Here is a 121,896-nt window from a genome sequence, read left to right on the forward strand (position 1 = left end):
ATTTATTGGTAGCTCTAGTAGATCAGCCCGATATATTTATCCTGGGGAACGTGGTTAACACTGTCTAAAAGCCTCTTCTGAAAAAGTCTACGAATAAAAAGGAGGGTTGTTACAGAAAAGCAGTTAAAAGTTGTTTGAATGACAAGTACCAAGTGAAGATTTCACTTTAATAGAAATGAAAGAAAAACATAAATTAAGGGGAATAAGCTTGCGGTAATGTGCTGTAAAAACTGCAGAATTCTTTGCCCTGACATCACACAAAATAACAAAAAAACTTTCTTTCTAATTTTTTTTTTAGTGAACAGAAGCACAGTGCTAGTAAGATAGCACACTGAACAGGCTGTTCTGTGAGTAGCTGCTTAAGATCTTATCTATGTTCCCCCTCGCAAACAGCTGGGTACTTGTGTCACACAGGAAATGGGTCAGCTGCTGCTCTGATTACAGGTATTTTCTTTCTTGGTGCAGAGAGGCCGGGAAGATCTTCAAGATCTTAGTAACTTGGTTAGTTATCTCAGCCTTTCTGGCAAAGGACAAATTCTCAGCATGCAGAAAGACTCTCCTACCCCTTCCTTAGCCTGAATGCAGTACTCCTGGTGCAGCTAAGGGCTCGTTTACGCAAGGAAATGCCCTGGCTCCCATGCTCATGCTTAGCGAGACCTGGGGTAGGCATTCCCAAATGGGGAATCACAGCTGCGGCTGAGCGATGCACATAAGGCTTCAGGTCCTGCGGCTATGGAGGCACGGTGGGTGGCTCTTTCCTTTGCCATTTGACCTGCCAAACTGGCCGTAGTCCTCAGTCACGGTTTCTCCTCTAAAACTGCCTTGTTACTGAAAATCTTAACCAAGAAAACTCTCCAAACCAAATGGTAGTTTAGAAAGCCGACATCGGTTTATCGCAGTGCTGGGTGCATGGGGGATTTCTCCTCCTAGCATGCACACCGGGTTCAAATCATGACAAGTATTTAAAACAGTTAACAAAGTTAGTTATGCCTACTGGTCCCACCCCTTAACTAACTATTGGTTAGTACCTTTCTTACTTCATCTCAAAGATACAGTTCTCTTTTAATTCACTAGGCATGCCCAGAGAAGAGGGGGCTTATTTGGGTTGGGGGTGTTTTCTGCCTAGGAGGTGTGTTTTTCACATGATAACGAGTTTCTCAACTAGCAATAATCGAGCCTCGGATTAACCTCACAGGCTACAATACTGCCACTGTGCAAAACAGTGGTGTTGGTCTCTTCTCCCAAATGACTAGCGACAGGACAAGAGGAAACGGCCTCAAGTTGTGCCAGGGGAGGTTTAGGCTGGATATTAGGAAAAATGTCTTTACTGAGAGAGTGGTGAAACACTGGAATAGGCTGCCCAGGGAGGTGGTGGAGTCACCCTCACTGGAGGTGTTCAAGGAACGTGTGGACATGGCACTGCGGGACATGGTTTAGTGGGCATGGTGGGGTTGGGCTGATGGTTGGACTTGATGATCTTACAGGTCTTTTCCAACCTTAGTGATTCTGTGATTCTATGAGACAGAGGCAGGTCCGCCTTAGGACACTATTTTGGCACTCTGTTCTATTTTCCTAGAATTTGTCCTTGTGTTAATCTTTATTGTTAGTTAGTGGAGACGGTTTTTATCTTTAATATGTCTAAATACCAGGTGCATTTGTTACAAAGTACCTTCTTTCCATTCTTTTTCACTTATTTTTGACCTTGCGTTTCAAGATGTTCTATAACTTTTCCCCCCTTTGAGGCTTATGGATATATTTTACAATTCCCGTAAGTCTCAATCTTCCTTTACTGAGGTTCCACCAGCTAAACAGAAGGTGGTGGTATTCATCACCTTTCTGGCTGTCATGGTTTAGTCCCAGCAGGACTAATCACCCCACAGCCGCTCACTCACTTCCCTTCCTCAGCTGGACAGGAGAGAGAAAATATGACGAAAGGGTCCTAGGTCGAGACAAGGACATAGGGAGATCACTCACCAATTACCATCATGGGCAAAATAGACTTAACTTGGGGAAATTAGTTTAATTTATTACCAATCAAATTCAGAGTAGGATAATGAGAAATAAAACCAAATCTTAAAAAAAAACCAACTGCCTTTCCCCCACCCCTCCCTTCTTCCCTGGCTCAACTTCACTCCCGATTTTCTCTACCTCTTCCCCCCGAGTGGCGCAGGGGGACGGAGAATGGGGGTTGTGGTCAGTTCATCACACGTTGTTTCTGCTGCTCCTTCCTCCTCACACTCTTCCCCTGCTTCAGCGTGGGGTCCCTCCCACGGGAGACAGTTCTCCCCGAACTTCTCCAACGTGGGTCCTTCCCACGGGCTGCAGTTCTTCATGAACTGCTCCAGCATGGGTCCTTTCCACGGGGTGCAGTCCTTCAGGAACAGACTGCTCCAGCGTGGGTCCCCTGCGGGGTTGCAAGTCCTGCCAGCAAACCTGCTCCACCGTGGGCTCCTCTCTCCACGGGTCTACATGTCCTGCCAGGAGCCTGCTCCAGCATGGCCTTCCCACAGGAACACAGCCTCCTTCAGGCATCTACCTGCTCCAGCGTGGGGTCCTCCCTGGGCTGCAGGTGGATATCTGCTCCACCGTGGACCTCCATGGGTTGGAGAGGGACAGTCTGCCTCACCATGGTCTTCACCACGGGCTGCAGGGGAATCAATGCTCCGGCGCCTGGAGCACTTCACTGACCTTGGTGTCTGCAGAGTTGTTTCTCTCACATATTCTCACTCCTCTTCCCAGCTGCCGTTTCCCAGTTTTTTCCCCCCCTTCTTAAATATGTTATCACAGAGGTGCTACCACTGTTGCTGATTAGCTCGGCCTTAGCCAGTGGCAGGTCCGTCTCGGAGCTGGCTGGCATTGGCTCTATCAGACATAGGGGAAGTTTCTAGCAGCTTCTCACAGAAGCCACCCCAGTAGCCCCCCCCCACTACCAAAACGTTGCCACGCAAACCCAATACACTGGCTATGCCACTTTTCTGGCTAGGCCTTTCCAAACATTCTCAGATCTAGCCCATCTTCCTCCAACCTGGAAAAGAAACAGAAACAAATAATACTTCATTTTGCAACGCAGTTACGCAATAGCACAGTTTTTAAGGGTCCCGCCGGAATGGCTCTCCGCTTGCCCTCAAGCTCCGGTAGAGGAGTTGGTTCAACTCGCATGTAGTGGATCCAGGAGTTGATTCCTTCTACCTTCACAGCGGTATAGGTGGTCAGTAGGATTGTATAGGGTCCTTTCCACTTTTCTTTCAGCGGCTCATCCTTCCAGCTGCGAATATAAACCAAGTCTCCAGGTTGAAAATTGTGTACTGGCGAATCCAGAGGCAAAGGAGCTCGCTGATTGAGGTACTTGTGTAAGGGTGGTAAAACGTGTGAAAGAGACAGCAAACAATTTTTCAACATTCCTTCCCCTATAACATGCATTTGGTCACTTCGGTTACCCGTGCTGCTGACCGGATAGGGTTTTCCATATAATATTTCAAAAGGGCTTATTCCTTCCCTTGCTCGAGGGTTAATTCTGATTCTCATTAAAGCAATTGCTAAAACATCCAACCACTTAAGCTGAGTTTCCTGACATCTTTGAGATGTGCCTCTTAAGGGTCTGGTTCATTTTTTTCTACTTTATCACTAGACTGTGGTTTCCATGGGGTGTGTAAATTCCATTTAAATTGGAGAAATTTTGACACTCCCTGAACCACTTCTGAAATGAAATCTTATGAGTCTGAAATGAAGTCTTATGAGGAGCGGCTGAGGGAGCTGGGGTTGTTCAGTCTGGAGAAGAGGAGGCTGAGTGGAGACCTCATCGCTCTCTACAACTACCTGAAAGGAGGTTGCAGAGAGGTGGGTGTTGGTCTCTTCTCCTAAGTGACTAGCGACAGGACAAGAGGAAACGGCCTCAAGTTGCGCCCGGGGAGGTTCAGGCTGGATATTAGGAAAAATTTCTTTCCTGAGAGAGCGGTGAAGCACTGGAAGAGGCTGCCCAGGGAGGTGGTGGAGTCACCCTCACTGGAGGTGTTCAAGGAACGTGTGGACGTGGCACTGCGGGACATGGTTTAGTGGGCATGGTGGTGTTGGGCTGATGGTTGGACTTGATGATCTTACAGGTCTTTTCCAACCGTTGTGATTCTGTGAAATGAGGCCCATTGTCAGAAGATATCCCTTCAGGAATTCCAAATCTAGGGTTTATTTCCATTAGTAATGCTTTAACAAACTCTCTAGCCCAATTGGTGTGGCAAGGGAAAGTTTCTGGCCATCCTGAAAATGTATCTACTAACGCTAGTAGATACTTACATTGTTTATGTTTTGGCAACTCAGAGAAATCTATTTGCCAGTGTTCCCCGGGGTTATTCCTCTTTTCACGTCACCTGCAGGAGGGTTTTTTTGTATTTTGGGATTATTTACACAAGTTTGACATCCTTGTCCTTTTTGGTGGGCTTTACAATGGGTTATTGCTACTTCTTGTGGTTCTAAGACTGCACGTAACAATTTTAGAATTTCCTGTCCATATTTTATACCGCTTCCCTATGAATTCAGTAACCCCTGTTCCAAATAGCTCCATGAGCATGGACAATGCCAAAAGCATATTTAGAGTCCGTATATATATTAACTTTCAAGTCCTTTCCTATTTCCAGGGCTCTAGTCAGTGCAATGGTTTCTGCTTTTTGTGCCGAGGTATTTTTAGGCAATGGTTTGGCTTCTATCTCTTTCCACAGAGTCACCGCAGCATATTCAGCCTTTCTTTCTCCATTATGCATAAAACTGCTACCATCAGTGTATAATTCTAAATCCACATTTTTCAACGGTACATCTTTTAAATCTGGTCTGCTGGCATAAACTTGTTCAATCGTGGTCATGCGGTCATGCTGTAAATGTTCTCGTTCTGCTGTGGGCATCGAAGTGGCCGGATTTAAGGCGGACACTACACTTAAGGTCACATCCTTTTGATCAATCAGGATAGCTTGATATTTAGCCAACCGGCTAGGAGAAATCCAGCGGTGTCCTTTGTCATTCAAGACGGCCATTACTGCATGAGGGACCAATACTGTTATAGGCTGTCCCAGGGTCAATTTTCAAGCTTCCTATATTAACAGGGCAATTGCAGCTACAGCTCGCAAGCATGCTGGCCACCCTTTGCTTACTTCATCTAGTTGCTTTGAGAAATAAGCTACAGGTCTTCTCCCACTTCCAAGAACTTGGGTCATCACTCCCAAAGCCACATGCTGTCTTTCATGAACATACAATTGAAAAGGTTTTGTCCTATCTGGCAATCCCAACACTGGGGCATTCATTAGACTTTTCTTGATCATTTCAATTTTTTTCTGACATTCAGGAGTCCATTCTAGTAATTTTCCTGGTCCTTTAACTGCCTCATATAAAGATTTGGTCATCAATCATTCCCAGAAATCCTCTCAATTGTTTTTTTGGTTTTGGTTCTGCCATCTTACAGATTGCTTCTTTTCTGTCTATTCCCAATACTCTTGACATTTCGAAGCCCAGATATCAAACCTTTTCCTTTGCAATTTGAGCCTTTTTCTGAGAAACTCTGTATCCTGCCAATCCCAAATGATCCAGCAAACTAATTGTGGCTTCTACGCAGCTTTCTTTAGTGTCAGCTCCTATTAATATGTCATCAAGTTATTGTAACAGGGTTATGTCGTCATATTTACCTTGCCACTGTTCCAATTCCTTTGCCAATACGTTACCAAACAGAGCAGGGCTGTTTTTAAATCCTTGAGGGAGCACAGTCCAAGACAGCTGCGCCTTTCTTCCTATTGTGGGATTCTCCCGTTCGAAAGTGAAGATTGTCTGGCTTTGTTCATCCACTGGGATACAAAAGAAAGCATCTTTTAAATCTAAAACAGTAAAAGAAGCATTTTTTTCAGGTACCGAGGCTAGCAAGGTGTAAGGATTTGATACAGTAGGGTGTATGTCCACAGTTATTTGATTTATTGCTCTTAAATCCTCTACTAATCTGTATTCCTAAGAATGAGGCTACTGGTAGACTAGGAGTATTAAATTCAGATTGACACCTTCTAAGCAGTCCATATTGCATGAAAGAATTTATCAAGGGTTCCAATCCTTTGCGTACTTCCAATCTGATAGGGCATTGGTTTACTCTCACCGGGCTTACTCCTGGTTTAAGTTTAATTTTAATTGGAATTACATTCTTTGCTTTACCTGGTTTCTCTGAGGCCCACACCAAAGGGATTACCGCATCCAATACTGTGTCCGGGATGTCACTTTCAGGTTCCTCCGAGGTTATTATCTGTCAGTAAACAGATCTGAGCCTTCCATGCCATCTCTCAAGGGATATGCAGCTGTACAGAATTCTCAGAGAAGGTTACCTGAGCATTCAATTTGCAAAGCAAATCTTGTCCTAACAAAGGAAGGGGACACTCTGGCATGTACAGAAACTCATGAGTCAGTTTAGTATCTCCATTTGTACATTCCATAGGTTGTAAGAACGGCCGCAAAGTTTTTCTTCCCATTGCCCCTACAACCGGCACTGAGATTTTACTTAAAGTTCCCTTACAACTAGTTATTACCGAATGGGTAGCCCCGCTATTGGTTAAAAAGTCTACAGTTTCATTCCCCAGCTTTACTGGAACCAGAGGATCGGCTGGGGAAACTTTAATAGATTCCTCCAATGCTCTTCAGTCTAACCCGATTTCTGCCAATACCTCAGCAGTCGTTTCCACCCCCCTTTTCCTGATCCCTTTGCCAATGGGGACATTCTCTTCTCCAGTGTCCATCTTGTTTACAATAAGCACACTGATTAGGTCTTAAAGGAACATCACATCGATTCCTCCTCAGATTTCCACGACCTTCTCCTCTACCCCTTAATCCACTGGGAAAGTTTCCCCCGCTTTTTCCTCTGCCTCTTCCCTGTCCATCTGTCAGGGCAGCTAACAGAGAAGCTTGTAGCTTTGTTCTCTTTTGTTTTTCTTTCTCTTCTATTTCTTCCCGATTATTATAAACTTTATAAGCGATGGACGTTAGCTGTGAGATTGTCGTTCCATCTGCGCCGTCCACCTTTTGTAATTTTCTCCTGGTATCTGAAGCCAATTGACCAATAAACAACATGTTAAATAATTTCATGTTACTGGGATCATCTGGGTCTGAATTTGTCCATTTTTGTGCTATTTCACACATTCTTTCATAAAAGGCAGATGGGGTCTCCTTATCTCTTTGTCTTATTTCATATTCTTTGGATAAATTTTTGTGCTTTTCCACCCCATTTTGAATTGCATATAGAATCAATTTCTGGTATTCTTTTATTCTTGTCATCCCCTCATCAGTATTAGGATCGCACTCTCTTGGGATAAATGGATCAGCATTAGGTATTCCCCCGTGCTATTGGAACAGTTTTTCCTTAGCTTTTTCTAAAACCATTTTTCGCTCCTTGTGAGTAAGCAAATATTCTAAAAGGGCCTGTATATCTCCTCTGTTTGGATTATGTGTTATCATTACAGTTTTTATGGAGCTATACATTCCCTCTGGATTATTTTGATACGATCCTACTGCTTGTTTGCAATTCAGTAAGCCTGAAGCAGTAAGTGGTACATGCACATATACAGGACTTCCTTCCAGCCCCACCGCCTGTCTCAAAGGAGCCTGGACACTAACTTTATGACCCCTTGTGCTACCAGCCACTGGACTGAAACCTTCCTCCTCGTCAGAACTATCCGAATCACTATTCCCTTGTTCCCTTTGCCTTCTGTTAGCCTCCCTTTCGCCCTGCGCTGGCCATATCCTGCTCATTTCCCCTTGCCCTATTGCCCGTTCTTGGTCCAACCAACATCTCAACATCCTCCTCTTCTTCCCATTTCTCTTTATATTTGTTGCATCGCTTGCTGATGCTACATGCTAAAAACAACACTTAGGCCATTTCTTATTTTCTGTCTGTAGTGCTAATACACCACTTTCACTTGCAATTAAGCCACACTCCTTACGTATATCATAATTATCCTGTAATGCAAAGAACAAATTCACATATGGCATCTCACTCCATTTTCCTTCGCGTCTACAAAACAACTTTAATTGCAACACGGTATTATAGGTTAAAGATCCATTTTCAGGCCATTTTTCACCATCTTCTAGTCGATGTTGTGGCCACCATTGATTACAGTATCTTCCCAATTTATCCTTAGGCATGGGATCCCCTCCAAATTTATTCCAACATTTCAGGATGCATCCTAGGGGGGAACAAGTGGGTGTTTCCTGAGAAGAAGTTAAACCCATTTTGTTACCGAAAATCAAACCAGTGTTTCCACAATAATTTTTAATATTGTGTACGCTCAATAAACCAGAAACCAGACCAGAGCGTGGAAACAAAATTATCCCTAACGCGCTACCCCTTAGCACCTTATATAGGGTGAAACATTCCTTGATGTGCAAATTTCCCAATGTGACCTTACACAAGGTAAATATTTCCCAGGATTATACAAAGTTACCATGTGCATGTACCCAAACCAAATCAAAATCCGGACTCCAGCCGTCCCTGTAGTAGCGTACGGATTACACAATAGTGCACTTCAATATCAATAGCTCAACAACGCGTACTTAATTCAGAGACAACTTACTTGTAAGCAACCAAACCCAATACCAATACCAATGCTTATGACCAATGTTGTTAATCTCCCAGATAGCTGTCGTGGAAACTCACCTGACTAGGGAATGGGAGGGCCTCCCTGAAAATACTCCGGTGCGCGCTGGAGTCCTCACGATTCCTCTGGTCTGTCGAGACTCCGCAGAGCTTGTCCCATCTGGGTTGCCAAATTCTGTTACCGAAAATCGTAAGCAAGAAAACTTTCCAAACCAAACGGTAGTTTAGAAAGCCGACATTGGTTTATCGCAGCGCTGGGTGCATGGGGGATTTCTCCTCCTAGCATGCACACCGGGTTCAAATCGTGACAAGTATTTAAACCATTTAACAAAGTTAGTTACGCCTACTGGTCCCACCCCTTAACTAACTATTGGTTAGTACCTTTCTTACTTCATCTCAAAGATACAGTTCTCTTTTAATTCACTAGGCATGCCCAGAGAAGAGGGGGCTTATTTGGGTTGGGGGTGTTTTCTGCCTAGGAGGTGTATTTTTCACATGATAACAAGGCAGGTCTGCCCTAGGACACTATTTTGGAACTCTGTTCTATTTTCCTAGAATTCGTCCTTGTGTTAATCCTTACTGTTAATGGAGACGGTTTTTATCTTTAATATGTCTAAATACCAGGTGCATTCATTACAAAGTATCTTCTTTACATTCTTTCCATTCTTTTTCACTTATTTTTGACCTTGTGTTTCAAAATGTTCTATAACAGCCTGGGAGACGGCAAAAACCGCTGCACCCTTCCTTATCACGTCTGCACGTCACCTTAAGTCTGCACCGACTCCTGTGCTAGTCGTGGTTAGCAGCGGCAAGCTGGGGAAGGGAGAAGGTCTAAGAGCTGCTCTTGACATAATTAAATCAAGGCTGCTCTCCCAGGCCGATGGTCAAGGACCAGCGCTGGGGAAGACCTTAACAAGCAGGCTCTGGGTCTCTCTCACCTACGAGTCATTAAAAAATTAAAATCTGATGGAGCGGGAACATAAGAGGCTGGGGAAGGATGCGATGTGCATATCACGCACAAAAGGAGCTCGGGATCAAATAGTTGCCTATGTGGTACACATCTACCCTGCTGTAAAATCTCATAAAAGAGCAAAACTTGGTGTTAAGGAGCAGCTAAAACCGCTTTTACTTCTAATAAATAAATACACTTACTCCACACAGGTAAAAGAAAACCCTAATGTTTACATCAGGAACTGCAATCTTAAAGATAAGGCCCAAACTTTTTTCATGGAACAGCAGTTTCTGGGCAAAATGCAGGAAAAGGTGTTTGCTCGGGCGCATCCCCATCCCGGTGGGAATACGGGAGAGTAACCTTCGACACCTGAGCGGGGATGCTGCGCTGTGGCTGGGGCAGCCGATTTGGCTCCAGCTGTGCCCCTGCTGCTACGCTTTGAATTTGGCTTTGAAGGGGAAACTGGAACGGCACCCAGCTGTTCCGAAAATGAGAAAAAAAAATCTAAGAGGGATAGAGTGCAAAAGCCAAAGAGCTCCAGACAACCAGAAATAAAATTTACAGACAAGACCCAAAGACTTGTAGAAGGTTTCCACATCCAAAAGCCTGCCTGTTTTGTGGGTTTTTTTCCAGCTATCGTTGCTCTACTAAAAAAAAATCTCCTTAAAACAGCACTGCGTTTTGCAGGTCTGTAGGCCTTTGATTGCTTGGGGAGCTATACCCGCGCCGTGCCACCCCGAACATATTGCCGAACAATTTCTATCTATTGCTACAAATGCTTTAGTCCAGCAATATCATTAATAGCAAAGTTTAATGTGGTAAAGCAGGGTCACGTGCGGTGTTGAGAATAAATTTAAGACAAGGATAAATTGGCCGGATCACTGTACTCGGTGTAATGTTACACCACGTAACAGAGGTTTTCCCCGTGCAATGGGATTTCTCGAGTCTTAGGGCAAGAGGTATAAGGGCAACTGGAAATAAGCTGGAAATATGTTGGTTATGATATAATAATATTACATTTATTAAAATAACTGGAAATATAAGCTGGAAATCCAGTTGGTTATTATTACTACAAAGCAGTGTTCACTTTTGAGCTCGTTTCTTGTAAGTTTAAAGAGTTATTTGATAACGATGCTCTTTTGGATAAATCCATATGAGCACCGCAACTCCCTGATTTTTTTAATGGGGTAAAAAAAGAGGGGAATATAAAACCAAGTAAAGCCCAGTGCTCATGAACGCCCTCCATAATTAGGGTTTTCAATTTAATTAATAAAATAGAGAAGGGGAGCAAGCTGAGACCTGCCAGCAAAAGTAAGACCTGCTGCCGTGACCCTGCACTGACCAGTTTATTAATCTCAATTTTTTATCACACTTATAAACATCCACTTAAAAAAAAAATACCCAGAGCTGACAATAGATGTCAGCAGCATCTCCAGCTACCAAACGCTGGACTGTGCTAGTGACCAGGGCAACACTCATTTTGTCTTCTTCCAATACATTTATTTAGGTAACGTGCAGGGAATATACAAGCGTATGGATGAGAGACTGAAATCACTCGTCGTTTCCTGAGAGTCGGCGTTACTTCGTTAAGTAATGGTCTCCTCAGGAAAATGGCATCAGCAAAATCACCCGCCGTTTCACCGGTGAAATCGCTGCAGCTTGCTCAAACCCAGCGCCGGAGGGGCAGCGATGGGCAGCAAGGGGAACCCGCTCCCCCCAGCAGATTTTTTTTTCTCATCTCCAACATGTGGAGTTTTCTGCAGAAAGTCCAAATTATTTCTCTGACCCCCGACCTCGAGAAAATCGCAGCCCTGAGAGCGCTAATGAGCATTAAACTGCCCTGAACGGCCTCAACTGGGACCTTCACCCACCCCTGAAAGGTCCAGGAGCTCCTTTTGACCCAGGCTGGGGCACCTGGACCTTTGCTGGGGGCACCCGGACCTTTCCTGGGGGACGTTGGCTGGACCTACGTTGCGAGCAGTTCATTGCTGGTCCCGGCTCCTTGATGGCTCTTGTTCCATCAAGCCAACCCAGGCCAGCAGAAGCAAGGTTCCTCCCCTGGGAAAAAAAGGGCTGGTTCCCCACGGAATGGCCAACACGCCCCTCCTCTCTCCATGCTGGGGCTTGGAGTGAGCCGCTGCCGGCTGGGCAGCGATCTTGGGGTGGGAAGGGGGAAAGGGGCGAGGGGTGGCTTGGGGGGAGAGCAGGCAAGGAGGATGTGGAGACGGGGTGAGAGCGCAGGGGGTTCACTGCTGGCATGACCAGCCGTGTGTTTCAGCGGGGGCTCTTGGGTGCTGCAGGAACAACCACAAAATGAGCACAAACAGGGATTTTAGGAGAGGAGATAGTAGTGCTCAGAAGATAAGAAATCCTAAGGGTCTAATATGTTGGATTTTAAATCTTAGGGGGCAAAACTATCTTTGTCTGAGTGTGGTGGGATGGACCCCATCCTTCTCCATTCCCACGGCCTATGGCTTTTCCCTCTTCAAGTAACGGAATAATCACAAAGTCCTGCTGCTCCAGAACATTTTCAAGCTTTTCCCAGCAGAATCCTTCTCCCCTCATGTCTGAAATGGGACAGACCAAACATTTCTGTTGGATCTAGCTAGGCTGGGCTGGAAGGATCTCCTCCGGCTCTCCCGCAGCCGGGGCCGCGCAGGGGGGGCAGCTGTTTGGCAGGGAGAGCAGATGTCCCTGCCGCAGGGACGCAGACAGAGGGGAGGGGGGAAAGGGCCGTCAGCTGTCAGGCTGCCGCGTTCTCGCTCTGCCGTGGGAAATCCAACATGAAGCCTCAGGGACCTCATGCCCCCAGATGAGGGATTTTTTTTCCTCTCTGCAGGCCCCACTTCCAGGCATTTTTTCTGACTTTCAAGGCTTTTCCTACAAAAAAGCTGTTACCAGACTATGTTGCGCTGTAGCACATAGGATATCCGCTTAATACCACCGGCTTTTTTACTTCCTATTCCTTGAAATAAAGCCTCCCTGCTGCAGATGCCGCAGTTTTGAGTTCAGATGCTGCCTGCTTATGCTAAGGGACTTGCAGAGGACGCTCTCTCGCATAGGAGCGCTATTAATTTCGGTAAACACCAAGCCTGTTCACATGTATTTCTGCTCTGGATTGAATGATTACAGGGGCTGTTTCCATCGGAAGAGAGAAGGACGAGACCCTGGTAGCTTCTTGCTCTACGTGGTTGCTCCTCTGCCAAAAAATGCTCTTTTAATCTTTGTTTTTCCCTCTCACTTTGTTTTTTTTTCTCTTTGCATGCTGACGGCCAGCATTACCCAGCAGGATACAAGGTCTCTTTGCGCTCGTGTCCTGTGAGGTCCCTCCTGCCCACGCTGCTCCAGCGTTTGTGTCGGGGTGGTGCCTCCCTGTGCCTGATCCTGAACAGGAGCCTCATTGTCCTTCCCGCCGCCCCGGACAAAGGGGTATTGTCCTGCCCACCAGCTCCAGCCAGCTGCCCCGCCGCAACGAGCCGGTTCATCCCAACCGGAGATGCTGCAGCAGTTTCAAGAATAAAAGCAGGACGTTTCATTTCTGTTAATAATAAGGCGCTCAGGAATTGGTCTGGCTTCTCACCTGTCTTGGTCGAGGATGAGGAGCTGATTGTTCGTAAAACCTCCGGTGGGGTGGTTCTAACCCACCCAGAATGTTTTTGGGTCAGCTGCGAGCTCCCTTCACCCCCGTATGTCTTTCAACACGCAGGCCGGTCTTCTGATAAACTCCCAGGGGATTATCACAGGGCTAACGAGAACCCACATGTTTAATATGACTTACCAAAAGAATTACTCGGACTAAAATTGTTCGATGATAAACAATTTTTCAGAATTAAGGTACTCCTTGGGAGCTCCCCGATGGTCAGATGATGGTACAATTTCTATCTGAACGATGAAGCATATTTCAAAACGCAAACAGGGGTGCGGCTACCCCTGAACCCTCCAGGGATGCGTGTCCTACTCCAGAATAACATAAGCTGCTTCGGTGAATTAGTACCATTTTCTCCTCATGGCACTTTAAAAATGGGAGCGCTGAATCTTGGTGTCGCACAAGTGCTTCATCCCCGGTGCCTCTTCCTTTTATCAAAGACGGGGTGGTGCTAATCTTCTTTTTTCATTAGTAATAGCACAAAGATACAAAAAGCGCAAAATAAGCTCATCCCGGAGCAGAGGCTCGGGATAGTCTTAGACATGATGATGCCGGGACAGGCTGTTTAGGTAGCTGGATTAAGACATTCTATTTTTGATAATAATATCGATGACTTACTTAAAAGGTATAATATTGTAACTGAGTCTGCAGACTGCACATATATATTAAAAGAAAGAGTAAGCAAAAAAAGCTGAAGCAAAATATTAGCAAGTTTTACTAAAACTGGGCTTTATTTTCAGCTTAATTATGTCACCAGGGGAAAATTTCCAAGCCCGGCCTCTGGAATACAAAGTAGTGAGGAACATATGTAATTTTAACGCCTAAATTCTGGATCTAAACAAATTTTCCAAGTAATTTTTCAAAATTAACCCGTGGCTCATTCTTGGCAGGGGCCACGCGCTGACGAGCTGTGACACGCGTGGCCAGTTAACAAGATTGCCCCCGGGCTTGGGGGCTGGTGAGCCGCACGCCGGGGATGAAGGTTTTCCTCATGGTGTTTTTTAACCATTTTCAAGGATGTTTAAAACATTCATCTGGAGAATGTCCCGTTCTTTGCCAGAAGTGGCCTGGGAGCGTTCGGGTGATGACCCCCAGTGGGTTTCTGCTCCTGTCCCGTCACGTTTCCTCGGCAGCTACTAAAAGCTGGGATATTACGAGCGTTTTGTGGGACATGAGGTGTTCCAGGAGCCACATTTTCCCTCCAAAAGCTCTTTGCACCTCCAACTCCCGGAGGTGCTGCAGGCGGAGGAGATTCGATGGAACGATTAATTCATGGCTAAGTTTAAGAGCTCTATTTTATCACCTAGCTTTCTGTGGATATTTTTCCTCTTTTATAGCCAGGTTTTCCCCTCTCACAGACACGGCGGCTTTTTGCAGGGCGGGAAGCAGCGGGAGGAACCGGGGCTGCGGCGAGGCAGGCTGCTCAGCCCCAGGCACGGCCCCGCTCGCTTACCTCTCCCCTCAGCCCCGGCGGGGCCCTCTCCTGCGGCGGGGCCGGCGGCCGCAGCCCCCCCCCCAGCCACCGACCCGCCGAGGCCTGCCCGCCGCCGCGCCGGGCGCTACTTCCGCCTAGCAACGGAACGCGGTTGCTAAGGCGAACCCGCCGCCGCGGCGCCCCGGAAGCGGTTGCCGGCAGCGCGGGCGCGCTGCTACCATAGGGCGGTGCTCGCCGCTGGGCGGGGTAAGGGGGTGAGCGCTTCCGGGTCGGGGCCCTCCCCGTCGAGCGCGGCGGAGGGAGGAGCCGCGGCGGGGCGCGGGGAGAGCAGCGGCGGGGCTCGGCCCAGCCCAGCCCAGCTCGCTCGCCTGCCCGCCCGGGGAGCCCAGCGCCGCCGGAGCCAGGTACGGGCGCTGGGGGCGGCGGGGCCGCCGTCGCTGCGGGGCCTGGGCGGCGGTCGCTTCGCTTCGCTTCGCGGCCCGACCACCTTCCCGGGGCCGCGCCTCCCGCGGTGGCGGAGGAGGCTCGTGGGGCTCGCCGCTTCAGCCCTCGCCGGCGGGAGGGGGAGCGGCTGCCGTTCTCCCGGCGTGAACGGCTCCAGCCGGGCGGAGGAGCCGCGCGGGGCCGGGGGACAGACCGGCCGTCCCCGGCGGCGGCGGGGGAGGGCAGGGGCCGGCGCTGGGGGGGACCGCGGGGGCTTCCTTAAGATGGCCTGAGAGACCCCTGCGGGAGTCCGGTTGTCGGCCGAGCTGAGCTCCGGGAGGCGTCTGGGGGGGGGTCCCACTTCGCCCTGGGGCGTGGGTGAAGGGAACCGGCCCGGTGAGGGGTGCAGTGACCCCGCACCGCCTCCGTCACTGGCGGCTTTCTCGTGTGCTTGTTGTCTGTTACCGGCTAACCGACCAGAAAGGTGGGATTTAGAAGGGGTGGGCGAACCTCAAGGGGTACCTCTAACAAACGTCTCTGGTGGGCTGTGGGTCTGTCTGTCCGTAGCCGGGAGTGTGGGGCTGGGCCCCTGCCAAGGGACTTGTAGGTGCCTTGGGAACTCTCTTTCTAAACTTCATCGTGTTCCCAGGTCTAAGGGAAATAAAGCACTGTGTGTAACTGTAAACGTATTTATGACTTCTTTGTGTGAAGAAGTTGTATGTTCCTCCCGTATCTGGGAAACTTACATGTACGTGCTGTTGGCACGGTATGAAGCTTTAAGGGTTGGGGTTCGTTGTCTGTCCAAATTGCTTGTGGGATTGTTGTCTTCCCTTCCCACTCGGTTTCACGGCTGGGGACCGTCCTTTTCGGCCTTTCTCAACAGCGACTTGAGTTTTCAGTTCGTAGGAAGTGTCATGTACCGAGTCCAAGCTGGCGGTCAGTTGTTAATACCTGCAGCCTCCTGTGTCCTGACTTCACGTGAGGTTTTCCACCTTCCCCCTTTCTCGTTATTGGGCTCACAGTGGCCTGGTTGAAGTCACACTGCCATGGGTGTGATCTCAGACTTGATTTTTTTTTTTTTTCATCAGTGACCTAATGCATATGTGTAACTAGCTTATGCTGCCACTCCCCAAGTTCTTCAGGACTTGCCTTTTCCTTCTCTCAGCTCCCCAGCTACTGGCTGTGATTTACTTAAGTAAACCATCTTCTCTACATCCCCAGTTTAATGCTGTGTTGGTAGCTCGGTCTCTGACAACCTGCTGGGAGAGGACGATGGGTGAGCTGAGAAGCGTGAGCTTTGTTCCCGTTGAGAAGCAACATCAAATATTAGCAGTGCTTTCCCACAGACGCATTCCAAAAAATACAAAGAGCGCCTTTGAGTTACGAGTTTGGAGAGATTGCTTTCTTCAGACTGCAAAAGCTGTGGACGATTCCTCGCTGCCTGCCAGTCGGTGAAGTTTTGGAAGCATTGCCTATGCGGTGAAACATTACTGATAGGAGAATTCGGGTTTTATTACGTTGCTGTTGTAGAGTGATCTTCGCTACGTGAAGCTGGGCTGACGCTCGAGCTCTTTGAGTCAGGGATGAGCTGCCAATGATAAATATCAGCAAGAGTTCTTGTAGGGGGAAGGTGACCGCCAGCAAGGTGCGACCAGATGAGAAAGGATCTGGAATTTAAATATCGTGGTGTGTAGAAAAAGAAATAATTCTTATTAAAAAAACCTGATAGAAAGCACAGAGGATCATGGTGAGAATTGGCCAGGCAAATCTCTCTTCTCCGTACTGAAGGTCCAGCTGCCGGTGTAGTGGTACAGCTGATATTGCAACCTTTTGGCAAAAATATTACTGACTCCAATGAAATTTTAGACTATCTGCTTGATAAAATCGGTGCTTTACGCTTACGCCTTGCATAAGTACCTAAACTTTGTTTAGATACAAGTATTTCTTCAAACGTTGCCTGCCCTGAAATTGTTTTTTCTGGACTCAGCGAAGTGTCCAACTGGTGCCTTTTTTATTTTTTAAGAGCTGTTGGGCTGCAAGGAAGACAAGGCGCAGCTCTCTGCTTTACTCTGCAAGTCTATAGCAGCGTGTTTTCAACTCCTGACCTAAAGTCCATGCTGGTTTAGGCCAATCTGGGCTTCTTGCTGCGTTTTTTGTGTGGAAAGTTCTTCTGTTATCCTCTGGCCGTGGTGATTGGAAACTTGCACCAGATTCTCACAATAAATTTATTTGTGGCTGGTACCTACCTATCTGTGTTTGTGCCAGTGTTGCCTCTTACAAAAACAGCTCTTCTCTCCGTTGGTGCTTACAGAAAGCACTCAACTCTCAGCTTCTTGTTTTCAAATCACGCACGCCAACCTTGCAGTTGCTCTTTTCCACGTTCTCTGTCGATCTCTTCTGTGCACGTGTTTGCTTAAAGCTAATCCCTGAACGCCCCTGACCGGAGCAGGGCACAGAACGGCAGGGGAGCTCTCTCTGGGATGCTGTGCCATGCTGCACGTAATTTCTTCGTGTCAGTATCCTTCACGTCTGAATCAGGTTGGTGGCTCACAGGTCGCAGCGACAAGCTAATACATTGGGTCTCTCTCTTTTTTTTTCTTGGATTAAAGAGCTTTCCAGTTCATAGTACCATTTCTTGCGAAGTGCCTCATTCCAGTCCATCTATCTTGCTCTTCTGTAGGAGTTTTAATGCTGTTCCAGTTCTCTGTGTTGACAACAATTTGACTTGCTATGCCAAAGTTGCTGATGGAAAATATTCCGGTGGGAGTGATCAAGCAGGCAGGTTCACATTGCAAGGGGAGTTATGAGCTGGGTGAGATCGTAAGCGCAACCTAGTCCACAGCCCCTTGCTGCCTTCCTTACACTGAGATTGCCCCCTTTTTTGTGGTTTTAAAGCTAATTTCCAGCTCTTCTGAAGCAATCAGGTGCTGTGTATTTTCAAGTTAACAGATGAAATCCTGTATAATGCCTTAAAAAGTGCTACCAGATGACACCGGGAATCCATCTGGCCCAGTATCCTGCTCACTAGTAACCAGTAGCAGATGCCTGGGGCGGGGAGTACACAAATACAGCAGATCTCATCTGGGTAAATATTGCTTTATTCTTCTCTCTCCGGCAGTTTATGACCTCCCTGAGCCAGGTGTTTGAATTTAGTAACCTTCGCGCTTCTCTTCCACAGATTTGTCCCCTCACTTTGAACCATCTTGATGTTCATTACTTCGCCCAGAGAGACACAAAGCTGGACACTAAGTGTGTGGGCTACTTGTTACGTGGCCTACACATGAGGATGAGACAGAAAACAAGAACTGGCGGTGTCCAAAAAAACTACCAAGAAACAAATTCAGAACAAATTACTTCGCCGCTTTCTCCATGACGTTCACGATTTTAGGAAACTGCTTTTTCCATTGCTGGTTGTCTCTTGGCTGGGCTGAATTGTCCTTTTCTGTTTAGACTTTCTTTTCCACGTCTCTTCTCCTTGCTCTTCGTGTCATTGCCAGCTCTGCTCCAGCCTCCTTGAGATAGGTATGGCAGGAGGGGTGGCACAAGCGAGTGGGGGTGGTTGGCAGAGGTGCTGGTCAGATCAGCATGTGATATTTATGGTGCGGGTGCTTCTTTAGAAAACACCGTACGCTGTGGATTTGTATTTAGTTCTGGATTGTTGTCTTTGTAATTACAGGCGTTCTACTCATTCATTAGTGATCAAAAAAAACTACAGAGCTACGGGTTTTGTGGAATACTCTGCTGTGGCCCTGGTGTCCTCTTCCCCAGTGTTGGCTTGAGCTCAGTCTGTCATCTTTTTTTAAGCTGAAGTTAGGGTGGTTGTTCCTGATGTGCTGTGCTTTGAATTGTATCACCCACTCGTATCACGAGATTTTACTGCAATTCCTTGGAGTCGTCGCTCTTATTTACTGATCATGTTGAATTATTCAGAGTAGCAAATGTTGTCATCTTAGTACTGCCTTCTCTTGCACGGCTCAATATAGTTGAGCAGAGCAGAATCCTTTGGCGAGTCCCCTCTGCTACAAAACTGACCAGTGATGCCTTTCTTCCGCCTTCCTTATCTTTAACCAGTTATGTCTGCAAGTGAAGGGTTTTTCCTTTTATCCTATAGAGTTTTGTTCTCCAAAGAGCTTTGAAGGATCTTGTCTTGTAGTATGCTTGGTTTTATTTTTTCAATGAAGTATATCAGCTGTCTTTTCCTTGTTCATGTGTTCTGCCTCCTGCAAAAGGAAAAAAGAAAGACAGCAGCCTCCAACTGACTCTTGAGACATGACTTCATTTTATAAAATATGATTAGCCTTGTGTCCATTTAGTTCATTCTTTAGGACAACTCCGATTTGCCTGGTGTGGCTGCCTGGTTTGTGGTTACTCAGATGCCTCTAAATTGCTCTGTGAAAGCTGGTGCAAGTGTCTTTCAGGTACCTTGGTGCAGCTTTAACTAAGAAACTACGTGGGGAACTTCCCCATCCTCCTCCTGGGTGACTTTGTATGTAAAGTGAGGTTGTTGCTGTCGCCTTGTCTTCTGAGTGGTCCTTTGCCACCTGAAGCCTTATTGGCTTGGCTTGCTTTACTGGGGTTAAGCAGGGAGAGTGGAGATGGCCAAGCTCAGCATGTTGGTTGTAAACCACAATTTTAACTTTTGGGAGACATTGTCTAATAATTATTTAAGCCAGTAATAAATGATGTGTCTTTTTACCTTTCTTTTTTTAAAATAAAACCTAACTAATTTTTATTTAGGTTCCTTCTTGGACATCTAGCCTTGCTGTACCGGCTGGATTGGCTTCTATTACTTCTACGGCACGGTCAGGTCGCACGGTAGGGGCTCACACCAAAACTCCAGCTGCCGTTCAAGGTGAAGGCAGGAATTGCCGCTTCTGTCATCCGCTGCCAGGGAGGAGTCGCTTTACGCTATTTAAGAACTTAGCCTTGGCGTTACATATCGACCTGATGCTTGCGCAGTTTACGCGGAGACATTTGAAGTCTCTACTTAATGCTGCGTTTCCTGCTTGTACAACACCCTGGTGATAGCGTGACAGCTGCTGTCACTGCTTGGGTGGCTGAGACTATATTTTTCTGGTTTAAGGTTGGAGTTCTGATTCACAGGATATTTCTTGCTGACACAGTAGACTTAGATTGCTCGAGTGGTGGTGTATGCTAAAGAAAGCTTAGATCCTCTAAAAGCTTGCTTAGTCCTCGTGTACTTTGAACATCCCATTGACCTGCCTGCCCACCACTGTTTTGAATAAACCTGCTACATCCGTATTATCACTTTAAAAACAGGCTTTTGAGTTTCTCCATCTTACTTGTAGACTTCCAGCACTTGTGCCTCGGTTTTATCTTTCCATCTTATTCTACTTGTAGTGTATTGATTTTTCTAGCCTCTGATTTTCACATGGCTAACTCTTGTTCAATCTGCAGGGGTTTTTGAGGAGATGAAGTTCTTATGAATCCGCTCCTTTCCCCCCAAAAACTGCATCATCCTCAGATGCATGCTCCTCTATCTGCTAGCTTTTGCTGCTCTTCTGAATTGTCAGCGGAGGCTTCGATCTTGATTGCAATTGCCAGTGTCCAGGTGCTATTTTGGTTAATTCAGTCCTCATTCTTGTACACACTTCCAGTTGTCCCCAGACCTCAATTCATAATGAATCCAAGCCTGAGCGTGGGAGCAATTCTTTGAGATGCTGTCACACAACTCTTGGTCATTGCCTTCCTATTCTCAGCCTGAATTCTGCCTGCAGAAACTTCCCTCCATCATATGCTAGCTGTACCTTTGTGGACCATGGGCAGCAGCTCCTTCCCAACGTTATTTAGTAGTGTGTTCCTGCACAAACAGGTAGTCACTGAAGATACACCCTCTGGAGTCCTGCAAAGTTTCTGGTTTTGATGAAATTGTGGCAGTGGTCACCTTGACCTGCAGAGAGTGGAGACAACTGAAGGCTTCAGTCTACAGCGGCAGAAATGCCAGCGTGGAAAGCATGGTCTGCAGGACATAAAGGAATCGCCTTGAAGGAGCTGACTCTTCCCCCTCTGTGCTGCTCTCATGAGACCCCACGTGAAGCACTGCATCCAGCTCTGGGGTCCCCAGGGCAAGAAAGACATAGACCTGTGAGAGCGGGTCCAGAGGAGGCCATGGAAATGGTCAGGGGGCTGGAACACGTCTGCTATGGAGAAAGGCTGAGCGAGTTGGGGTTGTGCAGCCTGGAAGAAGAGAAGGCTCCGGGGAGACCTTCTTGCGACCTTTTAGTATATAAAGGGGGCTTATAAGAAAGATGAAGAGGGACTTTTTACCGGGGCCTGTAGTGACAGGGCAAGGGGCAATGGCTTTAAACTGGAAGAGAGGAGGTTTAGATTGGACATAAGAAACCTTTTATGATGACAGTGATGAGGCACTGGAACAGGTCATCCAGAGAAGTTGTGGATGCCCCATCACTGGAAGCGTTCGAAGTCAGGCTGGACGGGGCTTTGAGCAACCTGGTCTAGTGCAAGATGTCCCTTCCCACAGCAGGTGGGTTGAACTAAGTGATCTTTACAGGTCCCTTCCAACCCAAACCATTCTGTGGAGACGTAAAATCTCGGACTTGTGCTTGCTTCATTGCTATATTCCATACTAAATCCTCCAGACCTTTCTTTTTTTATAGAGGGAGGAGGTATTTTAACTCCTTGCTAAAATACCTGTTTGATTTCTGGTTCATCAGACACTACCTACCTTTTAAAAGATGGCTTATTTCTAGAAGTTGGCAAAACCAACAATGAAACGCCATGTGTGTGAGATTACCACCATTTTCTCCTGGCATTTCACGTGTTATTCCTTTCCGTAAGATCTATTTAGAGCAGCTTATCTTCCGAAATGGATAGGTGTCTCTTACCTGTCTGAATCTTCTGTTTTGGTTTGTTCGTCTGTGAGCAAATCTCTTCTGGATAATAACTTAATAGCCTGAAGAGTTGACAGCAATTCTACCCTGAAGATTAGCCTGACAGTTTCTGCTTTGTGGAAGACAATTGAATAGCTTGGATTTGCTACTCCTAGCATTTAATGCGGGAATTGAGGATACTCAGTGGTGAGATGGGAAAACTGTTTTCCTGTCTGCCTCTGCTATCCTGCTCCTTTTTTTTGTTCTTATGATTATATTATGACATTCCTCTAGGCTGGGAAAATTGCGGCTGTTTACAAAGAAGTGAAGGTTTCTTTGCAGTCCTGAATCTGCTGTCTTTTTTTCTGAAGCTGTCACGTTTCTGTAGTCTTCTAAGATGAGCTGGCCATATTGCACATGTTACATTAGAGGGGGCCACATCATTTATTAAATATCCTGAGTAGTTGCTGTCCTATATACGTGTTTTAATGTCTGTTGATAAAGCTTGGTGAGTTCATGCAGTGTGTGATGATGATGCTAAGAAAACTCTGGAATACCTGCTTTCTGTAGAGCTACTCCTTTTTTCCAACCCACAAGGAATCGCAGTACTTCAGTGCTGAAGCTAGGTTAATTAAGTTGTAGGAGAAACCTACTTGAACTCTGTGAAGCCAACCAGTCTGAAGTATGTGTTTCTTGAAGCTATTTATTTTATGTTGCAAAATCTGATCACTTCCATCTTAGTGATTTGCTGTGGAGCTCAGTTCATAATTTAACTCCTCTAATGTAGCAGAAAATCTTGTGTGCTTAGGAGGTTGAAATCTGCATGTGTTTTTTCTTAAATGCTTATCTTTGTTGTACCTGTAATTAGGGTAACATCTTGTTTGTAGAAATAACAAACCAAACTCAGTGTTCCTTTGCTAGCTGCTGCATGTTCACTCTTAAGTTTTAAATCAGAGGGTAGATTCAGATGCGGTCATTTTTCTTCCTTCAGGTTAATGGAGAGCACGCTACAGGAAAAACTGACTTGAAGGAAATCTGTCTGCATCTGTCTAGCCTTCCTCAGAGCAAGAAGGGGCATATGAATTGAGTTATTACCACTCTTGGATAAAATTCTTTAGGTGGGTTTCTGAAGTGTAGCAATCGTAAGCATCTCAGACTTACTGGGTCTTCAAGCTTTCATTCCTCAGGACTCAAAATTCCTTGTAGATCTGGCTGCTGCTTATTTAGATCTATTCAAAACAAATAAGAGGAAGTCCTCTAAAATACGGCTTATAATATTGTTCCATTGACAGAGCGATCCAATTCTGGCAAGCGTAACGAAACAGTTCAGCTTTTATGAAGTTTGGTACCAGTTGCTTCCTTGTAAGTCCTGTAGCAACCCTGTGTTTGGCTAGTCTTGCTGTCCTTAGGTACCTTGTAACTGTCTTCCGTTGTAACGTGCGAGACTAGTTTCTACAGCTTGTTTTTATTTCCTAGATCTTAAAAGAACAAGTTTCAATGAACAAATGAAACTTAAGAACCTGTAACATCTCATTTTAATGAAGCAGAGACCACATACTTTGTAGTTGTCTCTTTGCAAGTCCAAGTTAGACTTCAAAGGTCTCACCTTTAGGAGGCTCATGAAGACTCGTTCTTGCTGTTGCTTTTTGGCAGGGCTGCGGTAGCAGGTAACACCACGCTGGTTTGCCCTGGGAGGGAGGGATTGTGGCAACACATGCATTAAGTAACTTCTTAGATGGAAATAAATGTTTCCAAAATACAGGCTCTGTGTGCATCCACCACGTAGTGAGGTTCTTCCCCACCCTGAAAAATGTTTTCTCCGTGGTCGCAGTCCCATTTTGCTAGCCATGGACTACCTCAGCTGGCTTAGCATCGGTGCCAGGTTAGATGGTTTGGAGGTCCTCGGCTTCTCTGGATGATCATCCTGCAGCTGAGATCAGGCCTGCAGCCACTTTGGCATCTGATATTGCTTCCCAGCTGTCCTCTGTTTGGAAAGGTTTTGACAGGTTTCTAATTCTGAAAAAGCTCTGTGCAGTGTTGGCAGCACTAAGGCTTCAGTTTTACTGGTGATAGATGCAACACCAGTGATGGTAAATCAAAGTTAGGCTGTGCTCCGCTTCTGCGGGAAGAATATCTCTGCTGAAATTTGTTATTCAGTGGTTAAGATCCAAAACTGGTATTAGGCTCCAAACCAATCTGCAGTCCTTTGTTTTTGTCTAGATTTACTGGATACAGCACTGGTACTTGCTGTTTTTTATAATTTCTAAATGTTAGTAGTTATTGTGCGTGCCAGAGTGCCTTCACTTGTCGAGATCTATGATTGGGAGTGTGGTGTTTTGGAACCACTTGTTCTGTTCCTGCTGGTCTCCACAGAAAACTGAGTGCTTCGACATTAAGGAGGCAACGTGATCAAAGACAGGGTTTTGGGGGTGACTTGTTGGCTGCTGTGGCGATAGCTCAGGGTTTTGGCTTGCAGCGTATAGGCTGGGGGCCTTGAGGGTCTCGGCATCCTCCTGGCTGGGGATGTTGCAGGGACACATTCGGATGTAAGAGCAGCTATGTGTGGGGTGAACGTCGGATGTTCAGGCAGCCTTCTGAGTTACCATCTGTTTGCAGAGACTTGAGGGGATGGAGTGTGACTTACAGGTATCTAGTTGGACCATATATACTCAACATCTACTGTAAGAAACCTTGTGCTCATTTGGACTTGGTGCAGTCATCTCAGTAATCCTGGTTTTGTTTGTGTGGTTGAGCTAATATTCCTGTTTGGGTTTTTTTGCAGCAAAATAGGTTCTTCGGGGTCTCTGTAGGGCTGAGGCAGACAGTGTAGATATTCCCCTGCAGCGTCTTGAAACCAAGTTCTTTAACTTTTTTTTATGGGTAGATTCTGTTGAATGCTTGCAGCAATACTGGATGTCCAACCTCAGTTGAGTGCTGTGGTCCTTCTGTGGGCTTGTGTCTGATACTCATCCTAAGACGCAACACAGCTGAAGAATCTGAGTCATCACCATCTTTTTGGCTTGGAAAATTATTAAATGTTTGACAAAGCTGTTCGCTGTGACACCTTTTGGTAAACCGGGGCTTGTCTTCACAAACTGTTCAATCAGTCTCTGCTAACATTTACAAAAGCTTGGAATAATCCCTGTGTTCTCGTTGATCCGCTCTTCTATAGCGTGTTATAACTGTAGCACGAGGCGTGTTGAGTCGGAAATATGCTTGCTAAGGAGGTGTTCTGAAATACACTTGTGCTGAAACCCCATCTGTTAAATCTTCTTGAGCTCCTCTCTTACCGACTCTAACATTGATCGTAGTAATAGTTTACGCCACTCGAGCAAACCAACCTTAAAACAGTATCGCAGTGTCCTGATGCTAGTTTTGTGTGGTATTCAAATACGTCTCCTCTTTGAATTGATATCGGGCACCCCGTTAATAGCTTTGAGATCACTTGCAATTAAATGGAGTCAAGTCTTCCAAGGGATTTAGCCTTGGATCCGTGCTCAACGCCAGTATCTGAGCTTCCCCTAACTAATAGACTTGCCTGAGGCACAGGTGGCTAAATTTAGTCTTCTAGCCAGCTAGGTGTGACCTTGTGTTACAAGGACTTTTTCTACTTGTATCTATATCAAAATGTAAAGGCTGACTTTCTGTGGTGGATGGAGCGTTGAGGCTCAGTGACGCCAAAAAGCTTTTTGTGTTGGATCATCAGCTGACGCTTCCAGTGCCGCTGAATTAACTCCGTACCTGGATGCAGTTCAAAGGGTCTATGAGTGATCTACTGGTACAAAGCGATCCTCACCGGTGGGTATTAAGGCTTCAAAGAAGACAGATGCCACTTGGTGCGTAGAGCAGATTACCTGGTAATGAACGTTTCTAATTGACAGCTACGCTGAAGATTAGGGTTTGAAAGCGGAAGTTGAATCAAAGTGGCTTCATATAAAGATCCTAACTGTGTGAATAGTAATGTTTGCCTTCGAGGTAAGGTTAAGTTTATCTGTACAAAATAGCGCTTTACTCCAGCTTCTGGAAGAAGTTTTTAGTGTGCGAGACGGTGCACAGAGGTGGACGGTTCTGGCATCTGCGTTATTGCGTGGGTTTGCCTCCTTGTGTGAAGTGAGACTTATCCTCCGTGTTCAATGTTAGCAGCTTTTCGCTAAGGCTGCTTCTAATTAAATACATAATTCATCCTACGAGCATAATGAAGATGATGCCTTCAGTGTGTAATCAGGCTTCTGGAGCTCTTCTGCCATCCTTGAAAAATGCCAAACTTCTCTGAAGCTGGTAGCACGCTGCCAGCTGAATGGGAAAAGTTGTTGCTGGGAAGTCGAACAGGATTTTCAAGTGTCTGCCGCACTTGCTTATGTTTAGGAGTGCAGTGAGTGGTGTGGTTTTTTTGGCTTGTGAAAGAAACTCTTTTGCAGGTGAGTGGGCAAAACCCTTATTGTTTGGTATGGGCACGGCTTGCCAGTTGGGACCGTCAGGATTTACCTCCCTGGCACTGACTTGGTTGTCATTGGCACGCTGGTCTCTTGCTTGCTACAGGTAGTACGCATTGTTTTATTTTTTGGGAGGGCTGAGATATTAATCTGATTAAGGACTGGGGTCGTTGAGTAATATGCTGAGTGAATTTCAATAGGTGAGTGTGTGACTACATCTATTGCATTGTGCATTTCTGGTCATTGCATCTTCAGCGGAGCTGGAGAACATACAGAGAAGGGCAGTTGAGTTGAGGGCAGAGGAGCAGCTCCCTATCCTGGGGAGTCTAAAATGTCTGAGACTCTTAGAATTGGAAGCATTTCTTTAAAAAGCAGGCAACAAACTTCTGGATCTTGTTGTTCTAGGAGTTTGTGGAAGCTGATGGTTTAGATGCATTCAAAAAGTGGTTAGACAACCCTGTGGTCAGCAGGTCCATAAAATGAATGCTGGTAGGACTGGGCAGGCATGTCCATACCAACATCTGTAATCCCGCAGTTGTGGATGCTGGAGCAGACTGCAGAAGCTTACTGCTCCCGGTAGCATCTGTGGTCATCGTGGATGGAGACAGAATAACAGGAGGGCATTTCTCGTTTCAATTATTCTCATTTCAACTATTCCAGCTTTCTGAACCCCCTGTCTTTCCAGAATATTGGGGCAGGGTGGGGAGGCAGTATTTCTGAAGAGCTCTGGAAGATGGCTTATGGATACTTACTGGAAGGAAAATCTCAGTGTTTCTCAGTGTATTGTACATGCCTACAGGTCTCCCGTGCTGTATATATTCAGAGGAGATTTGCTGTACAACATGCTGTGGCTTATGTGTAAAAGCATTTCAAGGTGGGATAAATAGAAGCTGAAAGCAGGCAAAACCAAATTAGAAATAAAGGATGAAGAAGATAATTGATCATGAAGTTCTCAGTCCCTTTAAAAGGGAAAAAAATATTGAAATTCTACCTTTTTATGCAGAAAGTGGGAGCGGGTGTTCATAATGCTTCTCTTCAGCTTTCCTAGTGTGGGATCGTAACCAGCAGGCAGCCGGGCGTTCCTTGCAGGTGGGGATCAGCCGATAGCCCAGAATGGGGCAGGGACAACGAGAGAACCATGCACATATTAGTGTCTTGCTCTGTGTCATACTAATTACATGAAGTATCTATAGTGATGATCACAACGCTTCCCTGCTGCTTTTTTACTCATATTCATGTCATGGCTGACCAGCTGTGGGTTGGTTTTTTTTAGTTTGCTGACCTGTGCCTGCTAAAAATCTAGTTTTAATCAGAAATTGGCCTATTAAACCAGTAGTCGTCTTAGCACCTTTGAGGAGCCGTTGATGGAGTTTTATACCTAAACACAAAACTTGGTGTTTCAATACCTTGCTTGGTATTGAATGTCCTGTTTTGGAGTGCTAAAAGCTTGTAAGGCTGTGGCGGTAACTGCTGTGCCCAAAATGGGAGGTTTTGGTCCTGCCTTTCCCATGTTCTGCTGCTGGTGCTTGTCAAACCTGTTCCTGAGCTGCCCTAACTCTCTAACCTAGCACAAAGCGCTCCAGGTATCCTTGGGTTGGTTTTCTCCTGTTGCTATAATAAGTTAGACTTGCTCATGAATGGGTCTGATAAGCACAGGCGGGGGAGGAACCGGCAGGAATTCCTGCTGGGGGCTGCTGCCGCTCTTTGGTTGCTCCATCTTACGGAGAACACGCTTGGGTTTTCCTTCAAAGATCTCTTTCATCCTGGTGCAAGTTCCAGACTGCAAGCATCTTCCCAACTTCTGGGGCACGTGTGGATTGTTGGTCTTTCCTAAATAGGGTTCACACGCAGAGGAGGAGAACCACAAGGGATAACCAGAAGGTGCGAAGAAGCGACAGTCTACAAAAACTCTTGAGGAGCAGCAGAGACCTTGATGAATGGAGACAAGTGGGCTTTTCTTGGAAAGTGTCACCTCTTCTCTTTAGAGGGCCAGTGGTGTCACCTGAATACACGGCAAGCTTTCTGAATCTGTCAGGTAGGGAAAAAGGATCTCAAGTATCTGCATTTGGGTTACTGGCTTGTGCTTAGGCTTGAGGAGGAGTATCAGCTGAGCAGGCTATTCTAAAGAGCATTAAATTAGGAGTCTGTTAATGATTTAGTAAACTGATGTAGTAAGTGGGGGAATGTTGAGCAAATCATCTTTGCTGCGAAGGCTGGGAGATGTGAGTGCTCTATAACAGAGCTTGGTTACCCTTTTCTTCAAAAGCATATGAAGAACTGAAGAAACTCATCTTCAGATGCAAATCAAAGGTATCTTGCAAGAAAACTCCTTGAACTAGACGGGATTTTTTTTAAAGTGTTATTGCATGATCCAGGCTGGGATTGAAACCTGGGAACGTGAACTTGACTGTATCTAATAAAACAAATGCCATTTGGAATAACTTTTTAGATGTGACTTAGGAGGGGTTTACCTCTTCTCGCAGAGCGACTGGGAGTGGAAACATTCCTTGTGCAGATGCTAGAAGAATATCAACTGTGTGACTCATGTAACCTATAAAGGGTTCCTTTGAAAAGAAAAAAAATCCAAAATATGAGCAAAGTGCACCATGATACAATAATATGCAGCGTGTGATCCAGATATTGTGCGTTTCGGAGGAAGATGTCAGGTGAGCGAGTGCTGTGTAGAGGCACTTAAGACAGATTGCGATCAGAGCGTTCCTTAAAGCCGCTTTCGATAAGATAGTGAGTGTTCAAAATCCCACTTTTAAATATTTATCATAACTCGATGTTTAATCAAGGTGGACGCTCTGTTTTGGACGTCCTCTCTGAACTCATGGCACCTAGACCATTACTTGGCGCTGTTCTGTTGGGTACCCGCTGCTCTTGTTTCAGGGGCAGCCAGAGGGGAAGCTTGTTTTCTTTGCTCTGTGGCAAGAAAGAGTAAAAAGCAGATGTTTTGCATTGGGATGTGTGCTTGTTTTTTCCAGAGCCACACGCTATCTTTCTTCCAGGCTACTGTTTCTTGCACGGTATCTGCAGCTGTTGAGGGGGGAAAAAGGTTAAATCATCTGGAAGTGAAAAGTAAAATACTCCTTGGGTGGGCTTTCCCAGTTTGAGTTTCAAGCTTTGGAGGCTGTATCAAACAGGTCAGCATTTCAGGTCAGCATTTCAGGAGCAGAGGCTAGTATTGAAAGGGTAAAATACAATTATTTTCATGAGCATCCTCGGTGGGGCCGTAACATCTCTGTGCAGTCAGGGTGAGATGTCATAGAATCATAGAATCGTTTAGGTTGGAAAACCATGTAATATTGAATGTTTGCTTACTGCTGGAAACCCACAGTCTACCTCCCTGTTGGGAATATCTCAAGTTAGTGAAGACTTTGCATAATGACATTTTGAGTAAGCAGGACTCTGATCTGGATGAGTCAAAAGATTTAAAGAATTTCATTTCATTATATTCATGTGTTGTGAGTAGACTCTAGCTGAACTTGCCCACATGTTTTCTCTAAATTTTGTAGTCTCCTTGTCTTATTTGAGGCACCGTTCTGTTCCCTTTCATCACAAAGACCATTGGCATCGGTTTTGAAGTCTTCAGTATTTTGCTGTTAACAAAACGTAGGCTTCCTGTTATGAATTAGAAGTACATGCGGGTTTCAGCAGCTTGCTGGGAGTATTGAACCTTCACACACGCAGAGATTTCAGTTAGGCATGCCACTAAATAACTCAGTTTTGTTTGCTATTCTGCTTTTATAAAGGCAAAATGGAGATCTAGGCCTGCTTGCAGCACTCTCCTGCTACGTTTGAAATGTGTGGGCTACTCATGAGTTAGGGGAGTTGAGAGATGTTAAATGGTTTTTGCAAGCAGTAGTATTTTTAATTTTTTTTTTTTAATCTAGGTGTCAGACGATAAATACTGTTCTGAGCAGTACCCAAATACAGTCTCGGAATCAAAGCTGACTCTCTTTTTTTCTCCAGTTGAGCAGAATGAATGTAGATGTCAGCTGTGGGGTGTATTCAGGGAGGAATTTGCAAATCACTGAGTCCAAGCAGGAGCTTTGCTTCAAGTGCAGTTGTTAAGGCATTCAGGTTTCTGTCCAGCTCTTTTCCAAGTGTTGAATGTACTTTGATTTTGGCAAAAAGACAGCAAAAATCTACCCAACAAGGTATGACTTTCCCCATTTGACACTGCTACTTTACATGTTCTGAGGACTGACAGTCTTAATGTGTAGTTTGGGTCCTTTCTCCTTCACTGCTGCTCTGCTGTCCACTAGGCGTAGGTTTTAATATCTACCGATAATTAGCAAATAATACTGCTTATTTATTCACAGCTAGTTGGCACATAATGCTGCTTATATATTCCATGCAATCAAAGTTAGTGTCTTACTCTTTCCCCTCTGACAAGAGGTGGTTATTGATACCTAGCTGACATTAAAGGGTTGGCAGTGGGTTTGGTCAGGTCAACAAAATCATGTGGTGGTTGTGGGAGGACAGTCCACTTCTTCCACCGTGAGATTCGGGACAGGGATCAGATGGAGCTAACAGGAGGCAGGTTCAGAAGAAGCAAGAGGATGTTGGTTTTCAGGCAGCGAATAGTAGACTTGTTGAACAAGCCAAGGGCTATTTTGGCTGCAAAAAGTTGCAGCGAGTTCGGAGAGGAACTGGACACGCTCATGAAGAGGCTGCACCGAATGTTCCCCAACACCCAGAAACCCAAGCTGACTTGGGAAGGCCCAGAAGTAAAAACCACTGGAGGTGGAAGTGTACATGGAGAAGTTATGTATGCGTAACCTCTTTCCCTCTCCCAGGCATCTGCTTATGGCTGCTGTTTTAAGCTGGAGGTTAAGCTAGATGGGCCGTATTCTTCGGTTCATCCCTTTTTTGCTCTCAGAGGACATGGCTTTAGGTGTTTTGCTGCTGTCTTCTGAGCTGTATCTCTTAATGGTGTCTGTAACTGTTAAGCAACCAGAGCAGTATATAGATGGAGGTGCAGATGATATGTTCTAGTGCCTCTTGTCTGGTTGAACTTAGAAATGGGGACTCACTCCTTCCTCTTACTTTAATGCAACATGCATCTTAAACGTGCTGGACTTCCTGAATTGTTATACTGATATCTTTATTAATCCTGAACAGCTGTTCCTTATGCATTGGCAGAATAGGAGAGGGATGTTTCATGCTACAAACTCATCTATTTAATGGTTTTAACCATTAGTCAGACTTTTCTTTGGGAGTTTGCTTGTTTGAGGTGAGGCTTTAATAGATAAAGATGCTCTTGCTAGTTTTCCCCCAACCGCTGAAGGTACTACCTGTGGATTCTCTAAAAATGTTTGTACCTCTTGAAATTTTGAAATTGTCTTAATATTTTGGGGTTTGTTTTTGCTGTTTTAAGTGTTCCAGGTTTTCTTTTAATAGCTCTGGCTAAAGGTCTGTGTGAGAGGAGAACAAACTACTGAGCTGTGAACTGAAACTGAAGAACATGGTCTTTACCCTGAGATTGCTTGCACGCTTCTGTCGTTCAGAGAAATGACGCCTCCTAAGAGGGAAGGCAAGCCTTTTTCTAGACAAGGCTTTTGAATACTTATGTATTTGACTTGGAACATAAATACGTTTAAAGTTTTATGCCGAAACTGTCTGGCAGCGCTGAGGCCTCCTGAATAGGCTTTCCTGCGCACCAGAAATGGTCTACAGAGACCTTATTTTTTCCATATGGGCGTGGAACGCTTTGGTTGAAAAACCTACTCACCTGAATGTATGTTGATCCAGGTCTGATGGGTCGCTTTACAAATAAGGCACTTGTTTCTGGAGAACTACACACTCTGTGCACTGCTAAGCAAAGTTCTTAACGTTCGAGCTCGACGTTAAGTGCTGGAGCATTGTTTGCTCTGGAGGTTTTGTTCCATCGTCTCCTGCCGTCAGGAGCAGTCTTACCTTTTTTGCCATGCTGCTGGATGGCATGAAGACGTTGGAGCAGGGCAGCATCCATTAGGTTGGAATTTTAATATTGTTCCCGTGCTTTAATTTTGTAACACTATAAATGCCTCGAGCCTAAAGATGACAAGCTTTTTTTTAAGTATTACCCAGAGTTTTGTGCTGCTAACTGGTAATAAAATAATAATGAGCTGAAGTACAAAAGATCCAAAAACTGTCTGTGTACCAGCTTCCCGAGAGAACTAATAAGGAATGGGTTGGTAGAGTCATCTTCCATGCTGCGGCAGAAGCGATGTCCTCCTCCGGGAGCCGAAAAGTGTCTGTGGTATACCCAAACTTTCAAGCGCTGTGCCTTGGAAATCGCGTCTCTCGGATCAGGCTGGCACAGATTTCCTCGGCCCCCAGAGGAGATGAAAGACCTGGTTGTGTACTCTAAGGTAGCAAATATCATCTCTTCATGAGCTGCCTGCAGGGACGTTAGTTTTTACTCTGAAACTGAAACAAGCTTCTCATCTGCTCCTAGCTTTGAAAAGTAATGGGGAAAAACATGTAGAAAGGCTTAAAGCTTCTGGTGTAGCATTGTTCTTTCTCGCTGACAGCTGGAAGAGGTTTTGGGGGTCTGTGGGGCTTCTGCAGCCAACGTGATGGTGTTTATCTGAATATCGTGGCCTTTGAAGGCTGCACAGAAACTCTGCTTGTTGGCAGTGTGCTGAGAAGAGGCGGCTTTGCTGCAGTTATGTCAAGCAATGCAGAGGAGCATGTCCTGAATACAGGTGCATGGGACCCGTGCCCAGGTCCAAACCCCCAAATGCTTCGTATCCTTCTGGTTTTGACACGCTGTAAAATAATAACCCTCTTTCCCGAAGCCAGTTGCCCAGCAGGAAGCAGAGCATCCTCATAGAAGAATTCTGCGTTACTTCTGCCTGGTCGTACGAAGCCAAGGTCTATTGAGTTCAAGCTGAGATGTGTGTCTCTGAACCTAAGGCTTAGCTAGTACCATCAAGGAGATGTCACAGGAAATGGGCTCAGTGTCTGGAGGTACTAATTAAGCACAAAAAAAGTTTAATTATCTGTCAAAAGCTAGAAAGGGTCCCTCTTGCTGTTTGTGGTTTTGGACTGCCTCTTTCATTGTCATTCTTCTTTCTGCAGCAGCTCTTCCAGCTGCCTTAGCCTTCCCTTCACGAAGGGACGTGGTCCTCTGGGTTCTGCATAATGTTAGGCTTTGAGCAGTGAGGCTTTCTGGAAAAGGAAAGACTGGAGCTTGTTACCATGATAAACTAGTGTTCCAACCGGTTTGTCCACATATTCTCGCTTGTTAACCATTGCTTTTTGTTGCTGTGAGAGGTGGCTTTCCGTTTCATGCCACGCTTGCAGTTAAACGAGGTTCCTGGCTTCTTGGTCGGGTTTAATGTGTGCTGCAGTCATGAGCTGAATCCTTTTGTTACTCTGGGCTCCTCTGTGCTTTGCTTGAGCCATCTTGCTGCTGGGCAGGATTTCTGGGTGAGCCCAGCAGCACCGGTGTACGGCCAGGGAAAGGATGGAAAATGAGCTCTGCCTTTTGAACCTCAGGTGCTCTCAAGATGCTGGAGTCCCATCCATGGGAACGTGGGAGGAGTTGTGTTTGCTGTTCTGCAGGTCGAAAGATCTGTTAGTAAATGTTTTGTATGGGGTGGGGATGGGATTTTGTCACCTGGCCTTGCCAGTAGGAAGTGGCAGAGGCTGACCAGCACGGGGGATTTTCTCACGTTACGCTTTGACTCCTCCGTAGCACGCCTGTCATCTTGTTCTTTGAGCAGAACGTGAATAATATCTAACCCCTGGTTCGAACCTGAACTTTAGGATAGCGTGAGATGATTTATTTACTCTTATTCCTAAAGTAAATCATTGTACCATGGAGCAGGTTATAAACAGCGTCTTCCGTTTAGCTTCCTTGTTTGGAGATGCCACCTCTTACTAGAGGTTGGTATTTACATAGAGAAACTGAGGCAGTTTCTGGCCAATGAACCTGATTTGAAATTTTTATGCACAACTGTTGTTTTTCCTTCTAAGTTTAACTGGGGTGTGTTCAAGGTGTCTGAAGAGCAAGCTTCACTGGGTTAAAGCGTGTTCAGGATTTAAATATGTGGACTGTTATGTGAATGGGATACTCCTGTTCTTTCCCCAAGAGTCCTTTTAGGGCTGCGATGTGAAGTAACCAAATAAAGCTGCAATCCCTCTTTCCCTGCGATTATAGGTGCTTGAGTTTTCCCTTTCTTGTAGAGCTTCGTTTGGTACAAGTTTGGCCGGTTCTTTCTTGCTACAGCCTTTGACCTGGTCAAATAACTTGGAACAATGTTAGCGTCAAGCAGAACAAAAGCTTGCCTTAAATGCTTTGTAATAAACTTAATATTGGGGGATATATTCAACTACCTAATGCCTTTTCATTTTAGAGATATGAGTGTCACTCACCGCTTGTACACTGAAGCCGTGGAGCAGTGATGTGTGTTCTTCACTCTGGTGGTTGGCTTCATTCAGGAGTTGGTGCTGGATAATTGTAGACGAGGATTAATTAATGACAGCGGTTGCGAGCTTGTGGAGACTTTTGAAGTCTCGTACAACGCCATTGAGCAATCCTCCTAGCTTCTTGAGGACAGAAATCATGAACGACGTTAGAAGAGCACGTATGTGACTTGGACTTGACTGACAACAAGCTTATGAAAGTACAGGGCAGAGGTAGGCCAAATTCCTGGGTGCTTCAGTCAAAAGCGGTGTCTTTGGCAGCGCGGTGACGGTGACTTCGGTCTATCTTGCACTTGACGTTGGAGAAAGCAAAAATGCTCTCTGGAACACGGTTTCCTTCTGCTGTGGTTAGGGTAAAGACTGAGCAGTTTTTGCCCCATGTGCTTACAGAACAAGCAGTTTGAGAGGTTAGTATGGACCCTTAAACTTCTACCCTTGCTGTAATCGTTAGGAAGATAAGGATAAAAGTGCTAGCTTAGGCACAGACTTCGAATGCCCATTAAGCACTGGGGAACCTTGTTTCTTACAGTCTGTGTCAAGGAGTCTAACGTGGTATTTCAGCGTGTCAGAAGAACCTGTCTTCCAGATGATGGTCAGAGCTTCTCAGAACTTAAAGTTGCTTTTGAAAATTTTAATTTTTGTTAGAACAATCCATGTGTTTTCTTCCGAAGGAAGTTAAATGCCCAAGTTTTGAACGCAGAACAGCGTGTCTCTGGTCACCCTGGGCAGAGTTTTGCAGAAATAGTTTTGTTTTGGTTTGACCTTCACATCCCTGTTACAGTGTGCTCCCCCTCGGAAATTGGTGTTTGGGCCCCGTTCTGCCCTATGGGCTGTGTGCTCTGGAGGGTGTTATTTAAGGGAAAAAAGGCACAAACAAAAAACCTCCCTTGTGCTTCCTTTTGACCAAAGTGCCTGGAGCATCACAGGAGATGGAGCCAACCCAGGGATGCTGCGTCACGGGAGTTCAGGTTTGGGAACCTGTTTCCCAAGGTGGGGAAACCCAGCTTACCAAAAAGAAACCCCAAAATTACTGAAGAGGCAGAAACATCTGTATTTTAAGAAAACACTGTTGTTTTCTGAACTAAAATTCATGTTATTGCATGGAAAGCTATTAGTTTGCCGTGACATGGGATAAGGAGAAAAACTGGATTTTCTTATAAGTAGTATTTGGCTCTGTTTCATCCACAGTATACTTGGAAGCCGATATATTAAATTGAAAACTGCAAACAATGCTTTTTATTTTTTTAGCAGAATGAAGCGAGATTGGAAGTTGCTTGTATGAACTGTTGCATTAAGACTTTTTAAAAACGTCCTTTCTTCTTTTCCAGATTCACTACAGATATGACTGGCTGGCTGCTCTGCTGCTCCTGTGCCCCTGCACTTGCTACCCTGTGATTTCAGATAACAAGCATAAGAAGTGAGTTACAAAACGTATGGTGAGTATCATGAATTTCTGATATTCTGGAGCGTCTTAGCGCGCAACTCAAATATTCCTTCCTAAAAAAACCCCAAAACAACCATGTATAAGGGAAGACACTATAAAATCCACCAACTTACAACCAGGGCATGTGAAATATCTGTCAAGCCTGTGGAAGGATGCTTAGAGCCCTGAGTGCAAGTTGTTCAATTCTTATTCCTTTTTTCCATTTTAATATTTTTTTTCTTCTCAATTTTGTCAGCATTTTTCACCTGAAGTAAGTTCTCTGGGAACTTGCATCCCTAATCTACTCTCCCTGGCTTTATTTTTAGAAACATACGTGTTGAGCTGAGAAGTAGGTAGCTGCAATGTGCTTGTCAGTGATGAATACCTCCGACAAGGAAATTGGGTAGGATTAAAGTCAGGGAGAGTCCAAAGTTTTCCATGGTGAACTGAAGCTTCTCTAAAAGTGCTTTAACTTTGTTACCGGGAAGAGAGTTGATGTGCTCTGTATATAAGCGTTTGTTCCAGTGTGACAAGTAAAATATGGGCTAGGTTGCTTATTCTATTACATTTGACCTATGAAACAAGCAGAAAACTCAAAACTGAAGATGTTGCGAAATTTTTTTCTCTCTGGAGCAAAGGAATCGAAGGGAATAATGTTTGTAGGTGAGGGCGTTCGACTCCAATGTCGATAGATACCTTGATTTCCTGAAACAGGGAATAGTGACGAAAGTAAACAAAACAAGCAAGTGTTTTGATGTGATAAAAGTGATGACGCTGAGAGCAGTGCAAGCCTCTGCTTGGCAGGAGGTTTTTTTGAGGTGTACATAATGAGTGCTGCAGGAGTGAAACTGGCACTAGATTTCCCTTTCTGGACTTCCGAAAAAACATATATAGCAACAAACTATTTTTCTGTTCAAACATAAGCCAGTGCAGACTAAGTGATACTGATTAAGTAGTTGGGGCATTTTGTTTAGGGCTATAATTGTATATTATCCTTTGGCAATACTGTTTCTACTTTTGGATAAAATGATGTGACAAAACAGATTCTTTCTAAATTGTAGTTTCCACTTCACATTTTGTGTGTAGAAAGCTTAATGAGCTCTTGCCTTTTGGTAATTTCATCTGGGGGGGGACACTGATGGATGGACAGCGGTTTCATGCTTTCACTAGCTTCCAGCCTGGAGGAGAAATCTGTTTTCAATTTTGCTTGATTATGGTATCTCAAATTATTTTGCAGTTTCATCCCCTAAAACCAATTTATCTTTTTTTGGTGCCAGTAGTAGGAGGGCCATTAATTGTTTGAAAAGTCTTTAGTTTGAGTGATTCAGACTGGTGCAGTACAGTGCTTTTAATATCTTCGTATGAGTCCAATGGAGACTGTAGTCATCTGACAGTGCTTCATTTTACATTGTTTTGTCTTAAAGATAAGCCTCTGAAGCTTAGTTGATGTGATGTTGTGGAGGGTTTCTTTTGTGACTGAAGTCACTGGCTTGTTTTTCTTCATCATGCCTGTAAGATGTCTGGGATCTTGAGAACTTTTTTTATCAAATCAACCTATTTCCATGGGGTTTGGGATCATAGTGTGCTTTTTCACTTGGGCGAAGCTTCTACCCAGCTCACGATGTCCAATTTGTTCTTCCCCTCGCTTTCTGTTCAGCCACTTACACCCGAGGGTGTGGATTCTTAGCGCAGACTGCTAAGCAGCATGGATGCTAAATGATGCACCGAGGAGACCCATCTTGTCTTTTTTTAATACAGTGGAAGTTGATAATATATTACTGATTCTTTATCAGTTCCAAGACACTGAAAAGTGCTGCTGTCTCAGCCATGGATCTTGCTCCCAAGCTACCTACACTTGTATCCCATTCCTGCCTGCTTTTATCTTTCTGTATATTTAAATTTAATATTAAAAGAAGCTCTGGTTTTCCCATTTCATGACTTCTACTTGCCCATACTCCTCTGTAAGCTAGCGCCCTGACTCATGTCATTACTCGTTCAAGGAGCATTTGTGTCTTCATCTGCATGTTCCCTGCCTCAGGATCCCCAAGCAGAGGTGCCCTGGCCTGACTTCTTTCCAGCTCCGGTGAAACCAGTGCCAGGTGCTTCCACTCCTGCGCTTGCGCTCCGGAAACAGGCGTTGTCCATGTGATTAAGGAGTTAGCTCTCGACTCTGCGCGTTGTCCTCCAGCGTGCTTGCTGAACCACATCCAGCTTGAAGAATCTGGCTTTAGGAGCAGATTTTTTCCTGGATGGCATAAATGAACAAAAGCAGCAGCGGCTGCTGGTTAAATGGTTAAATTCCTGTCTTAAACGGTTGCTTATGCGGTGCATCTCCTCTGTCCTCACCAAGTGGTGTGTTGAAGTGGCTTGCTGCGTAGTAGTAGATACAGTATGTAGCGGTATTGTGGTAGACCTGGACCAACGGTGGCTTGCACAGGAGAATGCTGTGCTGTCTAAGCGATTGGGGTTGGCTGCAGAGTGGACTTCTCCAGGCGGTGCTGGAGGAAGCTAGCTGGAACCAAAGTCTTGAAGCCTATGTCAAAAAACAGGGAGACAGCAGTGAAAGCCGTAGGTGCCTCCACTGTTCTTCGGCTGTGTATTGAGAGTGGTCCTGATGATGTGTGGTAGCTAAAATATCCTTCTGTACGCAAAGCTTTCTAGCTGTATTAGTCATCCATCAGGCTTCTGGATTATTTAAGTGCTGAAGCTCCCCTCAAAGAACAGCAATATCTATTTGTAGAAAGGTACATAATGTGAAGTACAATTCCAGTATTTAGAGCTACGCTGCTTGAGATGTTCTCGGGAATGCTGCCTCTCCTGATGTGGGACTTCATGATCTGTAAAGCCCATACCAAAAATCTGCAATCTTATAAGGCTTCTAGTTGGTCTTAGGGACTCGAATAGTGATGCCATTAGAGCTCTTTCTTAACTTATTCCACAAAATCACGCCTCCTGTTCAGTGCAGTCTAGCTTCAACTGTTGGGTGTTGGTCTCCAAACACTGATAAACCCTGAGGAAAAGGGGACAGTGGCTGACAAGGTGCTTTGTAGTGTTAAGGAAAAATGTTCTTCCACTAGGTATGGGGAGTGGGGGCCCTAACTCAAGTAGTTAATGACCAAAACCATCTTCTGTAAGTCTTCAACTTGTACTGACTTGATCTAAGTCTGAAAATGCCTAGAGCTGAACTGGTCCGTTTTTAAGCTGTAATTTCAGCTGTCTCTGCTGTTTACAGAAAATCTTTAGGACAGCTGCTAGCTAGAAGGCTAATTACAATACAGCGTGATTATATTCTCATAAAGAAAGCTCGAATATTCGTGGCTTTTGTAGTGTGTACGGGTTCCCTTCATTGTCTTCTAACCCAAAAATTAAACATGGGGTTTCATGTAATGTTTGAGATTCATAGACTGGCAAAACACTTGTTCTTGCTTATGCAGTCTGGTTTTTATGTAACTCATTATTTTTGTTCAAATGTTGCAGATAGTCTGTTTCCTCTAGCAACAGCCACCAGATGTTTAGCTGAACAAGACTTAATTCTTTAAAATTGACCTGTAAGAAATGTGTGAAGGCGAACACGGGGGTGGAACAATTGTATGTCAGCATGATTTCCATTTCCTTGCTAAAAACCCAGGGCAAGCCTTGCACTTTCATTTGAGCAACGATGGATCCTTATTTTTGTGGTATGCTATGAGGCCTTTTCCACGGTTTTTAATGTTTCCATAAATGTACTGTTGGGAGGGGGGGATGGGATCAAGCTGTCTTACGGGAATTAGCATTATTTGGGCAATTAGCACTGTATGGGCTAAGTCTTTCTGGCGGATATGCCACCGTGCTGATCCTGATATGGATTCTGGTTGTCAGCTAGGCTTCTTACCTACCTGTAGGTCTTCTGTGATCAACCCTTGTGCTTTGCTAGCCTGATTCTCTTTCATATTTCCATGGGAAACCAACTTCTGTCTCTCAGCTGGGTGAAAAGAGTGTCCCGGTGTTTTACTGAGGGACATGGGGTGGGTAGTCCTGATGGTGACTGCTGGGAGGTCCAAGCAGCTTTTGTGTCTGAAACATCCCCATTCTAGGGCTTCAAGTAGCACCGTCCTTCCAAGACTGCTCTGCATGGGAGAAGACTCCACAGGGACACTTCTGCTGGGGGCGAATGATCTGGTACCTGGAGTTTTGGGTCTGTTCTTTTCTCCTCTGGGTCTGCAGAGATTAGATAAATCAAAGCAGAGCTGTGCCATTTCCCTTCCCCACAAGGATATCTTGCTCCAGATCCCATTTTGCTTCTCCTTGTTGTGCAGTTTGGACACGAAGGTGTGTGTTCTGGACAGCCAAGGTGGCTGTAACGGTGGTCTCCTGGCTGGACCTTCAGTCAGGCTCTGAACAGCGTGGTGGGTGTGGGTGCAATGCAGCTTTTCACACATTCGGATTCTTAAAAGCTGCACAGATAATCTTCAAGAATAAATTTATTGGTCTTTAACTGCGTGTACTGGCGACAGGGCCGTACCCGAGAAGGATGGATTGGGTAGAGAAGTGCAGCTCCTCAAATGGCTTCAAGGGTTCGGAGGTCAAAGAATCCGCTGTTTTAGGTTAAAGATGCTTCTGCTGCAAAATAATACTTACCTAGTGCTGGAAGTGCTTCGGGACGCAGTGCCGATACTCCAGCCTTTGCCATTGGGGATTTTGGTATGTGTTAGCCTTTGTTTTGGTGCTTTTTCAGAAGTTCTAGATGCCTTCCCACAAAATCTTGACATTGCTTAAGCGGGAGGTAACTTGTATGTCCTTTTCTTCTAGTAAGATGCGAGACTGGTTCTTGAAGTAGTACGTCAAACTCCTTTCCCTTGTGCTGCTTACATCAGGTTCGCGTTTTCAATAATTTCCAAAACTAGCGCGTGGGGATACTTACAGTAAGACCTTGCTGAAATGAGCTCATGGGCCACGTGCTCGCTGGCCACTAGCTGGGTTTTACTGCATTTACCGGCTGTTGTCATCCTTGCACAGCAAGTTGCATTTGTTTCTCTTTTAAGTACATGCTAGATAACTCCTTTTCAAAATGCTACCAAATTATTTTGCTTACTAAATATCTGCCAGTTCTGAAACTCGGCGTTTCCTATCCTGTTTTCTCCCGGTGGGTTGGGGGAGGGAGACTGTGCTACATCCCAGTGTTCGAAAAAACGTGTGAGGGTGGAAGATGTGGCTGCAGTTTCAGCGAAAGCTGTTGCTACTGCAGTTAACACAAATGAAAGCCTTTATGTTCTTGGCATTCTGCTGTTATCCAGGATATGAAAAGAGCTACTGAAGACTACCAAACAACAGGGGAAGCAGAACTCCTTGAGTATATGCATTTCTTTGGGGGTGTTAGAAGAATCATACATGTCCAATTGTCCGCAAGTTCCTTAGCTGTCCGTTTAAGGGAACAACAGTGTGTGACCACCTGCTGCTTCTGAAAAGGATGATACAGGTCTACCTGTACCTTTCCTCGGGCTGTCTCTGAGGCTTTTTTAACCTCTCGGTAGGGATTCAGCTTGGGAACCTGACGGAAAGCCATGCAGTTCTGGAGTTGGCTTGCTGAGAGGTCAAAAGAGTGCTGGAGCTGGTGAAATGGAGAGACTTGAGGGCGTTTGATGGATGGAGAAGCAGGAAGATGCCTTTTAGGGTAGCTAGATGTTAAATGGGATAAGCCATCTGATATGTATGTACCAGGGATGGCTGTTCTGGTAACCTAGGGGCTACTCAGCTCTTCTAACCAGCTCATCTTGGTCTCCTTCAGCCCCCAGGAGACACCTAAAGCCTGGCTTTGACTCCCACTCTGTCCTTCCTTGTACCTAGGACATGAGCAGAGTAGGAAGCTGGGAACAGGCAAGGTCAGAATGAGGTATGTGGGAGTAGGGAGGTGGTGGTATGCTGGAGCACTGCTCTGCTCTGCCTGACCCATCTCTGGGGCTACAAGGTATAAACCTCTCCCTCCTACCCAGCACTGGGCTTGGGAGTTCTTGGACTTGGTGCTTCCCATTGCTCATCTGTCCTGTGCTCCCCGGGTTGTAGCGTACCAGTGTGCTGCTGGTACCGTTTGTGAAGCTGTCTTGTACCTTATGGGCAGGGTGTTGCCCTGTAGTTGAAGAGCCGTGACCCTGACCTACGGCTGCCGACTCCGGGAGACTCCTTTGGGCTGGAGTTGCCTCGTCTTTGCTTAATTTCAGCTTTAGCCTGTCTCAGCCTGGCTGCTAAACTACTAAGCCTGCTGTAGTCTAGACTAATCGTGGTCTGTTAAATCCCTGGGGATGGGGTGGAGGAGTCTGAAGCGCTCTGTGATGTGGAAGCAGCGTTTCAGACTCGTGGGGTGCTGTAGAGGACTTGTGGAGCCATTTGGGGATTCACCTGAAGGTGGCCACTAGGAAAAGTGGGTAGAAAATGTTACTGGGATAAACCGATGGCTGCCTGAGAAAGGTGAGCCTGCTGTTTACTTCCCTTGGGTCATGAGAAATCTGGAGGTAAATGCTTAATTGTTTCACTTCTAAGGTTTTGGAGGTTTTTCTCATCACCTTGAACCCTCTTTCTGTGCTTCAGCGCTTGCAGTTGATTGAATATTAAACATGTCACCATGTATCTAAGCTACTATAAGATCAAAACCAGAAGCAGAGTACATATGGAGCTTTGACTCGCACCCAAACTCTGTGGTTGTACTGTCATAAATAGATCTGTGAAAGCTGTTTTCGAGTGGTGCATGGATGCTTAGTCTCGCTGATTGCTTTCCTGGAAAAAAAACTCACCGCCAGGAAAAATAAAGCTTATTAATTGATACCATATGTATCTGATAACCACATAGATCAGGTATAAGCTGCTTTCTTACATGTATACATGAATTGGAAAAATTGTCGTATGGTATAACTGACCTTTCCTTAGACTGACTAAAACCCCACTGCTAACATGTACCTGCCACAGTAATCCAGGAAACAATTTCTGTAAAAGGCTGTAAAATCTTAATCCTTTTATTTTCTCAGTATGTGAGTGTATAAGAGAGGTCAGAGGAGATGCGGGCATTGTCACCTGTATTTGGCAGCATTTCAGGGGAAACCAAAAGAATCCGAGCAGTAATTAAGCTAACTCCTATGCGGTTGAATCGGTGATGAAGAACCCCACTAACGAGCACTGGTTTGCTGGTTGCTGTAACTCAGCTGTGCTCAGATAAACTGCTTCTGGAACTGGCATCTTCTATTTCCTTTCAGAAATCCTTTGGTCTGAGAGGTCCCAGGCTGTACTCTGCTGCATTTACACGTGTGCCCTGTGGAAGAAGAGCAGATAAGCTTCAGACAGGGGCTATCCTACTTGCTTCCTAGCCAGCTGACAGGTAACGGTGAGTGATTTCTAAAGGCAAATACATGGTCACTGTCATCTCTTCCTCGAGCAGCAACAAAGGTTTGCGGTGTTGTAGTAAATCACTTTAGAGAGCGCAGGTAATGAAGCGAGGTCCCCTGAGGAGGCTGTGGCAGCTGTTGGACATCTGAGTGGTACTTTACAGACGTGGTCAAGCAATGATCCGTCACAAAAGAGTTTGACTATATTTAGGTAGGCTGTCCTCATTTCCATGTGCTTGTCCTGTAGAGGGATGATGGCCAGACCACCATGATTGAGAGTTTATTTTTCCATTTTAATGTTGAGTCTTCCGATGCTGGGAAGTCCAATTTTTAGCATTTCCTTTAAAAGGCAGCAGATGTCAGATTGTCCTCAGTGTCCTTCTCTCCTAAACTTTTTTCTCCGACTGAATGAGGATCAAACTGGAGCAGTTTTGTGACAAAGCAGTACTCTTCCAGTTCTTGTTATTGCATATGAATGCAAATGTCACTTAGAAAAAGAAAAGACCTTTCTGATGTAGATGTCTGAGTTAGCCATGCTGAAAATGTGTCGAGTTTCACTTTTTTTGGGATGCTCTCTTTGGAGAATTAATGCTGGTCCTGCAAACAAGGACGCTGGTTCACCTCAAATGAGGTCTGGAGGCCGCAGGTTCAAAAAGAAGAGGAGACGCCTCTCTGCAGCTTGCGTCAAGTGTACTCTTTTGCAAGGTGTGGGTACCAGAAGGCTACATAGATTCAGAAAGAAGCAGGACAAGTTCTTTCAAGTGGGGAAAATCAGTCCAGCATCACTGCAGTAGTATCACTGCAGATCATGAAACGGTCTTAAAGTCTTTAGCTCCGATATAGAACATTGCTGTGTATTTCCTGGGCTCTTGTGGTCTTGGCTCGATGTTGCTACTGGCCACCTAGGATGGGGTATTGTGCCAAATGCACCCTTTGTGTGTCTCGGTGTGTTTGTTCATGCTCTGATTGCACTTGCACTTTCGTGGCATGAATTTCTTCTGAAAAATCTCCAATGCCTTCGTGCCACTTGCCGTTTTTCACAATCTGATTGAGAAGACTAAGCTGTAAATGGTATGAATTTCTTGCACATGTGGTGATTCAAAGGGATATTCTGTAGCTGAATATGGAGCCATTTTCAGGTTTCAAACCACAAAAGGTGACTTTTGAAAAGTTCCTGATGTACAGGCAAATATTGGGCGTTGTATATAGATGCTATCAAGAGGTGCTGTCTTCCCTTGTGGAAGAACTGCCTTGTAGGCTAAAGAATTGGGCTTGTTTTCAGCTCTCTCAAGGTTATATTGTTTACGTGAAAGGTGAACAGGCACTGTAGCGAAGTAATTAATCTTGAAAATACGGTTTAAAGATAGTGCCTAAGGGTGATCTGTAGTTGCAGAAGGCAGGGTTTCAGCAATGAATTCGTAGAAGGCTCAGCTGTTTGTTTATTTAACTGAAGACCTGGCGGTGGGGATGGATTTGGATGGGAGGTTGGTGCCTTTCAGGGGACACGAAGACACTTGGTAGCCTAGTATTCTGACTTCTTGGTTAGGAGGTAAGTCTCTGCATGGGACAAAAAAACCCCAACTCTTATTTTAGATCATGATATTAAAGCTAATAGGCTGGAATAAGGTGTCGTCTCTCTGCTCAACAAGATCGGTGCTTGTGAAATAAATGCTAAAGCTCAAAGTGAAGAAATCTGCCAGCCGTAACTAGTCTGAGGCCATATGTTACAGGGCAAAGGAATGTTATCATCAGGATGTGCTTTCCTTGGCTACAAACCTCTGTGAGTACCTGTGTTGCATCTCTACTTCATTTTAAAAGATCTTAAGTCTAGATGAGTGTGAAAGGGAAGAACAAATAGCTTTCTCCTCCAACTTCAGGAACCAAGGACTTCCTCTGATAGTCACTCCTTGCTTACTGTGTATTTCTTTGCTGGGCGTTGGCCTCAGTTTCTCCCTGTTGCTAATCCAGGGGAAGCCATGAGGTGTCTTCTAATCTCTTTGCACCAAACTCATCTGAGTTGCCTTAATCCTACCACAGGGACTGGTTTTGGTTCTTGAGAAATCTTTAGGCTTCTCTCTGCAGTGTCACTAATTTTTAAGTCGTTGTAGGATGGGAAATACAGTAGCACGGAGCTGCGCTTAATATAGCTTCTTCTGTTTCCTTGTGTCCTTAAACCTTCATTTATGTACCTGCTAGCCAGCTTCACTTTGAAATATCTGCCAAATACTCACTCTCACTTACTTGTTGAATAGCAAGCTTGTATTGTTACCGGTGTGTTTGTTTTATATATGAAGAACAACAGCAAAGCTAGCTGGTACTGTGTGCTTTGGGAGGAAGGTTGCGCCCATCAGGACATCTTAACTGAAACATAAATACCCGTGCTTTGCCCCAGTGTCTCCTGAATGCTGATCCTGTAACGGGGGGAATAAATGACTTTGAGAACAGCTTAGGAAATGTGGTTTCAGTGTTTGGATAATCCAGTATCTAATAAGATCCAAGTTGTGAAGCTTTTCTTGTGGACAGGGATGAGCGACTCCTCTGCCGCGTGCATTCCTTTGTGTTACACTGCGTAACTGAGCTTGTGCTTCAGTATTTTCCTCAGTGAGGGAACACATGTGGATTGCTGTCCTCTGGCTTCATCATAATAGCTGGAGAAATTTAAGGTCTTTGAATTCTTTGTCAGATGGGATTGAAACACATGAATGGGTTAGAAGCTTGCAAAACAGGGATACCAACACAGCTAAGGCCAACGCGTAAGTCTAATTCCTTGAGGAATGGAGCAAAATATTTCTTTTTGTTAACCGCAAGACTTTACTCTTGTTCATACTAGGTGGTATTTATAGTTTTAATGGTATGTGCCTTGCCTTTCCTTCCTAATAGATTGCCGGACCGCAACTGGGTGGAAGATTTGTTTGTTTTGGCACAATATTCGCTTTACACAGGCATGTCTCAGGTTTACAGCAAACAGAGGAGCCAGGCCGTGAACTGTGCAAAGTCCTTAACAGAGGGAAGGAGAGAAGTAGGAAACATTGTCGTGTAAAATTACCTCTCCGAAACTGAAACATCTCTTCAGCTTATTTCCCCTGCTAGCTTGCATGCTGTTTCCTTAAGTTGACGTTGCTCCATCAAACACAACATGAGCTTGAACGCTTGTGTCAGTGCTGCTTGTTCTGCTGCTCGCAGTCATTGCTCGAAACCGAATGTGCTGTGGGTTGGGCATCCAGTATCCTCGTTTTGGGTGTTGAATAACTTCAGTGGTATCCTCTTCTGGCACTGGGGAATTCAAATCTGAATGGAAGTAACCAAAACAGCAAGATGACCTGGAAAAATGTAGCAGAGATGTTCACTTACTACCTAAGCACTGCTTCTTGCCCTGAGAAATAAGCATCAGGCGGTGGGATGGTGCTGAGATGCAGATAAAGGGTTATCGATAGCAGTGGCAGAGGTTGGCATGAATTGAATTCACCGCCATGACCTGAGCACAGCGGCGGCGCCGAATACATCTGGCTTAGATAATGAAAATAAACGTGCTGCGGAAGCTGGATATGGCTTTGGAGGTATTGTTTGCAGCTGAAAAATGGGGCTGCTTAGCAAGCTGCAGAGTCACCAAGTGGTCCTGCTGTGTGGGACTGGGTCTGGGCTCTTGGTGGGGCAGGACACTGTCGCTGCCCGCTTTCAGGCTGCCTTTTTGTGGAGGCAGAGGACTATCTGTTTTTTCTTGGTGTACAGGGATTTTGTGGATTGCCAGATGTCCTTGCTGTGGCATTAACACCCTCTCGCATCTTGGGCATGTTCTCCATCACCCGGCGCAAAGGTGGGGTGATACCTGGCCGCCCGTATTTGTGAACCTGCATTCAGGATAAGAGTGTGAACGAGGAAGGGATGGTGATGTCTCATAACCAGGCTGAACCTTTGCAAATTTAAATTTGTCCGATTAACGTGTACTTAAGGGGGGAAATTTGATGAGCTTGCTGGTGCATGAAGGCAAATGGTGTCAGCTGGATGGGTACAGTCAAAAGAAACCTCCAGAGCTTAACTCAAGACTGCCACTGTGAGAAATCAGAGAATATTTGTTGCCATCTCTTACGCTGCTCATGCCACCCAGACGTGTCCCAGTGTGCCGGACGGTTTTACATGGAATGCCAATGTGGAGAGGCTGCGTCTCCTGATGCTGCATTACCTGACATAGCGCATAGACCTCATCTCAGCAAGCGGTGCGGGTGGTTTTTACAAAGAAGTCGCATCTTATGAAGCACGGGTAGAAAAATGATGGACATGGGATGGTGCTTGCGAATAAATCTGGAAGAAGCTAAAACACCCGTCCAGCACATGAAGGCTTTTAAGCCACTGTCAACTTGCTACTTTCAGATTTGAGGAGGGGGAAAAAAACCCCACAAAACCAACCAACAACAGAAACCTTCAAGTATTGCAATTTTTTAAAGCCATATAGCTTGCTCTCTGGAGTATTGATGGCTTCTGCTTGGCTTTCCACTGCAGGCTGGTGATACGGGCTACTTCCTTGCCCTATCGAGGAAATAACCAGGCACAAACATTTACTTTCCGTGAACAAACACAACTGTCTAACTGTGTATCTTGGGATTATTATGCCTAATTGCTCTGCTGAGGAAGTGCAGGTTTTTATGGAGCTTATGATGTTTGTGTGGGTGTAGCCTATCTTGCCACTTGCGGGCACAGAACGAAACCAGTAACCAAGCCTGTACCTTGCACTGGGGAGGAGGCAGCTCATAGCTGCCAGCAAAAGGAGCGACCTTTGCTTTGTTTAGAAATAAATAAATAAAAATTTAAAAAGGCAAGAGACAAGATTATTTCACAAAACTATCGCAGAGCTCCTAAGCGTCTTTTAGCCCTCCTGCAAGGGGGCTGTATGTCAAGGGAGGTGATTCTGCCCCTCTGCTCTGGTGACATCTCCTGCAGTACTGCATCCAGCTCTGGAGCTGTCAGCACAGGAAAGACATGGACCTGTTGGAGCGGATCCAGAGGAGGCCACAGAAATCATCAGAGGGCTGGAACACCTCTGCTATGAAGAAAGGCTGAGAGAGTTGGGGTTGTTCAGCCTGGAGAAGAGAAGGCTCCGGGGACACCTTATTGCATCCTTTCAATACTTAAAGGGGGCTTATAATAAAGAGGGGGGCAGACTTTTTAGTAGGGCCTGTAGCGATAGGACAAGGCGTAATGGTTTTAAACTAGAAGAGGGTAGGTTTAGGCTAGGTATAAGGAAGAAATTTTTTACGATGAGGGTGGTGCAACACAGGCACAGGTTGCCCGGAGAGGTGGTAGATGCCCCATCCCTGGAAGCATTCAGGGTCAGGTTGGACGGGGTTCTGAGCAACCTGATCTGATTGAAGATGTCCCTGTTCGTTGCAGGAGGGTTGGACTAGATGACCTTTTAAAAGTCCCTTCCAACCCAACCTATTCTATGATTGTCCAGTGGGTGTTTTGCTTGGTCTGCATGTCATTCTTGGCATCTTTCAGTTGTGTAAGCTATCCGGATCAATCTCTTCCGACAGCTAAACCGCTTCATAAGGATATGCAGTTGGGAGCTCTGAAAAAGGGGAATCTTAAATCTCAGAGAGAAAGGAAAAGGTTGTTCTTTACATGCTGTAAGGGTGTTACCCTGTAGGATAGGTGGGGTTTTTGACAGCTTGTTTTGGGTCTGTAGTGCAGCTGCACTGCTGACTTCACGGAGTTTTTATAATCCCGTAATGGGAAGGGAAGACAAATCGCTGCAGCAGGTTTCAGGCTTTGAGTGTAACAGTGCCTTAAATATTAAGCTCTGTCAGTTTTTAACGGAAATGAGTTATACCAGTAAAAACCTTACCCTACAAAAAAGAGAGGTGGGAGAAGATGAGGCCATGGCAGGGAATCGGGGTGCTGGCAGCTGCTGCCCCTTCTTGGTAGCAGCTTTGAGATTTGTTTGCTTAGGTTGAAGCAATGTATGTATTAAGCCCAAACAAGCAGGATTTATTAATCGGGAGTCTTGGTTCTTACCTTTTCAGCTACTTTGTGCTCTTTAACCTCCGCATGTGGTTGCAAGGTTTGTCACCCTTGTTTGACAGCAGTTTGCCTCCAAATAAACAGCACATTAAAGCCTGGGGGAGATTTCTCTCTGTATGTAGGTCTCAGGTACGTAGTTTCTTCTTGGAGACATAGTTTAGTTGCAAGCAAAATATGAAGGTAATGTCAGTTGAATTCCTGCCAAACATCTAATTATATGAAGCGACGGCATGGTCTGATCCTTTGTCCTGTGATTGCCGGAAAAGGCAGTATCTTCAAGTAAAGAGAAGGGGAAGTTCAGGCATTAAAACGAAAAGACATGCACATGATATCATTAAGTATCAAGTTTTCTTGTGTTTGCTCTTAATACACTACTTGTCACTCCTTTTGGCATCACCATTACTATTTATTTTTTTAAGAGATGCTGATAATTCTGGCTCACCATCTCTTACATCACTGTGTTTCCAATTTATTAACCAGCTCTTACGAGGAGTTTCTGGTGATGAGCAACCTGGAGACAGAGGCCAAGTCAAGTCTGTTGGGCAACATCGAGAGTCTGTGGGATGGAGTCACGCAGACTTGGCAGGGTTGTCTGCTTCCCCATTTTCTATGGGGCGTATGGGCTTTGCCTGCCAGTCCAGGCCTTAAAGTTTAGCTGCACAGAGTGTACTTGTGACTTTTACCCAGCAAAACTGTTGGTTTGGTCATGTTCCCTTCTTACAGGTTTCTCTTTTCATCCTGTCTTCATATGAGGCTGTGCAGTGGTGAAGAAAACTTCCTGAGTTTCTGTGACGCTGAATATTGCCCCACTGTAGGACATGAAAGCACGTCGTCTCTCTTAAGGCCAGATTTGCTTTGGCTGATTGCTGGTATTCATCCCTGGAGGACACACCTAAGTTGGGGTGCATCTTACGTGATTTATGGCGTGTGTTGGCACTCAGTGCCTAAATCCTTGCACTGAATTAGGTACTTGCATAAAGCTCCCTTTCTGAGGGCACCTATTTCTGATGCATCTTCATAACTTCATTTTGTTTGTGTGGAAGTGGTATTTTCTCTAAGGCTTTGCTGCTTTGTGTTAGTGGACGCTTGGCCACTAAGCGTGCCTTTACACCTGTATTTAGGGCTCGGTGCTGCGAGAGGCTGGACTAGTTTTTCTCTGTCTCCTGAGCTATCAGGTGCAAATGCTCAGCAGCATCAATGTGATATTTTACACTGACAAGACACAGCACACGTTCTTTTCCCTGTCTAGCAGTCTTTTGATCTTTGCAGCTATGTACTGGACATCATATTGTCTATGTGCTGATTAACACCAAGCAGAGGTGTTTCGGACTGCTAGCAAGCATCATCTCAGGTCTCTACTTAATCTGATTTCAGAGGCTGAGATCCTGAATCTGACCAGTGGTTTAAGAAGCTCTTTTGAGCAGCTGATACACACCTTGGCAGAGGTTTGGTGTCCTTCTGATCTGAGGCAACCAAGAAACTGTTCTGCTTGTTTGTCCTCAGCTTTTTGAGGCACTCTGGGTATTGGTGAGGCAACCTGTTCCCCATCAGGCAGCCACAAGCAGAGTTGGGGGACCTGTAGCTCTCCTCTTTCAAGATGGGGTACAGAGAGCCTACAGCTGAATCCCACTTCATTGCTGTTTTGTAAGGACACTTTTTATTGATACTGGGTGCCACAAATGTGTTCTTCTCCAGGGGAAACGCAAACCTGATGTGTTCATCTTGATGCATGGCCAGATGCTTCTCAGCAGCCCTTTGAATTAGTCGGGGCTGCCTGTCAGCTCAAGCGGGGTTTCACTAATGAAGCTTCTACCTACCTCTTGCTCTTAAGGGGTCTTCAGTTTTCTTTGACCCTGTCTGTTCAAGTTCACGAGGACTTTTCTTCTAGTAAGAGGCTCTTCCCCTGCCCCACACGCACTCACTGTGAAAGCTGTGTTGGCTCTGAACTTGATACTTGCATTCCTTTCTGAAAGCAGAAAAAAGCACTTCATGGTTTGGATAGTGGAAAGGGGGGGTTTTTTTGTGTTTAACCACCAAATTTACCAGTCTGTTCAAGCTCTTTGAGCCTGTCTGCAATTCATCCTCCAGGCTTCTTTTCCTTGCCAGGCAGTGTGCAGATAAAACAGTCGTAGACTGTTGAGGTGCCTCTGTGTTAAATTATGCTATAAATCTGCAAGAGTGATGTTGCTTCCAGTGATCCAAGCCTGCTCCAGAGCCCAAGCCGCGGTGGTGGTCTTGTCGAAGACTTTGCTCATCATTGGTACCAGTAACTGCAAACTACGTCCATCAACCACCACGGAAGCACCTGCATCTGTCTGATGTGGGTTATTCCTTGAAGATGCACGTGGCTGTCTAAAGTCATCTCTTCTTTGGTAGGCTTTGTCCCTCTCTTCTTCAAATCCATTGCCTGAAAGGAAGGAAGTGGTGTATTTTAAGATGAAAAAAATACAGGTATATGTGATGCCTGGATATCAGAGAAGAGAACGTCTGCAGGGTTCTCATCCTGCCACAGGTCTGTTGCAGACCCTTTGCTACTGCCAGGTTTTTTCTCATTTCCTCTGTAGCATCCTCATAAATACCTATTTCTGCTGGAACCTGATCTTACATGGCCTTATGCAGCCTATTTTGCAAGCAGAGATGGTATCCTAAACGTCATCCTTTTTGCCAGTCTTTGAGAAGCCCTTCAAACACTGAATTTTAAAGCTGCGGTTGGTTACTGTAATATCAAGAGGTAGATCTTAAAAACTTTGCCGATGTGACGGTTCCCTCCCAGGGCAGCGTTGCAGCAGGGGCTGCAGGACTGCTGGGGCTGCAGAGGATACAGCGTTGGGGCTGGTGATGTGCAGACAGCTGTGTGTGGGCTGAACACCTGCGTCGTTTGGAGGTGCTTGCTGCTGACAAATGGGGATTTGGCATTCTGTCAGGCTTTTATGTGGAGGGATGTGTGTCTGACTTCTGCAGCAAGCTTCAGAAGACAGGGGAGCTGATCTGGCAGTTGCTCTTCAGTCTTTTCTCTTCCCAGCCTGAAAAAAAATCAAAATATGCAGAGCTCAGGTTTCATTAGGGGATTTTTTAATTTTATTTAAGCGTTCAATTGTTCATTTAGCTGTTCCAGCATAATGCAACTCTTCATAAAGAGCACTAACCCTCTTTTTCTGGCAGATCATGGTCTGTAGTGCTTTGTTAAACGTATAGGAATATGTGTACATGGCTGCTGGCATATGTTTGGCTTGAACTCGAGTGGGGAAGAGAAGTCAATGAATCTAGCTTGCATCACACAAACCATTTCCCTGAAAAATGGTCTATTTTTTTGTTTTGACTCTCTTCATGTGGAAGAACTAAATTGCTAACTAAATTACTTTTTCCCTCCCTAACATTCCTGGCTTTCATGCTGAGCTTATGTAGAGGGTATTGAGAACAAAGTTCAGGAATGAACTTACAGAATGAGTGCTTGGATCACTCTTGGTGAAAAAATCAACTGAGACTTATTTGGAGAAGTAACTTGCCAACACACTTAGTTGAGGATTATACAATTAATGTGTTTTAGCAGGTTCACAAGGTCTTCGAGGAAAAGACTTCATGGAAGTTCACTTCCCTAGGATGGAAAATGGTATGAGTTCGTTTGGGTTCATCCCTTTCTGTAAAAACTGTGTAATTGTAGGATGTCAGCTTGACGTTCCTGTGCATTCATGAGTAACAAATGAGTGTAGTGATGCGCAGTTGTCCATCCTTCTCCCTTCCCAGCAATTTAGACTTAAATACTGTTTGTATGCCTCATCTTGTAAGGCATTTTTTCCGCCTGTGAAGCGCTGAACAAAACTAACTGCGCAAGCTGGAAATTAAATTGTTGGGTCAAATGATTCAACAGAAGCAACTCATAATGTTTAAAAGGCATCTGTAGTCTTCAAGGTTGGAAAGAACCTCCCAAGTGTGGGACATCTGAAGTGACATGCACCTGCTTGCCATAGTCTGCAGACAGCTTTGTTGATGCTGTTACCAGCTTTAAACTGCAACAGAGAATTTTGACCTACTTTTTCAGTTTTTCTGCTGTCTTGCACAACGTTGAGGACACCAAAACCAGGTCAGTCTAGTGCTGTTGGGGAAAGCACGGATAAATGCTGATCTCCTCTGTGTGGAAGTGCTACTGGGATAAAGGCAGGTAGTTGAGATACACTCCCATAATAGGAAGCTTACTGGGGAAGTATCTCCTAGTAGAAGACCCTCTAAGCAACCAGAAAGCTCTTGAGTGGGAGAGCAAAGGGGAAAAAAAAAGTGTATTTCTCATGGCTGAGTAGAGAGAGCATTCAGCTTCTGCATCATCCCTTCCTACTAGCTTGTGTAGGTAGCCAAGCACCAGAGCAGGATCCTCTTCCAGGTCAGACCAAGATAGGATATTTGGTTATCTGTTGATTTTTTTTTTTTCTCCTTAGGGACAGGGCAGATCTGATAATTCTTTTATTTTCTCATTAGTAGAACAGCAACTTTACCAGAAGTGAGTAATGGGGTGACTTTGGAAAAAGACATTTTTGTTGTGGCCAGTTGGAAAGTAGCATTGGGCAGAAGCAGGACAAGAAGTGGAACATCATGGAAGGGAAGAGATGATGTGGTGGGATGAGAACGCATGAAGGGACCTGAAGCCAATGGAGATGTGTGTCCGCGTAGAAGAGAGCAAAGCTGTAAGTGAAAGGTTTACTAATTGCGTTTTAATATAGGAAGAGCATTGACACCTAGGAAGCTGTTAATGTGTGCAGTGAAGTAGAGGATACAAAGCCAGCTTGTTCCTCCAAACTTAAGGGTGTAAGCTAATAAAACCAGTTGGCAGATGCTGAGAACGTGAGTGAACACATCACATGTCTTGGTTTCAAAATATTCCTCATTACCTGCACTCAGGCTGTTACACCTTTTCCAGAGGGTGAACTGTTTGTCCCAATCTGTGGCCAAGCAAGCGAAGTTTTCTGCTGCTGAGGGCTCTACTTTTTACACAGAATGAGGGTGGAAGCTGGTGATCTCATAGCCGTACGCTTATAACATGTCAGTTGGGAGCCCTGGAGGATTTTATAGTCTTCAAAGTCATGTGGGAAGTAGCAGATCTTGTCTGGAAAGCACTCCCCAGATCAAGAGACTTACCAAAAATATGACACAGGCATGTGGGGTGGATGTTGGAAGATACAGTGAGAAGCCATGTGCCTTGTCCTAAAGCAATGATCCTTGGAACTGCTTTGAGAAACTGAGTTCCTGTTTCTGTAGAGGGCAGGATGAGATCACCCATCTCAAAAGAAAATGGGGCTTTCTTGGAGGTCTCTTAAAAGAGGGAAAAAGGAATTGTAGGGCTGAACTACTTCTGCTTGTTACGGTGGCGATCCATCCGCCAAGCATTTGCAGTTTGATTTCTAGCATGTTTTGACTCCTTCATGAATCAGAAACACACGCAGACCTGGATCAGGTCTGCTTGATTTGATTTGAAAAAGGGAGATTCATTTGCAATTTCAGTTTGGACAGATTTTCTGAAATTGTGCCACGAAACAAGACTTTGACAGTTCTCCTTCTTATCTTGGAAGGGTCTCCAGAGTATCTCAAGTAGGTCAAAGAAATTTTCAGTGCAAGGGAAGCGAGCTTTTCCTTTAAAGGGTAGGAATAAGGATTGCTCTGGCTTCTTCACACCAGTCTCGTGTTTGCGTTGTCCTTTACTACTGCTTTCAAACTTAAGGACTTAATTGAGAAAACTGGATGTGTGTGAGCAATGTCTCTGTGCGGTAACGAGTGCTCCGTAAGTGATAAACCTTCCTTCACACTGGACTGTGCTACGGATCACAATACGAACAACGGCTGCCTCCAACACCACCTAGAAGCTCGTTTGTAGCTCTAGCACTGCGATTTTATTGATGGAGGTGAAGTCGTGATTTAGATCTCAGGTCCTAAGTGTTTTGAAGTGTGTAAAATACAAGGTTAGGTTTTTTATTTAGCTAACTGTGCTTTAAGTAATTTTCTTTCAAGCCTGTATCTTTCACTAAATAACTGTTCCCGTGTCTCCGACTATATTGTAGTGAAATGAATACTGAAATTGGACTGAGTCACCATTAGGGAAATACCTTCATGCAGCTTTGTTTAAATGCAAGTAACTTCCAAGAGCAATCTTGCTGAGTGGGTGGATAGGTAGGAAGGAAAATCGTTATGAAAAAGTTTGAATCGTGGCAGGAAATAGTCCTGGCGTTCTGAGTAGTCTTTAAATATTAATGCGACTGACTTCAAATTAGTCTAGTCTTCATTCTTCTGCCACTCCTCTTCCAAAGCCATGCGCTTTGTTAGTCCTCAAAAACCATATTTGATGCCATATTTACTACAGTCGTTTTCAGTATGTAGTAACAATAGTGAAAGATCTTTGTGCGATTCGGTGTCCCCACAGCTGGGATCTGCTTGTAGCATTGGCCATAATAAAGAGGTTATCAAACGCTCCGTTCACTCATTCATTGCTGATCTGAATTCCTGTTTGCAGGAGGCTTTCAGCTGAGAGAGGATGTTTAGTGTTTGCAGACTGTCAGGCGTGACCTTTCCATCCTTCTCCCTGGGGAGACATTACACAGATGGGGAACGGGGGAAGGATGGAGGCGTAGTAGCTTATAACTGTTAACGTCTTATTTCACTAGCCAGAAAATGTGTGGTGGAGCTTTGTACTTAATCCGCTCAAGAAGAATGGAGTTGCTTGTCCCATCTGAGATGCACTGAGCAAGATGGTGTAAGTGTCAAACCAAGCAGTGTATTTCTGATGTCGGATCTGAAACTTGGCACACGGGGCTTGAGCTGACTTCAGACTTTAGTCTGGAGGAGGGGGAAGCTCTATCGAGGCTCAGGAGGGCTTGTGCTCGCAAGACGCTTGAGCAGCCCTTAGAGGAATGATGTGCTTGTGTCATTGAGCGCTGACGGAGCGCTGCCTGCCGTGCAATCACTAAAGATCAAGGCTGACTCATATCAACAGTTTGAAACATGTTAAATTGTGTGCCTTTACCTTTTTGTGACTTTCAGCCCCATTTTACCATAGCCGGTAAAACGCTTTTCTATAAGGATGTGGTCTTGTGACAGCAGGTAGCCAAACAACTTTGGAAAGATCTGCACCTAGGCATCAGGTTCTGCTGCAGAACAACCTCACCATCTGGATCCATCTACTCTGCAGGTCGAGAGCTGGTAGTACTTCATGGCAGGAGGAAGGTTAAACGGCTTCTGGCATCACACAGGAAAACATTGTAGTGTGTTCTTAAACAATCTGTCTCTTCCCAGTCCACCTCATGTTCATCAGGGCTGTTTAGAAACCCTTTCTGGAGGTTTTAGCTTATATTGACTTCTGTTATGCTCTCTATTGGCCATGTAACGGTTAGCTGAATGAGCAAGAAAAAATAAATCTGTGTGCAGCTTTATAAAACTTGTATCATTCCTCCTTCCTGTGCTGTAATCGGTCCCTGTCATGCAGATTTTGCCTCTTTCTTCCAGGGTTTTTAGCCCCTCTTCCATGTAGTCCTTCACATTACTATCTCCTCAGTCTACAGAGCTGTGCTGCCCTTTGTGTTTCACACAATGCTGTGCATTGTTTTTTCCAAGCGTAAACTGGGCAGTGTTTGTGCTCTTGCTAGAACCTTCTGTTACCCTTTCGTGAGGTTGGTAGTTCTTGCCCATGGATTATCCAACCTTGATGAAAATAATGACTTTGGTCTCCAGGGAAAACAAATCCTCCTCTCTGGCTTTGGTGTTTTCCAAAGTGCTACTTTTTTTTATTCATAGAATTTCTCTGTTCTGCTCATCATTCTTAGTGATCCAGCCCTAGAAGCACTCCCATCATCATCCTGTTCAGCAATAAACTTCCTTAGTTGTTTCAATGGTTGTCCTTTTTATGTTGTTTGTTTTGAAGCAAGTCTCTCCTCCCAGGACAGGTTGGGGTGGGGTCCGGTCTAAGTGCTTTTCTGATATCTGATGGAGTATCGTCATTGCTTCTGCAAGCTGATTTCACAAAGCAAATACGACTGTGCTTGCGTCTACGCAAACAGCTTCGAGAAGCGGTGCAAACTCACCCCTTCAAAATGAACGCTGCAGCTGAAAGTATGTTGGGATGTCTATGATGAAAAACCAGTTCATCCTGTTTGCCTGTAACGGATGCTTCCTGCTTATCCATATTCAGTTTTAAGTATTAAATCTTGCATTAATTTGAGGTACAAGTAAAGCTTGGTAGTACTAAATATTGGATTTCATGTATGTGAACATGTCTAACTCTTCTGTCTCTAGCTAGGCCAGCAGTGCTTGATTGTGAATGGCGTTTCACACGTTACTTGGTACCGCCTTGGGAGCTTGACGCTGCAGCTTGGTCAGTATGGCCAAACTGGTAGTATGGAGGTGACACAGTGCTTCTCAGATGACCTGATGATTTTCAGACCTCCTGGATTTGCTGCGAACATGCTGTATGATGTTTTCTGCAACGATCCACCTTTGTGCAGAGCGACAATGAGAATTCATCTGCTTTTCATTCCAGAAAAGAGGGCTGCTGAGTCATGGGCTAGATAAAATATCCTGTGGGTTGTAACCTGTGCAACCTGAGCATTAAGCATTAGTATAAACTGTTCTAAGCATTAGTATAAATTGTTAAAGGTGGGTGGTTTTGTGAGATTATGTTGTGTGAAGCATCCATTCACGTGTATGGATGTTTCTTTACGCTATTTTTAGTTGCTCAAGGTCTTTCTAATACGCTGTGGAGGGACACAGCATCCTTCCGATGAAGGTGGAGTCTGTTCAGAGTACTGCAAACTCCCTGTCTGATATAGAAGCCTGCAATAATACAGGAACAAAAGCAGTGGAAAGTAATTGCAAAGTGGTGTTAAAGTTGAGCATTCTCCATATTTAATCACAGAATCATTAAGGTTGGGAAAGACCTGTAAGATCATCAAGTCCAACCATCAACTAACACCACCATGCCCATTAAACCATGTCCCACAATGCCTCATCCACATGTTCCTTAATCTTTGCTTTTTTTTGTGCAAGTATTTAAAAAAAAACCCAACAGTCTAGGGAGGAAGCTCAGGCTGGGGAGAACTGTGCCCTCTTTTGTGCAAACACACAGAACTGCAAACGGGAATGGATAGACAAGGTCAGGGTTGTGCTAAAGACTAGTTCAGTATTCAGAAACTGGAATTTCCCACTGCGTTTTCTGGATCTAGTGTGAGTGACTTCTGCCTTGTATACAGATGCCTTAGATCAAAACAAAAGTTTCCAGAAATTAAAGTATACCACAGTTGAAAGCTAGGGAAAGCATACTCATATTTCAAAAGGGGTAACGCTTTTGTTCCGTGCCACTGGTTTGTGGATGGATAATAATTCTTGTCTCTTTTTTTTTTTTTTGGATAACTGGAAGTAGGTGGGTTAGCTTCATCTCATGAAACAAACAGAAGAAACCCTTGCTAAATCCTCTACAAATGTATTGCTACAGGAGGACTGAGCCAATTGCCTTAGTAGCTTTTGAACCCTCGTAAATATGGTTGTGTTTCTGGGCGTATCTGATAGCGTTCGATTGCTGATGTCCTTCCGCATCGCCTCTTGTTTAGGTGGTTTCATTTAGCACTTCTCTGCTGACTTTGGAGGGATTTGTTAACTTCCATGCAAACGTTAAAACTTCTGCGTGGATGCCTACAGGTGAAGTAGGACGCAAACCTTGTTTCTAAAATTATTCAGGCACTTTTCCATTCACATCTGGAAAATCGTGAATGCAGCAGTGTCCCCTAAGGGAGCACAGGCCACTATGTTATAGGTCCTAGGATGTGGGGGGTAGCTCCAGGCATGTTTATTCTAGTTCTTGCTTAAGAACTGCACCATAAACATCTCCAGAGTGTCCACATCTGCTGCCTAATACCGGCTCCCGCTGCAGCACATGTACGGACAAAGCGTGCTGCAACCTTTCCCTTCGTCCTGCTGATCTCTTGGGAAATGAGGGGAAGCTCAGCCACCACCACTGGTACCTCTGGACTGTCCCATCAGGCCACAATGGTCTGTTGCTACCGAGGCTTCAGAGTTTCAAGTCTGAGTGGTAAAAATGTCTTCGGACCACAGTGGGGCCGAGCTGAATCATTTGGCTGCACTAATGATCCAGTGTGAGTTCACGTCCTAGGACAGGTCTCACGGTGAGATGGCAATGCTCCTCACGCTCCCTGGACTGCACTTGTGGAGCAGGACTTCCCAGGTCCGTACAGCTCCTGCCTGTCTTATTTAGGCTGGTCCATGGGCACAGAGGAACCACTTGGCCTGCATGGGTTGAGAAGCATCTATTTCTTGTCCTCTTCTGACAGAGTTAGCAGACTGATGCTCGTGAGATGCACCAGTGCGCTGCCTGGGGTAGTCCAGAGTTGCCTGCCCTTGGGGCTATGGTGGTGACAAGTTTGGACGTGCGGGAGGAAGGTGTAGTTCAGTTTCTCTGGGCGAACTGTCAGGCTTTCGTTTGCCAGTCATGAATGCAGGCTGCTGGAGAAGATCTTGACCCTTGAGTCCCTCACCCAATTCCATTAGAATGTCTGTTTTTCCAAAACCTCTTTTATTTGTGCAACTAAATCATGTTACTAATGTGAACTGTATGTTGATACAGCTTAGAGGAAATTTCTAGCTTTTTTTTAAGTGATAAATCTTGCTTTGGCTACTAATTTTGGTCATCTCTGTAAGAAAACAGCTTCAATTAGCAAATATATCTGAGGTCAACTTTAAAAGATGTAAGATGAAGGAGAATTTGACTTCCCGAGTGCTTCAATATTTTCTTCTCTTGGCACCTTTCATTTGCCCCTTTTTTTTAATTTTCTATCTGGCTTTTGTGTAATACTTTATGAATGTATGAAGTGAGAGGAAAACAAACTTTACACTTTGCAGTTGCTTTAAAGACGGGACGTGATCTCCTCGCAGTTTCCACCTGACATGCTGGTGTGATTGAAATCGCTTTTGTTAGTATGGGTGGCGTGAGTCCTGATAACTCCAGCAGCAAGCAGTGGATGGGTGGCAATTATATCTCTTTGTGATATCAGGGCTTTTTATCAGGAAATTGTTAAGAAAATGGTAAAGTTCCCAAATAGCTGTTTATTTGTTTGAGGCTGGTAAAGTTCTGGACATTGGTCCTGTTACACGTTTCTTGTTTGGTATTTTAAAATAATGATTTTTATTTCATATATCCTTTTTCTTTTCCCCAGGTAAGAAACCAAAAGCAACCTGCCTTTATTGAGTTCTCAAGAACATAATCGACCCCTTGGTACATTATCAAGATGCATTAGGAAACTGGATACAGTGCCAAAAGAACTCCATGCGTTTCCATGACTCTCTTGGACCCTGACTCGGATACTTTTGGATATATATTTCTATTCTAAGGAGAAGAGTGTGTACTCCAATTCCTTTCTGCCAGCTTGCTGGCAGAGATATTTCACTAAGATCATGGACCATCCTAATAGGGAAAAGGATGAAAGGCAGCGGACGACGAAAGGAATGCCGGGAAGGAGCGGGCATGGTTCTCGACCAAGCTCATCGGCGTCTTCTGGCGTTCTTATGGTGGGACCAAACTTCAGAGTGGGCAAGAAGATTGGGTGTGGGAACTTTGGAGAACTCAGACTAGGTAAGAAGTAACCGTTTTAGTGGCCTCCATTACCCAGATTAGCATTTCACCACTGGAATATAAATACCTAAAAACTTACCCTGGCTTGAGAAATGCATGTGCTTGTCTTGTTTCCCAAGTGTCGAGCTGCCTTACCTGAAGCTTCTGACTCAGAAGATGTAACTGTTAGCATTATTTTTATTTGCATAAAGTCAAAGTGAATACACTGGAGAGGCCAAAGATGCAAATTTTGAACAATCCCAACAATGAAGACTGTTCTCAGCGCTGAACGTCTCGCCTAAGGTGAAAAAAATCTTCTTTACTGCCTGGATTGCTAAATCTTGCTCTCAATTTCTTGTTCATAAGCTAGGGTGCCCTATTAAAGTAATGGGCGAGACTCTTTCCCAGCGCTTGGCCACATCTTCTCTATTCCACGTCCCTCGCTAACCTCGGTGCCCTAGTTTCAGCCCCATCACCCACTCCCTGATCTGTCCCATGTGTTTGGCTCACTGGCTGGCGAAGAGCGGGGTGTGCCGACTAGCCATCTGGCTGCTGCCTCTCCGCCGCTGAACCGGCCCGGCAGCCCATGATTTTTCGTGGTCCGTTGGTCTTCTAACCACATGTCTTGCAGCCGGTCGTCTAAACAGATGGCTACGCTAATGCATTGTTTGTTTAGGATGACTTAAGAGCCCAACGCACTGCAGCGCAGTGCGTTGGGCTCTTAAGTCATCCTGAACAAACGATGGTTGTTTTTTAAATGAGGTGGGGGAAGCAGCCGGTGTTTTTAATTACATGCCCCTGAACTCCCAATACGTGGGTTTGGGGTAGTTGCTGTAGCTCAGAAGCAGCATCTTGTGATGGTCTTGATCCTGACTGACTTAGAACAGTTGCCTTTCTCCTCTTCTGCTGAATGAAGTGGATTGCTGTGGTAGTGAACTTTTGAGGGTGCTCAAGCCAGGTTGGCTGACATAAATAGCATTTGCCCAAAATTTGGTATGTATTTAGCATTGAAATTAAAATAATTTTTGCATCAGACACAAGGGGTGATAAATCAATCAGGAAATTGCTTCAGGTAACCAAAGGGTTATAACACGTAACTACTGATAGTATCTTTGTAGATTCCTGCTCAGAATCTATGTCATCTTAGATTAATCTATGTAATCTTTCATTCTAAGGGTTGGTTATTACATCTATATGATCTGCCACTCTCCACAGCGTGAAGATTAACCAGCTTGCTTATGACCTGTCTCAGTAAACGGGTAGTCTGGTTTCAGCATTACATCAGAGAAGTTTTATCGATTTGCAGGAGCAGAGATAATGCTCCAAAGGTGGAGAGAAACCAAGGGCAGGGACAAAACCTCCCACCTTCATGAACATGAGCATAATTGGCTGCTGAAGATAAGTTTGGATCCTTCCAGTAATACAACATTCATGTATTGTATTGCTGTATTGCATTTTCAAAGGCCCCCCGAACAGCAAATGTCATGATAGCAAGAACCCCATGGAGATGTTGAATTGCTTTGTAATCCAAGCTCTGCTTTGAGGTTCAGCAGCTGTAGTGGATCCCTCCAGGTATACAGCTCTTGCATTTATTTGGCTGGTACCCGAATGTTGATCATGTTTCCATGGTGGTTCTTTTTCACACTTCTCAAAATTTTAGCGGTATAGGATTTCTGACTAATGTATTGTTTCAAAGCACGGGCTTTACACAAGAGATTCCACTTCTGAAAAGGTCGGTTTACAGAGAAATTCAGTGTTAACTATGGAAAAAGCAACACCATTGAGTGGCTCTTCTTTTTCGGTACACAAGTAATGTTTTGCTAATATTGCTTAACTAAGTAGCACGCTCTATTTGGGCAATGAGCCATACATAGTGATAACAGCAATTAGGTGTAAGGTCCTTATAGAAGCTGTATTATTGTTGCTTTTTGCCAGTCACTGTAGCTTTAAGAACTCCTGTTTGCTCAAATATCAGATATTTCTATTGCACAGATGTGATGCTAATTATCGCTGGGGGGAAGGAGAAGCAGAGTGTCTGAAATACGAGCAAACAAGTCTCTGATAACAGCTTTGTCCTGCAACGATGAATGGTGTTCCCTCTGCTTTTTGGCTTTTTTTTATGTGGTTTTGGTGAAGTTGAGCACCAGTGGATGCTTTTAGTAACACAGGAAGAACTAAGTCACGCACGCACTGATAAACAAGGGGAAAATATATTTTTCCAATTCCCTGAAGAATTCCTTTTTCAGGTGTTGTGTTTTCATTCTAAGCTGCTCTCGTATTGCGCTCCAGCGCCGGACAGAGGACTGATTGTTCAGGAGGATGGCATGTGTGTACGGAAGCTGTTTTCTGTGACTATCAAGCTCACTGCTTAGGGTTGATCTTTCTTGCTGCACATACAGATAGCCCCGGAGATACTATTTTTTTGAAGCATGTGGGAGCAGCACAGTTGGATTCCAGCCCGCAGACGAGCCGAAATGGGAAGATGAACGCAAAACTCAACAACTGCCCCAGAGTAATAAGATGAAGCGGGGTTGACTGGATGTTCTTTCTTTGGACAGGCTGCAGATTCAGTGGTCTGTAAATGCTTTGGTTTCCAAAGCAGCTCAACCTACTAGCAGTTGTGTGGTGCCAGCAAAGAGCGGAGGGTCTTGCTTGCTGTCCCTGGGCCGGACTCTGCGCGCTTATGGGGTTTCATTGCCTTTCATGCAATGCCAAGCCCTGTCGTGCAGCTCCTGGTTGTCTGCTAAGTTAATTCTTGTGCTGACTTAGGAGCTGGAGCACGTTTGAAGTTTTATAGCGCGACTTCTGCCGTTACGAGGTCTTGCATCTCCACCCCAAGCTGATAGAACCACCATTACATAAAACAGCCTGAGAACAGGCTTACTGGGCTGTAAAATTGTGTGATGTCAGTAGGTGCTCACTGCTCAGGAAAAATGGGATTTAACCTGTTAAAATGAAGCTGTGGCTTATGACAGCAGTAGAAACTTTACCATAGAAAAGATATTGCCAGCTGAGCCTATGAACCGCCTCCTTATGTCAACTCATGAACTTATCCAGTGGGTATTGCTTGTATTTACCTGAAATCCTGAACTATGAGCCATGTTAGAGATAAATAAGCCTCTTCAAATGTCTTGTTTTTCCCAGTGTTTGGCACCCTTATTTAGTAAAGCAAATAAATAGGTACTAATGTAAAATTATTCCAATTTCGGTAGGTTTTCCAAAATAAGTTCTAGATAGACCAGGGGCTTATTTTAATGCAGAGCTGTAGACTGGAGCCCAAATCTTTTTGCTCTAATTGAAACATTATCTGGCACTTTCAAAACAGTGCTTTCAATTATCATTTAAAAATGACAGTAAATGCATCTTTTCTCCCTGTTTGGAGGGGGAAAAAAAATGTTAGGAGGGCTAGATCCTGTATGATGCCTGTATCCTCCGTTGGTAGGCTACTGCATCAAAGGGATTTTTGGAGAAGTCCGTGTTTTCATGTGCTACCCAAAGAAACCGCATAGTGTCCAGAAATCAGGTGTCAGCATGATTCATGCAGAGGTATCACGAAGATTCAGCGCATCTTGGCAGCGAGCAGCAAGACCCAAACTAGAAGAAAAGCTGCTTATTTGTAGGTTGCCAAGTCAGAGCAGGTCGATCAGATCTGGGAAGGTGCCCCCCAAAAGTGAGAACCACCCATCTGACTCCCAGGTTGCAGTTTGAAGCCAGGACCTCTGCTTTAAAACAAGTAAAATACTAAAAATAAACAAAGATGATAATAGCATCTGATATTGGGGCTGGTTTTTTCTCTGCTTCCCAAATAATAAAATCATCATGTGAAAATCAGACTAGAATAATGCTAGGTGCGGAGGGCATGGGTAAGAGTAGATCCTGTGTAGGATCCACACTAGGAGCCGTTATTTGGAGACACGTGCTCTAGAAGGGATAGCAAATCTGGCACTGCAAAATCCATGTGAACTCATGTTTCAGCTCCCCATGGGATCTGGTCTCTCTGCAGATGCCGTGCTGTCTGGGATGAGCTCTGCTTGGTCTTTAGGACGACTGGTTGGATGTTTGCTCCATTACCTAGCCCTGATCTGTCATCAAAATGTATAGTCCCTATAGCAACAAGCTAGAAGGAAGGGTCAAAGCATTTTTTTATGTTGGCCACAAGACGTTTGCACTTTTGTGGCTCTTAACTTTGACCTGTGGGAATGGTGCACACGAGAGATTGATCAGTTTGGGCTCCTTTACTGCTCTACGATCTGTCTGTGTATTTGATACATCTTACTGCCATGGCTTGAGAAAGCCGCTCTGTTAGGTTTCCCACGTGAATGCCGGTGACTTAATGCATCGCTTCTCATTTAGAATATGTAGTTCATAATTGTCAGTGGAACTACCCAAAACTGAGGCATGAACTTAATCGCTGCTCCATCAAAAGCTTTGCCTGAACTTGAAAGGCTTTTGTTAGCACAGTTATATCATCTCAGCTGTATTACAGATTTTTTGTCTTACTAAGATAAGATGCAGCTTCTATTCACAGCTTATTTTACCGTGCGGATTTGCTTTCTGCTGTGAGCAGTGCTGCCTTTACTCTTCCATTTTAATATCAGTGCTGCCTTGTAGAAGGAGGAAGCAGAAACCATTACACCTTAGACTATGACAGCAAAACCGAGGTGTGGATTTCAGTCTGGAGCAAGCCAACGGAGAGATTTTGGGGATTCGCTTTGCCGTTGTAGCTGGCAAAGCAAGCATCTCGTGCTGCAGTTTTAGGAAAGGTTTGGAGTTCAGAAGCTGGACCCAGTTGCACCCCCTTATGTTCAGAGTCTCCCCATAGTGCTCTGAAGGGGATGAGCTGGAGAACGAATCAGTGCATTTAACTTTGGCTGCTGACCTGACATCTCAGACTAGTGTTTTGCTAATCCCAGCTTTTTAAGTGAGGAATTCCGTTACCAAAACTGCCTTCTATGTAGTCCTCAGCCTTATGAACCAGACCATAATAGGCTGGATTACAGCTCTACATACAGGGAGGGTGCTAGCAATGTCCTTATCTGCCTTGAAACGAGCTTGGAAGAGCACTGCTCCCCCAATATCATTGTCCTACATCAGCGGCAGAGCACAAGGGTTGCTGGAAGGTCTGTGGGTCGTCACTCGCTGGATGGAGTTATACCCCTGCACGTTGAGGGCCAAAACCACCCTGAAACGGCACATCTCCAAGGTTGCGATGGAGGTCCTTGGGCGTAGGTGCATGGGATCTGTAGGGGACAGCATTAAATGCTCTCTGGGGTTGGTTTTGCTGTTTAAAGCATCTAACTTTCTCACGTGTTTGGGCTGGAGCTTCCCTCAGTCTGGTTCAATGTCTTCGAACTGAGCGTCTTGACAGGAGTTCAGTCCCTATCAAGGGGAGGAGAGGAGGAAGTCGCAGTGGGCGAGCTACAGCTGGGGCTGCTGATATGACGCGTTTGCTGGTAGCTAATACAGAGCAGATAATTTAAGTGTATTTAGGCTGCCTTCTCTTACTGTCCTTGCATGCTCTCGCCCAACCAGCCGTCGGATAGCATCAGGCTGGAGCCCTTATCTGTCTCAAAGGGTGCAGCAGTTTATCCTGTCCCCTGCTTTTCCACTGATTTGGCCTTCCAGCTCTTTCAGCGCTTTGAAGCTACTTTCCAATGTCTGAGTGTTCCTGATGCGACTGCAAAACCTACTTTCTACCCTTCATTTCTAGCCTGGACGTAATAGCTTTTATTAAAAGATCTAAAGAGATTCCAACAATCCTGTGTTGCAAGGGTTAACACTGGAGCTCAGCTTACGCATCTGATGGCATAAAACACTTCCTCTAAGGATATTTAACCTCACATTTAAATGCCTGCCCTGTGTTAAACAGCATTGCCAGTTACTGTAATGGGTTGAAGCTTTCCACAAATTTTTTTGGCTTCCTGATGAATGTTAAAGCAATCTGCTCCATGTGGGACCTGGATTGGGAGTGGTCAATCCGAAATTCGGAGGCCAGAGCTACACTGATTGATAGAGCGGGGATGGTATCAGAAGAAGTTGAATGCAGAAAATATGAAGCCATTATAAAGTAAAATAGATAAATGGGAATTCCCCTGATAAGTACTTCAGGATTTAAAATTTTGCCTTTTCTCATGTTCATATTGTCTTCAATTTTATGGAGTCTTCCAATGCTGTTGCTGCATGCAAAGGGTATCTGTACGCAGGGGAGGAGTTGGCATGTTTTTAATGGTGTCGTGTAGATACGCCAGAGCTGCCCAAACTCCTACTTGCTCTGACGTACGTCACTCTGTGTCCTGGACTTTCTCAATAGCTGGTCTGTTCTAAGCATTGATATCTGTTACAGGAATTGGAAAACAAATGTGTAATAGAGCCGGGCAAAGCTGATGCTACGAATAAGCACTGATAATTTCCAGTGTAGATTGCTACTGAATTTTGGAGCTACAGTCACTCAGTGAAAGCATGACTTGTGCTGTGGCCGTGCTAGCAATGATGAGCAAAGAAGGTCAGCGCTTCCTTGTATAAAACCATGGGGAGCTTTGTGTGGTGGATGCTGCCCTCCTCAAAGGATACTAGAGGAGGTCAGAAAGGTAGCAGAGATGTCAGAATGATGGGACAGATCAGGTACAAGGACTGCCTGAGCATCCTTTCCCGGTGATATCTCTTCCAGGAGAGTTTGCTGTCAATCATGAGCAACGTGGAGATGGTAAAGGGGGAGTGATTGCCCAAATTACCTAGGAGAAGAACTGGAGGACATTGAATGATATGATAACTGGCAGCTTCAGAACACACAGAGAGATGCTCCCTGACGCGTGGAGCTGTGTATCTCTGCCGCAGATCGCTGAGGAGGCCAAGGGCTTGGTTCAAACACCAGGCAGGTTCCTGGAGGAAAAAATCACCTCCAGCTGTAGCACAGACGGGTACCAGCTCTGGCTCAGAGTCGTGGAGTCGCAATACACCGGCAGCTGGCCGCGTGCTTGCCTGCTTATACTCGTCCTAGGCTTTTGCCCTTCGTGCTTGCCAGAGCTAGTATCAGACCAAACGCTGCTCTGTCTTTTGGGGTCCTGAGAATGGGTTTTGTTCTTTTAGTGTATTTTTTAACATCGTTGGTACTATATTGCAACTGAGAGTTATTGGCCTTATTAGATTATGAGGAATGCCTTTGTGCCGCTGGCATACAGAAGGCATTTTATACAGGCTGCCTACCTGTTCGTAGAGGAAGAAATAAAAGCTGTGTGTTGGTACAAAGGTTATTTTCTTACGCCTCCTTGCAGTAATCGCTTTGATATGTAGCACGATTAAGCTAGTGAAACTCCTTATAGATCACAGGATAAAATCGTTCAGTGTCCAGCAGATTGAAGACATTTCTGAAAGAAATGATGCTCTGACTCTTCATTTTTTGTTCCCAGACTTTTTTGGCATGATGTAGATAATAAAACCTAATTTGTCTGGAATACCTCCTCAAATGCTTGCGTCAACTTAAGCGCTACCATAAAACACGGTTACCTTATGCTGAATGGAAGGTAGTACTTTGTTTGCCCTGGTGAGCTGCTGCAGCTTACTGTTTTGAGGTTTACACTTTGTAAAAGGCATGAACTTCAGGGAGGAACTGAGAAAAGACAGCTCTTTGCCATCAGTAACACTCTTCTGCGTTGTCTCTCCAGCTGCAAGTGTTGAATGTGGAACTAAAAGATTTTTTCTTTTTCCTTCGCAGGTAAAAATCTCTACACCAATGAATATGTAGCGATCAAACTGGTAAGTAGAAGATTCAAATGTTCTTAAATGACTTGTACTTAATGTTAAAAATTCCGACAAAAAGCAACTTTCTTACTTTGGGCTTAATGCTGCTCTCACCCTCAGCTGGAATAACTTGCTTAAACTAAGATAAATTCTTGAGAACGCTAAAAACGAGGAAAGAACCTACCCCCTCCCCCTGCTGAACATTTTTGGTACCTATATGGTCTGTATCTGTCTTATATCTTATACCGGTGAGAGCCGTTCCTCTTTCCAAGCTGGCTGCCAGTGAATGGCACTGATTGCGTGTTTGCCACCTCTTCCCACTCCCTGGGTTGAGCCTTTCTGATTAGGACTCCATCGATTCTCCAGACCTTACCTTTCTCTAGACGGGTGTTTGGTTAGGAGCGTGGCACTGTGTAGCCTGCTGCTCCATGTTTTTGGAGTTGAGAGGCCTGAATGGGGCTGTTTCAATGGTTGAAACTTCCCTTGGGGGAAAATAGCACAACTGTCTGGTACAATGCTGAGAGACGGCAGATGCAACAGGCAAAACAAGAGCCAACTCAGCGAAGGTCACCCTTTCCTCTAGCCGATTTGGATGGCCAACGATATATAGGCGCAGCATCTTCAGAATTATTTTCTCCTTTTATGTCATACGATGGTAAAACTGAATCAAATTGACTTCCCAAAGCATTGCAGGAGTTGCGTTAAAAACCCTAGACCCAAGAGTAGCGAACTTCAGAACTTGTGCGAGCGATTTTGTTCACAGCCCTCTTCTCATCCAGTATTACAAGCCTCAATACCAGTTATCAGGTTATTTTCTGCCCTGTAGTCGATGTAGCTCTCCGCAGCTGCACGCAATGATAGCTTCCATGTTTCTTATACCTGGACCAGTGAGTGGTCCAGCTAGAAAGTCATCTTCTGAAGACTCCTTCAGGGCATGAAGGCACTGTGGTCAGTGGTGGTTTGAAATAGGAGTCTAGGGGATGGGGAAACTCTTTAACTCTTAGCTCTGCTGGATTTATAAAATCATAGCCCAGTTGTTTGTGTTTATACCTTAAATTTTCTTATCTGTAAACCAAGACATTCATTAGTCTCTTGGGGTTTTGAAATTTGATGTCTTCAGCTGAAAATACCTAATGCTCTTCTCTCATGTGTATGCTCTTTAATCACAGATCCAAACCCTAGAATCTGAAGTTAAAGTTGTAACACTAATTTGGTATTAGCAGCAAACATGCTTGTTTGCCCAGCTGATGTTGTCTGGTAAAATGACAGGAGTCATTCAGATTACAGAAGATCAAGATGGACTTGGTGCATTAATTCTGATCACGTTCAAGTGCCGCAGATCTTAAATCTCTAGCGTTCTCCTTATGATGCATAATAAATGAAAAATAATTAGGGCTTTGCAGGAGGGACTTGTTTTCAAGCCTGTTGGCAAATGTCAGAAGATACTCCCTAAAATAAATAAGCAAACGCCTGCAGTGGAGCTTAGGATGTCCTTGACATGGATCCACATCAGGAAGGAGGACTGGTGCTTGTTCAGCAGCTCGCTTTTTAAGCAGATCTGACAATAGAATATGTGCTGTGTATACAGACAAGGTGTTTTATTGAATCAGTAACGCTTCTAATTTGCTTTTGTTTTCGAAGATAATCCCACAAAGTTATAGCATTGGAAGGCGTAAGGAAGTAATAATTCAGGAAAAACACAGCTGTATTAATCCAAAGGATGTTTGTTTCTCTCAAAACAGTGCCTGCAGTGACACCTCCCAGTAACCTGAAACCTTTCAATAGCCGTACGGCAGAGCTGAATGGCTATACCTTTATTGCTACCTTAATCTTACCTATTTTTTCCGGTAGCGTTCGTTCTTTTTTTTCCCCCCCCAAAAAAAATCTGAGTGTTAAAGCAGATACTCTTCAGCACACTCCAGTTTTATTTGCCCTGTTGTGATTCATGCTTAAAAGTCTCCGGTTCTTCACGTTTGAAGGACTGGAATTGCCATCCAGTGGCCATCCAGGCATTCACATACCTGCTCCATTTTTGAGTATATTAATGAGGAAACAGTAGAAGAGATGGGGTTTTTTTTGGTCTCCTGATTTTAGGCCATATTCCTCAGGAGTAAGAAGTAGTCAGCCTCCTCAGCAGCAAATATGTTTGTCTTATGCATGTACTTAACTGTAATTTTCTTTATCCTTCAAATAATTTGCTGACTAGTGGTAGAGTAGCTGTGTTCAATGTACTTGAAGGCAACATTTTCTTTTATCTGCGTCGTTGGACCACGTCAAAACTCTGCTCCAAGTCCTTCTAGCTGGGTGAGGTAGTCTTCTGCAACTGCAACCCTGCTGTCTCAGCTATTCGTGCCTCCTGCCATGATGCTAAAGCTGGAAAATTAGAGAATTGTGTGATGGATGCCGAAGAGCTGATCAGAAAGTGCTGTGAAATTCAATGCTAATGTCTCATGGTTTCTCTTTGGGGGTGAGGATTGTGCTGCACCTTGGAAAATTGCTGGCGGTGGAAAATACTGCCTGTCTTCTGACTTGTGTGGTGTCACCATATAGCTCCTTGTCCTGCTCTTCAGCTGAAGATTATTTGGTTAAGGGCATCTAGTTCACAGAGAAGTTTGTCTTCTGAAATGCCTTAGCTGTATTTACTGGTTTAATCTTCTGAGGGTTTTTAATGCTGAGTTTCACATAGTAGGAATTTCTTCCCTACATGAAACCAGCCCGTTAACGTACAGATGTCATCTGAGCACAGGTACCAAGCTGTACCGCACACCTCGCCCGTGCCCTCTCATAGTGATCATGATGCCTATTGGTTCAAGATTTTGTAAGTTAGGCAGTAGCAATTCAGTTATTTTCGCTACAGACACAACATCTGCCAGCATTCTTAAGCCCTTGGCCTACAGGACAACCATCTGTTCTGGTACGATCTTCTCGGAAGCTGCCACGACTCTGGCAAGCATCCAGAGCTCAGGCTCCAGCAGCTCCTGATGTAGAGGTGGCTTGGGCTTATTTTCCCTGATTTTTGTCACGAGCAGCCTCACGCCCTGATACATTAATCCCTCTACCTTTATCCAAATAGTTTATTTGGATAAATAAACTATTCACTGAACAGGCTGAGTTCCTGTTGCCCTAAATCCCTTTGCTGTGCCAGGTGTCTATAGACTTTTTCTCAAGCCACCATCAACAATTATCTTAATTTAAATGCAACTTATATAACAAACTTGGTTTTGCATTGCTTTATATTTGCCTTCAGTATGGGTTCAGTTTTGCCTTCAGAATATTTTTCACCATTGTTTTATAAGTAGTTGGTCATATTTGACTTCTGAAGCTTTTAAATATCAGAAAGTTGAGAAGCAACTAGGAGCATTTTTTCCTCTTGCTGGCAAATGGAGGGGATAACTTGAGCTGGTGATGAACAGCTTGGCTGGAAGTCGAATTGCCTGAATTCCTGTACAAAAATCGTTCTTCTGACTTAAAGAGAAGTCTTTAATGCGGAGGTCACGCCCCATGTGGATATTAGTCTTACGGTACAGACCACAGGTGAAACAAGACAAATGGATCAGCTAAAGCCTTTATGTCCTCCCGTGCAGACAGAAGAGTTATTTCCCCATATCAAAGATGTTGGCTCACTCTTGTCTATGTTCAACCTGTTTTGGATGCTCTTGCTCTAACTCATAGGAGCTGTTGTGAAACATGAAAGGACTTTTTTTGTGTTGGTCTTAGGGTCTCCTTTATAGGCAGAATTCTACATGATGAGTTCTTCTCTCTTCTGAAATGCAAGAAAATAAGCAACATCCAAACAAAAATTGAGGCCAGTATTAACTTCCATTTCAAAGATGTCGGGGCAGTAGGTGAATCCACATAACTGCCTATCCCAAGTGCACAGTTTTATTGAAAATGTAATTACTTGAGTCTCTTAATCCTCTCCACATTAACTTTATATTTTTAGAAGCTTTGTAATCTTGCTTGTTAATCCCTTTATGGATCCTAGGCATTAAGTTTTGTGCGTAAAGTGCAGATGAGTAACAGTTGAGAAATGTAATGTTTTGGTTGGATTGCAGGATTATGCATTGTTTAAGTTCTGTGTATAAAAATAGAATGTTCTTGAGTGCTTTGAGATGTTTGACTGACATCTGCTACTGAAGGGGGAGACTTCTGCCTGCCTTTCTACCAAATATCTGGCTGCACTGTAGCGCTGCAAGCAAGATTGTACATTTATACAACTGTGGTCTGACTTAAAACACGGATCTATGACTCAACATTTTTCAAAAATATAGGCTAGTGACCAACAAAAATACTGTGGGCAACCACAGTCCACAAAGTGAAGTTGGGACTTGATCTTTTGCAACTTTGACCTTCCTCCTACCAATGTTCAGGGTCATTCTTCAAGGACCAGGAGCTTTGTTGAACGGTTCTTGAATTTCACTGCCATGATCTTTGTATTTAAATGAGGAAGCTATTTCTCCTCCAGGGTGCATATTGCAAGTCTTACTGCTTTTTGTTCTCTACTTATTTGAATGACATCTAATGGTGAAGTGTGTTGTTAGGCTTTTAGTTCAGGGTGTTTTATCCTGCAACTTGAAGCATTATGTACAGTCACAAAACTTCAAGTATAGGATAGAACTTTTTTCAGTCAAACTGATTTTAACCAATTTTTTTTTGCTGTTTTAGGAACCAATAAAATCACGTGCACCACAGCTTCATTTAGAATACAGGTTTTATAAACAACTTGGAAGTGCGGGTAAGTAAACCAACCTTAAGCTTATAGAAAGTTTGTGATTTCTTTATTAAATCAAACGTCGCCATCATATCTGTTGTGTAACTCTGACTTGAACTTACTGATCTGGGCAAATTCTTTTAGCCTCACACAAGTTTTGGAAGAGATTTGGTGAGAAAAACATCATAATGATACTGGGTAATTATGCGGACCTAGAAACCTGTGTTAGTGAGGATTGACTGATACAGGATATACCTATGTAAGTGTGTTTGTAAAACATAAGAACGTTTGATGGAGGGAAAATTATTTATGTGTAGAATGACGTATTTCAAAAAGGTGACATAAAGTCTTAAAATCGAGGAAACTATGTAAGAAGCTTTTCTAACCAAAACCTGAAATACTGTTTTCGGTGATATTTACTAAATCATAAGAGTGTCCAAAAGCCCATGAGCTCAGTATCCTCTGTGTGACAATAGTCTACAGCAAATATGAGAAGAATATCACAGGGTAAGCCAAAGGTGGTTTTTATTTTTAATTTTTTTTCCTGGCAAGCTCTCTGATTTCCCTAATATAGGGCTTGAGCTTGTGTCTAATAGTGTTTGGATTTTTCTTCCCTGAATTTATGGTTGCTTTTTAAACCTATATAAATTTCTAGCATATGCTGTTTCCCATGCCAAGGATTTCCACAGCCTTGACTGCCCACTGCATGAGGAAGTCTCTCTGAAGCAAAGACCTTCTCTTCATATATTGACCTTGGGTTTTGGCAAGTTTCCTACATTACTGTAATTTTTTTTTTTTTACACTTTTGATTTTAGTTTTTGTGTTTTCCCTGGATGGACCTAACTTCTACTTGCAGAGGATGTGCTCTCATATTACCAAAATACTAAGTTGAACAGAGTGGAAGATGTATCTGCTCTGAGCTCATAATATGCAGTAACTGAGCAGTTGTCCTGCATTTTTCCTTTTTGCTTGTTCCAATTAATTTTTCTAATCAGTTTCCTTAATTTTGTGTAGCACCTCTTCTGGAGTCTGGGTGCTATTGCACTCTACATTTTGTGGCTTCTTTGCTCCTTATAGGATGCAAAATCTGAGATGTGGGAACCAAGTAAGTTGTCACTATTGGAAACACTAAAATATTGTTATTTTTTTTAAACAGGACTTGTCTACTGAAATAAGGTGCTCTTTTCTATGTATTTTGTATTCTGGTGGTAGCATCTGATACTGTGCACAAAGCTCCTGATAGGTTAATGTTGTCACTTAATTCCAGTTACCTGTGCTTTTGAGACTTTGGGCGTTTCTGCTGGAGCCTGTGTAGTAAATAAACCAAATGTAGGTTCATAGAATAAGACAGACACTTAATTCTGCTCTTCGCTCCCTACTTGAGTTCAGTTGATGCTGGCCATCTCTGTGATAACCCAGCGAATGTCTCTCATGACACGTGGATGAATCCCAATCTGCTTTTTCTACACCTGTTGGCTTTCTATCATTCTTTAAAGACATTACTGATGAATTTTAAAACTGATCAAATGTTGAGGGCTTGGCTTTTGTTTAGATTAAGTATTGGGTTTTCTCCTGTTCCTAAAGAATTTAAACTTTTCATCTTACAACACTTTTTCACCTACGCAGGGCGTTTCTGCCCTATCTGATTCTGTGCATGCTAATGGAAGTATTTCTGAGTGTGCCGCCATCAGATATGGAGATCTTGCCTTCAAGATCTCTCTTCCCTTCATTCTAGGGGGGGGATGACTGTCATCTCAAGCCTTTTTGCCAGTATTTGTCAAGAGACTGTTGAGAAGCCTCATGAACAACAGGACTTTTATTTCTCTCTCTCTGTGGTCCCACGGGCATCGCAAAACCAGCTCTGATAATCTGTTGAATGCCATTAGAAGCTCTTGTGCTACAGTTTTGCTAAAACAACTGGAAATAGGCCAGGACCTCGGTGGAGGATGTGAGCCACGTCTCTGGTCTCTCCATGAAACTTGGAAGCCGAACAAAATAAATCTTGGTGGAGTCAGACTGCCAGGACCAGGGAGTCTTCACTTGGTGTCTGCACGCCACGCTGAGAATTAGGGGAAGACCGTCTGTCTGTAAAAAGAGATTGGTGCTAAATACGTGCCGACTTTGGGGAAATAGATAGGTCTGTTCTCAGTCATGTTGTTAATGTCAGGCTCCCCTTAACGGTCCTTGCTTAAAAACTTCAACTGCTCAAACAGACTTGAACTTCCAGTAAGCAGGACTGGTTACTTGAAAATATCGTAGACTCGCCAAATGAAGACGAAAAGTGTCCAAACCCATGGTGCGTATGACTCAGATGAGAACAACAGTAGTGTTGCGTGTGACATACTGTTCAATAAATTAGCCAATTAATCTTGCCAAATAACGTGGCTGACTGCAAGCCTCCCACTGTTAGCCTAAAAAGTAAGACTAGTAAAAGCATTGCTGTAACACCGCAGTCGCAGCGTGGTCCTTTTGTTAGCACAACTGCTGCGTTCAGCTGTATGTACAACCAGATGGTCTCAGTGAGCAGCGTCTCTGAGAAGTCAAAATTGTCATCACCTGCAGCATTTGGAGAAAAATGGTCTTTTTCCTAATGAGAACGATTTTAATGGTGATTTCCTTTTTCCTGAATGTTCAGAATAAACATTTATAAAGTATATTACTCTTGGATACTAATCATAGGAAAACTTAGGTTGGGAGGGACCAGCTTACCATGGATCAAGTAGGAACCTTTAGAATGTCTTTGTGTAGGTCAAAAAGATGGTTCATCTCTGGTATGTGACTGGATGTGTCCACCTGAAGTTGGGACTAGCACACCAGCATAGCCAAGCCTGAAGGGAAGCGTTTTGTGGCAGTCGGCCTTCCAGGAGAGTGGTCTTGGATGCTAAAGAGTGCAGAAAGCTTGGTCATGACTTGCTTGCAACGTACCAGATCGAGAAGCGCAACCTCCAAACCCAGGAGCTTAAAGGTTTTGTGCACCAAAACCCCTGAAGAAGTCCAACCAATGTTGTTAAGGAGGTACAAAGTGCTCAATCGCTCTGGTAGGACAAGTGCTACTTTTGGAGAGAAATTTGCAACTAGCTCTGTAATGCTGCCTTTGGAGTCTGGTCCTGCAGTATATTGCACAGAATACTTTTCAGGGGCTTTTGCCCCAAAATTTTACAACGATTCTACAGTTCAATGCTTGAAGGATGCATGTCGGTATTTGTTACCTGCTTTACTTGTTGCCATCATCAAAAACTAATTAAATTAGTCTTTTTTTTTAAGCTATTCGGTCTAGTTTTGCGTCTTCCTTGGTGTAGTTAAACAGAGTAGCAAGTAACCCAATAATCCATGGCTCTGTCAAAAGTTAATTCCTGGGATGAGCTTCTGTTTGAGATGTTTCTGTGTGAACGGAGGACACAGCACAGTTGTGTGGTAGCTGCCTCCTCCTTTTGCAGCTACTCTGTGGCTTCCTGTACCGCATGCTCCGTCAGCATCGATGTTTAAAGACTTTCTGACAAGGCACTGAAGTTGTATCTGTTACCTCCCATCAGCACCAGCTTCTTCATCTGCCACGTGATTCAGCAGAAGATCGCTACTCAGCTTGGATTAGCTGAGGAGAAGACTGGATTCCTTGTGTCTCATACATCTCAAGACATATTTCACACTAGATTAAGATACACTGGAGCAGCGAAAAGTTTGATAACGGGATCTAGACTGTATGGATGTAGCTCTTTCTGGTACTTCTCAGAATAGCTCAATACCAGTGGATATATCAAATGGATTCCGAAGTAGCTAATCGAGATAGTCCTGGGTCAGAAGAACCAACTAACAGGCGTCTCTGATGTGCTTCTGCCAGAATTGATGCTATCTCTGATGTTTCAGTGCCTCCCTGTAGTAAGAGGAACTAATAGCTCCCCTATAATTTCCTACCTTGCCCCTCTAAATGAAGGGATGTTTGCTTATAGTTTTCATGATTCTTCCTTGAACTTTTCTACCCCCCCAAAAGGGGAGGCAAGGGCCTGCTGCACAGTGACCATCTGCTGGTTTCTTCTGTCTCACTGTGCAATTAAATATTTAATAACCTAAAATAGCATATGACTGCTTTACCTTAATGTAGGCAGTGAAACAAAAAAAAAAAAAAAAAACAAACCGCAGGCACGGAGTCAAAGACCTGATGGTCAATCTGTAGGGTGTCTCAGGAAAGGACGAGAATTCCTTTAGGGTTTAGGTAGTCTGGGATGCGATCCATTTGCTGACCAAGATAATTGGAGTAGTTTTAACAATCTCTGTGCAAACTAGTTGTGTTGCTTTGTCATCAATCCTGTAAGATGCTGGTGTCATACTGAACTGTTCCGGGGTTGCTCTTTGTCATAAAGTCCATCTGAACGTGCACGGACATCCTGACACAGAAAATTCATCCTGGCCTGGGCCATCCCCAGGATCTCATTTCACTGGTGGTGGCATGATCTGTGCATGTCAGTCCTAAATTTTTTCTTGCTGGGTAGTAGCTACCTATGCGTGAACGTGAGCAGCACAGCTTTCCACAAGAAGTCCGAGTGTCATTTGGGTGTTCCCCAAAATTAGCCTCTTGCTCTATAACCCTCTTTGAGAACTGACTGTTCCAGGTGTTCCCTTCTTCCTCAAGACTGGTTCCTCAGCTGCTGGGCTTCCCCTTGCTCTGCGGCTTCATACAGCTACTTAAATCTACTGGTTCTATACCTTGCGGACAAGAGGAGCTCCCCCTCTGACTTGACTGGATGCTTTTACATCTCCTTGGGCTGCCAGAAGCAGTTCAAGACTCCGGAATGTCTCCAGTGTTGGATCAGTCACTTGAGGATGTCATTTGTCCCCTGTACGTGAAGTTTGTGGAGTAAAGGCTCGGCTTCTTATCATTCATAAATCTTGAATAATCAGGCCCTGCAGCTTGCAGGATGATGAGTGGAGAAGCTTCCTCCCCACCGCAGGCTGATTTTTGAGTGTCTGGTTCCCCTTAAGTATTGGGGTGGAGAAGCTGCTGTTGGTAGAGCAAAACTGAGTTACTTTGACCATGGTCAAACAGAGCCAGCTCCTAGCTCCTGAGATGGTTGCGTTTCCTGGGCGGTGTACCAAAAGGCAAAGCTTTTGCTTTGCTCGAACTGCCCCCTGCTCACCCAGCAGCATCCCAGGACCCTCCTACTTGGTTTGGGATGAATAAAACAGTCCACACAGCTTGCAGGAGCCCTGTCAGGCCCACTGGGCCACCTTCAGCAGCTGGGTCCTGCTGGTGGCACGCTAAGGTCTTAGCGATTGCATTGGCTTTGTCTTGTGGGCTGCTCTTGCTTATTGACCTGGTTTGAGGACCTTCAGCAGAAATGGTCTTTTTGTTTTAAGGCTGATTCCAGATTCTCATCTTTCCTTCAAGTTAAACTCTCCTACAGACTTCACAGGGGAAACATCTCTTCCAAAGTTTTTACTGGAAACTCATCTTTTATCAGCAAGCAGTGTCCGTATTTCCCAGCCTCAGTTTCTCACTCTTCAGCAGCCTTTTGGCTTGAGCTGCTCTTTCCCGTGCGTAATGTGGACATACAGGAGTACACAGCAGTGCTTTTATCTCTGCCCATCCCATCATTTGGATTTTTGGCTGCAATCTGCTGCAGCTCCTACACGTCCTTCTGCATACGCTGGTATGGAGATACTGGCCTGTCCTGTTGACTAACTGCTCTGATCAGGATCTGGGCTGACAATGGGGGTTGTTGTGTGCAGTGCTGCTCCAGCCTGGAGTGTGAAAGGTGGATCCTACTGCTCTCAGCTCTAGTAGAAAACGCTTTAAATGGGTTTTAAATTTGTGAAGTCTTTTAAAGTTAAGACACTGCTGTATTTCCTTCTGTAGGAACCTCTGTATCATTACTTAGTGCCATAAGCACATCTCTCGTCTGCTAAGTGTTTAACATCCCTTTGCCAAAGGGACACCAAAGACGCTGTTCATGAACACTTCTAGAAAGCTGTTGTGTGCCAGGGAAGAGAAGCGTGACAAAGCTGTCTGCACGCCGGGGCGCTGGGCTGCCCTGTCCCCTGGACGTGGCAGCAGAGCTCACAGAGCCGCTCCGCGTCACTTAAAGTGCTGCAGGAGGATGGCTGGATGCTGCAGGCACCTGCCAGCGCAGCCATAAAGCTGTTGCCTCTCCTCATCCAGCTGCTGTCACATCCAGTCGAGCTCACGTATCCGTGTCTGCAGAGCCTCCCAACGGAAATGGAAGCCAAATGCTGAGACTTTAAGATGAGCTTTGTCCAAAAGCTTTTTTTTTTTTTTCTCTCCAGCCGTGCTGGTTGGAGGGGGGAAAAAAGACTTCTCTCTTTCTATAAGCCTTGCTTTGCTGAGAAGATGAGACAAACATGTCTGCTGTGTTGTTGTATACTTGCAAAGCTGTAACTACTTTTTTTTTTCCCAAAGTATGTTTGTCCCCTGAACGCTAAGCCTTTTCTCGAGGACAGGGAGCCCACTGCTGCATGACCATTACTGTATCACTCTGATCCCAGTTCTTCTCGCTCAGGACGTGACCATGGCTGAAAAACGTCTCCACGCAATCACGAAACTGCTCTTTAATCTTGTGCTTCCACGCACATAAATAATTCACCGTGGTCCTGGGAAGTATTGGCTTTCCAGCAGTGACCAGTAGATGTACAGGAATGATTATTTTTTTTGTTGTTACTACATTTCAAAGCATCTCTGGCATCTCTCCCCTGTGGTTGTTAACGCCATACGTAATGCCTTCCCTTTAAGCTTTGCCTTTGGAAAGTAAAATGGAGTACTGCTTATTTTCAGGTTTTTTTTGGCTGCGCTGAGCTGATGATCGAGTTCCCACATAGTGATAGCTTCTGCCTGTGCACATAGTGTGAAGAAGTCATGCGTTTTTGATTCAGTAGTAGTTTATTTTTATATCAGCTGGCAGATGAGTCACACCTTCCCCCACTCCTTTGCAATCCCACCTTGGCACATGTGATTCATAGCAGTTCGGTGTCAACATGCTCAGAGTTTCATGCAATAGCTCTGTAGCCAGCGCTCATCCCCAGGATGGGTAGGAGACATTGGCAAGTGGATGTCAAACATAATGAGCCTCTACGGTGTCGTGGTGGAAAGCAGGAGAAGAGTCTACGCTGGAGAATCCCAGGAAACGGAGAAGATCTCTGCTCTCCCCAGCCCACGCAACAGATGAGTCACAACGTACGAGCAGAATATACTGAGTCAGGGAGGGGTATGTCGTTACATATAGAATATCGACGGATTCTGTGGTTTTGTTTTAATTCTTGCTCTGTAAACAAGTTCACCTCTAATGAAGTATGGAGTCTGTGTGTTTACTTTTGGACCTCTTTCTGTTGCACAACTCGCTGGAGTGAAGCAGTCTGTTTACTTGTCAGGAAGTAGGACCAAGGGAAACCAAGGTGGTATAAATAACGGAGCCTTTTACATAGTCTAGTCAATATTTGCATATATATTTTTCAATGTAGCTGAGCTGTCTGCTACTCCATACTGCGTATGAAGTTAGCTTTTTGGGATTGCCTACGTTGAGCACGTTTTTCTCATTCTGTGTTGCTCTTGCTTTACTCATGACCTGCTGCATGCTTTGTACATACCAGTGTCCTTTATAAAGAAATTCTTTCCATGCCGGTTGCACAATGCTGTCATTCACGTAGCAATTAGGTAGGGGTCATTTCAGTAAGACTTGTTATACGGATGGATGTAAACAAGTCACCATGGTGGAGCATGCTGCCAATACCAGCTGTTTTCTGGGGAACTCCCTGTGTGCAACGCTTTTCCCCAAGGGAGCTGGAGTAACTCGAGGCCACGTAAGTGAGGGTTAGTGCAAGGTGTCTACACCCCTGTTTTAATTAAGGAGTGCGAACGTACACATTAGCCATTGCTGTGGTTGCTTTAATCTTCAGAAATCCCACTCGTATTTGTCACCTTGATGGAAACACTGCTGTGGCCGGGAGTTGAGCCAGCAACTCACCCCACAGCGAGGTGCTGGTTTGGACCAGGAGAGAGCTGCTGGGTGGGGATTGCCCTTCTGCGCCCCAAGTGGGTTTGCACTGGCGTGGAGTGACACGTGGCCATCGCCTGAGTACGTTTGTGTCCTGCTTCATTGTATGGAAAGGTTTCTTCATAGCTGTCACGCTACACCACTCTGGCTGAGTGCTGCAGTCTCTTTCTTTGAAATATTTGGAAATATTTTAGACTGTAAGTGTTCAGTTACTATAAGTATTTAATAAGTGACTTATCTGTGCAAGATGATATAAAACTGACATCCATTTGCATGGAAAGCGCGTTTGGATCACATCTCATATTTAATCATTTCCCTACTTCAGATCCCTGCGATAGACCCTAGCGCTCATTTTAAGCTGTTGAGTTAATTTTCTAACAGCGAGGAAAAACTCTTCTCCCTTCACTCTCAAATCTTGCAAAGAAACATACCATTGGCAATAGGTTTGAGATGGCTCAGCAAGGAGACATGCTTTCATTCATCTGCAAATGGCCTTTTTAAACAAAAAGTGCAACACAGGTGGAGGTCCCTCAGACTTTGCTGCACCCTGAAAGAACGGTGATCAGCAGCTTCATTATAAAGTCAGGGTAGTCCAACGAACTTTTGAACTTGAGGGATCTCTGACTTCAGAGTTTTTGAATTGCAAAATAAAATGTAGTGGATTACTGTAACACGCCCAGTTAAAGCCTGCCTGCTTTCAAAACCGGCTTGCTGTTGATCTCTGGAGAACAGTATTTTACTGTCTAAAAATATTTGGATTTTTTTTAACATGGCAGTTCCCTTGTTAGGAAGGGCTTCCTGAACGTGCGCATTTCAGCATCTCTTTTAACATCAGAAGTTTTGACTTCCTTGGGCTAAATTTAGACTTTGTCAATTGGAAGCTATCAGATGCTTTTAAAGCGAGGCCATTAATATTTGAATATGAGATTAGGGCAGTTTCCTTTTTACATTTTGAAAAGTCCTCATGCATCTCTTACTCTTCCGGTACTCATTGCAGTAATCACAAATCAAAATCCAGCGACACTGGGCAGCGTGCGCAGGGGAATGGCGGGATGCTGGGAAGCTGAAAAATGCCTTTCCTGGAGACACTTTTCCTTGAAGCCTGACATGCCCTGCAACGGTGGTCATAAATCTGTAGCAGTCGTACTCATCTGAGTCATCCCAGATGCTCCGTTGGGATCTTCTGATAGACAGCAATGTCTACTAAGAGCGGGTTGTGTGATGTGCCGCTGGCCCCACTGCTGTAAGGATCCAGCTGGACTTGAGGAGAGGGACGGGCCATTTAATCGTGAAGGTCTCTGTGCTGTTTCTGGTGCTTTCTAGCAAACCCTGAGCTGAAATATCTCATGCTTGCTAGCGGCCCAGGTTGTGCTTGGGACTTTGAGTGCCTCAGCCATTTGAGTGAGGAGATGAAAATACTCCATGTTTCAAGACAAACTTTGGAATTTATATTTACATTGAATGGAAAACCCAGTATGGCAATTAGGGCCACGATAATTAATAAGGATGTAGCAACCAGTTAGCCTTGCTGTTCTGCTTGTCCCCCTTTCCTAGCCCTTTTATGAAATTTTTTCAAGCTGTCGGAACGCTGCGCTTAGAAGCTAATTGAGGTCTACAGCTATAAAAGTCGATTCATTTTCTGGAGGGCTGATGTGTCAGGTGTTGAGTACTGCCTCGATTTCAAACAAAGCCGGTTCCCTTTTGGAAGGTGGGTGTCTGATTTAGTGGGATCTCTTTCATATGTTTGTGCTTCCTAAGCACCAGAAGCATCCTAAGCATACTGAAGGTTTTTAAGGTGCTCCTCACCTTAAAGAGAGAAACGTTTGAGCTGTGCCGGGGAGGTTTGACGCAAGCGACATTCTGGTACGTAGGGCTGCCCGCCCCCCAGACTGGCTATTAAATGGGTTTGGAGTTTGCATTTCTGAGCTGTGCCCTGCCTGCTATTCAAAAACCTCCTCCCATCTCTAAAAGTTAAGCCGTAGACTCTGGCCTGAATCTGTAATGGATCCAGCTATGCCAGAAGAACTTTTCAGCAAGCTCTGCCTTGGATGGAGACTTGCAGTTTTGTAATAGTTTTTGTGTCTGAAAGTGGCAATTTTTCCTTCAAAACTCTGTTCCTACCTGCTCGTACTCAGCTATCTTAAGGTGAAACAAAGAGATGATATCTGGAGGTAGTATCTTACTTAGCGCCTCTGAACTTCTGTTTTGCAGGAGGTTCTCCTGTGATAAGAGGGAGTGGGAGGTTTTCCATCAGGCTGGAAGGACCATGTGGGTAACACTTTCCTACTAATCTGAAAAATCCCTTTTTTTCCTCAAAAACTACAATAGTTACAGAACTGATGAATGCCAATCTCTTGACTTGTGGTGGAGAGTTTACATGTGTTTGACTCTCAGCATCCATCACTTGCTAGTTTGATGCTATTGCAGGAGCAAATGTTCATCTTGTGGCTTTTTAATCAGTCCTCCTGTTGGGTCCTGCACTGATGCTAAAGCAGCGTTGATGGCAGCACAAAGCATTCCTGCTCTCAAGCCGCCCTCCCAGTAGGACCAGCATGAGTTTTGTGGGGCCAAGCTGCACCCACGGCTTTGCAAGCAGGTCTTAGTGCAGCTGGGGGATGGCCTGTAGGGTTGTGCTGCCAGAAATGCTGCCGGGATTGTCCCACCACAGTCTGGCGTGCAGAAACTGGTCGGCTTCAGCTGCCTGAGCGTGGCCGAGCATCACTTTACTCCTGAGCACCCAAAGCAGAGGCTGCGTGTCTGATGCCGTTGTCTGCTTTGTCCGGCTAAATTGGACCAGTCTGATCTGTCACCCAAGACCCAAATGCCATTGGATCAATGACAATACTGCCTGTACGTGCCAGTTTTGCCTTATGTTGCTGTGCAGTCCTGGCTAGAACGACTCCTGGTCGCTGCACAGAGACGTGGGTTGCAGCTGAACTGTAATTCAAGCTGTCAAATTCCCTCTGCATTATCATCATGGTAGTTTTACCCTATTTTGTAGCTGGCCGGCAGGCTGTAAGCTTGAAGTATCACTTAACTCGCGCTATAGATTTTTGGCGTGTGGATGGGGAGGAAGTAGGGAGCCGGTAAGAGCTCTGCCTCCAGCCGACAGTCTCCAATGGAGATGAGCTGATGAAGGGCAGGGGCCACCTGGGACTTGGTGTGATCAAATCAAAATGTTTCTCTGGACAGCAGAGGAGCAATTCAGCAGAAGTCTTTTATTATTGCTGCTTTCTTAGCAGTTTTCATCTGCCAAGAAGTAGCCTCTTCCTTGGCAGTGCTTCTGGAGTTAAATTTGTGTGCTGCTGAGCACTCTCTTGGAACTGAGAAGTTCTGATTTTTCTTAAGCTTCCTGTAGATCATACCTGTAATGTAATTAACGTGCATAACTTGTTCTCAAAGGAAAAAAATGCAATCACAGAGCATACCCTTAGTCATCTCAACCTCTCTGTTATCTGGTTAAAACACAGAAGCTGAAACCTGCTACTTAATCCCCTTTCTGCAGGCAGAGCTGACCCAATGCAATAACTGCACAGCCAAGGAAAACTGAACAGGAAACAATTTCTCTTTGGTATTAACCAGCAGAACTGAGTCGGGCATCGCAGGTGTGATCTGACTTTGCACTGATGGGTAAAACTCACCCGATGCGGTGACCTGCAGCGCAGCAGGAGCAGGAGGCCACGTCTTTCTTGCTAGGTCCATCACGCAGGAGCTGTGATCCCAGCTGCGAAGGCTGCCGGTAGCGCCTGGCTGGTTGAACAGCGTGGAGTCAATGTGCAGAGTGACGTACGCCTTCAAACCGTTAAGCCGTGCTTGGAGGTGGAAAAGCAGCCTGGGGAGCTGTTTCACGATGTGGCTGTATTTTAATTATACAAGAGCTTTTTGGGCAAATCCCATTGCCTTCAGTAGGCTGCTGTAACCCCTGACTTAACCCGCAAGAAGTTAAAAAAACTGCAGCACCGCAGCTTCTCGCGCCTTTCAGCAGAAACACGGGCTCCGCTGAGTGCTCAAAGAAACCCAGAAAGCAAAGCAGGAATAATTATGTGAAACAAAACCTTTTGGTATTTTCTTACACCCTTGTCCTTGTATCGCAGGTGTGTGGGAAAAGGTAGATAATGAAGCTAGAACTTAAGTTAGAACTTTTTGGGTTGGTTTAAAATAACTTTTCTAAAATTATATACTGTTTTGATTCTTTTCTTAAGGTGTTTTCTTACGTGCCAGCTGCCATCGTCACTGGAACAAGAGATTGTTGCAAAGGGTATATTGATATAAAATCCAACGGTAATGTGGAGATTTGAGTGCAGTCATTTCCCTTGAGCCCTAGAAATGTGAATTCAGTCTCCCGAAACTTGCCAAAAAAGCAATTTATTGTGTTGTGCTTTATTCTTTTGTCTTTGTCAAAAATTGAAACAATTTCACTTCACTGTAGTTTACTCACCACAGCTAAAAAACTGCCTGTGAATGGGTGTTTCTGGGTAAATTTCCCAGATTTTGAAAGTCTTCCTGCACCTTAGCCTTTCCAGCTAGGGCTGATTCTCCTCCCAATCTTTTATCATTTTTATGAATACAAATGTGAACGTCCTCTTGGTACCCTCTCTGAAACTGCTGTTTTCTTTGTGTATGTGAGGAGTTGTTTAATAGAGTCAAGTCATGATATCAGGAAAACAGCTTGTACAACTCAAGGAAGATGAAATGCCACCCCATTTTAATAACACAACGATCGTGAAAATTGTTTTTCTGCAACTGAAGTAAAAATCAAATTGTTTGGATTTTTACCAGCAGCAAGAACAAATATGTTCTTCCTTCTGTCCTTCCCATGTCTGTTTTTCTTCTGTTCCTTTTCCCGTACCTTTTTTTTGTAGATTCAAATACTAACGAGCTACTCAAAACACAGCAGGGATTCAATACATCCTGCGTACCCTGAGAAGATGCACAAAATATGCTGGGTTTCTGGAGCGATGCTGGGTTTCTGGAGTGAAGCTGGAGTCTTGGGGTCTGCGTGGAAGCCACGCTTTACTGGCAAACTCGTTGGACATGAGAGTAGCTCTGTCTACTCATGGCTTGTACACAACTGTTGTACAGTTGTGTGCCGAGTGTCATCTCCTCCCATTAAAAGCTCAGCTTGCTCTGCGGTCATCGGGGAGAAGGTATTGATCTAACTTGTGACGTTCTCCCTTGCTTTATTTCCAAGTACCTCTTGGGTTCAGAGAGTGTTTGAGCTATGTCTCTTCCACGTCCAAGGGCAGGGGAAGCGCTTTGCTCTGCCTCTCCTCCCTCTCAGCAGCGACTCTGCACCCTTCTTGTCCGCTGATGGGCTGAAGCGGAAAGTCCTGCCACAGCTACTCCTGCTGGGCAGCGACGTTGGAGCATTTAGCATGTGCTAGAAGGCAGATGATTCATTGTCCAACTGAAGCAGGAAGAAGATGTAAAAAGCTGGCAGGGGAGAGCCGAGTGTCTGGCAACAGTTGGAGCAAACAGAGCAGGAAGATGTTCGGCAGGAACATGAATAAGAGGAGCTCATAACGACGCTGTAAAAGGGCTGCTGAGAAGCCATCTAGAATAGGGTGAGCAGTTACAGAGGAGATATCTGGAATAAATGGGGCTGGGAGCAAAGAAAGCCAGCACAATGGCCAGTCGAGGTTTGAGGAGGTGGCTACTGCGACAGCCCTCTCTGCTGCTTTCCTTGCTGGGCTTTGGGCAAGGGAGAGGAGCAGCTGGGCCTGGTTCTTGCTAAGCCATGCTCTGCTGAGTCCCCCTTCTCCCAGAGAAGCCAAAGCCAACGGTGACCCAGCTGCCTCCCAGGCAGCATCGCGGGGAAGCAGGCAGGAGATGGTGGGATGCTGCCAGATGCTCTGGACAGGTCCAGTTCCTCTTCACCCTGTTCAGATGAGTGAGAGAGAACTAAAGGTAAATTGTGGGCTCTGAAACCAGAGTGTCAAAGCTCAGGAGAGCAAGGAAATTATCCAGGAGCTTTATAGTCATAAAGTGGGCTGAAAACACTTGTGATTCCCAAGCAGGTTGGTCATCTCTGTGATCTGCGTGAGAGCGGTGGGAAGGGAGCCGCCACAGTGCCTACCCATCCTCTGACTGCAGTCACCGCTGAGTCACAGTGGTGCTCTGGCCCCTCTTCTGTACGTTGATATTTTTGTGTGCGTGTTGGATCGGCTTACTGTTTCTAGGTTGTTTCCCTAATCTAATGTCAGTTCAAGGTTTGTAAAGTCTTGGAGCGATTGGCAAGATTGTGGCGGACCCTGTGCCATCACTCCCTTTTCTGCCTGCGATGCAACAGCAAGTGAGTTGGTGCTAGAGTCAGAAATTGCATTTTCTGCTTGTTTTCCTTTGCATCTCGACTTCTGGGTGTTTTCTTATAACAAACAAGAGAAAATATTCTCAATCACCCAAAATCTCTGTCCTTCCCCAAACTCCTCCAGTTACGGTTGAAGGTGAAGGGCTGTGCTGAAAAGCTTTTGTAGTTCTGCTTTGAAATAAGACATCTCCGAAATGTGTGCGATCAAATATTTGAAAGATCTTTAGGCTAACTTTATTACAAGTAATGAGCCTATCTGAACTTTTCTTCCCTCTTTCTATTTTTGAAGCAGGTTATTCAGAAACCTGAAGGCCAGAACGAGACTTTTTAATTCCAGCTCATAGACGTAACCCGTTAACCAACGTATTTGGGTAGATTTAAGATACCCACTATCATGGGGCATGTTTTAGGAGGTTAAAAGATGAGATCTGGGCCCAGTCGACGCTGATAGCAAAGCTTCTGTTTCAGCCAGGATTTTATTCCGATTTGAATATTAAGAGAAGGGTAGATCCTCATTAGTGTAATCAGCTTAAATGGGTTGACTACTCTAAAGCAATTTGTTTAATTTGTTTGGAACATGTTTAATTTTAGCTATAGATGTTCGACTCTCACACAGTTGCTATTTATGCTGTTTATCGTGTAATTTTGTGTTCTGTGATTTGTAAAAATAAACTTTCTGCTCTGAATGAGAATTTTGTGACAATCTACGTCCCATTCATCAGTGCTGCTTTAAAATTGCGCAGAACTTTCTGTGCACTAATACTGCTGTCGTGTCTCTGCATCCATTTCTATGAAGAATACTTCTTGCTGTTCGCGTAGTGTATGTTTTTGCATCGAGCATCAGGCATTCTTTTGACATGGGATTGCTCCCCCCTCCCTCTGGTTGTGGGTATCTAATTTGGGGTTCCTCAGGAGTGTCTCCCCTCTGCAATAGAGCTCAGCTTTGAAGCCTGTATGAAGAGAGGTTAAGAAATTCTTCTGTAATTCTTCTTCTTGAAATTGAAGACGTCAGCTTCTCTTTATTTGGCCACACCACATCTAAGGGCAGTGGAAACCAGTTTCCCATGGGAGCAAAAAAAATCGGTGATTCAGAAGCTGCCAGTATTGTTCACTTTTCACAAGTTGTGGTTGCCTCCTGGCAATCTGATGTATGGGGACTTGGCTTTTGCGCCTTCACTGATGTAGGTGCCACGTGTAGCTTCCTGCACTTGCTACCTCATCTCTTCTTGGGTGTATTTTGGGCTGCTCGTTGTTGCATGAGGTTTATTCATAGCCTCTCATGATGCTCATATACAGAGCATCAGTACGTATTCTCTGCTGCAGCAGATGGTTTCCGCTTTCTGTGCCTTCCACGTGGGGCAGATGCTGCAAAATCAGATTTCCCTGGGGCATAACCTTTGATTGGCGTCTCCCTGCCAGTCGCCATTTCATAACCAATCCTGGAAATGGCTTTGGACTGTCTGTATGACTTGTACATCTGATGCCTGGACTAACGTGGATTGTTGGAGTATGCTGGATGTCTGACAAGTTACTAGGGCCGTTAGTCGTGCTATAAAGCATGTGGCAGCAAGACAGCACTACTTGAATCGGCCAGGATGCTTGATCTTGAGATGGAATTTTGCTGAAAGGTGTAGTTCCCTGGTGTTAATCCAGCTCAAATGAAGTTCTCTCCAAGAGCAGCGGTGCCGCTGTTTGTTACTGTTCCCATTCTTGCATTCAAGCTCAAGCAAACACCAACCTTTTGTGGGGGTTGATCCAACTTATTCCTCGGCCATGAGAGCACAGGGAGGCGGTGGGACGGGTGAGGGTGGAGTGAGGATGGGACATTCCCTTTCGGTGGCAGCCCGCAGGAGCAGTGAGAGTTTTAGCATCTCGAGAAACCCGAGGCCAGAATCATGTGGCTGCACATGAGCGCTGTGGAAACAATCTTAAGTTTTAGCTTTGATGTCTGCATTTGCTCTCATTCCAGCCACGACGCTTTAATCTCCGAAGTGCTATGCTAGGTTTTCGCTGTGCTCAGCTTGAATTTTTTCCAAGATATTGCACTGCTGAAAGAGCAGAATTTGCCTGTGGATTCCAGTACAGTGATCAGCCTGTGTTTATTGGGGTGATAAACTTTCCATGAGAGCAGGGGTGGAGTGAGGCCTTTTTTTACATGTAGTCAGGCCAAATCACTCAGCAGCAAGACGGAAGCTGTTAAGCAAATTCAGATGATTTCTGCTTGCAGCAGCCTCCACTATAATAGGCTGCTTTCTCTCCAAAGGAGAACCTGCACGTGTTGTGCCTGGATTTTCTTCCCTTAATGTGTTGGTTTTGTTTAATGCCATGGAGCAATTCCTAGTTTAGGTGTGATTTCATACATTAATTGCGTTAAACTGATCACGATTTGTATTTCAAGTCTTGAGCTGTGCCTTTGAATCCTCAAGATGACACCTCTGCTCTGCCTGTGGCTTTTCATCCTGCACTCTTGAATCCAGAACTGCTCATTTAGAACAGACTGCTTCACAGCACCGTGGCTTTGCTTGACCTTTTCAGTCCTCTGCCGACACAATTGCTCGCCATTAAAAACCTCAAGTTCGACTGCCCAGATAAAAGATTCTTTTTGCTCAATCAATCTCTTTTGTTGGCAACATCCTTCTTAAGTATTTACAGATCTATGGGTGATATTTGTGGAGTACCTGTGGTTCACCATGGCAATGGACTCGGCGGCACCAGGACACGATGCTTGTTGCTGAAATAGAGCCAAGTTACGTTATGAATTATGCAGATGGACCGTGATTAAATAAAAATTTATGCAGATTTTCTTAGGCTGCCCCTTTTTACTGTTCATAAGAAGAAAGGGTCCAGAGATGCCTGTATCTCAACTTTGCAGAGAACCACCCTGAAATCATCTGGCCTCATCTGCCTGCTTGGATCCTGCAGGCAACAGCCACCCTTTAATATTTACATCAAGCTTACAACTTCTTTTTTGGGCTTTGCCCCTTCATAAAAAGATGCTAAACGTTGACTTGTGTTTCAGTGAGCTGAGGGTGCATTACCCCGTGTCCCTTGTAACTTTATTTCAGTAACTAGTGTGGAGCTGAGGAGCCCTGGCTTGGGCTGGGAGGCTCCTCAGGGCTTGTCAGTGATGCTCCTTTGGGTCCAGGATACGTGAGCGATGCATCCTGGGTCTGAAAATTAGATATACGATACAGCATTTTTATTCTAGCAAAGCCAGTAGGTAAGTTCTTGACTGCGGAGCTGGCAGCGTTGCTGCTGAAAACCCTCAGAGAAAAATCGAACCCTAAAAATATGCCTGAAACTAATAATGTCTTCTGTAGGCTGGCACTTAGGATGCTTTTTTTAATGTTCTTTGCTACAGCTTCACCTTGTAGGAGTTCCCACCAAGAGCAGAGCCTTCCTGAGGTTTAAAGGTGAGAAGGGTACTCCAAGCTCTTGGCTCGTAAGGCTTTGAGTGGGTAAAGCTAACTACCCCAGAGAGCACTAAATAGTTGCGTTGCTTCCTTCCCAACATGAAATCCCTATCTTTCGAGTCTTACTGCAATTTATCTTCCTGGTTCTTATGCCCAATAGGAATTTAATTTTAATTGCAATGCTCTCTCTTTACCAAGTAAGGCTGTAAATGTACTCCTTTCCCCTTGCTCTGGGAACGGGATCTTCGTCTTCCTTAAGAGCCTTTCTGCAATTTTATTCTCCTATATTCCTTAATTAGCACTCTTAATCCAAGTGGTTTCCTTCCTGATTTGCGCTTTTTAAGACTATTATCCTGATGTAGAAATTGTGGTAGAAGTACTCACTGTATGGATATCTTGAATTTATAATGGTCTCAGTTTTAAACTTTTCATAGAATATTCCGTTCTTCTGTTCTATTATTCTCTATTACTCTTCTATTATTCTCTAAAATATAGAGATGATGATCTTGGTATTAGAGGTAATGTAGGTAAGTCCTCATCAGATTTTACTGAAAACTCAATGAGTTTCTTCATGACCTGTTGTGGTTTTTCAAGCCTTCAACACTAAGCTGATGGCATTAAATTATCATTCATGTTGGTTTTGGGATATTTGAAAATGTTTTGGAGCTGCCTGGGTCACATCCCATCATCGTTTGGCTTTCTGAATTGCTTCTGCGTCAAACCATCCTGTTTTCTTAGAGGACTTAATTGCTGTTAATGCTTCCTAAAACGTGAAGCTCTGTTAGCAGCAGTACCCTCCCAAAACCAGGCTGGGTAAATGTTCTACATAGGGCATAAAACTCCGGTTAGACTGGGAATTCCTGCAATATTCCGTAATATCTCATTAATGCGTCCGGATGACTGATACCTAATATGATTCCCCAAGTATGTGAGTTAACAAGATTAAAACCATCCTACGGTAATCTTTGTCAAGCTGTATTTTGTTCTTTTTGAGTAATATCTGAGAGCATAAGTTCTGTAATATTTAAGCTTTAGTAATCTCAGCGCCGCATTTATTGGATTGTTGGCAAGTTGATGAGTGCCATCGGGCAGATTAACGAGGCTTTCCTAAATCTGTAGTAGGACTTAAAGTTATTATGTTTCTGACACACTCCAGCCTTAGTGTTTCCCTGTTTTACTGCCTTGACCTGTGCTGGGCTAGGCTGCCTGAGCACGCCACAGAGCAGATACAAAACTGTGCAGTTTCACAAGCAATTTAATTCTGGTGTCTGAAAATTAGTGAGATTTTTGGCTACCGTTAATATTGATCTCTTATGTGAATATAGGTGTGTATACGCATTGACTTAAAACATGCCATAAAATGTATAATCACTGTCCTTCCAGGTCCCATGCTGTATAATTTACGGACTTCCATGCAGCTTTGTGAAAACAGACTGCGTATATAGTAGTGCTCCCCATACTGAGCCTTTATACCGAATAGTGGGAAGTCGTACCTTCATGTATTCAAGCAAAGATGTTGTTTTGGCATAGGACAAAACCCCATATTTCACAATGAAAACCATTCCACTGTGTTTTGGAACTGCTTATGAGATGTAGACTGGAAATATATTTAAAAAAAAAAAAAAAAAAGTGTTACGCAGCTTGATACAGATGCCAGGATGCTGAGTGCCTGTGCTAGATGCTGATTAGAAAAATTTGCAGTTAGCCCTGCACTGAATTCCTCCCTGTATGGGCTGGTCTGATTTTTCTTTTTGACTAAAAGGTAATTCAAGGAGCGCTGTGTGGCACAGCGAGTGTTCAGACACCAAGGCTGGGTTTTTTCCCTTCTCTGATGCCTTTCAGAAAGCTAATCCACGCAAAAAGCCCCTGTCAGCTGAGTATAAATATTGCCTACTCGTGCTGTGAAATCCATTGCTGAGCTGTTAGGTGGGAAGGGTAGGCTCTGACTCCTACCAGTTGGGTGTCGAGAGTTTTGTGTGCGACTTAGCAAAATGCTTTGCACATATGCTTAACGACTGATTGCTTATTTTCACATGGTGATGGGTCAAAATTTAAATCTTTGCTCTTTTTTAAAGGAAAACTTTTTTTTTTCCTTTCTCATGAGTATAATAACAGTAAACTTTGTCTACGGTTGTGCTGAAAAATGACTGCTATGTATTAACTTGGTTGAAAAAGCAGCCCCATTTTGGACTTGCCTCCTTTTCTGCAAGGGCTGTCATCTTCCTAACTGCTCAGAGGAGTGTCAGCCCATGTTTGGGATTGTACTCTGCCTGGTGCTTAAGTGCAATGTAGGGAACTCCATGTCTTCTTACATGAAGTCCAAGTGTTTACACTGCCAAAGCTAGATGCTTTCATGTGGTCGCATTATTGCTTTGAAATACGTTTGTCTATTCAAGGGTGTAGCTGAGCAAAGCCTGCACTGATTTGGCCTTCAGTTCATTCACAGTGCATGCTGAAACTTAATTTGCTTGCTGGGCAAGATCAAACAGAAAGGACATTCGAGAGGTAAAAATAAAGGCTCTGCACGGTGAAAGATTTACACCCAGGAGGAAGAGTATTAACATTGTCCCGTTGACTGATTTCAATTCTTTTCGTATTCTTCCAGCTGAAGGGCTTCCCCAGGTGTATTACTTCGGACCGTGTGGAAAGTACAATGCCATGGTACTAGAGCTGCTTGGTCCTAGCTTGGAAGATTTATTTGACCTCTGTGATAGGACATTCACTTTGAAGACGGTATTAATGATAGCCATCCAGCTGGTGAGTAACAGCGGGCAGGGCTCTGCCCGTCAGCTTCCTTGATGCCAACTTGGGTTTATGTCAGTCCTGGGTTAGCTGAAGGATGGGGTTGGTACAGCATGAGGTTCAGGGTGTCTGTTGGTTGGAGAGAGAATCTCCTTCCATCATAGAATCACAGAATGGTTTGGGTTGGAAGGGACATTCAAAGATCATCTAGTCCAACCCTCCTGCCATGGGCAGGGTATCTTTCACTAGATCAGGTTGCTCAAAGCCCTGTCCAGCCGGACCTTGAACACTTCCAATGATCCTCAGTTTCTCTGGGCAACCTGTTCGCATGTCTCACCACCCTCATCATAAAGAATTTTTTCCCTATGTCCAATCTAAACCTACCCGCTTTCAGTTTAAGACTGTTGCCCCTTGTCCTGTCACTACAGGCCTTGATAAAAAGTATCTCTCCATTTTTCTTATAAAAGAAAGTTTCTCGGGTTTGAGAAAAACTCTTGCTTACGAAGGGAAGGTCAAATTATACTTATAAGCAAACTTGCTCCTTGCGTAGCAGAACCAGTGAAGCCAGATTCCTGTGGACTTGCGTCCTGTGTCCCCTACATGCCCCTGCCCCAGCATCTACCCCAGCTCCCTCCTTCTGTTTGGACATCCCCCAGAACATCTCATTTCCTACCCGCTCCCCAGGACACAGGGAGCACAGCACCCTCCCACACTCCTACCAGTTTTACTGGTTTGGTGCTACCAGGCTGCTCATAGACTGAAACCTCTCACAGCGATGGGAGCTGACCTCTCCTTAGTCAAAATACCAGCATTCGAGGCCTCTGCCTTAGTCAAATTTGGTCAAAATTGGCCAATGGGTTTAAATGGCTAACAGTTGGAAAATAACAGATCTATGGGCAGCATCACAGAGCCTCTAATTTGCCTGAAAAGGAAAGGAAACCAAGTTGAAAGTGGTAGCTTGGATTTGTGTTTGCGTTAAAAGTGGACAACGTGAAAACCGAACGTACTAAACATGGTGAGTGAACTTCCACAAGCCGGTAGGGCCAATGAGTTACCCTTTTAGTTTGTCTCTCTGGTTTTCGACCTGTGGTCTGCAGATACCCAAGCAGCACAGCAGAGGTGGGATTGTATATTCACGTTAACAGATCTGCGGATAGAAGTGTTGAAGGAAAGAGAAGGTGGTAAAGGAGTGAGGAACACAATCCTTTCTAAATAAACTGAAGTTTGCCACAGCAGAATCTCAAATGGAAAACTGAGGTCACAGATGCAGAAGTTTGAACAGTGCCTGCCTGGTACTGGGTTCATGAAGTTGTCCTCCTGCGGCTGAGTTGTCTAGTTTCATTGGCTTTGAGTGTTCCTTCATCAGTGGAAAACCAATTTATAGTATTGTTTCTTATTAAATCAAGTGGCATCAGATGGCAAAGCCTTGGATATAGCTTATATGACCTCTTGGTTGTAAAATGTAAATATGTAAATTTATTCCCATGAGACTGCTGGGGAAATCAAGATTATCACAGCAGTGTCCATCTGCCTTTTGCCAAGCCCCAGGGTTGCAGATTAGCTCTGTACTTGGAGGGTCTTCACTGGCATCATCTGCTGATCTTGTGACCTCAACCAGCCTGCCAACTCATCTAGACACTGGTACCAGTTTGAAAAACAGATGCTTAGGGTGATGCAGAGGGACACAAAAAGCAGTCACAAATGGAGGAGTTGATGTTCTCCAAAAGGAGCAGGCAGTGCTGCTCCTTTTTCCATGGGGAGATGTTTTAGGACCTTTCCAATCTTCTCAAGAAGGTTACATGAGTTACCAGCTTGGAGCGTATGCATTTAAGGAGACCGATTTAGCATCTTCAGGTGTGCCCCATCTCCTTCCCTGGGAGGTTTCCTGGGAGAAGAGCTCAGCTGGTCCTCGGAGATGTGTTTTCTGAAGGGGCTGGCTCTTACTGCTCAACTGGAATGAAAACCTTTCGCTCCAGCCACGAGGCTTTGGAGGAAATTGTCTTGGATTTATCTTAGTTCCTACACTAAATCATTGCAGTCACTGTGTCACGCTCCAGTGTCAGAGACACATCAGAGAAGGAAAGTTGAACAGTCAGATTCAGTGGGTTCGCCTCCATAAATTATGTTTTGCTCTTGCTTTTGACCAGCCAAGCCTGTTTAAGCTGCTGTAATTCTAATCACAGGCGTGAGGAGACTTAAGACTTCACTGCCAGAATCCAGTGCGTTGCACGAGTAGTGTTTCTCTCCTCTGATGCCTGACACGCCTGTTAACGAAGCCTAATATCCAGGGGGTCTTCCAAAAATGTGAATGGCCTCGTACCACCCAGACAGGAGAGAGGAGCATCCTGCCCTGATGTAGGGAGTGAGGGACAACTCAGCCATTGCAGAAAACTGCTGCTCCGGTTTGGTTCTCACCAAAATATCATCAAATTATTGGGGTTTTTTAGCCCAGGAAGACCACCCAAAGGTAAAGCAGTGCTACCCATCTGGGAGGACCCTCTGCAGCGTGGGACTTGGGGAGCTCTCAGGAGATGACTTCAATGCTGGGAGTCATCTTTGCTTTGCCTCTCCTGCCTTGGGCTTGATCCCCTCTGGAAAGGGGGAGAAGGAGAGGTCTGTCGTGGATGTTTTTGCACATGTTGGTGCAACAGCACTGGCAGCAGGGGGGCCCTGAGCTAGTGGGATGTTCAGTGTCCACCCCTTTTTCCCCTAGATCTTTCTCCCCTCACTTGCATGTAATGATCCCTATGTCTTTAGGAGCATCCAGTCCCTTCTCTGCTGTTTGTGTGGTTCCTTGCCCCTTGCCTGCCGCAGGCTCAGCCCGACAGCAGCCAGCTGCTGCTCTCAAGGTCCCATTTAGCTGCCTACTCTCCCCTCTCCCTCCTTAAGCCTGACTGCTGCTGCAGCCCATCTCCGACACATCTACATGGGTGCTGCGTGCTAAAACTAGGGAACTTTGAATGCGATGTGGTGGCACTTGATCTCCTTTTTTTGTGTCTGGTGGTCAATTTTTAACACGAGGCATCCCTGAAAGATGTTTTTTAATAAGCATTACGTGCTTGGCTGGTCTTACTTAGCTTGACAGGTAGCAGCATCTCAGGACTCGGGTGGATCCTTTAACTCTACAGATGTTAGAAGAAAGAAAAGCCCACTAGGAGAAAGAAATACATCATCATTATTTTAAGGAGTATTGCTTGTGATTATGGGAGAATTTAAACATGGTTTTACATCAAGAAGACTCTCCTGGCTGAGGGAGATAGAGACTGGATGATAATGAGTCTTCAAGAAGGAGAGCCTGTTTTGGAATCTTTTCAGATGAGATGACACAGTAGGAAGGTCTACCTCGTCAGGGGAATGAGCCACACAGCCCTCAGGTTTGTCATTAGGCTTGCATGTTCTTCTGGTAAGTGTGTGTCGTGTTCAGAGCTGTGGCAGCAGCTTATCACAGCTTGAGCAGACTCAGAAGTGCTCTTACTCTAATGCACTTTCATACCTCTCAGTGAAAACCTGCGTTGAAGGAGTCCTCTGTTTTCCTTTCCTGATGGAAGTTTTCCAGCTCCTGTTACTCCTGTAACTTGTGCATCTCTGATGCTTCATGTTGCTCTGCTAAGAGCATCAAACTGGAACTGCTTCCTCCACCCTCCGTTTGCAGCTGAATAGATCAAGTGGCTGAAGTTCCTGAACGAAGCAAAGCTTGGCAATCAAAAACATGTTTCACTAACATGTATCCCTAAAGCCCATAAATCAGAAGTCATCTTAGGGCTTTGCAGAGCTGACTTGGTGTTTGGGCTGGGGCAGAATGTTTTGTATTCTGGCTTCAATTTTTCACTCTGGCCAGGTCCAACATGTGTGATGCTCATTGATAACTCAGTTTTGTCAGGAGTAAATGTTATTTTCACCCTTGCTTTAAGTGCTTGCTGTCGGAGGCAAGGCCCCTTGTGCAAATACCTCTGGCTTCAATCTGGACCAAGTCCTGGTGAAGCTTTTCACTTGTGACCATCAAAATTGTCTTGCATAAGAGACACCAAAACAGCGTTTAAACAGGATCTCTGCTGATCTGATCTCTATTCAAGCAAGTGATGTGTGGAAGAATGGCTCAGTTTTATCAGGAAGGCCTAGAGATGGGATTGCCAGTGAGATCAGATCCTCAAGAGTTACATTTTTGGGGAAAGAGGGTTTATTACGCTTGCTTCCTTGACAGGAGAAAGGAAAATAAAAGCAGGGGTTTCTTTGGCATCTGGTTAAATGTCACAAATATCCTCTCATTTCTCGGCCGCAGCGCAGGGGTCCTGCTGTGTGCCAGGGGATGCTCTCCCCTCCCAGGGGTTTCTCCAACATCTGAAATGGAGATTTATGGCTCCAAAGATGGACATGGTCATGGAAATCCTGCTTTTAATTTGTGAGCAGAGTCTCCCGTCCACCCCTGGTGTTCCTGTGCCCTATGATAAAATGCCATAGTCTGTTCTTATTACTGTTAAAATAACAGAGCAGATGTTAACACTGCTTCGCAGTCACTGTTTTTCCAGTGTAAAAGCAATTCCAACAGTTAGCCCCAGCTCCTTGCAGTGGTTTCCCTGTCCGTAGAAGTATTAATGCACAGCCATTAGAGCCTGTAGTTCAAACACAAAAGGAGTGGGCACCATGTCTCTGCATTCAGCGCATGTCCGGAGTGGGAACTCCACTCCTCTTCTTCAGCTCTGCAATGGGTCTGAGTCAGGCCGAGGTTGCGCTGCACCGGCGCTGCTCATTTCTTGTTGGGCAGCTATCCTGGAAGGGCAATGCAGCGTGGACAGACACCGGCGCCCCATCACTAGCAGCCACAAGCAGGGTGAGTGTCCTGTCAGGGTGAATAAAGCATGGAGGCTGCTCTGGGAAACATCTTTCTGACTTGGAGAGCGTCTTTCAGCCATCGTTGGCTGTATGCAGCTCTCTGGCAGCACATCATGAAGCATCCAGGCAGGTGGAAGTAAAGAAAAAGGAATATGAAAGACCCAACAGCATCTGTGTTTGTGTGGCGGAAGCAAAAAAAGCAGGTAAATAACCATCTTCAAATGCTGCTGGAGTGTATCGGTTCATCTGACATCTCAACTGTCCAGGTTGTTGTCCTGGCCAATGCGACTTGCTGTGAGGTTTTAAGGAACAAAAAAACATGCTTTTTTCAGGTTGTGTAATTGCTGTTGGCCATTTCAACAACTGAGCTTCTCTGGTAGCAGAGACAAATCAAATGAACCAGTCAGGCTCTGTTTGAAAGCTCGTTATATATGGAGAGGCGAGGAAACGCTTTGTGCCAGCTTTTAAGGGTTGCATCTTAATTTGAATTGCCTCCCAACATACCTTTTTGTCTTCCGACCTGCTGCTGTGTCCTGTAGGTGATTCAAAGCGTGAAGAATGGCTGAAGTGCAGAGCATCTGCTCTCTTCTGCATCATCCTCTAATTGATTAGAAATAATGGCTGTTAGCCGTGAAACCCATTTTCTCAGCGCATTGAAATAAATCACTACTTAGAGGGGAGGGGAGCGGCAACACGTGCTGTTACCTTCTTTGAAGAGCCTTTGAGCAAGTCCTGTTTTTTAAGACTGATTCACCTGCAGTCAATTTTTTCCTGTCTCCTGCCCTCCCTGTGCAGCATTTTTTATTTTGTAAGGAGCACTGCCCCCTCCTGCCTGTTACTTCTTCCCGAGTGCTGGAAATGCAGCAGGTTTTCCTTAAAAATAAGGTATCTAATAAACCTCTGGGAGCAGGATGGAGTGTGGAGCTTTCAGCCAGGTGTGGATCCAAGATCTGTAAAGAAAAAGAGAGATCTGGGTTTGCCAACTGAGGATGTATCTGATTCAGAGCGAGAAACCAAAGAGCAGTCGGGGCCTATCAGCCCAATGGCCCTCGTGGTTGAGGCAAGCGGGTCAGTCGGAAGAACCGACGTGGGGTTGCTGCTGTCTGGGCAGCTGCTTAGCTGGGGGATCAGCTGGCTTGGTGATCCAGACCTGCGTACGCTCCAGCCTGCCCCGTGCAGAGCTGTCCTGCCAGTATCAACCCAGTGCAAAACTGCTCAGGAACCAGTGACTCCCCACAGGGAGCTCTCTGGTGGCTCTCCCCTTAAATGTTCACCAAATCTGGTAGCATCATGCTGTGAGGTCGGCTGCAACAGTGCGGCAGTGACCTCTGTGGACTGACGCTCGTTAGTGCAAAATTTGGAACGTGCGAGAGCTTTGCGATGGTTTTGTAGTGTCGCAGGCCTGATTGCGGACGGGTGGATGGCCTTTCCAAAGAAGCATCTTGCTTAACAAAGCCACCATGCGGGCCAAGACAGCCATAATTGGGAATTCACATGTTTTCATTTAAAACCTAAAAAATAAATTACAAGGTAATTAAATGAAATTGTGAATTATTTCCAATTGGAATCATCTATTAAATTAGGAACCCGAAAGAGAACTGCTTGCTCAGCTATTCGAACTTCACCTGCAGTACATTTAGTTTCAAAAGCAGGATTAATGATATGCATCTGAATAAGGTGCGTTGTTAGAGGGTAAATGGCCCTCCATCACCTTGGAAGAGGGGTTCCTGCCCTTTTACCTTCCCTTCTCAGTCATGCTGCCAGAACAGTTAGTCAAAAGCTGAAAAATACTCCAGCTATTTCTAGTTGACAACTGATGAGATTAATTATTATTTTTAGTCAGCATTTAGGATCGTAAGGCTTCTGCGTGCCCAAAAATCCCCCTCCATGAAGAATCTGGCATGTCTAAGACAACATATGGGTTGAGGGAGGAAGGTGGTAAGACACAGAGCAACAAGGGAAGGCTGTGGGCAAGGGAAGATCTCCTGGTAACCGGTTTAGTATGTTTAAAATCAATACAAAAAGGCTGCTGCAATTCCCTGTGGCATCTTTCCAAGAGCTGTGTCCCGTTGGTAACGTTTCAGAAACAGACGTTGCAGTTTCTGTTGGGATAAAGTTAGGGAGCACAGTACGGTAGCCAGAGAAAGGAGGAGATGACAAATTCCTCTTCCAACTCTGCAACGGAGGACGTGACCCAGCTCTGATCGTAACTTCTGCCTCAGTTCACTCCATCTGTTGTTGCATTTCTCGTAGAGTAGCTGAAATCTGAGATAGCACCGAGCAGAGGCTCGGTGATGGGCTAACAAAACCTTGCTGCCTCGTTAGCCGGGAGAGCGCAGTAGCTGGTCTGCTTGCAAATAACTTTTGCCTCGTCATTTTGCAGATATCTCGAATGGAGTACGTGCATTCGAAGAACCTCATCTACCGAGATGTCAAGCCAGAAAACTTCCTTATTGGCCGGCAAGGCAACAAGAAAGAGCACGTCATTCACATCATAGACTTTGGATTGGCGAAGGAGTACATTGACCCGGAAACCAAAAAACACATACCTTACAGGGAACACAAGAGCTTAACTGGAACGGCAAGATATATGTCCATCAACACTCATCTTGGCAAAGGTCTGTGTGGTTGGTGGGAGCTTGCTGTGCTGACTCCTGTAGGCCTCCAACGGTAGCTTCGCTTAAGGGTCTCGTGCCCTTCGAGCAATTTGTAAACCACTCAATGCCGTGATGCTGTTTACAGTTGTGAGGTGGTTTTTTTTTTTTTTCCCCCTTTTGAGGAATGGAGACAGCTGAAATGTTGGAAGCCTCGTAATTATAGTTTTTATTAGGAACTAAGTAGCTGGTAGCAACCCTGCACTGATAAAAGGCAAGTAGGCGGGTAGTAATTGCCGCGCTAAAAGATGACCAAATACATTTTTATAGCACAGCTCTGTACTGGTACCTTCCAGTTTCAGGTGTTAGAGTTGGATGTTCCCTGACCTAATAATTGATTGGAGAAAATTAATAATTTAACTAACCTTAAACCTGGCTTTCATCTCCTCATCTTACTGCCTTGTTTCATACCAGAAGATTACGTTTCTGTGGCTGAAAGGCAAACAAACCTTATTAAATGTTTATATTCACTTAAACTCGTACGAACAGTAAGATAATGGAATATTCTTTGAGTAGCCTTCCAGCTATGAGATCAAGGCATCACTGGCTTTCGCGTCTCCTGGAGAGCTTGCTCTTTTTGGGGAGTAAGGAGGGATGAGCCCAACTTGGTGAAACCTGGTGAAGAGTCAGGAAGGGATGGAGGAATGAGAAGCCGCAGTGGGAACACAGTCGGGAACTGCTGGTGCCAGGGATGTGCTCTGCAGGTGGATGCGGAAAGAAGATCTGCTTGAGTTTGAAGTATACCATATGACTTCTTTAGGATACTTTTCCCTGCAGGTTTTGCAGCTAACTCCACGGCTTGTGCACGGGAAGAGGTGCTTCTGGGTGGGTGTGTTTGAGGAGGGGAAGGTTGGCTGCCGGCTGTGTGGGGGGCTGTCTTTGCCGAGAAGGTTTTCATGGGGCTGATGCTTTGCTGATGAGGCCAGCCCAGGTGCAGTCGGTCCCTTCATGTTTCAGGACTGAACAAAATAAAGGAGTCCGATAGCAATTTTTTTGAAAGATGAGTGCACTCAACCATCTTCCCGAGAAGTTCATCTGCATCGTTGCACTGAATTACCCAGGAAATCCTCTTTTTTTTTTTTTTTTTTTTCTTTTTACAGCTGTATCAGTGTAATCTGCAGTAACTGTCATCTCGATTCCCTTCTGCTGAGTGTTCTCACCCCCAGCATCTTTTGAGGGTTAAATTTGCTGCTGCTTTTGAAGGAGAGTCATGCTGGGCAAAGCGCTGCCTTTTTCTCCTCTTGCAGATGATGCAGCATCAGGGACAACTCGCGCACAGTTTGTCGTAGCGTGTGGGCTGCGTGACTAGATCTGCTCCGGATTGCGGCTTCAGAGCACGTTGTCTGCCTGCCAGTGGGGATTTAGAGAAGAGGAGGTTGCATCAAATTGGTCTGCGGGCTCAATGAACCCAAGTCTGCATGATGCAGCCTGGCACAGTGGCAGTCCCATGCTGTTTTGCTCTAGATTTGTTGTTCTGTCTTATATCCTCCCTTGGGTTTTTTGATACATTTTGGTAGATTATTTTTAAGGATGCTTTTTCCTTTGGCTTGAGGCCCCCTTCCCCCCCATTTATAATCATAACATCTGCATGGCAACAGCAGCAAGCATTTCACATGGAAAAGCAGTGCTAGAAGGAGCTATTTTTGATCTGCTCTGATGCGATGAGCTGCAGAAACAATTGGGAAAGGGTTGGCACTGTGCAACATGGTAGCTCCCTGCAGCTGGTTGCAAGCGTCCCCTGCCTGTTCCTGTGTAGTTCAGAGGAAATACCATAATCCAGCACCACATCGCAGTTGCACCATTGGCGCTGGCAGTCCAGAGAAGAACTGGGGAACTGCTTTATTCCTCTGCGATTAATATCTCCTCCTCCTGTCCATTCTACCTAAGGCTGTGCAGTATGTCTTACAGCTCCTTTGTTATCTCATGCCTTCTAGCTGATCTTTTCTTTACCTATTTCATGGGATTTTTGTAACAGGTATTTCTAGGTATTTTTGCATGAGGTCTGAGCTTCAGACAGCAAGGGAACTTCCCTGAGATAACTTCATCTCAGAAATACGTGTGGCTACTGATCAGATCTCAGATGCATTTCCACAGCTGCAGCAATAATTTGTCATCTCTTCTCTTCTAGAGCAAAGTCGTCGAGATGACTTGGAAGCCCTCGGCCATATGTTTATGTATTTCCTCCGAGGCAGTCTGCCCTGGCAAGGATTGAAGGTAGGTTTGAGTTTTAGGTTTTACCCTCTGAAACTTTGTCTGGTCTCTGCCCAAATGAGAATCTGGTGGGGAAACATTTGCAAAATCCAGCCAGAAACATTGTCCTGTCCTTTGTGTCCTTGAAGTCTAACGACAAGGTGTTAGCTTTACCTACAGGAAAGATTTTAAGATAGAAATATGTTACCTGCCACTTCAAGTTACCATTAGCTTAGCTGAATTGGTGCAACTCTGGAGAGAAGATTCAGCAGAGGCAGATGAGTGGCTGCAACAGGGATGGCAATGAGAAAACCGTTGAGCTGTTGTAACAGCTTTGCTGTAACGTGAAGCTGCCCTGAGCTGGAGTGCGACTGGGACACGGTGGTTGTTTATAAAATTCCAGTTACGGCACACAATCCTCCAGCTGCATCTGTGAAACGTGTTTATAACGAGAGCAGTTTGATGGTTTTAGATGTGCAGATGGACTTCAGCTTGAAAAACTGGTTTTCTGGCAGAAGTATTGAGTTTGGCTTCCCTCCAGAGACACTGGACACTCAGTGCTTAGAAGTTTATGAAATGTCATGTACAATGTGGAGGGCTGCAAGCAATTGAGTTACAGCAACTGCAGCTAACATCCGTCAGCTGAATTAACTAATAGGAAGTTATTTGCTGGCTCTGAAGCTGTTGGTAGTTGCATCTTCACTTCTCCATCACTTTCCTGATGATTAAGCTACTGTGTTCAACTTTGGAATAGCAGTGAGTGAAGGGATCGAATTTGATCAGGTTAGGAGGTTTATTAATGAAGACAGTAACTCCCGTTAGACCTGTTAGTATTGCTGGAAAAAAGAGACAGGCTTTTGGGCTCACAAGCTGTTCAGCAGGGTGCCGCTACGGTCAGTGGCAGTGTCTTGCATGATGGACCTTGTTAAGCTGCTTTGTCACCATCTATCCAGAGTTAGTCTCAGCTTAGCCTTATCAGACGTGTGCCAGAAACATTGACAGCTCATAAAAGCAAAGAAAGGGTTTTTCAAGCATGAAAGTGATTCTGAAAGAAATCAGAATCTCTCCAACTTTAAGTTCACACCTCTGTAAGTGTGTGTTATTCCATTACATATTTTGTTTCTGGCTTAGTGGTACTCATCTGCTTTAAATTAATCCTGTAAATTGTTCAAAAATAATTCCAGGTTTAGACAAGACTCTACAAAAGTTCCTCAGTTCAGTGCTGAACCTGATAAGAATTAGTTGACTGCTTCCTGAAGTCCTATATTTTTTCAGCTCCAGAACAAACACAGACTCTTTAGCTTCATCTAGAATATGGCATCTTCACTCTACTAGGTTTCCTCAGCTTATGCTTTTGGTCTCTATTGTCAGAGCTGATTATGCTGCTGGCAGGTCTAATTGGCATATTTTGAAATGGAGGCAATAAAACCTGTTCTTAGGGTGCCGACTGGAGCAGAGTTCTCTGCTTCAAGAGGTATTTAGGTGGGAAATCTAACTGAAAATTATTTCATTTTCTTGATGACCAGCTGTTTAATCAGTGCTAAGTGATAGACACTTTGGGGGTAAAAGGAGAGGTAGTATGGGAGTAGCATGGGATTTGGGAGAAGCGTGACTGATGTAAACTAGTTATCTATGTGGTGGCATTCTATTATACACAGTAAAAACCCGACATGCCCAAATTGCCGTTGCAATTTATCTACTTTTACAGTTGTTTATGAAGGTGTTGAGGTTGCCAATGGCTCTAAGCCTAGGCCTCATGTGCAATCATAGTATATGCAGCTTTATTTTCTTGTCCCATGAAAGCTTCCCTATACAGTCCTCAGGACTGGGCTGGTAAGAAATCAGCCTTGTAAGACACTAACAAGTGTCCTTCCTTACAAGTACTGAAGATGTTTTGAATGTGTCCTTGGATATTCTTTGCCGATAGCACATAAAACGTACAGCAAGAATTACAACAGGGTAAGATAGTATTCCTACTAGTGTAGTCTAGGATACAGTTCAGTTACAAGTAACATCTTCTGATACCGCTCAGAATCGGTATTAAATACCTTGTTTTTCTTCCCATACAGCATGTCGTTTATCACATGGTTGAACTCTTTCTCCACAACTGTTTTGTCTTTGTGCGCTACAGGCTGACACCTTAAAAGAGAGGTATCAGAAGATTGGGGACACAAAGAGAAACACTCCGGTTGAAGTTCTCTGTGAGAACTTTCCAGGTAAAGCCCTGATGGGACCATCTGAGTGCAGTTGGAGAGTTGTTAAATATGACGGTTCTGAGCTCCTCTGGCAGAAAGTATTTTTACATGATGTGTATCCATTATGTTGTTTCTCAAGCTGGCAGACAACTGGAGCTGCCGCTATAAATTAGTGGGGCCTGAGGGCTTGTGGCTGTGGCTTAAAATGAGCGTAGCTCTTCTCAACAAGGAGGCTGGACAATGCTCAAGTGCCACGTGTTCCTGCTTTGCTTCTTGGCTTCCTTCCAAAATAGGGCCTCGTTATTTTCCCTCTCTCAAGTGACCATGTTGGATCTACTGAGTTAACTCTTTTCCAAATAGAAGGATTTACAGGTGTTAAAATTGTAGGTGGCCAGCTTAGAAGATAGAATGATGTGTCTGTCCTTGACTTCCACCTTCTGACAGCAGTTTTAAGGAGAGTATTACTAAAGATGTGCTTCTAGCCAAGCCCAACACCTTTTCTCCAGTTGAACAAAAGTCCACCTTGGAGCTAGGAAAGCAGAGAACAAAGTTAAAGCCCTCTCCAGGTACCCTGTGGCCTTCACAGAGTGGGGTTTTTTTGGTGTTTTTTAAAATCCTGACACCAGGGAGAGCACCCAGGTCCCCACGATCAGCCCCATTCCTGTAGGAGCCGTTGTGTCACATGGCTCTTTCCCAGTGTGAGGAGCAGCAAGCCTGGAAGGGGATCGTTGTTCACTCAAGTCATGCTAATTCCCCAGACGTATTTACATCCAAAATCCACGCAGTTCCAAGCAGAACAGCTTTGGGTTGGCTGTTCTTATCTTTTTCCCCAATACTCCCTCCTCGGAGCTCAGTCACACCTGCAGGTCTGGGCTGAAGGGAGATGAGAGAACTTATATCTATTCCTTGCTCGCCTGAAACCTGTTGGTCCTCCACCTTTCAGAGATAATAGCAGGAAGGGGGGATTACCTTTCTTCTCCTTTTTTTCCTCTTTTACCTTCAAGTGATATGCAAGTTGCAAGCCACAGACAGAGTTAAGTATCAATAAGCAATGCTGTTCTTATTTCTGTTAGCTAAAGGCAAAAACCATGCTGGTGTACCAGTCGTACTGCAGTGCACAGACTCATGCCTCATACTGAGCTCTGCTCAGACGTCCTACCTTGGCTTAGGCGTGAGCCAAGGGAGAGCTGGGAAGGGGCAGGACATGAGTTACCAGGGCTCAGTTCTCTGTGAATGCAAAGTACGACCCAGATGCAGGAAAGCAATTAATTAGCTTAACACCAAACACTGTTCTGTGTGCACCAGGTAAATTAATGCTGGAGCCTCCCCTTCAAAGTCTTGTTTTGAATGTTCAAAGCTATGACTGATGTAATGACGTTGGGAAGCACAGTGCTCTGGGCAGCCAGACCCTAGTTGTTGCTGGAGCTCAGGGGTGCCAAAGGGTGCCCACCAACATTTCCTGCTTTCCTTCCCCAGATGAAATCGCTGTGGCTATTTTAAACATCTGTGTGAGCACACATACACGTGAGCATCCTGCTGGGAGGTTCAGTGAGTTGGCATTTATTGTACAGTATGGTTTAGTGTTTAGTTTTATAAAAATGTATAGAATAAAAACAGCTGTGGAACTCAGATTTGAGGTGGAGCAGCAGCTCTCTGGAGCAGAGGTGGGACTTCCATCTTTGCTTGAGAAGTGTTTGAATTGATTTGCATTGTGGACTATTACTAAAACCCACTACTTTTATAGGAAAAGCCAGAGGTAGCACCAGCAGCCCAGACGATTCTCTCACAGTGTGATGCTCAATGCTAAAACACAGACCTTGGTTTGTAACAACTCATTCAGAAGATTCAGAATAAAAGCAGACTATTATTAGACTTTGGGCAGGGCAGGAGGGCTCTGGAAAGCTGAGTGAGATTCATCTAGCAATAAAAGACTGTTGAGTAGGTCACTGAGGGTGAAGACTTGTTGGATATCCTCAGGTTCTGTCAATCTGCATGGCTCAGCTGAACTTAGCGGAGCCTGGACAACTCGCCTCACTGGTGATCTGGCCCTCAGCCCAACTTTAAGCACCAACTTTGAGCCTAGTGCCATGGGAAAACCTCATTGGAATTAACTGAAAAGCATATTTCCAGTGTGTTTCTTGGCTCCGAGAGGCCTGTAAGTGTGAGCAGAACTGATGCTGCTGCTTTTTTCCCCTTTTCCAACAGAGGAGATGGCCACGTACCTCCGTTATGTTCGGCGATTAGACTTCTTTGAGAGACCAGACTACGATTATTTACGAACCATCTTCACAGAGCTGTTTGAAAAGAAAGGCTACACCTTTGACTACGCTTATGACTGGGTCGGCAGGCCAATTGTAAGTTGTCCCTGCAAAATGCGGTGCCTTGCCTTCCAGGTGCTGCTTCCCTACCGCCTGGCTCTTTGTTCCTGGTAATCCCAATTGAAGCCAGTGAGCTTAGGATCAAATCTTTCACTTCTGTTTTCCAGCTAACATGGGCTCAACATAGTGAGATGTCCTGACGTTGTGTTCAGGGGGTTCTTGGCAGCGCATTGAAGTTTCCCTAAGGGACAGAAGGCCCCTTCCCACCTCTTTGGGCTTGCCCTGGTGGGGCATTCAAACCTGATTTTCCCACTTGTGGCAATGAACGTGACTAGACTTAATTTCCTCTAGTCTAGCACAGGATTTGAGACCAATATCAAAAGACATCTATCTTAAAGCAGGAGAGCATACTTGCTACCTCAGCAGTGAATGGTGGAAGACCTCTATAATGGTCAAGTTCTCATCGAGACATACAGGAGATCTAGGCAGGGCTCTGGTGGATGCTCAGTGAATAGTAACAGCAAACCAGTTCTGAGCTCAAAAGATCTTGGGGCTTACCCTACTCTGGAGTCTGAACCAGCTCTTTATAGCTGGTTGAACCAGCTGGCTGAACCAGCTCTTAAGGAAATACGGGAGTAACCAAGCTCCATTTAGCAGTTCCATGACACCAGATGGACCATAATCGTGATCTCGTTGCGTTGCTTCTATTGTCAAAAGCCATTTATACTCAAGAAGACCTTGGCCAAAAGATGTGTCATGGGGAAATCTGATAGAAAAGTCTAAAACTGTTCCACTGGCTGCCTGTCGCTTGGGTTTTGTTTCGTTCTGCTGATAGCCTTCTTGCTAAGGGCCAGTCACCACACACTGGCAGTGGCAAAGGCATCCACAAATTAATTGTCACTGGTGCCAGATCAGTGCTAAACTTGGTACCGTTGCCGGTGATTTACCGTCCCAACTATATTTAGCATTACCAATGTTTACTGTGCCCAAAACAGTTCATAAGAAATCATTCCCTTTGTGAATCATGATTCTTCTCATTTTTGTTTAATTACAAAGGCAATTGATAAAAAGCACCTTGTAAGACAAGCATGCTATTGCTGACAACTGCAGTGGTTGCTATGGAGATTTTGATGTTGTGAGCAGGGATTATGACTTTGGTGAGAATAGAGCAGATGAAGCTTTAATTTTAACATGTCCTGTTTCTATGCAAGCGTGATTTTTAAAAGTGGCAAGACGATGAGATGAGGAAAACAAGTCTGTGTATTTTCATTTGTAATAATCCTATGTGAGACACATGAGGAGTGATCTGACGCTGATACAGATACCTAACTATATCTTTTTAATTAATTTTGGTAGAAGACGTTTGGTGCTGGTGTTCAGCATCAAATCACGTGTCCATCAAATCACAGGGATTTTATAGCCCTTGCTGTAATTTTCCTTGGTTATTGTCAGTACCTTTGGGCAGCGTTTTGATGTTTTCCTACTTCTACCCGATGGGAGCCAGCCTGACAAGTTAGGTTTGTGCATGCGTGTGTTGAGAGAGAGAGAGCAGCATCTTTAGCATTGGTTTCATCCTAACAAATGCCTTGTTTTCCAGCCTACTCCAGTGGGATCTGTTCACGTAGATTCTGGGACGTCCGCAGTAACAAGAGACAGCCACGTCCATAGGGATCGACCATCGCAGCAGGCCCTTCGCAATCAGGTGCGTTGCTCACAACTGCTTCGGCAGTGCCACATTGTTTGGCACCTCTCTGAATTCCTCTTGGACAGGAGAAGTGGAAACCATATGCCATTAGAGGTGACTGGGGCTGATTCTTGCCTTGGTCATGGCAAGCACAATTCCTGCTTAATTTGGAGATTGTGATTTGAGCAGATTTTTGTCAAAGCAACAGGTTGCTGAAATACTGTATCGGCCAGTAGAATTCCTCGGGATCATGAATCAAGTGGAGTACAATTTGGAATGGGCCATTTTTCTGTAGTTTGTGGGTAAGCTGTTTAAGTCAACTATCCAGCCTGGTCAGACTACCTGACCTACCTGCCCAACAATGTTCTTTTGGGTGCTTTTACTCATAGCACATGGACCGTGGAGTAGACCAACAGTTGTGGCAATGGCAGCCTGCTCCCAGGTGCCCTCTTCCCATGGACCGTGCAGCTGTGATAAGGATGTGTGTGTCCCATGTACGTGCAATATATCCTTCTCAGGGATGCCCAGCTCACGGCATGAGTGTTTGAGAGCATAAAGGACTACCAGGGCAGGGTCCCTTGGGGAGGCTGGGCATCATGGTCCTGATGAACTGCTGGGTTTTGAATTTGAATTTCCCCATTTTTGCATTTCTAGTTCTAATATTTTGTTGGTGTTGAGAGTTTGGATTTTCTGTATTAACAGAACTGATCAGAAGTTCAGTAGATCTCCAACTGCCGGCTCCTAGCTAGAGCTGTTGGTGCTCTTACTTCCCAGTGAGTGGTTCTGGGCTCGCTCTGCTCCTCTAACTGCTGTGTGCTGTTCTAGCTCCTTGTCTGCCGGCTCTGCTCCCACTCAGCTCACGCAAGCTGGGGTTCATGGGTGCAGAATCGAGTGTGAGATGTAATAACCTGTCTGGGCTCAGCTTTCCTTGTTCCATGCAGCTGGTCTCTGAATGGTAGAATCGCTAATGTAGACTAGAATACATCTCAAGCCATCAGCTACAATCAGGATGAATACCCCTCGTTAGAAGTGTTGCTTGTAGGAAACGGGATTGTTTGAAGCACGTGTGCAGTACTGCATTTATGCATGCTCATTAGTGTGGACTGGTTTGTGAGTACTAGTAAAATAATCTGCTTTAATATATTGCCTGATTAATGCATTAACCCCCCTTTTTTGGGTGGCCGTCTCTAGTTGTCCGCTTTGACAACAGACCTTCACGCTATGTACGCATGAGGCATCTTGTTTCCTTTAACGGACAATGACGCCTGGCTTCATTTTCAAGCATGTTAGTTCACAAATTATAGTAAGTAGCCCAAAGAAATCTGTCCTATTCCCAAAATATTATGCAGGCAGCCTTCAGTCCTTGTTCTTCTGAGCCGATCGGATAGTCTTGATGCTGTATTGCATGGCAGCTTTTGTTATTTTTTTTTATCTAACCATTATTTAGGATGCTGAATTATTTAATATTCCCAATATGCAGGGAAGATCAGTTTCTTCTTGCCAAAACATAAACAACTCTCTTCCAAGGGATGTTCCTTTTAAGTGTTGAGCAAACAATTTCTCTAGAGGAAAAAGTAGAAAAAATAAACGTCGAGAGCAGTGAACTGGAGGCATGGGTTTGGGTCAAGTGACTGACTTGATCTTCAGATTTAATTGCCTTATTTTTGTTCCCAGGTATAATAACTGCAGATTCTCTTTTATAGTATTTGGTTCCCAATAAAGATGCTGGTGAGAGAGGGATCTCCTTTTTGTAGCCTCTTCCTTTAGAAGTGAAGATACTTACTATCTACTTCAGGCTCTCTACGTCCTCTGCTGTTGGCCTGAGGCCAACTCGGATCTACCTGTTCGTCCTCCGCTTCCCAGTCTTAGGAAGTGTTCCTCCAGCTGGTCAGTTGGGTTTAGGTGCACTGAGATCCTCCTGGGTCCTAGATGAATTTTGGATGTGTTGTCATCAAAGCTGGGTGACCTGTGAGGAGCTTCACGTGCAAGTGCAAAGTGATTCTGCTAGTAAAAGAAATAAAATTCTAATAATTTAATTGCCTAAAGTTTGCATCTGTTGGGCATGAAGAAGAAACTGTTAGCGAAAGTTTCTTATCTACTTTTCTGCAGAAAACCAAAAAACCACCAACCCTCTCTCCAGTCAAGCAGGTGTGGTGGATGTTTCCTTCTGCACTGTACAGGTGAATCAGTGTGTGGAACTGGCTTTTGGTGAAATAAAACGTGGCTTTGTTTTATGTTGCAAATTTGAGTTTAAAAATACGTATTTTAGGAAGGTCGAGCTTGTGTATCCAGTCTTGCTGCCATGCCAAGTGCTCTGGTGTGTGTAACCTGACAGACATAGTTAAACATATTGTCAGTGTGTTTATTTCTATGCCGAAACCCATGGAAATGAAGCCGTATAAATAACTTATTGAATGGATCTGAGCTTTCTCTTCGTTTAGCAGCTAGAGGAGAAGAAATCCACTCCTGCAGTGGATTACTGAAGTAAAGTATGAGGTGCACTTGGTAAAGAGAAATTTTAGCCCAGCTAAAAGTTTAAATGCCTTGCTTTTTGCAAAGAAACTAACTCACTAACAAACACCCTTTTATTTCTTCCCCTCATTCACCTTTTGCCCTCTCTTCTGTTTCTCTCGTGCTTCTGAAATTGTGAGCAGGCGTCATCAGATCGCCGAGGGGAGTGGGAGATCCAGCCAAGCCGGCAGACGAATACCTCGTACTTGACATCTCATTTGGCTGCAGATCGGCACGGAGGATCAGTGCAGGTACCTCTTCCTTCTGATGTGTACAGCCTTGGTGTGAGAATTTGTGTTAAATCCCCTAAATTCTCCTCGAACTGCAGTAACATCATGATCAGGAGAGCAATTTCACAAGCTAGTTTGGTCCTGCCCTGTAAGTAACACTCCAGCCATGGTTTTGTGGGACCCAAGCTGTGATGGCCAACATTGTTGCTGTTACCGCTTCAATGAAGCTTTTCCTCTGAGAGCTATTTTGAACTCAGATTTGTCAAATTGAACACAGAAAGGAGTGTATATTAGCAGATCTGGTCTATAACACACCCCTCTATCCCCGTCTTGGGGATGCTTTTAGGTAGTAAGAAGCAGCTGAAAAAGGGTTAGTTGCAGGTAAAGCCCATAAATGTTAGGAAAATAGTTGAGCTGTTCCGGTTCAGTCTTGATAGGCGAGGTTCTGGTCGAATTCCAGCTGCCTGATGGAAATTTAGGGGTCTCAGACTGGAGAAATGCACAGGGGATGGCTGATGCGAGGAGGCTGTACAGCCACTTCTGCCTCCAGATGGAGGGGAGACAGGCTGAACTGTCGCTGCAGTTGCAGGGTGTGGTGACCCTGCTCTCTTGCTCCCCAGTGCATTTGCATTTCAGTTTTGGATCCAGTGGCAGACCAGCACCAGTGTAAGGGCACGGTGGCTGCAAGTTGGACCTCTGGGTGACTGCACTGTGGAAGGTGGATGAGCAGAGGATGCGCAACAGTGCCAGAGAGCATTAAACCTGGCACTACAGCTAAATTTTTAAATTCCTGAAAAGACCGCTTCTGTTTATGAAACCGCACCTGCCTCTGGCTGTCACTCAGGCTTGCTGAGGGAGTTTCTTGCGCTACTGCCAGAGTAAGATGGCTGGACGTGCTAGAGAGAAGATGCAAGAGTCATTCAAGCAAGCAAGAACTGTCTAATATCGCTGGCGAGGTGAACTCTTTGGCAGAGGTTTGCCTGCGAGAGCTGGCTCTGGTGCCAGACACAACACTTTGAAAATTGGCTCTGGTGAAATGGGAATTAGTGCCTGGAGTGGGACAGAGCTGAGCTAAGGAGACGGGAAGTGCAGGGTGCCCCTAGGTGAAATGCAGATTAGGTTGAAATTTTTACTTATTCCTGATACTTGATTGGATTCAATGATTTTTTGGCTTGATTAGCCACGTTTCTTTTTTCATTTGTTTTACTGAGCAGCAGAGAAACTGAAAGATAAGGAGGAACTAATGTATGTATAGCTCTGATCTCAGACATGAGCGGACAGTAAACTGGAGAAGTGTTCAAGGTCAGGTTGGATGGGGCTTTGAGCAACCTGATCTAGTGAAAGATGTCCCTGCCCATGGCAGGGGTGTTGGACGAGATAATCTATAAAGGTCCTTTCCAACCCAAACCATTCTGTGATTCTATGAATTCAGCTCTCAGTAAGTATAGAGTAGGTGGTTTTATTCATGTTTATGTAAGGGCAACAACTATTCCCTTGTGCAAAGGCAGCATGAGCTGTGTCTCCCCACAAACAGTTCTCTGCCAGAGTAGCTACAGCAATAAGGCAGTCCTAGTCCTAATGTGACTGGGAGGCTTGCCTATCTGAGCAGTTTACAAGCCTGCATGTGCCACCGTAAGCATTAAAATTCTGCTTATCTGCAGCCAAGAACAGGAAATCTTCTGCTGTGCATGGCTGCTGGGCTGCAGATGCTTAAACTGTTTCTCAACAGATGCCCCAGCTCATGCTGAACCCTTGGGAGGTCAGTAACTTCGAGTGGCTGTTCCCTTTAAGGCAATGGCTGAAGTTGCCACATCAAAATGAAGTGACGGCACGTAAAAAAAGAGGAGGAAAATCAAAGCCTTTTGTAAAATGAAATTTAACAAGTAGCTGAAGAAAGTGTGGGAAGATCACTGGGAATAGCACGATTAAGTGCTAGCGTTTCGCAAAGTTGTGTGGGAAGTGTGGAGGTCTGGAGAACCTGGGTTGGCCTACAGTGTGATGAGTCTGGGAAGGGGGTTTGAAGAGAACCCAAGGGGTTGTCACTCGAAGAGAGCTCTGAAAAGCACATAAGCTCAGTCCTGACCTGTCTTGGCAGAGACTGGCCACGGGGCTTGATCTGCAGAAAGAGCAGTTGGTGGTAGAACTTAAGTATTTGAAACAAACATGGATAGATGCAGTTAACAGTGAGGGGACATCTGCTTCAGTGGCTTCCTTCCCTTCACCTCTGGTGGTTAGGTCATCCAGAGCCACCAGGAATACTGGGTAGCACCTTGACACCCCCCACCCCCATGGGAGATACCTCCTTTTTTCACCTTGTAGAAAGGCAAAGAGGTGGAGCAGGAGGGGAACCATGCATCATTACAGCTCTGGACCCAGGAGCAGCTCCAGGTGTTCACAGCAACACGCAGGAGCCTGTCCTACCTTCCAGATGGAGTGCAGAAGGGCCAGCCAAACTCTGGTCCCATACAGGCTTCTTTGGCGGTTGTTGTGGCAATAGAGCAATGATGAATTATCCAGAAAATTATGCGCTCTGCTGGCAGATGCAGAGCTGCTGGCAGCTGGGGATCTGGATGGTCATCCTTATAATGGAAATGCTGAAGTAAGCCATAATGTCAGCTGTGAAGCAAAAAGAGATGAGAGACCAATAGCTTTCGAGTGTGGACCTAATTCCAGAAACTGGCTGTGTAAGGAGTGAGACTCTGGTGGCTCTGGAGTGACTTCTTCCCACGGTACTGGCAGAAAACGGTACTGGATCGCTGGCCTGTAAAAGTGTCAGGAGAAAACAATCAACATAATACAGTTTGTGTCTGTATATAAGGCTGTCAATTAGTCTTCACACTAGTGGCTATGCCTCCCAAAGTAGTGTAGCCTCCCAAAGACACCAGACCTGCGCTGAGCACCGGAGTGTGAATTAGTGAACACAGATGCAGTCCCCTGCCTGCTCTTCTGTTAGGGATGAACCAGCTGGTGTCTCCAAACCAGGCACGTGATTCAAAGGCATCCAAGGAATCTGACAGCCTGCTAAGAGGGTGCAAAGAGACAGGAGCAAACGGAAGTTATTCTGCAGATTTCCCATTCCCACAGCATCCTTTGTCCAGGCGGGTAGAGATGCATCACGTGCAAGGGGCTTCGTTAACGGGGTGTTCATTTGTGTTTCAGGTGGTTAGCTCAACCAACGGGGAGCTGAACGTGGACGACCCAACGGGAGCACACTCCAACGCGCCAATAACAGCGCAGGCGGAGGTGGAAGTGGTGGAGGAAGCAAAGTACGTTTGCTTTACAAACAGGCTTTCCACTGGTGTGGTCATTAATCCTCCTCCTGGGAAACGAGTGGGGATGTTCACCCGTGGTGAAGTACTCGATGCTCGCATCCCATGCCCTTTTCCTTGCATATTGCTGCTTTTGTGCATGGTGCCTTCAGTGCTGCTGCTGCTTCTTTTTTACACTTGTCATGGCTGGAGATCGTAACTCTTACTCAGAGCATGTATTGCAAGATAGTCAGTAGCACAAATACCAAAATAATGTGAATTGATTTCAGGAATCCCGGTGAGCGTCCCCTGTTCCAAAAGGAGAACGTGCTGTACTCTCCTGCTGAGAGTGTAGGAGTAGCTTAAGTACAGCTCAGTGAAGAGATTGTTGGTCTGAACGTTAACACTTCATTTCTGGCTGCAGGAAGTGGATGCCAGGTATCTAGAACGGTCCGAAAGTAACTCTTGCAGGGACGGGTAGTTCTCTCTGTGAATTCTTTTGGTCCAGCCCAATGGAAGCTGAGTGAGAGAAACCAGAAGCAGCCCTCCTGCTTGTGGGGAAGAGCGTGCTCCCTCTGAGCTGACCTCTCCTCTGTAGCTTGTGGTCAAGAGTGAGAACTGATGTACAAAGTTGCTGCTTTGACCATTTTGGCCTCCTTTGCACACGTGCTGCATCTGACACCATCATGTCACCTTTTGCATGATCTTCAACATGGGACCTTCTCACTGCCTCTGAACTAGACCAGGACCCTAGCAGGTCACAGTGTAATCCTGACACTCCCCGTGCGAGGGGTAAATAGGCCCCGGGGCTGCCTTTGAACTGGTCGGTGCTGTGACGTTGCCCAACTGCCTGCTTGTAATTTGACTGGATAACGCTGGTGTCACTTATCCCACGTTGTTTGTCTCAGCCTTTGTGGGAACTTCTGTTAGGAATGGCTTGTGGGAGGGTGAAAAGGAAAACTGGCAGGCATGAGAAAGGGTGTGTTGATGGAAAAGGTCCTTAGGTATGTGTCAGTCTGAAGTCTGGTTGTCCTGAAGGTCTTCTGCTGTCTATTCCTCTGTCCCTCGGGAAGCACTTGTGCGTGATCTTGCTCGCTGGTAGCTAGCCTGGGCACGATCCTGGCAGCAACGTGCCCAAGCAACAGATACAGTTTCTCCTCCCAGCCAAAGGTGTGAGCCTTGGTTTTGGTGCAGGCTCCTCACCAAGTACGGCGGGGCGGGGGACATCTTAAGGTGCAACTTGCGGATTGGGCAATATTTCTCTTAGATATGGGTAACGTGGCCTGCAGAGACCACCAGTCTGGCATCAGAGGCTCTGTCTCAGATTGAAGTGGGTCTCCCCCGGGCATGTGGCTTGGGGTTGCTCCTAGGAAGGATGGGGCAAATTGCCACCCTTAACAGTTCTTGATGCAATGACCCAATGCAAGGAAGAGCCAGCTTTTAAGATGGGACCACCTTCAGCCTGTTTCTGCAGCACCTTGTTCAGCAAGGCCGGGGTCCAGACCCCATACCCGTGTACGGGGGAGATGTCAAGACAGGCGAAAAGGAGCATGCAAGGGCTGTGTTGCCCAAGCCGTGTCTCGCGACGCATGGAACTGTTCTGTCTGCCTCCAGCCCTTATTTGGGTGGTCCCAAATTGGCTTGGGAGGTGCTGGGAAGCAGAACGCGGGCTGCTTTGCACTGACAGGTTTGGGGTTCCTTGTAATTCCCAAGCGTAGTCCGCTTTGTTCCTCTTGCCACAGGGAAGGCTGGCTTCATCTTCCCTTGCATCTGTGATCATAAATCCCCTCAGATACACGCAGAGGGCAAAGGACTTTCGGATTCTGCCCTGCAGTAAAGTGGGCTAGAAGGACCTGGAGCTGGGGCTCTGTGTTTCAAGATGAGCTGCAATAGCAGAAAGGTCTTTCCCTGGTACTCCTGGCAGGCAGAGGAGCTGTGCAAATGCTTCTACTTTGGGGTACACTAGAGATAGGCTCCTGATCCCGGCCGTGGGTTTCACTGAAGGGCAGGTTCCAGGCACAGATCCATGATCTGGCCCTGCTGGAGCTGCGGGGACAAGAGCAGATTCCTCTCCTGGTGGCCCTGAGCCCCCTTTTGATCCGAGCCCCAGATAAGAACCTCATGGGGCCAGTACCTTCATGGAAAATAGGGGGAGTTTGTCAGAGGCCTCAAGACCCTGGAAAACGTGGCAGTTCTCAGCGGCGCCATGGCAAGGGCAGAGGTGGTATGAGGGCTGGGGGCGGGTGGTGGGCAGGCATGGTGTGTGTCTGCCAGTCTGCACTGCATGTTTGCATGGCTGCAGTGACATGCTTTCATCCCACCTCTGTGAACTAATTGCTCTTTCTTCCTTTCTGTGTTTTTTCTCTACACTCTCTGTAGCTGCCTGAAAATGCTCAACTTGTGGTGAGTCCCTCTCTCCAGTCCACATGCAAGGGGGAGCGGACCAGACTAGACTGGGGTTGGCAAAATCAAACCGACCAAACCCTAAAAAGGCACAAAATCAAAGCCAACCCAGAGCTGTTCTGATTTTAGGACTGTGCTGAGGACCACATGCAATATTGGGGAGGGTGTGGGTCATGTCTGAGCGGCCGCATTAGGCCGAGCAATTCAGCTGATCTCTGAACTGATGGATGCAAAAGATGGATTTTAATCCTTTTCTATTCGGCTTACCATCTCCCCCAAACTGTTACGTCCATGAGCAGATGTCTAACGGAGTTGGGCAGAGTCGGGACCAGGCTTGCCGAGCGTCTTGCAGGAATTCCTCACGCAGACGGTTACGAAGGGAAAACCCTGCGCTGGGTATCGAGGGGAGGGGGCCAGTCGCTTCCTTGGGGAGTTTCCTCTGAAGAAGCACAGGCCAGGGCCTGTATCGTTAGAGATGATGGAAAGACGTGGCTGTGGAGTTCTCATTAGTGACAGAGCCCCAGCTAGAGCCCCCGCTTGGAGAGGGTGGGTGAGAGATGGCTCCTTTCCAAAAACTGGGCAGCTGCGAGCCAAGGGTGCAGGTGAACTGGCTTCTCCAGGAAAGAAGGGGCGGAGGGGTTGGGATTAGCACTGGTCGAAGCCCAGCTCAGGCATATGTACAGTTTTATCAGGATTTTGAAGTCACAGCTGCAGTGTTCCAGTCTCAAGGTGTCCCATGGAGGTGTTCCCTCCCTCCCTTGCCCCTTGAGGAATCCGCATACCCAGTAAGTGGAGGATCAAGCAAAGACTCGGATGAGGAGTTTGTAGGTCCCAGGGAGGGCTGATGGGTGGGAATCACTATGGAGCGAGGTGACAAAGCCTGTGTGCGGCGAGGAATGTCTGTGTTGGATGGGAGACTGACCGCCTCTGCCCTGCTCTCCATAGGCATTGCCTCCAATACCTCTGGCATCTCTGGCTTCTCTGTATGTCGTAGTCTGGGGCTGTTCTCTGGGGCATTGTCTGCATGCAGAGAGATCACGTTCTGTAATTGTCAGCCTGCCTTATTCTTTTATTTTGGTGTTTTGCCTCTGCCTGTCTGAACTGCCAGGACTTCCTTTCCTGAACCCTTCCCTGGACCTCTGAGTAACAGCCTAAAAAGACAGTCACAAGCAAAAACAGCCAGAAGTCAGTCAGCTCCCCTTGTTCAGTGCCCAAGGAAACGAGTGCTGCTCAGCCCTCTTCTTCCCTTACCCATTGCATGCAAAGTCATAACTCGTGCATTTTCCATCCTCTCTCCCCATAATGTCCCCCCCTTACTCACCATTTCCCAAGTCATGAAGGAAGGTGGCTGCTGTGGGAGAATAATGCTGTGACAGGTTAAAGCAGGAGAGGGTGGCAGATGGCCTGGGACAATAAAATGCAAGACCAGTCCTGGGGTGGGGGGTGAGAGTGCCAGCCATGCGCAGGAGCCTGGGTCGGGTGGTGCGTCAGACTGCATGCTGCAAACGTCAGGCTAGGTGGGTGGTGATGGAGTCGTCACAGGTCACTCTAAGCCTGTGTTCCTGCAAGGACAAGTGCTTTGCCTTTTCTCTCGGCTCACCTCCAAACTGGGCCTGTTTAGGAACCTAAAGACAAATCGTGGATGTTAAACTTCCCCTGGCCATTAGTCCGTGCAGGCCAGAGGAATGTGTGGTGGGAGGTGGCCCTCCTCTTGCTGTGGCTGTTTGAGCTCTCCATCTTGCAGGGGGTTTTGGTCTCCCCAGCAGACAATCTGTGCTGGCAGGCTTGGCTCACGGGGAGGGGGTGGTCACCCATTGCTTTTGCACCCTGTAGTTAAGGCTTGTGCATCTGGGGGTAAGCACCTTCTGGGGTGCGAGTGAGAACGAATCTGTTCCTCCAGCTCTGAGAGGACAGAAGCACAATGCCGACATTTCAGAGCCACAAGGGATGCAATGGAAAATAATTCAGAGAAGTTGTTACAGTGTTTTTGAATGCTTTTTGTCTGGCTGTTGGTAAAAGATGCTTGTAGGAAAAAATGGTCTTTGCATACTCACATCCGCTCTTGCTGCTTAGCCAGGCATCCCATCCACCAGCCTGAAAAAGTAGTCTTTCAGCATCACCCAGGCTTCTCTGGAGATGGCTGTAACGGCAGAATGAGAAAGACACGTAGCTCAGAAGCAAAACTCGCACAGAACAAACACCTTTCTTCTGTGCAGAGGACTTCTGACAGTGGGCTGAGGACAGAAAGGTAGATACGCCTTAAACACCAAGTAATTCTGTAGGAAGCCAGCAGGACTAGAAAACCTGGGCGACTGCTTTCAGCGTATCCCACAAGTGAAACCACCACTCTTCACGGTTCAGCTGCGGCGGGTGTTTTTCTCCCCACCTCAGCCTCCACTATCCATCCTTCTTGCTTCCCCTAATCCCCGGGCGCTGTGCACCTCCCTCGCATCGGATGGGGGAAGAAGCAGGGGTTCTGCATACCGGTACTGAATGATTTATCCAAGGTGGAAGCTCTGGTTATCGTGAAAGGTTCAGTAAAGAAACCCTGAGCCAAGATCTCTTTGGAACTTGTCTTTTTAGTGAACGGTGGTGAAAACCATGTGTCTTGTAGCTGGGAAAAGCAGCCAGGGCTCACCGTCCCAGTCCACTGCCTCTGGGGTTCGGACAGAGGGAGCGGAGCATCTGGATCCTTGTTTTACTGCTTTCCCAGATGGCTCCTTGTGTTCCTGCCCTAGTCGAGCTTCTCGGGAGGGAAACAGCCTGGCTCCCGGAGCTCAGGGGCTGCGCCCCGCTGTTGCCCGCAGCCTTTGGGCGGTGGGACCCCCCAGCGTGTGGCTACTTGCCTTTGCTGGTCTACCAGTCCGGGCTGGTGATGTCAACCATCCACCAGCATCTGCTGACCTTGCCGACCGTCCCGCAGGATGGCAGGTCTGTCTGGGCCTCAGGCCAGGCGCACAGAGGTGCTGTTGCATGCGGCTCAGCGGGGGGAAGCCCGGGGTGGGGGGCGACCTTGCCGGGGTGCCAGGCGTGTGGCTAACTTGCCTTGTCCTTTGTGCCCCAGGTGCTGCTGCTTCTTTAAGAGGAAACGGAAGAAGACAGCTCAGCGTCACAAGTGACCGGTGCCTCCTGGGCCTTGCAGGAACCACCGCGCCTGCAGCTCCTGCCCTGTCTCACTGGAAGGGGCTTCTCTTTAGGGGGGAGGAGGAGGCATAGGAGGAAGAGAGAAAAAAAAAAAAAAGTGACATTTTAAACCAAAAAGAGAAGAAAACGTTCCAAAACAAACCACTCTGGGGTGGATCTGCTGAATGGTCTCCCCCGTTCACTCCAAGCCTGAAGCTCCTTTTGGGACCAGGACTGTGGCTGGCTCAGGTCTTGGTCGCCCTGGAAGGGGGGCTGGCTGGCTGACCCTCCTTCCCGTTGTTTACGGCGAAGGCATCGTTCACGCAAACCTGAGGACTGTGCTTAGTTCCTGCTCACTTTCCTCCCCTCCCTCCCCTGCGCTCTCTGCTCCTCCATCCTCCTCCCTCCTTAATTAAGCAAAGAAATACCATAGGCTGGATTGGCTGTTGTCGAG

General features: G+C 45.4%; 1 protein-coding gene and 1 non-coding gene across 6 annotated transcripts; one reads left to right on the top strand and one right to left on the bottom strand.

Annotated features, from left to right (window-relative positions):
* Window positions 1–1,150: 1,150 nt before the first annotated feature.
* On the bottom strand, window positions 1,151–1,222 carry LOC132318051 (U4 spliceosomal RNA). The gene has a single exon (XR_009484270.1). It is a non-coding gene; the product is annotated as a U4 spliceosomal RNA (small nuclear RNA).
* Window positions 1,223–60,848: 59,626 nt separating this feature from the next.
* Window positions 60,849–121,553, top strand: CSNK1G1 (casein kinase 1 gamma 1). Of its 5 annotated transcripts, XM_059824166.1 has the most exons (13): window positions 60,849–61,167; window positions 68,858–68,898; window positions 73,549–73,618; window positions 93,920–94,071; window positions 101,270–101,504; window positions 103,669–103,754; window positions 105,862–105,946; window positions 108,131–108,279; window positions 109,841–109,945; window positions 112,582–112,689; window positions 115,828–115,934; window positions 118,296–118,319; window positions 121,384–121,553. In XM_059824166.1, exons 1-13 carry the CDS (start codon window positions 60,990–60,992, stop codon window positions 121,436–121,438), a joined length of 1,395 nt encoding a protein of 464 aa, XP_059680149.1. In that variant the 5' UTR covers window positions 60,849–60,989; the 3' UTR covers window positions 121,439–121,553. The 5 variants fall into 5 exon arrangements, with proteins under 5 accessions (XP_059680149.1, XP_059680150.1, XP_009820653.2 ...); XM_059824167.1 differs by lacking the exon at window positions 118,296–118,319 and having other exon boundaries at window positions 112,579–112,689; XM_009822351.2 differs by lacking the exon at window positions 118,296–118,319.
* The last annotated feature ends 343 nt before the right edge of the window (window positions 121,554–121,896 follow it).

Source organism: Gavia stellata, chromosome 13 (genome assembly GCF_030936135.1).
Source record: "Gavia stellata isolate bGavSte3 chromosome 13, bGavSte3.hap2, whole genome shotgun sequence".
In the NCBI taxonomy this organism is placed as follows: Eukaryota; Metazoa; Chordata; class Aves; order Gaviiformes; family Gaviidae; genus Gavia; species Gavia stellata.

Excerpts from the sequence above, each read along its gene's own strand:
- CSNK1G1 (XM_059824166.1), top strand. The coding sequence starts at position 60,990 with ATGGACCATCCTAATAGGGAAAAGGATGAAAGGCAGCGGACGACGAAA. Across the intron at positions 103,755-105,861 it reads TGCCCTGGCAAGGATTGAAG|GCTGACACCTTAAAAGAGAG; the intron begins GTAGGTTTGAGT and ends TGTGCGCTACAG. Across the intron at positions 118,320-121,383 it reads CTGAAAATGCTCAACTTGTG|GTGCTGCTGCTTCTTTAAGA; the intron begins GTGAGTCCCTCT and ends TTTGTGCCCCAG.